At 45.8% G+C, this 143210-nt stretch overlaps 3 protein-coding genes and 1 long non-coding RNA gene across 4 annotated transcripts in view; 3 read left to right on the forward strand and 1 right to left on the reverse strand.

The window, feature by feature from the left end:
- Positions 1-12134: 12134 nt before the first annotated feature.
- On the forward strand, positions 12135-64603 carry LOC133270715 (uncharacterized). The gene is made up of 3 exons (XR_009743878.1): positions 12135-12282; positions 16868-16981; positions 63910-64603. It is a non-coding gene; the product is annotated as an uncharacterized LOC133270715 (long non-coding RNA).
- A 38018-nt stretch (positions 64604-102621) lies between these two features.
- On the forward strand, positions 102622-110403 carry PROK2 (prokineticin 2). The gene is made up of 3 exons (XM_061456207.1): positions 102622-102869; positions 106545-106670; positions 109463-110403. The coding sequence occupies exons 1-3, from the start codon at positions 102780-102782 to the stop codon at positions 109586-109588; spliced, it is 342 nt and encodes a 113-aa protein (XP_061312191.1). The 5' UTR covers positions 102622-102779; the 3' UTR covers positions 109589-110403.
- A 10815-nt stretch (positions 110404-121218) lies between these two features.
- GPR27 (G protein-coupled receptor 27) lies at positions 121219-123848 on the reverse strand. The gene has a single exon (XM_061455726.1). The coding sequence runs from the start codon at positions 123236-123238 to the stop codon at positions 122096-122098; it is 1143 nt and encodes a 380-aa protein (XP_061311710.1). The 5' UTR covers positions 123239-123848; the 3' UTR covers positions 121219-122095.
- Positions 123504-143210, forward strand: part of EIF4E3 (eukaryotic translation initiation factor 4E family member 3) — a 28620-nt gene continuing 8913 nt past the window's right edge. The window contains exons 1-2 of the mRNA XM_061456217.1: positions 123504-123667; positions 137624-137879. Of these exons, the coding sequence (XP_061312201.1) occupies positions 123504-123667; positions 137624-137879 (420 nt within the window). The remainder of the gene's footprint in view (positions 123668-137623; positions 137880-143210) is intronic.

A 143210-nucleotide genomic window follows, 5' to 3' on the forward strand; every position in this document is an offset into this window, starting at 1 on the left:
ATTGGAACTGATGGGTGCCTGCTTTCAAGGGCCACCCTTGGCTTGGCCACAGACCTCATGTTTGCAGACCATGTGGGGCTGTGTGAGACCCTCCCATGCATCTCCTGCTCACCAGGGTGCCCCAGCAGTCTCCATGCCATGGGCAGGGAAGAGTCTTTCTGTAATTGTGTTAATTTGTGTGGAAAAAATGGGCTGCTGGAGTGAAAACTGTGAGCATGTCTTTGTTGCAGTGCAGAGCAGTGCCACGAGGTCCAGGGCAAAAGTCCTAAGAGCTTCACTTGCCTCTTTCCAGAGTAACAACTGCCATTATAAGTAATTTGCTCCTTTCATTAAAGCCTCAGTAAAAAGAAAATTGGCTTCAAAATTTCAGATGTAAAGTGCTAAATTGGAGGAGAGGTTAGCTGGAGAAAGAGCTTTTACAGAAAGACCCTTTTTGGGCAGCCCTTTAGATGGCATTAATTGTCATCATTGGGGAAAAGCTCACCTAGGGCCTGTCTTACCGAAGTCCCATATTGAGTCATTTAGGACAAAACAGGACAAACCTCCAGAACCTGGAGGGGAAAATTACAACAGGCAATGCAGTTTCTACCTCTCCCTCTTTCCAGGCCATTAGCAGGCTGTTGGCACTGTTATTATTTCATCCAGGGTGAGGTTCCCATTGAAGACACAGTAATGATGCTGCTCTCACTTGCAGGCATGGCATTGGTAGAGGCTTTGGCTGCTGTTATATTGATAGTGGCCTTTTTTTCTTGGGGTAATTCAGCCTATTTCCCTTTTTACCCTTTTAATGCCATTTTCTGTATCGGTCTAAGAGTCACTCGTGCTGCCACAGAGCGCAGAGAACCTGCGCAGCAGGAGACAAGGCCTTCCTGGGGAATCTCTGCTGGCTTCAGATAGACCTTAATTTATTTGATAAAGGCAAAACTGTAACAACCTAATCTCCCACTCAGGCTTCAGAAGTCCTTCTAATTACTAGCACCAGAAGGAAGCCTTTAGTTAGTTTCCTTCTTCACCGAGCTGGAGGGATTCTAGCCACTTCCAGGTCTCTTTCTAGTTAATTTTTTAACAGTAGCATGTTTGGGTCTACTTTGGTAATCAGCAATAAATTCGAGGTCTTTGCTGGGTGCTCCTAATTTGCTGGGTCCATGAGCACCACAGATTTAGTCTTTTCCTGATGGTTTGTGGAATTATGTCCCGGACCAGGGTTTTTTGATTTACCACTTTCATTGCATCTTGTGGAAAATAAAGAATGCGAAGGTGTGCAGAGAAATTCTGTGATTTTTTTTTGTGCTCTCTTATTCCTCTTGTTCATTCCTCACAGATAAGGGGTTCTCTTTCTTCCCAACCTCTTTTTATCTCAGAAGCTGTAATATTCACAACTGAAAAGAATAAAGAATAAAGTCAATGTAAGAGGTAAATCTCCAAAGTCTGGAGACTACAGAGTGCATGAATAAGACAGAGCCGTGTGAAGGTAATTGCAGGGGGATAAAGGATGTCTGTGTCCTCATTGTAGAACTTGGGTATCGGATACATACTTCATGTATTTTATGAGACTTCATGATACTCACAGTGTGTTTTGGCAGCCGTCTGGAGCTGCAGGGTGTTTATAGACCAGCTGCTTTTATTTAGGGAATATTCAGTTGTCTGGTCCCTCAGGACTGCAGTTTTTCCCCAATACAAGGGGTGAAAGGTGTGTTTCCCCTTGTACCTGCAGCCAGGCTCTGTTGTTTGCTCTTGTATCTGCAAAGCTGCCAGGTACTGTTAGCATCAGCATTGGATTTACATTCCAAATAGCAGATGTGGGGGGTTGTAAATGTGACTATGGCAAATTAGAGGGTTTTGAGCAACCATATCACTCGGATATGGGCAATTTTACCCTGTTCCTGTTCCTTCCTCATTCAGTATTTGCACAGACTCCACCCTATTCTCTCCTTCTCAGCTGCCTAAGCAAGTTCCTGCTCTTTTATTTCCTTTTTTTCACCTGTGCCATCACTCCTTGCCTTGGGTTCACTTTGGATTTCTTCCTAAATAGCTTTTTTTTTTTGGAGGAGGAAGAGGTATTTTCACAGTGGGTTTCACATCATTGCATTGCTTCGGTTTCCAGCTGCTTTCCTCCCTCGTGCTCTGCTACGCACCAGTCCCATTCAGCACAACTGAACAAAAATGTTTCTATGTCCCAGCCAGCCCTGCTGCAGGCAGTGGCCAAAGCCAGCTCCTCCAGTGCTGATGCCAGCCTGGGCTCTGCCTGCTCCAGCTGGCAGCAGCCTGTGCCTCTGGCTGCAGTGCTGGGTGGTTTCCAGGCAGCTGGACAAGAAAACACCGCCAGATTTTGGAGGTCTGAGGTGCGAGTGCCCAGGGGATGAAAGGAGCAGCCTGTGCCTTGGCAGGGACAATGGGCTCCTTGAACATCACTGCAGGGAAGGAGCCACCAGCTCTGTCCTTGTCCCCGTGCTGCCTGGTGACTTTTAGCCCATCCCTTTTCTGATGGGGAAGCGGGGCAGGAGAAAAGCATTTAGGCTTTAATGAAACTTTTTCATTTTTAAATGCCTGTTTTAATCTCAAAGCCTCTCTCTAGATCTCCTTTATTCAAAACACAAGCAGCTCTCCTCTCCCTACTCCTTTGCAGTGCAGAATGCAGCCTCCACAGAGGGATGCTGACAGAAGTCCATGCATTTTCTGGAAAGAACTAGGGAATCTGTGCCCCTTCCATAGCTTTCCTTTGGTGTACGTGATGGACATACAAGACATGTACCACCCACACATCCACCACAGAGGGGCATGAAGAGGTACAGTTTTTGATCCTGTTGCCTCTTTGCAGTTGCTGGTGGCTGGAGATGCTGTTAGCTGAGCTTTAAAACCATGCTCAAACCCCCCTCTTACCTGGAAATGGATTCAGTGCAAAGGCAGTGAGCCAGTGTGTGAGCATACAGAGAAATTTTAAAGGATGAGATGAAATTAGGAGCCCTGAGGTTTCCCTTGCCTCTCCCTTAAGGAAGTCCCATACTTGCTTGCATGGGTTGCTGCAACCAGCAAGCAAAGCCCACCTGAGGCTATGCCATTGGCAGCAGCACTGAATGTGGCTGCACTCCCTTGCATCCTCAGAGAGCATAGGTGAAGGCTGAGGATGCTCAATGCCTGCCACCATCTCCCACAGTGGCATGAGTTGTCCTCAGATAAAAGGTGATCTGAAGCATCTATAGAAGGACTTGAAGGTGATGAGTGGGTAGTGGTTTGTACTGCATTTGCTTTCTGGGATCTGCATCCTTTGCTGCTTACCTGAAGAAAGGATAGCTGTAATTTTTCCTTCCTTATCTTTTAGTTTAGAAAGATTTTTTTCTGCTTTTCCCTAAAGCACTGAGGATTGACAATAGCTAAAGACCAGTGCTGAGCAGCATGTTTACTCCTGATTTAGTAAGAGTATATCCTGTGCCTTGGTGTCCTGCTTGGGCTTATAGGCAGGTTTGGAAGCTGGTGGCACTTTTCTTCCAAAACTGGCCTGTCTGGGCATTTGCCTTCCTCACTGGGGTTTGCTGTGGTCTGAGAGGGTCAGGGCACTGCCAGCAGTCTCCAGCTCTTCTCTTTTGGTTTTTTTTCAGTATTTAAGTACTTTCTTTATGATATTTCCAGTATCAACTGTGTACTGGAGATTGTCAGAGCTACTGGAGACAGTGGATGCTTTGTGGGTAAAACCCCAAATATCTATTAACTGGCTGCTTGCCCCTCGCTGGAAATGGGGTCTAGTAACAGGGTGATCCCTGCAGTCCTGGGTACCCAGTATTTAAAACAGGGCTGTCTCCCTGGCAGATGTAGCTGCCTCTTAGGAGTCAGAAGGGTGACTGCAAGAAACCATAAATCCTTCTCCTTGTAAGCTCAGAACCTGGAGGTTTAATATCCTGCATTAAAGTAATATCTTTGGGGTTTTTTCTTTCCTATCCTGCCAACCCTAGGTTATAAAGGCAGAGGATGACGAGACAGCAAAAGCTGAAGTGTTTTCGGAAGGTGGATGGATAGCAGCAATAATGATACCAAGCCTGGTTTAGGTTCAGCAAAAAGCTTAACCAAAAGACCCCATAAACCCCCAAAGAAAGATACCCATGAACTTCTATGGGGTTTTGGCTTTGGCCCAACATGCAAAGGCTCTGACTGACTCCAGTGGGATCTGGATGCGGCCCAGCAGAGCCCTCCTGTTCCAAGTGCCCTCCTCTCCATCTACCTGGCAGAGCTGTGCCTCTCCCAGCTCTCCTGTCCCAAGACAGGCACTTGACTTTGTGTCTGGAAGAGCTGCTCACACTGGGGAAGATACAACTTGCCCAGCCTGTGGGAGAGGAGGAAAGGGCATCTGTGCATGTGGAGTGTTTCATATGTGCTCAAAGGTGCTCAGACACCCTGGTTCCAGCACCCTCATGGTCTGCTCGAGGCCAGCTTGAGGCTGACTCCTGCCTCTGTAAGAATGGCTCAGACTGAAGAATATGGACATTTCACAGGTGGGGTTAAGCACAGATACCTTACTCCTGTGCCCATCCTTGCTGGTCCCTTCAGGAGACATGTTTGTCCAGAGCTGCTGGAAATGGAGCATTTCCCAACGTGTAACTCATTTCAGTGCTGTTCCAAAGGCTGCGGGAATGCAAGAGACTTCCAGAGCATTATAATAAATATAAAAATGTAAAACAAGTGCAGACGTGCTGGTTCCTGCCAGCTCTCCTTCCTCTCCCATTCAGGGTGTGTGTTGTGTTACTTTTTGCTTCAAGTACCAGCTGAAGAAAGAGCGAGGCAGGCTATAACAATGCAGGGAGAAAAAACATTGCTGCCCTGCTCCTAATTTCTCCCAACCTCTCTGAATAGCTTGTCCCATGCTGCTCCATCTCGCTCTGAGCAACCAGCCAAGTTTTCCCACAGGAAGTGCCTTCAGGATTAGAAAGCTGAGATTTTTATATGGAGTGTGTTTGTTTCTCTGATCACCCAGGAATATAATGGCCGAGTCAATCACTTGTCAGAGAGGGCTCATTACAGCCAGCGGAGACAAGGAGCCGGGCGGCGGAGGGCAAGCTGTGCACAGCGGGATGCATGGCACAGGCAGCTCCGTCTTTCTTTGCCCAGCGCTGCTCCATTCTCTCTCCTAATGCCGATGGAGGAAGGGTCGTGGCGGCTGGCGGGGTGCAGAGGAAGCCTCAGGCAGCAGTGGCTGCAGGGATGAAGGATGCTCGGTCGTGCACCCATGGCTTCTGTTGTCAGACCCACCCAGCATCTGCTCTCACCCAGCCACCCAGGGTGATCATGGGCATGGCTGTGGAGCCCATCCCACACCTCTGCTGCTGAACATCTGCTGCTCCTCACTCCCTCCTCATTTCCCATCCCACCATGAGGCTCCACGCTCTGCCTAGCCCCTGAAATCGCTGCAAAATGAGGGCAACGCTAATTAGTGCAATTAGTCCTTCGCTCTTTCCCCGATGAAAAACGAAGGCAGCAGTCATCCCGCTGAAGCCAGGCATAGCTCTGCCCGGGGCTGCCAGGGTGTGCACAGCAGGGACACGCTGGCACCTCCCCGTGCCTGTCACACTGACCTGAGGTTAATTGAGAGCAGGTCTCAACCCATTTTGCAAAGATGAATTTGTTGCCCATGTTCCTCCCGGCTGTGGGATTATGGGTTTCTCGCCCATAATGGTGTCCCGCCAGCTCCGGGATGATCTGTGGGCTTTCTCGCCTGGAAATGGGACAAGGCAGCAGGAACATCCCTGAGCCAGAAGCTAATCCAGCTCCACGCGACCAGAAACCTATGCTCCGCAGCCACAGAAATTAGCTTTCCCCCCTCATTTCAGAGTTAATCCTGCCCAGAGCCAGTTCAGCACAGTCTCGCCTCCCTGTTATCTATAGGCATGGAAACTCAGCCATTTTGACATTTCTGGCTGCGAATCCTGCCCTTAGCAAACACACTTGATGCTGATACAAGGTCTCTTGGCTGCCTGTGCTCGTACCCATCTGTCATGGTGGCACTGTGCCCATAAGCAAGATGCTCTGCTATATTTGCTGCAGCATAGGTGCCAAGCAGACCAGATGTTTTCAGCAGGAAAGTGAAATGGGGAGGCAGCATCCTTTATCAAAACTCCTGGCTATCGTGGCTGCACTGTGGGGCAGAAGCACCCAGAGGGGCCTTGCCTGCCCCTGGCCAGTGCACCCCAACTCCCTGAGTGTGTTTGCTAAACCAGCCCCACATCTGCTGCCTGCAGAGGGGCAGTCACCCGCTGGTCACAGCAAACTGCCTTTGTCTGCCTGCAGTGTCTGAAAGCAGGAGGTCCCCATCCTCTGCCAGCCTGCCCTCAGGGATAGCTAGGAGGAACAGGGGGTGCTGTTGCTGGCATGGGTACCAATGCCAGTACAGGGGCTGGTGCGGGGCTCCAGCAAAGCCGAGGTGAGGAGCATGTGATGATGCTTGCAGCTGGGTTTTGCATCTCGGCACCTCTCCTCCGCAGCCTGTGAGCCAGCACTTGCTCAGACCTCAGACAAGTCCCAGGAGAGACAGTAAATAAGATGTTATTTTCCTCTCTGGCTGAGCAGTAATTTTCTGCCAGCCCACACGAGCAGGGAATTGCAGTGCATAATCACAACCCTATATCCCCTTGGCGATGCTGCTCAGCCCCAGGAGACCAAGGCAGCATAGGCAGCAGGGCAGGAGCAGGCAGGGCAAAGCCCTGGTTAAGGCCAGATTGCATAGGCCAGAGAGACTGGAACAAACCGCCAAGCAGGGAAAGGAGGATGCTCGGCATCTGAAGCTCCCCTAGCAGATGGGCTGCACCAAGCAGTGATTTTGGGGGCAAAACAGCTCTTGTTGCTGGCTAGATGGATTCAGATGATGTGGCACAATGAGCCCCAGCTCCCACAGGATCAGGGGGCATGGGGCAGGCTTGTGCCCCATCACCTCCAGCACAGTCAGCAGCCTCCCTAAAGCTGGGGGAGAAACGACAGGGAGAGCCTGGCAGCTGGTTATTCCAAGGAACTTAAAGGTTTTCAAGCAAGGGAAAGAAAAAAATCATCAGTAGGAGTTGTGAGTGTTTCAGGAAACAACTCGTTGGTATCTGTTCTCACCAGTGAGAGAAAAATCAGCCCTATAGGATTACAGCCTGCTTAAATCCAGGAATAAAGGGTGTTTGAAGTTCCTCTCTATTAACAAAACCCCTGGAGTGTTTTCTTGATATCGCTGTCAGGGAAATGTTGAGGTTGGAGATATCCACCCTGTACACATGCTGGCTCCCCTGTCAGGTGGGGGAGCTGAAAGAAATGTGGATGCTGGAATTTCCTAGTGCTGAGACTGTTGAATAAGGCAAATCCCAGGTAAGCTGAAGAGAGGCTGCTCTGCCTAAGAAGGAATGTGATTCATCAGGGTTACTTATTGATAAAATAGAAAAATTTTATTTGAAACACAAAGCAAGCAAAAAGTTTGAGTAATTCTTTCAGAAATCTGGTGGTTCCATATTTATTGTTCTGATTGACTTAGAAACTGAACTGCATCTGTGTTATTCTAATTAAGCATCTCAGTGCTTCTGTAGTGTTGTAGTGAGCATCTTGTCATGAAGTCAAACTCTGGAAAACAGTTTGAAGGCTCCTGAGACCAAAACCTGTGTTTTTATTGCTGTTGGCTGATGATGTTTGTGGAAGTTGGAGCAATGACCTGATAATTTGCCAATCACCATGAAACATGCACTGTTAAACTTCTCTTCTGGGTGTCCCGTGTGAAATCTCGGCTGCTTTAGACACTTGTGAAATAAAACTGAGCTTTTGAGATTTATGGGGGATAGTGACAGACCTGGGAAGCTGATGCTGCTGGCTTTCAAACAGATGAAGCTGTCATTTTGCAGTGCAGAAAACTGAACTTCTTGATTTCTGTACTAGCTAGTGCCTATGAGGACTAAGCCAATTCACTGAGCCAGCTTCAGAGATTGCAGCATTTGTTTGTCTTTAAGCAGAGCTGGCCAGAAAACAAAGATCCTGTAACACTACTGTAGTAAGGCCTTGGGTTTCCTTAGTTTTAATTGTGAAACCTTGGGAAACTTTTTTTTCTTGGAATTAAAAGCTGTTGAGAGACAGAAATTCATCTACTCTGGGCAACAAACACCTAGGGAAGACCCACTGCCTGCTACTGCCGCTGGAGAGCCTCGTCAGAAAGCCTGTTCATTGGGTCTGATGCGGTTCCCTGAAAATCAGGTAAATCAGGTGAAAATCAGCTCATAGCATCTTTTATTTTCCCTTTTCAAATCCAGGGATCAGAAAGGTTTCTGACCTGCCTGAAGCAGAGACAAGCCCCCTTGAAGCCTGTTCCTGGCGCAGGGAGGCTGGAGCAAGGCTAAAGGGAAGAAAAAGACTCCTCTTAGCAAAATTAAGCCTTGAGGTGTATTTAATGAGATTAAAGTTCCCTGGCTGCTCGCTCTTGCCCTCTTCCTGTCCTCATTAATTTCCACTTGAACTCTCCTCCCAAGCTGCTGACCTCGCTGGAAGCACTGGGGATGCTTGCAGGGGCCCTGACAGGCTGGAGAGGCAGCTGCACCCCTGCAGCATGCACAGGCGACAGTGTGGGAACACGGGGTGTTTTCACACAGGTCACCCGGTGTGGTGGGACCCCTTTCTCCCACAGGGACACAGAGCACACAGCCCGGGAGGGGAGCTGGACTTCAGGCACAGCTCCAGCCCCCATGAGGCATGGAGGCACTTCAACACCACCTCTCTTGCTTGTGGCTAGTTCATCAGAAGTCAGTATTTTGGGTCAGAGGGAATAGTTTGGTTTTATTTCTTTTCCCCACCGTTTGGTCTTCAGTTCCTTCCCTCCTCACTCCTCCATGAAGATGCTGTGCTTAAGCTGCTGACCCGCTCCTGGGACCTTTCCCATGTGTTCCAGCACAGGCAGGGGAAGATCTCTGTCAGCAGAGATGCTGCGTGTGTTTTCACCCCGCCTGCTGCGGATGCCCAGGGAGGTGGACATGGGCACTGGGGAATCATCCCAATGGTGTGGGGTGAGTCAGGGCCAGGGCAGGGCTGAAAGAGCAGTCATCAGCCTGCCTGACGCCAGCACAGGCAGCGTCAGCATCCCTGAGCAGAAAGCAGCAGTGTCCTCTTGCTGGAGGGGATTTGCTTCTTGTGGCAAATGAAGGAGAGGGGGCAATGAAAGAGAAAGCAGTTAAACGCTCACCCCTCCTGCAAAGGAGCAGACAGGGTGCTCCTGGGTGCTTCCCACCTCCCTTCTGACAATGGGTGCTCTCAGATGAGACTTTCCAACCCTTTCTTCCCTCCAGGCTGCCCCAAGCAATGAAGAACTTGCTGCAGCTCCATGCCAAGCTGCCTGCCCTCTCCACAGCAGACCCATCACTGCATTTGCGGGCAGCACTGGGCTGGGGATCCCTCTGGCTGCTGGACTCTCAGGGTCTCCCCAGCTGGTCGGTCCCTAAACCAGCTTCAGGGAGAGCTGGTCTCTGTGCAGCACGTAGCGCCGTGAGGCCATGGCTCAGGATTGAGCCCCCGGCACGTTAAATCATTGGGAGTGGTTGGAAAAACCCTAATGCAACTGCTGCAGCTGCCTGCCAGCTACCTGCCCGACGTGCTGGCTGCCTGCCCGTCAGCACCAGCTCAGCAGCACTGGGACCATGGGGTCTCTGCAGCCAGACACACTGATTGCACAACAGGGCCTGCCACTGCGTGCTCCAGACCTCAAGGCACCTGAGGTCTGCAGACCTCCTCCATGAGCAATTGCTCTCCTCGGGTATCCCCATGCCCAGAGATGCTCTCCCCGTGGCCGGGCTGCCCCTGGCGTTGCTGAAGGAGAAGCCATCACTGAAAGGTATTTTTAACATCACCTTGGTAAAACGTAAAGGCTAAAAATCTCTTGGCAGACAGAGAGCTATTCTTTTCTTTCTGATGAACAAACTATTTCCTTGCACATCTGGTTCGTATTTTTCTTTAGGTTTCTGCCAGAAACAATTCTGAAAACAAAACGCAGAGCCGAGCAGAGCGAATGTATACATTCCTGAAGGATTCCTTCACCACTCCTCTCCAACCCAAACCTCCCAGTCCTCCTTGCAAACCTTCTTTCCTTCTTTCTTTTTCCATTTTTCATTTCTTTTTAATTAGTTTTCTTTTCAAAAAGTGAAAACATGTGGCCTGATTAGCTCTGGAACACTGCTGCCTGCATGCTATAAAATGAGCTGCATCTAGAAAATCATTACAATGAATAGTGAAGAAAAATGCTCCATCACAGGACTTTTTAATATTTTTTAATTGTTTAAGCCTATTATCACTGCAGTCAGATTTGTCTGCAAAGCCTTATTAATGGCTGTGTGACATGAGACTCACGCTGGGGCCTTGTGGCTCAGAGATGTTGTGTTTTTCTTCAAAATCCATATTGCGGACTAGGAAAGGGGAGGGAGCGGCATTTGAGGTTGCATTTGGCTGCTCACATCCTGCTTATCCCAGTCCTGGTCTACCCAAGCCCCAGTAACTGGGAGGGATGGGGTGAGAGTTGATGGGTGGGTGCACCCGAAGGCTGCCTGTACCACCTGTGAGAGAGGTGGCACCCACAGTGTTGTCATAGCACCAAACTCCTGCTCCTGTTTCTGCTGCTGAGGAAGCATGGCAGCTGAAAGCCATTGGCTTTACCTAATTGGGAACAGAGATGATACATTAAGAAAGAAACATGTAGCCCCAAATTATTTATGCTCCTAGTGGCAGTAGTGCAGTCGCTGTTTGACAGTCAGTCTCTACTCTCTCACCAGGGTATCCAAGTGATGCCTGAGCTGAAAGACCATGTGTTTTGCATGGAAATGTTTGCAAACCTCTTATCGAGAGAGGTTTGTGTTGTTGGTTTTGATTTATCCTTTATGCAGAGGGAAAAAATACAGGTTTGGGAGTAGGACCCTCCTTTACCTCCTCCACAAATACCTCTAGGCTTTTCACTCCTTGCTTACTGAGGCTGAGGTTTCAGGTTAGGATAGAAAAGGATAAGTGGCGGCTGAGAGATGACTTGCAAACCTCTCAGTATGTCTTGACTTGCTTTTCAACACAATATAAATGTTTATTCAAATGCCTGTGCAAGTGCAGGGAGTCCTGTCTGCCTTAGAAATGGGGTATCTCTGACTCTGAAGAGGGGACACCTCTGCTTGGTTCCTGCATAAGCTGCCATGTGGGGCAACAAGAAGAGGGATGCAGTTTCTGGCAGGGTTATGAACCAGAGCCTGCTGCCTTCCCTGCAGAGAGTTTCTTGCTTTCACTCCAATAATTGCTGCTTGCTTGGAAATGTTCCTGCTAAAAGACCGAAATGACTGATTACAAAAATTGGAAAGGATTAAAATCTCTAAAACAATGCAAAGGGAAGAAAATAGATGAGCTAGCGAGGGAATGGGCTTATCACTTCTTGAGCAAACAAACAAGTGAAAGCTAATTTTCTGAGCCAGCAAATGAATGATTAATGAACCAAACCACAATTAACCCTTCATCACAAGCTCACCTACTTCGGGTAACTGCTTTGCATGGCTATTGCTCTGTTTCACATTGGAATAAAGATGCAGTTTGATAGTCATAAATCTGCAGCCCAGGTTGTATTTCAAAGGGCTTTCATGTAACAGGTATATCTGGGGAAGGAAGAAAAGATGGTTTAAAGACGTTCCAGATATACGGTATTTGGGATGTGGTGTTGTTTCAAGAGCCACCCGTTCGTGTATCTCCCACCATGACAATAAACTAACCTCCTTGACACAGGCAAAACATATCTTAAAATATGAACTTGTCTTTTACCACATTTTGTTAAATGATTAATTTGCCTTATATTAACTTAAAATGAGCTCATTAAAAGATTTCTTTTTTCTTTGAAAGCAGTGCTCATTATATTATCATTTTAAGTAATTAAATCAGAATAAATGGCTCTGTGAAGCTATTTTAATGTAACATCTAATTATATCTGACCTAGACACTGAACTATAATCATTAACTACATGAACTGTGTAATGTTCTGCAGACTCTTTAATAATTTATACAAGCTGAATTCAGCTGTGTGGAGTTGTAAGCTGAGGCTGCTAGATGCCATGCACCTGTACTGGGTTTGGGATGGCTGATGGGAGTTTGCTTGTTGGGCTGTTTCTAGCCTCGTCTTGGTTCTGAGGGGTTTTCCATGTGGAACTGTGCCAGCTGCAGGCTCAGTTTGATCTAGAATGGGTTGCTTTTCCTTTATTGTGTGCATGGGGATTGAGCATGTGTATCTTGGGCATGTGTGTGGTTTGGTGTTTTCTCCTGTAGGATGCACTAATCAAGGTAATACATTTATATGATGTGCTGAAATTGTGTTAGACTGTAACAGCGATGTTTTCACATGAGTGACCAGACTTGGTTACAAGAAGCTTTGGGTTTTGCTGTGTTAAACTGTGTGCTTGCTGTTTGCCTTCTTGTGTGCTTCCATTTTAAATAAATTGTTTGATCTATTTGCATATAGCTTCCAGACCCATGTTCCCTGAAAGGCTTACTCAGGTTAGGTTCATTCCTGAAAATAAGTTTGAGGAAGGAAAAACTGGTTTACAGGAGTTTTAACCTTTCCCTAACTCAAACAGAAAAGAGAGGGGCTGAATGCTGCTATTGCAATAGATGGTCCATCCATCTTCTGGGCTGGATGCCTTGTGGCAAGGGAACAGATGTACCATGTTGTAGCGTATCCAAAAATTGCTGGTGCCACCTATTGGTGGAAAACTGCAGATTAGGACGTGATTAATGCATGTTATTATGCCCTCTGTTTATCGTTCCCCAGCTGACAGGTGGGTCAAACCAGTTCTACTGTTAGTTTTAGTATCAGTTACTGTTGGCAAACACTGTTCGCATTCCTTGTGTATCTTGGGTGTGATTTGCAAACAAGAGGGTTTGCTGCGGGCAGGCAGCTGCTGGTGGACACGCGTAGCCCTGGGGATGCATGTATGAAGAAGGAAGGTTGGCAAACCTGCTCCCTGAGAGCAGGGGAGGGCAGAGCTAAAAGCCAGGCTTGTCTAAATGGTGCTATCGGATGTGTGAACAAACTCACTTGGCTTAGGGTAGTTGTTGGGTATTCCTATAGCCACTGCTCATGGCTGCAAGTTAGGATGTGGAGGGAGAGGTGGTGTGGGGTATCACTTATGGGTGGTAATGCAGTACTGCTTTGGGGGCCTCCTTGCTCCAGATGGAGCCCCACATGCTGGGCACAGAGGTGGATAATTTAACCAAGCAAAGGAGACATAGGTGCAGACAAGTCTTCGCTGTGTACCTTTTGCTATGTGGATTTTTCCAGTCTCAGGGGATTTTCCACCCTTGCAAGGAAGGTGAGGGAGAGCTGAATCCCAACCTAGCACCCTCCTTCCTCCTGTCTTGTTGCAGGAGACCTTTAGCCAAGCCCTGATAGGCAACAAAAAGCCCTGCTGGCCTCCTGCCTGGTATGCTTAAGCAGTTTTATAGCTGTCATATAGAACAGCCCTATATTAGCATCAGGTTTAATACTCTCAAGAAACCTCTAGCCACAGTACTGACATCATGGACTAAAGGCTCCAAAGGTTCACTTGCTTAAGTGGCTATTTGTAATACAGTCTTTTAATAAAATCTCATTAAAGGAGAGCTCCTGCCTAAGCCCAGTTCCTGAGATTGTTGGAACAGAGCACCAAAGGCTGGCCTCATGAGCTGCTTCAAGAGGCAGGAGGGAATAAATGGGCCCCTGCAAGGACCTGGTTAGGGCTGTAGAGAAGCGCCTGGCACTTGTCCCTGCTGCTCTGGTCCAGGCCCAGAGGAACAAAAGGGCTTTGTAGAAAGCAGAGCAGAGGATGAGCAATGTAGAGGAAAATAGAGAGAGATGCTCACAGCTGTTCTCTCGCACCCCAACCAGGAAGGACCAGTGGGAGAGAAAAAGGGCTCAGGCTCATCTTCGATTTCCTCTTCCCACCACAAGCTCCTGAAGGCTGATGAGTTCAGCCCCTAAGCCAGAAGCAGAGGATGCAGGTTACTCCTCAGTTAAGATTCTGGGTGGATGGTGCTACCAGGGCTTCCTTTACACGTTCTGTTGCAGTTTGACTGAACCTTTTTTACTGTATGCTTGAAGAATAATCTGAATTCCAGGCAAGAGTTTTCTAAACGCTTGTCTCCTCTGTAATTTTTCTGTCATGCCATAGAGAGGAGCTGCTTGAAAGACTTCAGCAAAGAAATTATTCTCGACTTCAATCTGAGGATTTTTTCTTTCTTTTTTCCTTTTAAATACCTAAAAAATTACTCTTTGATGTGAAAATTATATGCACTTAGAGATATGCTAATATGAAAATGATTGGAGAAACGTTGAACATGGAGATCAGCTCATTTGCAGGCACTCTCCTCACCACCTGCATCTCCGGCAACCTCAGTCCCATCCTTCTGTACACAGCTCTGTCTAAAGCCATGTTATTTATGTTGTGAAAGCTACTCTTCTGTTAAATGGGTTCAAAAGCAGATCCTCTGTGTTTGTACTGAGGTTTTTCCCCCCTTCTTTTTCAAGTGAAGGGTTTTTATGCCTGTTGTATGGTTTTGTCAGAAAGATGGTTGTGAGGTCCCTGCTCAGGAGATGCTTCAGGACCAGCAGTGCTTTCCTGATTTGACTTGTGGGCTGTGCACCCATCCCAAAGCCATCACCAGAAGCTAAAGCTTCTCAGCAGATCCTCCTGGTCCTTAGTGCAAGAAGTGGTCTCCAGCCCCCTGGGTTCAGGTTTTGCACAGATTAAAACTTGGCGCTGCCTAAACAAAAACTGGCCACTGATTTTGAGGTGATGCAGCATGTTCTTGTGGTTTCAGAGATGTCTTGCCTGTGGTTCTTTACATATGTGAAATGAGATAAGCTGGGGGAAAAAGAGTGGTTGTAGAGTATCATTCAGGATAGTATCTTCATGTTTCCCTTCCTTGCTGTCTTCAAAAGCAGAATTTGGATTTCACAAAGGCAGAGCTGATATCATCACAGCTAAAGATTACTTTGTTTAAAGTGGATGCCCTGTACGTGCTGGTGGAGATAGAAAGAGCTCTTGGAGAAAGCCTGAAAAGCAGGAGATGTGTTTGTCTGTGAAATGGGATGATGGCTAAGGTTTAATATACCTCTGCTGAATACTCTGCTCCTTTAGTGTCCTAATTGCTCATGGTTAGCTCTGTGTCACTGTGGTGCCGGTGGCATTACCGGCAGTTCCTCATGCAGTGGGGTGATGCTTTGTGCTGTTAGTACAGAAATTAAAGCAACTGCGGTTCCTATTCAGACACCACCACTGCGGCAAACTTAAAATGTCCAGTGAGAAGATTGTGCCTGTGCTCAATCTGAAATGGGCCAATGCTTCACCAAATGGCCATCTGTTGAACCACAAGCAGTTGTGCTTGGGGTTAAAAACCCACCTCAAAACCAGCCTGATGCATTGAGTTTCCAACTGTTTTACAGGGCCACACCAAATCCATTACTTGCATTAACCGATTAAACCAACTTTGATTTCAAAGGTCCCCAGAGTTTATATCCAAGTTCCACCAAAACTTGCAAATCCCATGTTGTATATGATGCCTTTGCTCATGTATTATCTGGTTCCAGATATTTTCTAATTGAGAGGCATTAAAAATATCCATACAATTTGAAATATGCAGTACATGCAGCACCTAAGAAAGCCTGGGCATAAGACACAGGCATGTACATGCACCCGTCACCCCTGTTAAAAGGAAAGCTGCTACTGAGCACTGTAAGATTGGTGACTGATGCTCTGAGTAACATTACACATTCGTCTGAGTCCAGCCAAAGCTGAAATCCGGTATTTTGGGGTGGAGACACTCTTCATGCTTGGTTTCCATTGGAAACTTGCTTCATGCTCATTTTGTTTCTGGCAGAAGCACAGTGGGCTCTCTGTTTCTCAGGCCCTGGTACTGCAGCACGGTTCAGATCCCTAGCCTGCAGCTTGGGGTTTGGTTTCATCAATGTTAAACAGATCATTTAACCTGAAACTTGCATACAAATTTGATGGCTTGGGTACAGGCAAACATTTTCTGCTTTTGGTCCTAAATTCAAATCACTTGGGGGTACATATTTAATCTTGCCAATGGGCAGAGGCAGACATGTAGGTGAAATTTCCCTGCTAGCAAGGCCAGCTTTGAATGGGCTAATTTGGAGGGTAAATAACATCCCGGTATTAAGGCACTGGAGAAATGATCCCTATCTATGAATCCTTATCAACTAAATCAGTTGTAACAAGCTCTGATTTTCTCATAAATGTCCAAAACTACGAAGCACACTTGCATAGGGTTGCATGAGTCCTTTGAAAATTTAGTATAAGCTGTCATAAGCAGGTTTGATCCTAGGATGCATGGGTTTCACCTGGGGTGGAGATACTCTGGCTCTAGGGAGGCTGTTAGAGGAAAGATGTTTTAAATGTCAAAGATGTATGTGTTGTGAGTGTATTTAAAACGATGAGTAGTTGGAGCCTCATACCTGTGCAGCAATGAATCAGAATAAATAAATGCAAATGTCCAGAAGAACAAAAGGAACATTAAATAGATAATAACCTCTTTGCTGGGAAACAGCAAAGATTCAGAGTCCATAAATAAAACCTCCTAATCTAATAAATGTTCTGGAGATAACTGGAAAAAATACTGAAATGGTCACTTGGTTGTGAGGGAGCATATTTCACTTTTGCCTAGCAAAAGGACTTGAAACCTCAGCAGTTGAGTTGATTCATAGCCCGTTGTAATGTCCCGGTTATCCCCTATAGCAGCATGTTTCATGCAGCAAGTACTACGGTATGTCAATGTCTACTTAATATTTTAAGGAGAACAGGGAACAAGCAGATCATAGTTTGCTGATCTGTTTGGGTGGGTTTTTTTTCTGTTCTTTCCCATTTTTCAGGAAACAGGCTACTGATAAGACTAGAATCCTGGATGGAGATGACTGCTTGATGTGCTAATCCCCTGGGAAGATGCAACATCTTTTGAACTCACCAGGAAGAGAAGAACTGGGGAGGTGAGTCAGGGCCCGGCAGCGTGGGCAGTGAATGAATGGTCTGAACACATGCCAGGATGGAGCAAACAATACAAGCTCCCGTAGGGCTCCAACTAAATTGCTGAACCAAACTGATGTAAGTTTACTGTGGTTTTGCTGCTTAGTAATGTTTCTGTGCATAAAAATCAGACAAGTTTGGTGTGAGCACTCCTTTTATCTTGGAAATTTCTTCTATTTGTAAGCAGCACAACCCAAAATTCCTTGCAGTGTGCCAGGTTAGATGATATGATATGAGATGGAAACATCCATGCAGATTGGGCCAAGAGGGCCAGGTGAACTCTGCTCCCTTCACAGTTCTCCCCTTGCTGAGCAACCTTGCTGCTTGTAGGCAGCCATGTCCGATGCAGCTTGCACAAAGTGTGCAGCTCTATCAATGAGAAACAAGGGGGCTGCTCATGTGCTTTTTAATCCAAACTCTGCCAGAAGCCCCGTGGGCTGGATGCTGGTGGGGAGGAAGGATGTGTAGGGTGTTTTGCTTTGTCTGGGTTCTTGTTAACGCTGAGCTGAAGAAAAGAAGGCTAAATTCAGTGTATGGTTGTGTGCTGTCATCCATGAGGATATCCTCTCAGTAATCTATATCTGTTCTGGCCCAGTGTTTATCCAGGGAAGAATGGTTCCTGATGGAAGGAAGATGTTTTGGTTGTATAAAGTGCAGCGTGCAGTGCATACCTAGTGATTTCTCCCGTTACTGAATTTGCCATTGGTGTGCTATAAAGGCTGTACCTTCTGCTGCTGCTTCTGTGCTCCTTTCCAGTCACAACTTGCCTGAGAATGTGCTTGGCTGAGTGATTAGAGGGGAGAAAAATCAGCAGAAAGGGGTGTAATGTGTGTAACAGAACAAGGACGTGTTGTGAACTTGCAGGTATTTTCCTGCCCCTTGCAGGGCAAAGGAGTCCTTTGGGGACAGAGAGAGGCTGCTGACAAGGGACCTGCTTGGCAAATCTCTCCAGCTTGATGGGGTCCTATGTTGGTCTGAGCTCTGCTGCTTCACTGTGCATACCACTGTGTTTCAAAGCTGTCTGTGTTTAATGTTCATGCTGTGATCTCAAGTTAGCCGTGTCTGAATGGAAGATACTCCTTAGAAGTCTATATTAAGCAACACTAAAGGCCAAAATGGGCTGCTCAGATGTGTACTTTGATAGACTTTCTGACAGTGCGTAGCATAACATAGCAGGAAAAAGGCCCCAGAACTGGCTGATTTTATTCCTCCTTCACTCCAAGTGTGCTCAGTGCCATGAATAACAGGGACAGCATGGCTGAGATGAGCTTGTGCAGACATCGACCTGCAACTGCTCTATGTGAACACAAAAATGTCCATTAAGCTGTCCTGATTGCCTTGTATCAACACGGGATGGCTCATGCCATCTCTTATACCTGGCAGATCTAAACGGGGAACTTGGAGAAAGGGTATGTTTAGGTAATAAATTTTATTCTTTGTAGCGAGATAATGTTGGTTATCTTATTTGTGGTTATTTTGAACTTATTTCAGTAGAAGTGACAAAGGCTTTTCCTACAGGTTCTCTCTTTCTCCAAGTAATGGTCAAGATCATGACAGCATGTACCTGTGTAAATGCAATTTAACAGTATTTTAGAATGTTAGGTGGGGTTTTGGGGGGAGATGAGAGAGTTGTGGTTTGGTTGTTGGTTTTTTACTATAGAACAAAGGAGAGTCTTTTGTTCTCAAATAACTCAAAACCACAAACAAAATAAAGCTTTTTCAGGGCTGTTTGTTGTTACAGTCCAACCTTGCTCAAGCATTGGTGGGGGGAGTCTGGGAGCTGGGCACCTGGAAAAGGCATTGGTGTGGAGACCAGCTGAGATAAGTGAGAAATTGTGAGGTGTTGGTTTTGGCAGGGTTATCCTGTGCTCTGCAGGGCTTTACAGAGCTTGTATTTCCACCTTATTTTGGGGCTTGTTGCTGAGTATCTTAAACCTGGAGATGCCATTTCACATGCAGCCTGTTGTCAGGGCTACAAAGAGTTGCAGATGTGCTTGTGTGAGAAATTCCCAGTAAACAACCAGAGATTTTAGGTGGAGGATTTTAGGAACATCACATCCTATTATTGCATACTTGTCACCTTCTGATGGTGCAGTTGTGCGGGTATCACCCCATCAGCTATTGCTCACTGGAGCAAGGGTGGGTATAGTAAGTGGGTACCCAGCCAGCTTCATACATGCTTGCATGGGAATGTGGGACTGCTTTCTGCACAGTGCCTGTCTCTTCAGCACTGGGATTGGTGTCAAATGCAGATTTCATGCTGGCTGCAGCCCCTCATGTGCCACAACAGTGCCACACATCACAGCTCCCTGCCCATGCTGTGCCAGTCACCCCTCCACACACGCAGCCACTGGCACAGCAATGTGGGGTACCTGATCTGATTTGATCTCCTGCCTCCTGCCAAAAGGCCCCTTCCCCCTTCACACACCATGCTGAATCCCGTGTTTAGCTCTTTGCTTTCTCAGCCTTTCAGTGTAGAAGTGGTAACATCTGGTGAAGCACCAAAAGGGGAATAGCACTTGTAGGAGATCATCAGGAAAAAGATGAAACTCCCGGGTGTATGGAGTAGGAGCCTGTAGTTAATGCCCTTATTTCAAATGGTGTTTTCTGAGTAGGTGATAATCAGTGGGCCTTTACCGTTTAATTAAAGGGCTTTGTAAAGCAAATGATGTGGAGAATGTACAGCCCGGGAGAGCAGTGAGTAGGAGATGCTTGGTGGTGTCCCTGCGGTTTTATTCTGGTCTGACAGCCTGCCTTGGAGGGAGTAAATGGGGGAGGAACATCCACCCCTGGGAAACAGCCTGGACCCTTTCTCCAGCTGTTTTGGGAGGGGGGAAGGGGAGTCTTGGCAGGTAAAGAGTGGGTAAAACATCACCAGTTAACTGGGAAAGATTCAGTCTGTGCTGGACAAGCTAACTGACTGCAGTCACACTGCTCTTACTAGTACAGTGGGAAGTGAGGTTGTGTTGTCTTTAAATATTAAAGTATGACCTCCAGATGATGCTTCAGAAATGTACACTGATGCTCTTTGTGTTTCTTTAGAATCAATGGGAGGTTTGCACTACCTTCTATGAGAAAAAAGATGCTATTCAAGATCACTGATTTAAGAACTTTTCAGCAGTAGCACTGAAAAATAATTATTTTTTTTTTTTAATTTTTAAGCTGTAATCAAGCTTGGGTTTGAAGAGGTTTCTTTGATACTTATCTTTCTCCATGTGAGAATTTACCACAGATTCATTCTGAGCTTGCTTTCCATAGTGCTTGTTACCATCTTCAGTTTCACACAGAGGGTTTTGGCTCCTTGGATTAAGGGTATGCCTGGGTGTAATTTTAGTTCTTAAAACTTCCAGCATCCCTGCTAACCTTTTACAGTTGGACTCGATGATCTTACAGTTGGACTTGATGATTTTAAAGGTCTTTTCCAATCTGTGTGAGTCTATGATTCTACCTGGTAAATGGTCTAGGTCCAGAGGTGAAATTAGGTAAAGGAGCACCTATGTACCATAATACAAACCTTTGTAAGAGGCAAAATTTATCTCCCAGGGTGGAACCACATGAACTAGCTTCCATCTTCAGTCCATGTTTGGGACATAGGTGAATATAGCAGCACTAGTAATTAGTTTGTACTAGACAAGAAGGATCATCTGATACTAAGCTTTTACATTTAGATCGCAGGAAGCATGCCTGGACTCTCAGCATGAATGTGATCAGATCCATATGAGGACAGGGCTATCAAATTCCCCAGCTCCCCACAAAAATGTTGTGATTAATCATGCTGAGAGTTGCAATTAGACCAAATAAAAGCAGCATGTTAAAGAAGCCAAGAAGGGGGTGATGTGAATGTTATTAACGAGAAGGAGGTTTTGGCTTTGTGGTGTTTTTTCAGCAGAGCTTGCTTGAAGTGTGTCAAACAACTAGAACTGAGATAAATGTGAAATCAAATGAGTGCACATTGCCCATGAGGATCTGAAATGAGTGCTGGGGAGAGGAAGAGAGATCATAATTACCCAGAGGAAAAGGACTAAACCTATGGAGTGAAATAGTTGTTAATTGTGGCCATCATTGCACAGATGCAGAAGGCAATGCCATGTGTGGTTTTGTATGCATACTGCAGGCAAGGATGGTTAATGGGTTGGGCATTTAGGTTTTCCTTAAAGAAGATAGGTCCAAAAGACCCCTTCCAAATCTGTGTCCCTGGTAGAGGGGTGGTGTACAAGGCTGTGGGAGGTGAGATGGGGTGGGGAGGGAGGAACCCTCAGCCATTAGTACAGCACCATATTCACAAAGAAACGTCCCAAACTTAGTCTGTGTTGTATTCATCTCTTCTGGAGCTCTTCTATCAGCAGAATCATAACTGCTGATTAGGATCTACTGTAGCTTAATTAAGTTATCGTACAATACCTTTTCTGAGACTTACTTAAACTTTGACAGCACCACTTTATCTGACTTTCTCTGCCTCTTCTTCTGTTGGTTATAATCCCTATATTGGGTGGGGTTTATGTTGGTTCTTTCCAGCATGTTTTATGGCTATACAGCTTTCCTTATCTGTTTTTATGCTGTGTGCTTGCAAAGATTTATGAGCTGAAGTATTAGATGCAGAGCAAGAGAGGGAAAAACAGAGCTAAAGCTATTAAGATCCTGGAACCCAAGCACTGAAGGAATTAAGTGTCTTTAAGAAATGAAAAGGAAACCTGAACTTGAACATGTATGTGAAATGCGTGTGCTCTGGACTCTGTAAAAGAGCAGACTGTCATCTGTGCCCTGTGGTTCAGGCTGAAGAAATTAAACTGACAGTAGGGGACTACTCAAGAGCTGTTGTTTATTGGCTGCTGGAAGTTACTGGCTCTATATGTGCTTGTAGAGTTGGGTTTTGAAGGGTGTGATTTCCAGAGTCATCCTCCCTTAAGTGCACAGTGGTGAGCAATATGACCAGACATGTCCAGACACTGGGACAGTCAGGCACTGCAGATGGTTAACCTGGATTTTGGAGGGCATGTTACTGCTGTGAGTGAGTTAGTGCCGAAGCAACTGTTTCTGTGTGCCTAAACCCATCCCTTTGTGTTGGTTTTCATAAGGCTGAACCTCTGTCTTTGACCAAAGGTTTAGGCTTAACCTCTTTCACCCACTGGGATGGAGTACTGCTGGCTGACAAGGGCAATCACTTCTGAATCGGTGCTTGTAGAGGTGCAAACCTGCTTTGGTTGTTGAGGACAAGCTGTAGCACTGCCCTGCCTCGACTGCCTCAGTTGTTGTTCGTTGCTGGTCCTCAGAAACTCTTTGCCTGCTTCTACTTTCCTTTTGCCTCAGCCTCATGAGTGGCTTCCTTTGGCTTTCTCAGCCTCAAGGTCAAGGTCAGCTCTCGGTCGTAATGGGTTTTTTGTCATATTTATTAGGTGTTTGTGTATATCTTACCACTCAGCCTTTGAACCTGCTCTCTCATGTAGAGTCTAGTTCATTCATCTGCATGGTTATTGGTTGTATTTGAGTACTATGTGAGTCTGAATGGCGTGGTTATTAATTTGGACTTTTTTATATAGGGCTTTAAAAATCAACTTGGATATTGTGGAACATTGAGGTTAAACGAGGGCTGAGTACACCAGTTCATGGCCCCTTCCCAGCCAGGTGGAGTTGGCAAAAATCTTGTAACTGTAGAGAACAAGTCATCTGTACTGTTCTGCCATAAAAACAGAGGACTCCTGCCCTTATAAAACCCTGGCTTTCACAGTTTCTAGCTGAAGCAGACCAACAATTTTCATCCTCTTTATTTAACTTTATTAAACTGCAAGTCCTCACTACTCAGCATTTTGTTTCAGTGACTGTATCCTGTACTGCTCATCTGAGCCATTGCTGCTCTTCATTGTCGCCTGACACAGTTGAGGATGTGCTCTGGTACTTATCTCAGTGATGGGACTGACTACCCAACTTGCCAACTGTCCTCATGTCTGCTTACCAACGTCTCTCCTCATGCTTGGGTGCAGCTACTTATCTAGTCTAACTCCAAAATGCTTATTTTAAGTAAAACAATATTAATTTGGAGCAGATGCCTAAATGCATCTCAGGGAAAATTGCTCGTGACTGTAGTCCTGTCATCGCTTCACTCGCAGGCATGTTTTTCCTTGTTCATGTGGTGACCACCTGTAGCTGGTGGTAACATGCCGAGGACTTCCACCTCTGAAGTCCAACCTCTGTCTTTGTCCTCAACCTCATGAGATTTCTCTCTGTGATCTGGACTCTCACATGTGCGTGGAGGCCATACAGACCCATCTCCCCATATTTCTTTGTCTGAATGCCAGTGTAAACTCCCATGACTCCTTTCTTTCTACAAAACATGTTATGATGGTTTTGTCAGCCATGTCTGCAGTAATGTTTGCTGGCTGCCTTACTGACTGTCATGTAAAAAGAGTTGATCTACAGTGCACTAGCTGGCCTGTCTCTCAAACATCCAACACCCTCCCTCCAGCCTCCCCAATTTCTTGTGTGGTCCTTAGCCTTGTACGTCTTCCTTGAAGTTCAGCTTATGGAATGGTCCTTCCTTGCCAGTGCAGCTCTAAGGATTGCTGGCATTTATGAGATTTCACCCGGTGTCAAGGAACAGCCTTCAAAGAAGGTGGGAAGTAATGTCGTGCCCAATATAAAAGCATGGGAATGGTTTTTCAAAAGATGCAAGTAGGAGTCCAGGGCCTCCAGGGCCAGAAGCAAATGAGAGACGTTGAGAGCTGCTTTTTACAAAATGAGTTGGCTTTCATTTGTTCTTGTAGTTGCTATAAGTCAAGGGAAAGGCCTGGAGTTTTTAATCAATATATTGGTTTTCTGCTCTGCCCTGTGCAGGCCCGTAAGGAGAGTGGTACTCTCCCTCCCTGCTATGCTTCTCAGCTCTCTGTACCAATGGCTCTGCTGTCTCAGCAATGACTAGATTAGATTCTTTCATGAAAAAAATAGAGGAAATAGGCTTTTCCCACTATCTTGTTGATATGCATCAAATTCAGGGGGGAAATCGGATGCCAAAAAGATGTCTCAGGGTTTTAAGAAGCTATTCTGATGGAGCTTCCATGTCAGCGTTAGGGTTTTGTTTGCACAAACATCTGTGATGCACTTGAGTGTGATGTGTCTCTCCTGGAAATCACTGGCAGATAAAATTCTTGGCTACCCATGGCTTTTGTCCTGAAGGGGCTCTGTCCAGAGGTAAATCTAAAGCCAGGAAGAGCAGGTTTGCAGTTGATGCCTTGTCTGGAGGCTGTGAAGACTCTGCCAGGGGAGAAAGTAGGCAGCCTGGATGCATTGAATCAAAAATGCAAGATGGAAAGACCACCACCTGAACCTTCACATGCTCAAATCTGGCTATCTGCCCTATGGCTGAGCATGGGGTTTTGCTGGGTGCACCTGGTTCAATTCAGCTCTGTCAAACCAGCCTTTACTTTCGCCAGCTCAGTGCTTTATGTGGATGATGCCATTTGCTATTCAGGGTATTTCTTTTCTATGCTAAGAGTGAATACCAGTGTCACAACGTCTCAGGCAAGCGATGATGTCAAGAGATGTGGGTAGATGATCTTTTCTTAGATGTTTGTTTCTTTTTTGTTAGCTGGCCTGGGAGTTACAGTGGGAATTCTAAGAAAAGCTGAGCTTTTGCTGTGGAAGCAGAAGTGTGAGGCTGTTCTAGACCCATGTCCAGCAGGACATAGGGGAACTTTAAAGAGGCCCATGAAGGGCAGCTAAGTGAAGCAAGCCTGTTGTCAGGAATCCAGAATCCAATGGCCAGTGCTGGGAATATTAGAAGTGCCTTCAAAACTAAAAGAAAGCCAAACCCTACCTGTAAGCTACATAATTTCATTCTTCTAAATTCACAAGTGATAAATATGGCTTCTGAGGCCCAGCCAGTGTGGATCTAGGATATGTTCAGAGTTGTCTTTACTCCAAAAATTCACCTGTTTTGGGCTTTTTTCCTTGACTAATTATAGAGAGCAAGTCATCTGCACTGTTCTCCTGCCATGAAAACACCAGTTATAGGACTCTTGTTCTCCTGCCATAAAAACACCTCCCAGTTATAGGACTCTTGCCTCCTCACTTGTTTTGGCACTCTTGTTTTGGGCAGTATCTCATGTCGTACCCTCCTCTGTGGTCTTCAGATGTAGTACCTTGTCTATGCCTGCAATCCCCTAGTCATGGGTATCATCTCCACAATGAATGCAGCTCCTCTATTTGGAAGTGTTGAAGGAGATTTCAGTGCAGTCAAGAAAGAAATGCAACTGGAAATTAAGTCAGAATAACTTTCTACCCAGGAATCAGGCTCTGTTGGGGCTCTGTTGGAGCTCTGTGGCTGGGTTACCTCTCCAGCTCTGAGCTGCTGCACTTTATTAACACCGCTCTCCAGCCCTCTCCTTTGCACAAATTTGCTGGCTGCATCATTGCACATATGATCTCGTGCTGTCAGAGATCCCACAGCAGCCTTGATTTTCATCTGACCCATCATACGGGAGAAATTAAAGATAGTTCAGGATAATTCATTCTGTGTTTTGGCCATCAGAGACTGCCGGTGCTGTGGTGTGAATTACAGTAAAGTAAACAAATGTACTAATTGCTCCTTCTTTACATTGGAAATGATTCTTACTTATGAAAGCATCTCAATAGGTGTAGAAAGGAGATACATAAGGGCCAGACCAGGCAAATCAACTGTCTGTCTTAATAAACCATTAACACAGGACTGTTAAAAACCTACACTGAACACAGATGAAGTTCTCGTTTTGGCTTTGGTGCATTTTGGGTAAAGCTTGTGACCAAGCTTGTGACAGCCACAGGATTGTTGGTGAAATAGTATGTATAGAAATGGAGGAGAAACAAAGGGAGGCAGAGGTAAATTACATTTATGCTGTGAAGGAATTCACACCCGCTAGAATTGTATGCATGGCTGTAACCACGTTCTGCTGCAGCGCACGAGCCAAAAAATTGACACAAAAAGAAATGATGGGGGGGAAATGCTAATCACCATCTTTCCTTTCATATAAATGTGTTAATGGTTTAGTAAGTGTTTCCAAAAATGTCTGTGTGGGATTAAAATAGAAACTGCGGCCAAGTTTAAAATGAGCTCTTGGATGGGGAACAGACAGTAGTGTATATCCTGGTGATACCTCTCTCTCCCAGGCACTGGGAAACGTGCAGATGCATGGCCAGGACAGCAGGATGGGGATGGTGAAGTGTTTGTGTTGGGAGCTTTCTGTTGGCTGTTTGGGGAGCTTGGTCATCCCAGTATGTGGGAACAGTGCTCCACATAAGCAAAAAGTACCACGTACTGAAGCATGCAAGGGTTGCCATGGAAATTGGGAGTTGTTACTGAGAGCAGGAAAAACATGAATGATCTGAAAAAATATGGATTGCTGTAGCTTCCTACCCTCTGCTATGCAAAACCTATCGCAGAGTGTTTAATTCCTTGCTGGCAAGATGTTCATGTGTGCTACTGCTTCAACTGCATAGAAAAGCAGGTATGCAGCTGTATGCACGTATGTGGTGCATGTAATCCATGCTCTTTATGGCAGCTTTTGGCTTTGGCCAGCTGGTCAGTCCAGAGGAGCTATGAGCTATAACCAGGACATGGAAATCAGCTGGAAAGCCCTGATATGAGTCAGAGCAGGGTGTGACAAACTGTAGGCAGCAGTTCCCGCATTATTCATGTGTAGCCCACCTGGAAGGCTTTTTCAGACCTGTTCCTAGGGAACAGAGAGAACCAAGAGGCAGGGCAGAAACCTGGGAATAGTCTCCACAAGCCACGGGTGGCTGGTGGAGGATGTTCTCAGTGTAAAGCCTGGGAGCTGCTCCTGCACCACCCGCAGTGGTCAGTGATGCACACACACAGCAAGAGGGAAAGACTGAGGAATTGGCTGAAGAATGGATCAGATGGAAGCTGTGCTTAAATGGTGTAATGATGGATGGAAGGAAAATGTTATTTTGGAACGATAAGTTTAAATATATATAACAGTAACGAAGGCAGGAGGTCTGCATTGGAAATGCCAGCATGCTTACTGCTTCCAAGATTTTATTTTAAAGTCGGGATACTGGAAATGCTGTTCAGCATGTTTCCAATGAGCTGAAATGCCTCCTGGAAGTGCTAAGGACATGTTTACTAAGAAACTGTATGGTGGGTCCTTTTGGAGGCTGTTTGGAGCTACTGGCAGCTACAGGAGTCTTACCTTTGGTGGCCCAACTTTGTGCAAAGCTACCCAAAGGACAAAGCCCGTAGCTCCCACCAAGCCTGTGGTTAAGCAGAGGCATACTGTGCTATAGGGAAGCAAATTTACACCTAATGCTGCATCTCAATTGTATTGTGCCGTACAAAATATTTTGCTCTTTTTTAAAAAGGAGCCAACCAACTAATGCCTGCCAAGGCATTATTCATTCTGGTAGAAGAAAAATCAGAGGATTTAAAATAACTTCACAAGTGTGGGCAGCAGGGAAAGCCAGGGCAGAGATTCCCAAGGAGCCTGGCAGCAGGCTGTGCCCAACCAATGGGGTCCTGGGCAGGGGCAGAGGGTGGCAGTGCTGCATGCTGCATCCTTGCAGGTAGCTTTGCATCCCCAAGGAGAGAGCAGGCTGCTTGCTCCCGGGACATAGCCTTGAGCAAAAGTTCCAGTACTGACCAGACCTGCAGTTTTCCCATTGCTGCATAGGGCCAGCTCCATCTCTGGTGGTGCCCCTAGATCAGGAGGTTGTCCCCGTTTCTGTCTGGTCTGGGGGATGTGTTCCCATTCCTGGCTCTGCAGGGGAGCATGCTCAGCCAGCCGCCACTAGTGCTGCAGCAGGAGTGTGGTGACAGCAGGTGACCTCATGTATTGTGATTCGGAGAAAACTCCAGGAACAAACTTGCCAACAGAGTTTCAAGTTGACGAGCAGGTATTCTTTATTGCGGCGCCGGGAGACACGGGGGATAGCTCCTCCTAACGTGTGTCCCCGAATTGCTATACAGGTCATCCTTACATGGTTACTGAGCATATTACATCATTTTCCGAAAGGTTTCCGGCATGCATACAAAATGTGGTGGTCTTTAAGGGTCGTTTACTTTTCCCAACAAGCTTAATTAACATTACAGACATGGCAGTCATCCTGGCCTTCTACTTATCAGTTAAACTGCTCTCATCCTGGACATCTGCTAGTCCGGGATACTCCCCATCCCAGGTCTTGTCCTTCTATTCTGCTTTTCTCACACCCTTTGTATTGAGGCCCTGAGGGCCTGAAACTATGTCAACTACCTCCAAGCACCGCAGTTATTTTCCATTACAAAGCCATCAAACTTAACATTACTTAGAACTGATTACATTTTGTACTTTTGTGCCTCCTTGTCTCAGTTGGCACAGAGGTTTTGCTGCGTAGGACACAGCTACGGGGATGGATCCAGCGCTCCCACTATGCTGTTGGGATATTTTTGGTATCGGTGTGATTAACTTTCTACTATTGGGTTCCACCTGTGAGCTTATAAACTAGAGCTGTCCATTTGCTACAGGTCTCAGAGCATTGTCTTACAAGGAGAGAAAGAATTTTCATTTATAATCCATGAGACCTATTCAGCAACGGGCTGTCCTCCCCCTCCTGCTGCCAATAGACCCCTAAGTGAACAAACAAACATCTGGAAATGCAGGCAATTTAGCTCAGAAGAGGTATCATCAGTGTGGTTCAGAGGTTAATGGGCATAGAGGATTTATAACAAACCAGGCCTATAAAATAAGATGGGGACAAAAGGAAAGGAAAGGAAAAAAAGAAAAATAAAAGGAGGGGGTAGTAATCTAGTTGACATCTATTGTTCTTTGTATAACAGATCATCTGTATTCTAGCTGGTCGAGGGTATTACAAAGAGATTTTAAAAACACGTGTGTGAGCACACACACGCATCTATATATATATGTACATATATATGCACACATAAACTGAAATACAATAAGGGAAAAAGCCCCTGTAAGTTTGAACCAACAACAGCAACCCATTTATCTTTATTTGCTGCCAACATCCAAGCGCTGAACTCTCAAGGATCCTGGATCTCTGCCATCATCTGTCCGTGTCTGATCTCTTTGGTAAATACGATGGCTGCCAAGAATGAGGCAAACGCAAAGCGCTCGCAGATTAGAAAGAAACACATGGCAGCCACTGACCTGCTGAAATCATAAAATACATCATGAAGTAAGAAAAGAGGGGAAACAAATCATCCTCTCAGGGACTGCCCATCTGCTCGCATAAAGCCGCAATCATTATTGCTAATAAATACATTCAGGCTGGAGAAGTCTGGGAATAATTTGGGGGGGGGGGGGGGTGGGTACCTTTTTTTTCCTGTCTTTGGAACCCTCTGGAAATTTTCCTGCATGCACAAAGTGAGATCATTGACCAGAAATAGATATCTATCAATGGTGTCCTTTTTAATTATGGAAGGAGCAAGTCTTTATTTTATCGGTATAATTAAGGAAAGAAATGACTTCCAAGGCAGGATGGGGCTGTAGTGCTGGAAATGAACTCCCGTGAAAATTGCAGGTCCATGTTTTTCCAATGAAGGATGGATGTAGCAGTATTTACTTCATCTGAGATACTCTGCAATGTGAATAGTCACTGTGTTTCTGCTACGAAATGAAGGGATAAAGGGGGAATGGCTTATATTAGATGACTTTATACGCATTTTGCTTTGCTTTTTTTTCCCGTGGTGCTCCATAGGGATTTATCCAGGTATTAGATTCAATGCAAAGACTCAGCTCTGTTGGGTTTTGGATTTATTTTTTTATTCATTATTTACCAGATTAAACTTGACTGTTTGGAGCCTGCTAAGGTGTAGTACATGTATCTTCCTAAAGCCCAGGATTCAGAGGTGTACAAGGACTGGTTCAAATGTGCAGGAGAAGGCAGCTAGAAACAGGAGCTACTTTAAGCAGTTGATCAGCTGCTTTTCTTCATCATTTCCTTTCCCCTTGCTCTTTTCCACCAAACTGTGCTGAAAACCTTTGCTTAAAGGGTTATCCTTGAATAAAGATGGATATATGCCATCAGTATTTGATGGTACTCCATTTCTTGCTAAGGTGAAGGTGTAGTTGTAAGGCATTTTGTAACTTGGGGTTATTTTCCTTAGTCCACAGAAGGGGATGTTTTGTGCAGTGCTCCCAGGATGGAGCTGTGGATTGGATGGAGCCTGCTGATGGGTCTGCGAGCTGTCCTCATCACAGGGGTCTAACCGCATGTTCTGAGATGGGAAAAACATTTGAGGATGGGTTTTCCTTTGGAATTCCATCAGGGGAATGTGTTCTGTGAGTCCCCATCTCCCATGGAAGTTATTACCACTGCCCCCACAGTGCTCAGGGAAATCAGAAATGGGTTTCATGTCTGTTTAGCCTTGTTTACAGAACATGTTTCAGGCAAAGCAAAGTTTAAAACCACCAGAATGCAGAGAAAAAGGTGATTATATGGGTTTATTCCTTCGCATTTGGGTAAGCAGCTGAACTTGCCCTCTGCGGTGCTGGTATATACAAAACTCGCTGGGCCAGCTGCCTGAGTACACACACACACAAATCCGAGGTGTTCCATGGCAGAGCTATGGTTGCCATGTCCTGCGTGGTTCGATTACCTGGTCAGTGCTCACATGCAGGTTGTGCATCATGGCTGTGTTGCTGTTGGAGGAGATCTATGAGTCTGGGGCAGCTGCAGCCCTGTGTTCTGTGTGGTGTGCAGCTACATTTGAGCTGTACATCAATATGCTCTTGTCATACCTGGCAGTGTGATGGTTTTGGTAGGGGATCATTTGCTCAGAGCTGTTTGAACTAGGAAAAAACCCAAACCAACCTGAACAGGCATTTTCTTGATGTACTACAAACCCTCATGTTCACGAATAAGGAGGGGTTTAACCTTTTTAACCTTTTAAACTTTTTAACCAGTGCTTTTAACCTCTGCTCAGTGTGGCATTTTGCCAGTGTAACTAAACCTCCTGAGTCTGTTTTACCATTCAGTGATGCTAAAAGATCAGGTTTTAAGAGGTTACATTTTCTGAGCTGTTCAGATGGTCTCTCAAAAGCCCATGTGAAACCTGTGCTACCTGGCTCCAGAGCAGGATGAGGCAGGGGACCAGCCAGCTGCCCTGAACATCCTTCCAGCTCTATCCCAACCTACCCACATCCTCCTGGAGTATGGATGTGAAGGGGGAGGAACAGGTTTTAAGCCTTATGGACCAAAACACCCCCAAATTCATAACCTTTCCAGTCACATTGTGGGGTTTCGAGAGTTAAAAGAACAGCAGTTATGCCAGGAGAGGCTTTGCTACAAGATGACTTAGCAGAGTCAGGAAGAAAATGAGGAAAAAATCCCCAGTTCTGAGTAGAGACTGGCTCTGTGACCCCTGTTTTCTGGGAAAGCCAATGGGGTAGTTACATCTTGTCACAACGTGCTAATGTATATATTCCTCCCCAAGAGGGAAGACTTCACGCCTGGTGCCAAGCAACTCTAAAAGAGAGGTTTCCATCCCTGTTGGCTGCTGTTTCTGATATGCTGTAGTGCCTTTAAAACTGCATGAAGGATCCCGGCTTTCTGCCTTCCCTGAATTTATTTTTAATATTACTTGTCTTTCCACTCTTCTGCTTTATCCGCAGATTCCTCTGGGAGCCCTTTCTGTGTGTAAATCACAATGCAGGCCATGGTGTCCCATGCTGCAGGAGGGGTACCCGGCTCCTCTTGCTGCTTGATTATAAAACCAGAAGGTGTTTTAGCATAATCTCCTGAGCATTTATTAGCACGTATTATTTCCCTCGGATTTATGATTATCTTTACACACTTCGCAGTTGTTTTGTGATCTTGTAATTCTCCTGGCTTCTCCTGATGTTTAAGCTAACATGATGAATTACACCTTTGCTTAACCCTTTGCTTGCTGTTGGCAAGGAAAGCTGATGCTCTCCTCCTTTCCTGTCCTGCAGGACTGGAATTTCTGGCTTGTGTTTTTAGTACATGGCTCTTCACCAGTATGTATTAGTTTGTGGTATGGCAGAAATTTAGTTTTTTGCCTTTACTTACTTCGTGCCAAAATTTTTATCCTTCATGACAATAAGAATGCAGCTATATAACATGAGCTGCAATATGTCATCTGCAGAAAATAATGATCCAGCCTAGTTATTGTATTTTTAGTTTCCTCTTTATGGATCCCAGGGGGTGCTCTGTTTTGTTTTCTTCTGCTTTTTTGTCTTCGTTCCAAGAACAGCGATGAAATGACATAACTTATCTTTCTTACTCCCTCAAGATCCCGCGTTTGCATTCTTGCTGTGCTACAAAAGTTAAAGCTCCTTGCTCCCCTGGGGAATGCTGTTTCCCAGTTGCTCAAGCCTTCATGGGACTGCATGCCAAACTGTGCTGCATAACATGCTCCAGCTCTTGTAAAGTCAAGGATGAGGTTTAGAAGGTCAGGTCTTTACTCAAGCCCCCCCTTAGCCTTGCTCCTGAGTATGATTCTCCCTGGAGCTTACACCTTCAGGTGCTGCCCTTCCTCACTGGTACAAGTTCCAAACAAGCCGGGGACCACATCTGGGTTATAAATAATCCTGCACCATGGCAAGGAGCAAGGGTTTAATTCTGGGAAGTCCTGCAGCTGGTTTTCCTTTCCCACCTCCCAAAACACGGTCCCAGTGCAAAAGCAGAAGTGGTGAAAGATTGCGTGTGTGAGTAGGGGCTGTTGTGCTGGTGGCTCCCCCAGACACAGCAAGGGGCACTGCTCCAGGTAGAGCTGCAGAAGGGTTTGCACTGGGGACACAACCTGCTCCCTGTTCTCTCACCCATATTTCACACCTTACCACAGCATCCATTAATGTCACAGACACAGTTTGCAGGTTGCTCTGTTAATCACATCACTGAAATGAGCTGAATTTCTTTAATTTTTTTTAAAAAAAGAAAGAGTAGATAAAGTATTTCCTTTATTTGGTGCGTAAGAGCATCCTAAGTGACCTAAGAGAAGACACTGGTGTGACAGCACTAGAGAGGCTTCACCAAGGGGAGCTGGCAATGCAGCTGCTTGCATATGTTGGGGGGTCTGTGTGCTGGGGTGCTGCCATTCTCTTCCTTCTTAAGTGATCAAATAACTGCTAACTTGCATTTTCAGGAGATGGTAGGTAGTTATTTAACCACCGTGGTTGTAAATGGAGATAAGCTCCTAGGGACAAGCTTCTAGCTGAAAACAAAACAAATCCTATTAATGTGGGGGTACCAGACTTGCTAGGGAGGTGCACTCTAGCTCACAAGTGGTGTGCTAAGGTGAGCGAGATTGCCCAGTTCTGGCCTGAGGCAGGAACAGGATGCTGCAGCCCAGTTTTGTTCTGAGCAAGGTGTAAGTCTGTGTGGGTTGAGATGCACTGAGGCTGCTGCAAAGATTGCATATGAAAACCCAACCAGATACTGTGTCTGTTCTCTCCCCCACCTCCCACAGCCCATTCGGATGGTTTAAGGGAAAGCTGATCTCATGCCAGATCACATGCTGATGAACCATGTTGGGCTGTTATGAAAATCATTGCATTATAAAGCATAACATTGGCAAAGGTTTTCTTCTTTAATATTGCATCCTGGGGAAATGGTATGTCTCACTTTTGCTGAAAGCAAGTGCTTGCTTCGAGCCCCCAGCTATTTAAACATATTCCCTTTCCCATATGATTGTGATGGGAGATGGAGACAGGCCAGAAACGTGGATCTACATTGTCCTCCTGTCCTGATGCTGGGCATGAGTCAGATCCTTGCTTCCTTCTGTGTTAAAGGAAGTGACCTTTCTTCACTCAAGAGTTTAAGGCTGCTGGGTTGATACCCAAACCAACTGTGCTTTCTGTGGAAACAGATTTCTGCTTTAAAAATATTAAATATCTGTATCAGCTGATAGACCCCAAGATATACATCTGGGTTAGACCCTCAAGGTAAATATATGGATTCATGAAACACTTTACCTTCTAGCCATGAAGGAAAAAGTATAGTGTGCTCTTTGGAAACACCTGAAGGTGTAATACCAAAAGCACTCTGTCAAAGTCAGTGCAAGTAACTTCCTGCTGATGTTGAAGCAAAGCAATGGCCATCTATGTGAACAAGCAGGGACAAACTCAAGGCACTGCAGTGCTGGGGCCATGAGCGGCAAAGCCGAAGATGAGGAGGACCTGGATTAAGAGAGACAAAAGCCCTGATCTTGCCAAAGCCAGGAGAGAATGTTCTTCTGTACACCCTAATATGTCTTAATGACCTCATTAAGTGTAGAGGCCCTCAGTAGACAATGCACCCTTCATTCTTTAGGAGAATGTCAAGATTTGAGGGTAAATCAAGGATTATCAGGACTTTCAAAGGTTTAGGGGAGTGTTTTGTGCCACTGGGATCAAATTACCCTTTTTATCAGGCTATAGAAGTGAGGTTCTGCCTCCTGGAGTGACAACCCTGGCTGGCACAGGACTGAGTCCTGATGAGACCATAGGTTCTTCCTTAGACACCAAGCTCAGGAGATCCTACACCCATGCTAGTGGTGGTGAGCTGCAGAAACACTTTGGAAGAAAGTGTTTAACTGTCCTTTGAGTCCAGCCCAAGCACAGCCTTTAGCTGCTGTGTCCCATTCACAGTGCAGTTTTCTTAGAGACCATCAATCTGTGCCAGATAGTTAATTATAGGAACCAAGCAGTCTGTGACCTCCAGCCCCTTTCTTATTTCCTCTGAACTTGCTGTGCTGAACTTGGCAGAGGATGTCCAGTTTGCTTTGGAGAGGGCAACACAGAGAGACCAGCTTACTGTAGGAACAATCTTGGGAGAATTTAATCACTCTGAAAAGTAGGTTCAAGCTAGCCAGTACAGCATCTGTAGAGCGGGCTGCTGGCACTGTGCAGTTCTGATGGGGCAACACTAACAAAAGCAATAATAACGATACAAGAAGATAGATCAGCTCCCTTGGCTGTGTATGAAATATCCTGTTTGTGGACAGGGCATAGCTGTAATCATGCCAACTATTTATTTTTAAGCTGTGTGGTTTAACATTGTCTTTATAATTCAGCTTTGCTGTAATTAAAAGCAGGTTAGAAGTGCACCCAGGGATGGGTTGGTAGAGCTGTGCCTGCCCTGAGGGATGGTGATAGATTAGCTGACCCAACAGTGTCTGTGTGTGTGTGTGCATATGTAAATACATTTATATGTATGTATTTTTTTAAAAAGCAGATGAAGAAGTACACCCCCCCCATATAAAAGTGCTCCCTGGTTGCTGCTACCTGTCCACTTTCCATGTTCTTTGACCAAGTGCCGTGTTATTTTGAGCAAGTTGGAGCATGAGACCAATCGAACAAACTGCAATTTGCTTTAGCAAATATTTACAGAAGCAGGAGCCAAGCTGAGCTTCTCGATGCAAGAGACTATACCCCCATGTCACAAGGGGAGGAGAAAGGGACCTGCCTCCCAGCTGTAGTAAGCCACTGATGAGGAGGTGACCACAGGGCAGAGACTGGCTTTGGCCCTTTAGGCTGCGTGAGCTTTGTAGTGATATAAAAGACCATTCTGAAACCTCACAGCTCATTCACATTAAGTAGGACGGGTGTTAAAATCTTTAACACAGACCGCCTTGTGCATCTGTGTGGCCGCTCTGGGTTTGCCTGCATGGACCACCTGTCTCTTTAGATCTAACTTTATTCTTTGCTTACATTTTCTTAGATGCCTTGGGCAAACAAATGCAGTTCTCTTAATGAAAAATGCATATATTTTTTTTAAATGGATCTTGCTGTCACTGTGTTGCTGCTTTTCCCTCAGTCAGGGCTTGCTAACAGGCTGGGCTCCACACATGTGCTGAATCTATCATCTGTCACAAGTGTGCACCGAGGCATGTAAGGATCCGAGCACTACCTCTATTTCCTAGCAACCAGAGGAAACCATCACACGCCACTATTTTTCCTCTGTCAGCAGGATTGCTCCAATTTATGTAACCTACAAAATGTATGTTATCACCACAATAAACCATATATTCTGAGGTGTTATTTACAGCCAGATAATCACAGAGATGCAGCCCTGGTACCTGATATGTCCTTGCTTGGGACCTCAGTTGGTTGGAAACCTTATAGAAATGTCATTAACTGATTCTTTGACAATTCCACTAACTGCTTAATTTTTGAGGAAGATAGAAAGTGGTGTGTCGTATGTCAGAGCATTGAAAAATAACTAAAATCAAATGCTGCTGAAGAAGGGACTTCGTTTACAATGAAGAAGTTGTAACTGCAAATAGACATGTGGGGCGTGTTGAAAGAGGCTGCTGGTAATGATTAGCTCTCAAAAATGCGAAAGGTGGAAGTATGGAGAGGTAAATCTCTTACAGGGAATGTCTGATGGAAGCAAGGTTTGATGGTGGCAAGCCTTGCCACCATGCTGTGGTGAGGCTGAAGCTCTGGGGCAGGGCTCTGCCTTGCTGGAGCAGAGCGATTCACATGTCTGCATGGGCAACTTAAGGCCTCTGCAAGAAATCAGGGTGTCTGGTTCCTGCAGAAAATGGTTGCTTGGGGAATCTGGACCTTGCAGAGGCTTTGGTCCCAGGCCCCGTCCCTGCTGGCTGGCCTCTCCACGTTGCTGGAGTCAGCGGATGTCTGGGCAGGAGCAGGGTACCTCCTGCCAGTGCAGGATGCTGATCCAATTAACTTTTCTGGAAGAAAAAGAGCTTCTGGCTCTTTGGCGCATTTGCAAATCACAAGAAGCAAATGATTCAATCAACAGATGAATATCAAGCAACCTTAGTGAGGGGCTTCTGCATCATGAGCCCGTTTAACAGCAGATTGAGCTGCAGATTAGTGAGACATTAGAGCACAGTGTGATGCATCACAGTGTAAATGGGAAGGCTGAAATCAGCGCAAGTTTCCTGGAGAGCTGCTTTATTTTCCTGTAATGCCAAGCCCATTATAGTCCAAAGGTTCTTAAATAACTCTTCCTGCAATAGATAATAATACAGACTATGGAAGAAAACTGAGGAATACAAAAGGAGGTGAAGCTGTGATGAAGGAAACATGATTTGCAGAGGGTTTAGTAGAGTGGGAAAGCTGTACAGCAGGAGAGTACTTAGAAATTCATATGGACTCATTATGTGAACACTGCAATGGTGTAATCTGGAGCAAGGGTGTCCCATAGGACCCCTGCTCAGATTAAACACCCTCGTGACACGCTCCCCTTCCTGCCCAGTGTGAGGAGGTGTACCTCACACAGCTGAATCCATCTCCAACCTCCACAGCAACTGTGATAATGATGATGTAGTGGCAGTGAGTATCACATCAATTTTAGGTTTGAGACCAGCAGACAAGCCAGCAGTGCCAGCCTGACCCTCAGCCATGTGCGTGCTGGCTGCAGCCAGAGCGAGTGCGTGTGGATGTTGACAGTGATGCAGAAGCTGCTCGAGCTGTGACTGTGATGGATGTATCACCTTTGGGATGCAGAAAGGCATCCGTTGCGTCAGTTAAACAAAAGCGTGGTGGGCTGTGGAGTTTCTTTTGCTCATTTGTTAGCTATTCAACTCGAAGTAGCAGAGCCTATTTACACATGTAGCTTATTATTTGAAAGTAGGCAGCATGATGCATAATGCGGCCTCCCAGTTAGAGCAGAGCATCATGATAATGATGAACAAGCCTGGGAATGTAAGGTAATGCTTATTTTTCTTGGCTGAAGCTGCTCTCTATTGAGATAGCAGCTTTGCCAGCTGAAAAAGAAGCAAAGTGCTGAAACAAACAGAGTATGTGTTGACACACATCCCTGGCACAGTGCTAGGGTTTGAGAGGACCGGTTACCTGGCTGTCCCTGATGCTGTGGGTTTGCACTATGCTGCCTGCACCACCCTGTAAGCAAGGTGTGCACCAAAGCCTGCACCAAATTCAGATAACTAGTGCTGCAAGCTGAAGCTCTGGCAGGTCTCTGAATGCTGAACTTCACTTGTTCATGATTGTGAACAAGGTTGTGATGAGCCCTCCCCAGTGGCTGCTCTAAAGGTGGTCCCTTCCCCAGTGCTGGTGTGAGTGCTTGGGGGGGCTGTGTGGTGACCTGGGTGGGGGAAGTGAGCAGCTTAAAATAACATCTCAAGAACGCCCCCCCCCCCCCCCCCGGGTTTATTTTTAGCTCGAAGCAGTTCTCAGTGTGATTCACCATGGCTGAATCAGCTTGGGTGAGGATGTGACGCAGGGAGAAGGGAAAGAGATGGATGATGGGGATGGTGCGGGGGCTGCTGAAGAATCTCTGGCCCCTTCAAGAAGTCCTACTCCAATGAAACCTTTTAGCTAGAGCTGTGATACACCAGGATCTCGATAGCAAGGCTGGTGTAAAGGATCCCAGTTCTTTTCTGTTCTTCATGCCTGCTCGCCCTGGGAATTTTCACTGATGCCAGGGCTAGGAGTGATGAGGGATGAGCAGCCACAGCAGCCCTGGGCTGGGCCCCGTGCCATGGCACAGGATCCCAGTGTTTCTGCTGGAGATCTGGCATACTGAGCCAGTGTGGATTAATCAGCTTCAATAGCAGGTCTATGGTAACATCTCAGAGGTGGAGAACGAGCAGGAGCCGGTGCAGCTTGGGCAGGGAAAGGTGCAGAAGTCCCATGTAAGCCAGAACAAGTGTGTGGTGTTTAACATTAAACCTGTGCCTACATGAGTAGGGGTATTGCTGGCTGTCCTGCCAAACTGCAGTCGTGTCTTGCCATAGTTACGGCCAAAACATGGCTGGGTCATAGCTGAGGGTTGATGGCTTAGTGCTGTGTTGTTAGGAGTTTGCTTGGCTGCTGATAATGGGGAATTAAATAGCCATGGTCAATGCCTGGAAGCTGGGAGCTCTCTCTCCTTCTCACCAGTCTGTGCAAGCTGGATATTAAGCTAACATAAAGGTAGTGAGTTTCTGCGGTAAACTGCTCCTTTGTATTTCTGTTGCCTCCTCAAAGGTGACTGCTCTTCCTATGCTGTCAGTTCTTACCCTTTGCCAGATGGGAGCCCCGTGCTTGTCTTCCTCCAGTTTGATTCTCCCTGCAGTTCCTGGGCAGCCTGACCCGCTGCCTGCCAGCTTCCCAGAGCATGGAACTGCTTGCAGATCAAGCTTCCCCCAGCAGCGCGAGCCCAGTCCTGTTTTCCTGCCCAAGGATTTGCATTACTTTCCCTCCAGTGAGTTTTGGTCCCTGCAGGAATCACCTGCGTTTGCCATTGGAGTTAGAACTGGTTCAAACTCCAGTCAGGGACATATCTTCCTTACAGCTTCAGCAAAGCCCCTCTCCATCACACTGTCAATGTTAGCATCTCCAATATATTCATGATCAGAATCCGGCCTTGCAGCTGCAGATAGTGTTAAATTTCTTGACATCAATTCCTCTTGATTTTGAGGATCCTTAAAATAAAGGAATCACCCTTTCCAGAACTAACCCCGCAGCACCTGATCGCTGTATTGTCCTCACACTTTTCCACCCCTGCACAAACATCTTTTCCTAGTCAGAGTGAACAGCAAGTGTGATTTAAATTGGTCCAGATGACTGCAGCCATGTCCAGAACAGACAGCAGAGAAGCGTGTTAAGAATTAACCCTGTGTCCAAGCAGGGCCTGACACTGGAGGGAGAAGAGTTATTATCCATGAAGATACAAACTGGGGAGCTTCACATGTCAGGCAGGAACCAGATGGAAAACATCAGCAGGAGAAACCTGCTCTGGCTTGGGTGGTTTGGCTGGGTAAAGCAGCCCCGTGGCTGTAGGAGGTGAAGGGAAGAGAGAAGCTCTAGGGGTCCTGTCAGCCAAAACCTATTTTCTCAGTGGTGTGGATACCTCTGTTTGTAGTGATGAGGTGATGGTGATGAGGAGTGGGTGTAAAGAAACTTCATGCAGGGTGCTCAGGCCCCAGTGTCAGAGGACTTGGCTGTGGCAAAAAGTGCCTCTTTGTCCTCTTGAATACCTCATTCTTTGGACTACAAATAAATTCAGCATCAGTCCTTCACTAACCCCTTTAAGCACATTCCAGGATGCTACATGGAGTTTTTGCATCTCCTCTTACCCCTTCAGCCCCCACTACTAAACTAAGAGCCTGCTTTGACACAACATATTTTGTGAGTGCTCTGGGGTGGTTTGGTGTTTCTGGAGGCTGCTTTTGCTTCTCACAAAGCCCAGGTGCCGAGGCCGGGTGCCTGATGAGCACTGAGGGGCTCATCCGTGCCCACGGCGTTTCTGCTCCGCAGGCTTTCACGCTAAGCGATTTCAGTGTGTAACAGCATTACCAGGCTTTGGGTTTGTTGAAACAGTTGCAGCAAATTAAACTTTCTCCGGGGCCATAAGAGCATGTGTGCTCTTGGAGCGAGCGTGGGATCTGCCACCCTCCTGGGCTGCTTTCCAGCCCCTTGGAGCTAGTGGTTGTTGGACTGATTCCCTCAAGGATTCATTTACCTCTACTTACAGCTCAGCTGCTCGCTTCCCCCCAGGCTTTTGTAGATGAGGCTGAGTTGCTTTTAGCACGCAGGCTGCGATGGGCAGGGGGTGACTGTGAGTTCCTCCTCCTGCCTGCTTTTGTTTGCACCTCTTTAAGTTCATCTGGACACTCCTTTCAGCTGGCTGCCATACGAGGGGGCAGACCCAGACAGTGATTTACACACAGTGATTCTAGGGACAATTGTATTTTAAATGTAGCTTGGCAGGCTGGCATTTGCAGATAGCCAAGAAATAACACTGAGCAGCTCCAGAGCATGCTGCAACCCCACCTGTGACCAGCAGCACTTGTGCTTCTGGGGCAAGGTTGTGCAAAAACCAAAAAGCCCGTTCCTCAGTGAAGATATGACTTTATGCTTTAATTGCATCCCATTTCCCTCCCACAAACACAATATAGTCTGGATTCCCTCAAGGACTTTTGCAAGCTCTTCCAAGGAGGGAAGGATCAGCAAGGCAAAGTTTGCTGCAAGCACCACATATATTTTGAAGTGTTTCCATCTTGCACCGATACCCATCTGTGTATTTCTGTGTAAGCATCTTCAGTTCTAAGCTCTGATGTGCTAAAATATGTCCTAGGCAGTTTTGATGAGACACGACACTCCTAGATATGCATGTTAATGACAGGCTGACTGCCCAAATTGCTGCAGCATGTGTAACCTGGGTGTAGAAAAAGTCACCCCAAGCACTGTTGGTACAGGGCAGCTAAGCTGCTCTTCCCATCTGGACAGGACACACTAATGCAAAAAATACTCTCTTTATTGCATTTTCCCCCAATATGATCTTTTCAAAGAAAGCCTGCATTTGGTATCTTTTATTCAGGACTCTATTTTACTAATTCCAGGTGACCAATGTACTCCAGAGTGGCTTTCTTAACATAAATCCCTGCAGTCCTAATGCGTTGCATGCAGACGGCTGAGATCTGCCCATCCCCACTGCCAGGGCTGCTCCAGGCCCTTCCCTCTCAGCCTTACATAAGAGCAGCAGGCAGGGAATAGGAAGTGAGGAAGATCAGCACCTTTGATGTTTACTTCCCCAGGAAAGGATTTGCCCAATATCCTTAATGATACAGCAATGTGAGTAAAAGGGCTCAGGTTCAATTCATTTCCAACCAGCTTCCAATCGGCTGTCATGCCCAGATCTCTGAGGACAGGCAGGGGCCTCAGTGCTACACAGGTGCCTCACAGGCTTTCTGGGTCTAAGCATCTCTCATTAGCTGTTTGTTCCATGTTTCTGATGCTTTCTGCCCTCTGAAAAGCCTAAAGGGTTTCAATGGTGTTTTAGCATGATGCTTGTTCCAAACCACAAGAGGTGGAGCACAGTGCAGGATGAGGTGAGGTGCTCAGTTTGTGAAGGGTTGGAGCTGATGCCGTGCTAAGAGGTTGGTGGAGCCTTGGTGTGTTCAGGATGCTCTTAGAGGTCCCCCTCAGGAAAAAACAACCTCCACCATCTTTCTAGTTCTGTTTTCCTTTGTTTTGCTGGCCCTCCTACTAATTTCAGAAGGGGGTTTGTTATAAGAAAGCAACTTTTGTATCCCTGTCTAGCTCAGGGGATGTGGTTTAAGCATCTGATAAGGTCCTCACTTGGCTATAAACTGGCCAGGACTCAGCTGTGAACATTCCTTCACATGCTGCCCCAGACAGAACGGTGTTGGTTGCCAGCAGCTAGGAGAGAGCTGGACATGTATTTAGGATCAAAAGCAGGGCACCAGCCCAGGCAATATGCAGCAATTCAGTTTACCTTGATGTGCTCTGGATCCTCAAAGAACAGGGGCAAACTGCAGCCTGCTCAGGGATGTAACCTGGGATGTCACTGAACAAATCCGTTCAAGGCTTTGGATGGTGAAGCATGCTTTTGTACCTGCATGTCTGCATGCAGGATGTGAGCTGAAATCCTCAGGCAATTCATGGGCTTGTCCTGCTCATCGGGGACTTCTCCAGCAGAGACACAGTGATCCCTGGTAGTTCTTTCCAAACCCAATTTGTTAGTTGTGCCCCAGCATCTCTCCAGCTTTGCTGCTGTTATTGCTGTTGTTAATAAGTGGCTTGTGAAACACTGGGAGGCAAATCAATATTTTGGTGGAGTTGGGACGAGAAGCCCTTCTTTATTTCCATGGTAACTACTCCCACTGTTTCAGGAAGCTCATTTCCCAGACAGCGCATCCGTCGACCTCACTGTGCCAGGAGGGATAACAGGGCAGGTGTAGATAATACTGGGGCAGGAATGGCGTTGGTGCCCTGTGGGTGTCTTCTCTGTATTTAAATATACAGCCTGCTGACATGTGGTCCTGCATGGCACTGCAGCCACACTCAGCAGGGAGAGGGAGTCGTGCCAGGAGGTGGTGCTGGCTGGTACTGGTCACCCTGCGAGCGCCTCTGGCTGCTCTCCATCCGACCTGGCAGCTGGGAAATCTCCGCTGCTGCAGGCTCTTGCTAACAGTTTAAGCAGCAATGATGCAGCACAGGCAGTTGTGCCCTGCAGTGACTGGGTGCTGGCTGCCGGCACACGCAGCTCTCCAGCCCCTTCCTATGGCTCTTCTTAAGGACTGAGGGAGAGGATGTTGCTGGTCAATCCCTTCCTTTCCTGTTCTCTTAGCCGGGAGCCTCTAGCAGATGGTGGATACGCTGAGGAAGGATATACATAATCATGTTTTATGCCCTTCCCTCCAAATGCTCACCAAAGCATATTAGTTTACATGGGCTTCATACACAATTGGCTGCAAATGAAGTGCGGCCACCTCTTGGGGTGGATCTGAGCATTTCCAAGCTGGGAGTGAAAAATAATAAAGCTGGCGGGTGAGAGTGCAAGTAAAGCTGGATGTGAAAGGGAATCGAGACATCGGGTGAGAGCATCTTTTTGCTGAGAGCAACATTGCTCCTCCGGCTGCTGCACTGTGCTTCTGCCCTCCACATGGGAAAGATGAACAAATATGGGGGGTTCAAGTTCAGAGGTCCTTGATAAATATAGGGAAAAGAAGGATTTGTGGCTCTGCCTGAAGTAATGATACTAAGAACAAAAGGGTTTGGTTCTGGATCTGAGAGTGATTCTGTGACCAGGGAGTGAGCGAGCTCAAGGTTCTCATCCCTGTTCCTTGGGGACCATTCCTTGCCTGCAATGCGCCTAAGCCCAGGTGTAGGGCACATACCAACAGCTGCATGATGCCTTAAATGCGTGTTGCTTTTCATAATATATAGATGGAAATTTTCTGCTGTTAATAACAAGAAGGGTGGGAGTCACATCGCTGTGACAGACACTGGAGATTTACAAAACTACACACAACCTTTGGAAGCAAGTGACCCCTAAAAGTATCCCAGGCAAAAGTCATCTTGATTTTGTTCAAGGTTTGAACATAAACAAATTTACTAAAGACACTTTTGGGCTGCAGTCTTCATGAAAGCTGGGTTTATCTGTTGCTACTCCAGTCCTTTTGTAGGATGAGAGCCCTAAACTTTAATGTTCATGTGGTCTGTTTCATAAAGAAGGTAGTATCAATTAAAGGTGCAAGGAATAAGCTCATCACGTGTTTCTCTGTTCAATGTTACCTTTGCAGCAACTGAGAATTTCTTGCTATCTATCTGCTAAGGTTGTGGTATCCCTTCCTGGGATGCTACCCTCAGGATCTCCAGCTCTTTCAATGGAGGCTTTAAATAGATGACTTGCAGTGAGATTTAAATCAGTATGGTTGAGATAGGAGTGTTATCTTCTCCCCTGCAAAATGTAGTCTTTTCTTACATCCAAAGTCATCAGACTGTTGGGAACACTATGCCTATCTATGGTGTTTCACCAATGAACCATGGGCAAGGGACACTCACCAAAAAACACAGGACACTGCATGTGGTCTGCATGTAGGGCTTTCTGCTTTCACAGGGAAAATCTGTCTTTTTTAATTTCCTGACAGGGGGTAAACTGTGCTTGTCAAATCTCTTTAGGAAAAAGACTGTTCCTGGGAGCTGGATTTGCTGTAGCTTTGCATCAGTCACTCGAGAGGAAACCCGCAGCCCTCGCTGAGCAGTGTCGTTTGTACTTCAGTTTCCAGGTCATACCCAATAAATTGCTCCTCATTCATGAAAGGTGAAGAAGATGATACTACAGGCAGTAAGCCTGTATGCATAATGATGGTATTTTACTGTACTTGTATTAGTCTCGGTCAAGGTCAGCTCTGCAGCTGGTTTGTAGCTCAGCAGAACCTACAGAAGTTGAAGGCTTTTCAGAAGTGACAGCAGGGACTCTGGCACCCATTCACTGTGTGAGTGCCTGGGCAGTGATGAGCTAGTTAACCTGGCAGTGGCATGAGTCCTCAAGGCCAGCAGGCTCAGTGGAAAGTTGCAATTAGAAAACATGTGATTCCTTTAAAAAGTTACTATGAGCATTTTCCAGGAGTTCTTGTGTGCGGATTCTCAGCAGCACAGCCTGCAACAAGGAGCAGCTAAGTGCTGCTAACGTGAGCTCTGTTGCACCACTCACTTGTGTTGGTCTCATTTGTAGGCACTGACCCATCTCCCTGCAGCAATCTCAGCCTTTTAGTCACTGTACATGTGTGGTTCTGCAGTCTCAGATCATACAGTCCATGTGCAGCTGAGACTCGGACAAAAATAATGCAGTGGTAGAGGGAAAGCTGTAATTAGAGCATATGAGATACTTCTCCCTGTGTCAGGAAAGGAGGAGAAAGAGTTTCCAATAATTTGTGCTTTTAGCTGTTTCTTCTTCCACCTCTTCCTAAAACTGCCTGCTGCGAATCGAGAGCAGAGCTGCACTGCTTACTGTCAGCTACAAAGCATTAAGGGATCATTGAGAAAATAAGCTATTTATTCATAAACTTCCCTGGTAAATAAGTTACTTGTCGCTAACAGAGCTGGTGAGATCCTGGAAAACAAATATCTGAACATTTTGTGAAAGCTAACAATACAGGAGTCAGTGTTTTCAAATGTAACTCACCCAGATCCTTTCCATCCCATTTCCTTCCTACTGGCAGGAAGCCTTCACACCTCCTTCTGCAGAAGAGTTTCCCTATGGCTACTTCCATGTGGCAGCCAGTATGTTTAGCTGTCTAGAAAAGGTGGTTTCAAAGTAAACCAGAGCCCTCTCCTCCTGTTCCTCTTAGGTTCAAGTCAGGATTCCTACAACAGCCATAGTGACAACCTTCTCTGATATCTTCTCCGCGACCACTTCCATCTGGGTAGGCCAAGTTAACATGCTTTTGTCAGGCTGGTATCATCTTTCTAGGTTTGCTCCATCAATTGTTATAATTAATGCTTATTTTATTCAAAGTGTCAAATTGCTTCACTATGATGCAAAGGAGAAGTACTTCACTCTAGAAAACACTATGGTATATTTAGTTGGTATTGAGCTGCAGCTGCTAATAATGGATTTTAGAAACACAGTAATCAGAAGGAAATCAGCATAATATGACATGGAAATAAAGTGTCCTGACAGTATTAGGTGACCTGCTCTACTGCATGACCGCAACTGTTTGTGTCATTCAGTAACACAAAATTAATAATTCTCAAGCAACCGAAAGCAATAATAATACATTTTGGAAGGGAATTCAGTGGTTTTGAGTTGTCAAAAGCCATTTTAGTTCTTGTCTCAATCCCAGTAGCTCAGGTCAGACCAGCAAAAGTTGTTCTTTGGCTGTTCCTCCTCTAGTACTTCACATTACAACCTCTCCCGGTCACGCTTGGCATTGCATTGATGCAACCCATTGCTTCATCTATGTTATCCATCGCTAAGCCTGGCAAGGGTGAGCTGCTGCATTGCTGAGGCATGGGAAGGGGTGGCTGCTCCCAGGGGTACCGACCTCCAGCACTGGGTGCAACCTGATGCAAAGCTTGAGGGAAGTCAGGAAGTCCATTTTTCAGACCTGTTTGCTGCCATCAGCTAGCTGGCAAATGCGAGGCTGGGTTTGTTCTAGTGATAGAAGCAGAAATGAATAAGAAATTCCTCTTGCTGTTTGTGTGTCATCATGTCCTGGAGTTCTCTTTTCCAAGCCTGGAACTGGTAGACTGAATTTAATGTTGTTATTTTGCTAACCTGAAGGAAAAATATTTTCATGCTGGTTTTAATCCTTTGTTTCAGCTTATCCCACCAGCACAAACTCCGCATGCATGGGATGCAAAAGCTAAAATGTCCTTTGGTATGACTGGCTTTATCAGAGTCCCAGCTGAGCTGGGGAGTTATCCCCATCACAGGAAGGAGCTGCAGTGTGTCCTTGGCCATATGGATCTTGGCATCCGTCTACTTCCTTTGCCATAGAAGTGGTGGCTGTGTTGTTTAAGGTCCTTTTTCTCCTGTGCTGGAGTTAAAGTGTAAGGGTTTCCATTGCTTTTGCTTGCCCAGCTCATCAGAAGGCAGCAGCTCCTGGAAAAGCCCTGGAAATTAGATGTTACAGAGCAAAAAACCTGTTTACCTTCAGTGCAAGACTGTGCAGGCAGCTGGCCAAGCCAAGTGCTTTCAGGCAGGAGCAGGCAAGGCATTAGATGGTGCTGATCCCCAGAAGTGGCCAAGTTGGGTGCAGATGAATACCCATCTCATGGTGCAAAGCCAGGGTGCCCTGAAAACCCCATCATGTGGAAACCAGCTCTGCCATTTAGCCAGCCAGCTAATTTCTTGTTGCTTAAACTCCTTAAGGCTTTTATTGCAATCCTCTTCGGTGGGTTAACTGTCACCCAACAGGGTTTTGTGAACCCTGGCAGTTTTCCTCCAAAGCCAGAAACTTATTGTATTTCTTGATGCAGGAGAAATCTGGTAAATGAATCACCTTGTCACACACAAGCCACGTCCTTTCAACAAGCACTGTCATCTTTCTGCGATATCGTTTGCCTTTGCTGTAGTTCAGCTCATGCTTGACTACTTTGCTGAATATGATGGACTTAAACATGTGCTAAGTGCTTTGCTGAACTGGGTCTTTCTCCTGATTTATGCCAAGGTAGATTAAAATAGAATCAGTCCCTTAAGTGGTCTGTGCCACGTGTTGTCAGCGCGCGGAGACACTGCGTCTATGCTTGTGTTTTAATTAAAGGTTCCACCTATTTACATGGAGTCAATCAATCTCAGCACAAAAACGTCTTTGCAGTTGATTAGCACCGTACTGCAGACAAATGGCATTAAGCACAAATGGCTTTTTTGGAGAAGTAATTCATCTACATAGAAATGAAAAATACAATTATTTTAACCGATGCCATTGTGTAATCAATCATGCCCAGCTTAGTGCCGGGCACTCTGCATGCTCCCCATGCAGGCAGGGATGCGTGGGCTTTTTTGGCTCTCAGTTGTGATGTTGGTGTTCACAGTGATGTGGCAGGTACCCAAAGAGCCCCAGCCATCTCCCCAGAGCCACCACCCAGTTCTACCCAGGCTGGGCAGGCTTTCTGAACCAAGGTTGGTGTTTGGAGCGGGGCTTGAGCCCCCTCAGTGGCGTCAATTAGATCAAACATAGAGCAGAGATGAGCAGAACATGGCTTCACTAATAGATTTTTAGTGGGCTGAAGGCTGATGGGTGTTTTAATGGGAAAACTCGGCATTCCAGCATGTTGGAACAGCAATAAGGCAGTCTATGGGCCATCATTAATATGCTCCTGGTGATTAAAATCACTCTTCCCTAAGACCTTCATCTCTCAACATACTCCAGGCATTTATTAGTGGTCCATTATATGCCCACTTCTATCTTACTGCTAAATTTGAACACTAATTAACATCATCGTGCTTTCTAAAACACAAATGGAAGTTGGTAGTATTTCACTATGTCTAGGCTCTGTCTGCAAGCAGCGAGAGCTGAGCTTCACCCGAAAAACCACCTCCATGGGCTCACGGGGCCAGTGATGGGAGGGTTTCACCTCCATGTGCCATCTCCCGGGTCTCACGGTTATGGGGGATATTGGTGGAAGCAAAACAATGACTTCATTTCCCGAAACGCTGGGGCAGTAGCCAGCAGGACTGCTTAGACGTCTAAACACTCGCTTAATTATCTGGCTGAACTGGGGCCCAGGGCTTGGGTTTGCTGCTATGAACTCAGCTTGCTTTCTCTGTTAGCCCAAAGCAGGGGGAAGCCAGAGCTAACATAGAATGGGAAGGCTTACTGGTTCCAGCTCTCCCCCGTGCATTACCCTGCCTTCTCAGGAAGGAGAGAGTTCAATCAGCCTTTGAAAGTCAGTGAGAGATATTTTTCCCCCCTAAATGTCTTTAAATGTGTCTCTACTGCTGCAGTTCAAGCCCTACCTCCTTCTCAGCAGTAGAGAAAATGAACACCATCCCTTTCTGAAGCAGCCTTTTATGGATCTTGAGACTTTTACCATCTCTTCCCTGAGGCTTTTCCTCTCCTAAACTGAATTCTGCTCATTCCCTATGCACATCCCCATGGAGCAAGCACTGTGCTCCATATCCTTGCTCCCTTCCATCTCTGCTCCTCCTGCTCATTCCCACCCTGGGCACTTACTAGTCCCTATTAGTGTTACCCCTGGAAATATCTCCTGTTGGGATACTGGCTTTTTTTATTTCTTCTTTTCCAAAACCAGGGCATTCCTGCCTCATGTTGTTATTTCCAAGTCCTCTTCTGCAGGGCTGCTGCCTAAGCACTCATTTTGTGTCTTGTATTTTTACAGCTAATTATTCTTAGTTAAGTGCTATAGCTTCTCATGCTGCTGGATTGCTGCCTGCTTTATTTCATACTGCTTCTCCACTTCTACTAACTCTTCTCAGTGATCATTTGAGACTCTCTATAGTCTAATAACTTCTATTATTAGTCTTTAGAAACAGCAATATAGAAGACAGCCATTTTGATAGAGTCCCCAATAGTTTGAATATTGGATATGAGCAAAAGCATTAGAGGGAAAACCTCTCTAATGGGAAGGGAATACTCTGCTCCCTCATGCTTCTAGCCTTTGCTTGAGCTGGCTTTCCTTCTCAGACATGCATTTGTCGCCACCTCCTTGGCATTGCTCTAACTGAGAAGCAGGAGGGGGCTGTGTGAGCGGGGGTCCCACTGTGCCCCAGCACAGTGGAAGCAGAGGTTTTGCAGAAAGCTGAAATGACAGCACAACAGGGACAACGCCAGTCCTCACAGCATTAATACTCAAAAAGAATCTGAGTCAAAATCAGCTTAGCGCGGAAGCGGGCAGGCAAAGGTTCGGGATGTTGTTTTCCCCTTTGGGATTGCTTCTCTTTGGCTTTTTGGCTCAGCCTGAGTGTAGTATTAGTTTAATATCTGATACATCCTCTGTCAGGAGACTTGTTGGTGCTTTTGCGAGGGATTTGACACTGTGTATATTTCTTCTGCTGCCAGCTTGTTATGATCCTGCCCTGTCATGATCTGGGTTTTAGCCTTTGCAGCTGAGGTATAGATTGGCATCATGAAGCAGCAGAAAATTAAGTCCAACTTCTCAGCAAAGATAAGCAACAATGTGAGAGCGGAAGCGGGCTCAGGCTCAGCAGTGAGCACAGCGCTTCCCCTGGAATGGCAAAGACAGAGAAGGTGCTGGTATCAATAAAAACTGGGTGCCAGGGAGAGGCTGTCAGTGACATTACTACCTGCCACACGTGTGTAAAGTCATCAAACAGCGGGTGGGCGGCCGTGACAGCCCTGGGAAAGACATCTCTATTAGCGCGCTCAGCGCCGTGTTGGTACGAGGCTGCAGCACGTTAAGGGGCAGGCAGGCTGTTCCACTTGAGGTGGAAAATGATATATTCAGCGACTGGAGTAATTTGATTTGGCTGAGGTTCACGGTGTTTTGGAATCTGATGTGAGTCTTCCTACTATTGGATACTGCCCCAGATTCCCAATGCTGCAGCATATTGCATCTCCCTTTTGGGCTGCATGGAGTAAATGAGCTTCTGAGCCTGATGGTATGGATTTTGTACCCAGATGGGCAACTTCTCTCATTTTCTGTTATAATCTGGATTTCAAGACTGCAAGAAAATACAGCAAGCACAGTATTCCTGCACCATCTGATTTATAAAAGCAGTCAGTGATTGCATCTAGTAGCCCTTTTTCTGTCCCAAAAGTATTCTGCCCGTCTGATGAAACCTGCTTTCTAGAAGTAGCCTTGGCCAGCACTGGTTTTGTACTGGAGAGGTTTCCAGGAGCAGGATTTTTTTTGTCAAGAGGTTTATTGAGGTGCTGCTCCTAGAGCGGAGAGGTCTGCATGTGACAGAGTACACTGGCTCACTAGGATTGAGCCTGAGACCTGAAAAGTATCAGTCTAGATAGGCAAAGAGCCCATCCCAGGCAGGTATGCAGAGCCCGGGGGGGAGCCACCACAGGCACTTGGAGGAAGAAGCCGTGCGCGCTGGAGGGGAGAGGAAGGAGCGCTGTGAATACTGGCTTAAAATGAATTCCCATGTGCTGTGTGCGCCGGCAGCTGGATGCTGTCTAGCTGCAGCCACCCTGTTAAACTGCTTTCCTTCCCCTGCTGAAACAGGGATTGACAGTTTGCACAAGCTTAATGGTTCGTGTAAGCGAGGTGCTTTGTGCTGGGCTGCGGTGGGTGAAAGCTCGGAGGCGGCGGTGAGACTGGTTACAGAGAGGCTGTCCTCTCCTGGAGCTGCTTGGGAACGGCTCAGCCTCTGTGTGGGACCCAGGGCGCAGTGGGGCGACAACGACTCTGCAGCAAAGCCTGCCCCAGGCAGAGCGTGGTGAGGGCATGCACCTGGCTGCCTGCACTGCCAGGGTCACTCAGGTTTTGCGCCAGCTTTTAATTGCATTAGTTTAATTACAGGGATTTTTGGGTGTAGTGAGGCCTGTGAACATCTCCCTGCACACTAGCTTCATCAGGGGACCGGCAGTCCTGCTTTTCTCCAAGCAGCTGCTATCGTGATGATTAGGGGCCTGCAGCAGAGCCAGGTCCATCAGAGGACCAATAGTTCATCAATGGACTCTATTCACTGATGGTGGTACCTGCCACTGGTGTTCTGTCCAATCGGCTGTAGCCATTTTCCCCATGAACTCTGCCTTTCTCAGGTTTACAAGGGGTTTTAAAATCAGGCCAACCCTCCTGGACCAAGGATGGTTGGAAGAAGGGATGAGAAGCTGGTGTGTGGCCCTGCTCTCTCCCAGGCCACAGGCACATACATCCTGGTTGAAGCAGTGCTGGTAAATGGTGTGCAAAGCTGTGCCTGGCTGACATGGGGTATCACTTGTTCCTTCTGTGTCACCAGAGATGAACACATCAGTGGGGTTTAGGCAATTTTAGCGCTGCCTTAGCTACTTTAAAGTTCCTCAGAGTGTTACTACTATTGGCCCCCATGGCTTGAAGTTGAGCTTAGGATCTGGGGTTTCAAATTGTTTAATTCCTCCTTGTTCCCTGCAGTGTTTTGCTCTGCTACCACTTGACCTCCATTTCCCATGCAGTAATAAGGTCAGCACATGGAGCAGCTCTGCCTTCCTCCCACCAACCCTCCCATCTTGCTGGTCCCTAGAGCTTTCATTGCTTATTCCTTCCATTTTCCCACTTTGCACTGTTTAAAAACAAGGAAGCAAGAGCTCCCTGGAGCCAAACGCTCATTTGCTGGCAAGGACTGTCTGTTAATCAATTAAAGCCCTGCAAATGTGTTTTCAGCAGAGTGGATGATTAAGATGCTTTCTGTCTCTAATGCATACCTGTAGTAGGCTCGCCTGCATGTGAAGGACAGGTGTGAGGGCATGGAGATCCTGCAATTCTGCTTAGTCGGGGGTTAAGGTTGGTGAGGGAAGGGGAAGAGGTTTAGCAGATGCCAGTCTTTGCCTAATGGAGGTTATTTCCTGAGGATACTCTCCAGGGCAGGGTCTTGCCGATCTGCTCTGAAGCATCTCCCCAGGGACTGTCATAGGCAGAAGAGCTCCTCACCAGGACAGGGAAGCAAATGGGCTGATGTGGAAGATATTCAGAAAAATCAACAGAAAAGATACTGATGACAGCACTGAAGCAGCATCAAAAGTGTGTTCATACCCAGGCAACAATTAATCATTGTCAGTAAACTGGGGTTCATGCTTGTGTTTTTGCACTCTGCTGTCAGAGCAAACCTCAGCTGTGGGAACCTGCTGGCCCTTCTAAACATCACTTTAACTTCCATCGCTGACCTCCTTTTCCAGGCATGAATTTGGGTCATTTTGGAGCCTTAAGCACGGGAATCAAAGTGACACAAACCACTTGGCCCGCAAAAAGGTTCTGGGCCTGGTGAGGCGTGTGCTGTGCCCTTGTTGGGTCTAAGTGTCCTCTGCCAGGAGCACACGACATCCCTGTCCCCAGCAGGGCCCCAGGTAAAGCGCATGGCTTCTTTAGAAAGTGTAAAACCAAACCCTTCAGTTGCCCATGCACTTGAGGATAATGAAAGCACCTCCAGAGATAATATTTTTTAAAGCAAAATAAATCAAGCCAATTAATGATTATTTTATTTATATATAGATATTTAGTATTTTAACAACAAGGTTTCACCCTGTCACTTAGTCCATGAAAAGAACTGAAAGCGCTGTGGGCAGAGCAGAGCCCTGCCTTACAGCTGCCACCAGAGAGCATCCTTGTATACTTTTTCCGTGGGAACTGCGCTGAGCTGGGAAGTAACCCATCTTTCAGCAGCCTGTCTCTTTCTAAGCGCTTCCCAGTTAGTTAAAGATACAATAATTGAAACTTGTCTATCAATCATGTTACCAGACAAAACAACGTTGTTTCTCTTCTCTTTTTTTCTCCAAAGTACTGTAGCTTGATCTGCTTAACAGTGCGAACAAAGATGCCAAGTCAAAAATCCCACTTAAATGTTTTCAGGTATAAAAGCACATCATCTTTCGGGAGGGAAGGTGCAAAATTCATTGTTTAGAAGCGCTCTAGGGGAATACTTAAAAGACAGAAACAATGCCAAGAATACAGTATGTGTGCAAAAACCATCTTTTGGGATGATTAACCCCCCCCCCCCCCCCCGCCAAGAATGTGTATGTCTGCACATCTGTATCCCCCTCATCCAAAGCAGCTGATGTACACGTCCGGTGGAAATCCCCCGTGAGGGGATTTAGCTTTGACTCCTCTTTGTGCTTGCTTGGAGTATAAAAGCATGCTAAAACTAGGTTTGCCCTTTGTGGATGCAGGGGCAGGAGGGCAGGGATGGGCGGTGCCTCTGAAGCACATTATTATAATGAATATTTTCTAATGAATTAATGAAGTAAATGAGTTATTGTCTGTTTTCCTGAGCATATTTTCCCTTTCGGTATCCAGGTGTTCCCCAGTACCAGCTGCCTGGAGGTGGAGCAGCCACCTCAGAGCTCCTCCACAGCATTCTAGTGCACTTTGCATTTATACATTTGTCATCAATACACTTATCCCCAGAAATCCTTGACTGGGCCATGGCATGTGTCCCCGTAGGTGGGTGACACTGAGGGCTGCGGCAGGAATAGCTTGTGTACTGTTCAATGGGCCAGGAACATCTGTGCTTTGCGGTGAATAGCTTCCCAGGTTTCTTTCTCTTAAAAGCTTTAAAGCTGTTGAGAGCTTTTAAGTTGTTTCAGTCAAGACAAAAAAAAAAGCAGATTTGTATCTTACAGGGCTAAAATGTGGCAGCTCCTTCGGGCTAAGGGGGACCTGTTGTCCTAGTGGCATCACACAGCGAAGGGTTCTCCAGAGCTTTCTGCTTTTCAAGCCAGGCTCTGCATTGTTTCTTATTTTGCTCAATGATTTTGAATGATTTTGCTTGGGTTTTTTTTTTGCAGCAGTGTTGCATTTGGTCTGTATTTTTATGTATACAATTATACAAACTGATTTGGCAGAGGATCAGGTCTAAGGTTGCAGAGTGGAAGAGCAGAAGACATATCTCTCAATGCAAATCATTTCCCTTTCTCAGTCAGACAAGGAAAAGGGAAAGAAGCAGTGAGAGGCACCAGCACTTTTAGAACTGCTTGAGCAACAGGGGGACCAGCACGCTGTGAGTCACACATGGGGATGCCACTGGGGATGTTTCTGGAAGCTGCCCCTTCCCGCATTGCCATTAGCGCTCCCATTTGCAAACATTAACCAGTGGTTTTAGGAAGGTTTGAAATTAGTGGTCTGTTAGTTAGTGTGTGTTTCCCTCTATGCAGTCTGCTGAGAATACCACAGCCATTATGGCTCATAGACACTGTCCCCAAGATGACTTATGCTTCTGGATGAGTACAATTCAGTTAACCGAAACACAGTCATTAACCAAAATGTGGTCATTACATCCTCATACCTGTGACGTTTGCCACCTCCTCTGGGTGTTGTTCAAGTTCACTTGGGATTTTACCAAATACCTAGCAGGTGGGAGGAGGTCCTGGAGCTGCCCTTTCCCTGCTGTGGTCCAAGCTATGAAAATGCTTCAGTTAGGCTGAAAGTGGGGTTTTCCTTCAGCTGAAGTCTTTGAACTGTGAATACAGAGGTCTATGACAGAACAAGCATGTTTCCAGAACTTCTTATCATGCATGGTTCTGGTTAGATGTTCAAAAAGATTCAATCTGTGGTTGCTACAGTTTACTTTTCTTCTTTCTCCTTGCAGAAATTTCCTCAGTTTTTGAGTTAATTCCAAATTTGTTGCAAGAAACTCATAAAGTTGCTATTGCTCAGTCATTCCTGGTCTCCTTATCAATATAATATGAGGATAAGCAAAGTTCATGGAAACTGCCTACACGGGAAGAATGAACAAGGCAGCATTTCTGAACACTGGTTCTTTCAAAGCTTCTTTGTTCAGAGAAAGGGAAAACAACCTGTAAAACTTCATCCTGACAAAGTGAGCTGCAGATTTAAGGCTATTGAAAAGAGTCATCTCTCCAGATGTAGGTTGGCATGTGGGTTCACAATTGCAAATATGACTTATGATTCATCCCAGAGTACTGGTGATGGGGGGAGAGAGTCTATATTAGGAGAAATGCTGAATGATGAGGGACAGCTCACAAAGTGAAGAACATGGAGAAAGAGGTCATAGGAGATGAAATGCTTCATATTGCCAGGAACATGTTCATTTACTGAAAGAGAAGAAATTTCAAGTGATTTTCATAAGGGGCAATATTCATTTCTCAGCAGACAGGCATCTCTGGGTTTGCTTTAGGCTTCAGGCAGCATCCTACCAGCCTATTGGGTGCCTCTCCAGGGCACATTGCTGCTTCCGCAGCCTTGGGTGCCTTCAGAGGTACAACACAACTATGTCTGGAAAAAACCTGATCCTGCCCAAGAGGCATTTTATACCAAGTGCGTCGTAATATTCAAAAAACAAGTGAACAGTTACAAGGCTCCTTACAAACAGATTGTGATGTAAATGTAAACCCTTGTGATTCAAGCTATGCAACATCCTCTAATCATCTGAGGCATAGGAAGATTTTTCTCTGATTTTCACTTTTTACTCTAACGTTAATCTAGGAGGCTGCTGCCTTGTGAAGAAGTGCTGCTTTAGAACTAAGATGCAGGGTGTGGAGAGCCATCAGCTTGATCATTTTGGCATTTCCAGGGGTGCAGCATTGTGCACTCACCCTCAGCAAAGATGGCTCTGCACTACCCCTTGCCTTTTGTTTGAACTTACTTTGAAGACATTTCCCCCCTGTCTTGAGTCTCATGAAAGATAAAAGTCCAAAAGACAGCCACCCTTCTTTGATGTTCTGCCTTCAGAAGACCACCTTGGCATGCCAGTAGCTTAGGCAAGTGGTGTCAGCCAGCTAGGACTTGTGTCACCTGTGGGAATGGCCAGCTGGAGCAAGAAGAGAAAATACTGCTAAAGAGAAGAATTGGAGGCAATTCACCTGGGAAAAGCAATGTAGGCACTTTTATTGGTGGTGGTGTAAAGCTTTTGCCTCAGTTTTGCCCCTCTTGCAGCTGCCTTGAGCTTTGGGCAGCTCCCAGCTGTAGCCAGCTCCCCACCATCCCAGCACTCTGTTGTCTGGACCTCTTCTCCACTGAGCCAGAGGGATTACCAGCCGCTTTGAATACCCTCACACAAAGCAGGGAGTTAAACTCTGAACTTCCATCTGTTCATAATGAAACATTTTCACCGGCTGAATTTGACTAATCTAGTGATTACTGTTGGGAGAGAGCGATCTCTTTGAGTCCTCCAGCTGGTCCTGCATGGAAAGCCTCTTGCCTTGCTGTAAGGGGCTGCAGTCATTTCCTCTGTGCTTTTCATCTAATTTTGTCATAATAATTCAGCAAGTCCACTCTGGCCAGCTGTTCCTCAGGCCTCCTGGCCCGCATTGCTTCCACGAGGCTGCTGGTGAGGATGTTGAATCAATCCTTCCAACAATTTTGCATCTGTCCTCGGCTCTTGGAGTTGTTCCAGCTGTTCTGAATATACAGCTGATAATTTACTAACACCCCCCGCAGTGATTCACTAGCCTGTGAAACCTCCTCACTGTGCTCCAGTTTCTCACTTCCCAGGCTGGCGACAGTCATTGAAAATATTGTACAAGTGACAGTTCAAATGAATTAGCAGTAATTTAAACTCTTGGTAGCAATTTACAGATAAGCTGGGTTTTGCCTGGTGTTTCCTTGCGCAGCAGGATGTGGATTTCTCTGGGATATGATGTTATCTGAAGTCTTCTTCAGTGAAAGCTGTCGGGCATCTGGTGGTAAGGCAAACTCTGCAGTGTGGACAAGAGATCCTGAAATGGTGCTTGAGAGATCCTTGGAATTGTTTAGCCTAGAGAAGATAAAGCTCTGGGGAGACCTTGCTGTGGTTTTTCAGTACTTAAGGTGTGCTTGTAAGAAAGGTGGGACAAATATTTTAGCAGGGCCTGTTGCAACAGGACAAGGGTTAATGGTTTGAAACTAAAAAAGGGGAAATTCAAGTGAGATATAAGGAAGAAATTTTTTTTAGGATGAGGGTGTTGGAACACTGGAACAGGTTGCCCAGAGAGGTGGTAAATGCCCTACCTCTGGTAATGCTCAAGGTCAGGTTGAATGGGGATCTGAGCAACCTGGTCTAAGTTGAAGAAGTCACTACTCACTGCAAGGGGCTTGGACTAGATGATCCTTCCAATCCCAACCATTCTATGATTCTGTATCCCCAGGGAGACAAGATAGATCATGAGGAAGCCCTTTCAATAGGTTCCTTTTGCTCACCAGTGGCTCTTCTCTTGGGGCGACTTTGTGGAAGCAGAGAGAGTTAAAGTGCTCTGTTCACAACCACCCTGACTGCAAATATTGTCTTCTCTCTTTGTTATTTATTGAACCACAAATGTGGTCCCTGATTTTTCTGGACTAGTTTTCTTCAAATACTTCTCCCATGCTGTGCCACGCTCTCTGCTTGCTGCATGCTGTTGTGCATATCCCCCTTTTACTCCTTCTCTGGTTTTGGCCTCTACTTTGCAGAAGCATTTGGCAGATAGCACAGTGAGGAATCTCCAACTTTGCCCTCTTTTATATCTCCAGATAGAAATATGGACGAGAATGCAGCAGCTTCTTCTCCTCTGTGCCTTGATATTCTCTTCCCTTCCAATTGACAGGAAAAGTCTGGCTATAGCTTTCCAGATGCTGTACTCTCTTAAATCCTCCCAGAGATGCCGAGGCATTGGTCCACGCTGTAATCACTGAAGGATTACAACCAGTGTCATTCCATATTAGTAGGATTATTAAGTAAAATTGGCTTATAGGATCCAGCATGCTGGCAGCTTACCCCAGCTGAACAATAGCTGCACGTCCCTTCTGCACACCAGCCCCTGTGCTGCCTTTCTGCCAGGCTTTCCATTGATTTTAAATTTCACTATTTGCTTTTAAAGCACTCAGGGGCTTGGGGGTTTCCTACATCATTAATTTATTGCTTTCCTCAGAGCTAGGACAAGCTTCAAGATGTTCATCCGTCAGCTTGTTGTCAGTGTCAGGGTTTTGCACAGAAATTTCAGCAATGAAATGCTCTAGGGCCAGCACTGGTGCTGTTCAGTCAAAATCTGAAGGTTGTTTGCTCATGACAACTTGGTTCTGCTCATCATAAGCTGTCCTCAATTCAGAGCAGACAGAGGTGGCTGCTGCATCATATTCAACTCCCTGCTGTTGCCGGCACTGTGGTCATGCACAGTGCAGGACAGGTGATAGAAAGATGCTGTCCAGCATCCTCCAAATTTTGTGGAAACCAGTTTTGTCCCTTATGTTGTCCCCAGGTGCCCAGCGTGAGCAGAGTGCTGGGTAGCTTGGAAAGACCCTTTTTCTGAGCTTATTACTTCCATTTTTCAGACTTTCTGGAGGGAGAGGAAAAGCACCAGGTTTTCGCAGCCTTCCAGTCACCACATGAAAGAAGTCTTTGAAAGCTTCAATCAGAGGGGTGATGTTCCCATGGGAAGGCTGATAGAGGATGTGCGAGGTTTGGTACTGCAAGAGAATATTGTGCTGTGGTGGGCACCCAGAAAAGTAGGTAAAAATGCTGCTGCTCCATCTCAGGCTTATCTTTAATGAACTTTCTGTTCTCCCTTTTACATTACTGGGATGTGTAACTTGGTTTTCCTTATTAATGACGAAGTAATTGGTTACAGCACAGGGTCTGTGTCCATTAACACATCTGCTCAAAGACTGCTTGTACTTTCTGATACATGTTTTGCGCACAAGCAACGTATTTGTTCCTTGTCTGAGTGTGTGCATTATCTAATACACCTCATCTCCTCATTTGAATTTTAAACAGAAAACTAATAAAGAAGATTATTGCACCATGGCAATAACAATGCTAATTGATCACTGGCACAGCAATATCTTGGGGATGCTTGTGGAAGTTACGTTGGTGAATTCTTCATTAAGTGCGTAAGGGCTTTTAATTGTAACAGAGTTCCTGCCTTGGATAAAGAGCCCCTTGACTTGGTCAAGCTTTATACATTTATCCACAGTATAGCACATAAATTGGTAGAATTAAGTGTGGCCTATTTTTATTCTGACTTGCTACTATCACAGCAATAACCTTTGCTCCTGGCTTCACTTCAAGGCTAAATACTGTGCCCAACCCATATCCAACCTGCGGTCCATGATCATTCCCATTTTGCCCACAAATGACCCAGGAAGGTTCATTGTCAGGTTAGAGAGCCAGAGGAAGGGTACAGAGAAAGTTTAGTCGATGCTAAACACAAACAAAGATGCCAGAGCAAAGCCAGTGACCTGCTGGAAACTGAGGATGGAATGTATGAGAGCTGTAAATCTTAGTTATAAAAATCATTGATCAGAATTAAAATTAAGACAAGACAAAAGAGCACTGAGATGATTCAGGTCTTGTCCAAAGAATTCAATTTAAAACTGTAACTTTGAGAAGCTCTGGGTTGGTTCATTCCGTGTTTGTGTAAGCAGCCGGTGTGAGGATTACTGCAAGAACAAAACTCTGTCTGGCATTCTTCCAGAGGGGCTGCGTGAGGTTAGAGCTGCATAAGTCTCCTCTGTTGTGCTGAGGAGCTTTGCTAAGCTGCCTGACACCGCTTGATCCTTCTGGATATAGAGAAGCTTTCCATCATCTGCAAAGAATTAGAGGTTATATGAACAGCATCAGGAAGAGTATCAATGTAAGCGAATTACTGCACTGATGTGTGTGTTGTGAAGCATGTGCCTGGAGCAGTGTGCAGCTCTCCCTGTGGGTCAGGTACCACGGAGTAACTCATGCTGTACACCTGTATCCGAGTAGTGACCAGACACCCAGCAAGTGCCACTGGAGCTCTGAGATACCCAGAAGTCTCTGGCAGTGTTTTATACCCTCCCCTGCTGTGAGAGGTATGGCCAGCTGTTATGAATTGAGTATTGAACCCAAACAGAGCCCCAGCCCTCATTAAAACCTATACTCGTGACAACTTCTAGACATGCTCTCAGACTCACCAGCTTCCCGCAGTGCAAACACATCACTCAGGGCCAAGTAACCACATTGGTCCTCTGTGCAAGTGTACGTACTGCTCAGGCACAGTGGGGATAGTGGAGCATCGAGCAGCTCGGGGGCTTGACCAGAGGCTGTGGTTCCAGAGAGGGACAGAGGTTGGAGAAGGGGCATAAGTGCACATCACACTCACAGCTTCTTGGGCAGGGCTTTGATGGGAGGCTTTCTGAAAAAGAACATTGTCCATAGGATCTGTTTCTGCCCTGAGAAAAAGGCTTGGTGTCCTTTTGGTGTAAATAGGGTGAAATGATGCATGTATTAAGCTAATCTCCTCTTCCAGTGTTAGACTGCAGTCCAAGGGGCAGGAGCATTGCAAGACTTGACTTGTCTTAACTTCTTAAAGACTTCATGTTTTAACAATTCCCATCAGTCCATTGAAAAAAGTCCCAGGGAATTCCTGAATTTCATCACAGAGCTAATTGTGGTGCTTTCCACTTTCCCTTGTCTGAATCTCTCTTACCCTTCCCACCTCTGCCCAGCCCTGGGGTGCTGCTTTTAGAGGGACTCCTTCCTTACTTTGCCTTATGTCAACTTTTGCTGTGTCTTGTGGACCTACGGAGTGGTGCTAGTGCTTTCCTGGGTGCTCTTGGAGGCCAGGGGGCCATCACTTGCCCAGCTAAACACATAGTAGGGCTCCCAAAAACCTATAGTACATGTAGCTACAGCATGATTGCATCTTGCTTGCTCTCTGTGTCACAAACTGTATGCAAAGGATGAAACAAATAAATGAATAAATCATTGGCGTTGTAACACTGCAGACAACTGGAAACATGATATAAATACTAAAGGCTGGATCTATGCTTCCCAGCAGTGTTTGATGTGGGCTACAGCTACCCCAAGGGACTTCTGGTCCCTGAGGACCTGATTTACGCCAGTGCTGGAGATCAAAAGCCAGGATGTGGTGTTGCACAGCTATAATAATGGCTGTCCAAATTTCATTCAGCTCCAGGTCTGGTGAGACAATGCTAGAATGCAGCCATTGGCAGACCAGGAATTAAATGATTTGTGTTGGCTGGCTTAGGGAAGGGATTCACTGTTTTCATCACATGCCAGTACTGTTTCAGCCATGTATGGAGGAAAAGAAGAGGCTTTATAAGGGTTTATGAATTGGCTGGACACCAGAACTTAAGCCCTGCTAAGTTGTAGTATTTATCCTTACAAAACTCATCTTCCAGTTGCGGAAATAAATAGGGCTGGATTCCTGTCATGCAGACGGGGAATGCTGTAACCACTGGTGAGAGCTCCAGATACTCCAACATGCAAAAAATCATTACATAAAGCCCCAAAGTGCCAGATGTGTTGTTAATAAGTTCATTTATTTACTTTATAGAATTTGATTGTGACAGCCATTAAGCACGGTCTGGGCACTGGCTCTTACCAGGGTGGAGTGTTTCTACCTGGACAGGGGCATCTCTTATTTGCTGGTTAAGCAGATTAGGGGCAACCCTAGCCTAAGGAGACCAAATGGTGGATGTCTCCTCTAGCACAAAGCAAACCTCCAAATCCATATGATGTTTCCACACTCAAGATCTCCAGCACAGTGTGCTATCTGAGGGCCTCTTTGCTGGGTGTCACAACCTGGGATAATGGTATGAGGTTTCTTCCACTTGAAAATTTGTATCCCTAGGTATTCTGGATTGTACCCTCAAGAAAACAGCATCTAAACTGTAGATCACTGAGAATTAGCCTATGGCTTCCACAAATATGAATTTAAATAGCCTATTATCTCAAAGCACTGTTAATGTTATTATTCCCACTTACTAGATGCATGCTCCATACTGAATATGCTTCAAATTCATTAGCTTCCATTTTATGTTGCATAAATTTGTAGTCTGCCCTTTTTAAAGAGAAGATGAAACCTGAGTGTAAAATTTCCTGAACAGTTCCAATGTAGCTTAATTAGTAACTTGTAAGGATTTTGCAAGCCTCTGAGATGGCTTGAAATGCTTGAGTCATTTTATTACAAGATTTGGAGTTAGTATTCCAGATTAATAATACATATGAGCATTTATTAAACTCTAGGCAGCACTTACAAACAACAGCAACAAAAAAAGGCTTATCATGCCTGTAACAGCCTTAAGGAGGAAAAACTTGTGAGTGACTCATCTTCTGCTCTCTTTTCCTTCATGTTCAGTTGAAGCTGAAGTTCTGGGAAGGGGCTGAGCCCCCTGGGTGGAGGACAGGCTTCATTTTATAGACTGCTCTGTTGCTCCCACGTTTTCTCCAGAGGACAAGTAGATGGCAACATTGAATTTGGAGTGCTTTGCTTGGGATGTGGAGAAGGGGTCTTCTATTGGTAAGGGACTTACTTCATAAATGTAATTTCCTATAACAGTGTTAAAGATGGGCACTGAACTTTTAGGTACCATTTTCTTTTGCTAAAGAAGGAGGGATGAGGATCAGAGGAGGCTGGTTCTTGATGGCTCTGCTATGCCACAGCAGCCCGTATGGCTGATTTGGTACAGATCACTGACCCCTCCAGTACTTGCTGAGGCACATGCAGTGGCTGATGTACAAATGAATGTGGGTTTTTATGTTAGTGCATAAAGAATCAAGGGTCTCTGGTTTATCGACCACTTCTAGGAATACCTTCTTGACAGGCAGTAGTTCTCTATAAAAAGCAGAACAAATCTCCCTATAGGGGGATTTAAAACTTTCTCGACTGAGTTTTCTTCAGGAGATCAAACTTTCTCCAGATCCAAGTGAGAGGAATAGCACCAAAAATATATCAAGGTGCCCATTTATGTTAGCAGAGATTCTTAACCAGGCACAGCTGGAGAGAGACAGAAAGAAGCAAGTAATAAAGTTAAATAAAGAAGGAGACTTCTAGCTTGAAAGTGGAGCCTTAGGAAGGAAATTTAAAACTGGCACGACCATATGACAGTGCAGGACCACTGGAGATGTCCAGCAGCAGCAGCAGCAAACATGTGCAAACGTGATGAATCCATAGGCTGTTCTCCAATGCCTCAGACACCTTCATTGAAAGTGCAATGTGAAGCTGGCTGGGGAAGGGCAGGCTTTTCCTTAAAGATATCACAAGGCTTGCAGTAGCGGTGAATGCAAATGTAGTCAGAGAGCCAAATCCATCTCCGTGTGTAAAGGCTGTGTATAACTCAACGAACTAGAGGTTGCGAGATGCATCAACCTAGTGCTGGCTCTCTCCATGGGACTAAATTTCCTTTAAACTGCTTTCACGTGGTGTGCAAACTGGAAAGGGGCACGTTAGTGCTGCTCACAGCGGGGCCTGCAGTAGAGCAGCAGCAGTAAGAATGATTCAGAATAATAAACCTTGTCTTCCCGGGTGAGCGCAAGTGAACAGTGAGCCAGCAAAAGGGAATGCTGAGGGAACATCTCTTGGAGAGCGATGAGGGAGCAGCCGGGGCTGGTTGAGGGGGGCTGTGTGCCAGGGAAGGGGGTGGTCTGCTGTATATTCCCAGTGCTGTGCTACCAGAGGCTGTTTTATCCCTGCAAGTGAGAAAGGAAGGAGCTGTTTGGAGGAAAGACTTCTGTTCATTGCTAATTCATCCTCTGAGGCTTGTACAGCACATCCTAAAGTCCCTGTCTGAGGGCTCTCCTGGGTCCCAGGGTGAGAAGTGCTGGTGGGAGAGCAGGGCACAGCGCCACTGCACAAGCTTCCACTTATTTTGTTTGTGCTATTTACGTTCCTTCCAACTCTGTCTCTCCCCTGCTTCTTGCTCTGTCTCTGATACAGCCCATCAGAAATGTCTCAGAGGGTTTTCACCAAATCATGGAGTGGGCTGGAACCTGCTGGGTTGGTCAAAGCCTTCTCCTGAGGTTTAGGAGAAGGCAGTGGAGAAATTCAGCTGTATCTAGCATGCAGTGAATGTGGACTGGTGCACAATCATTTTGAACTTTGTCTATTCAATTAGTATTGGTATTATGAAGGAAATGTAGATCCTGATAAAGATGGTGACCAGTTTCTTTTTTAAGGACATTTGGGTCAAGATCTCCCTTTTGTCAAATTCATTACTCACTTTCTGGGCATTCTTGCTATCCTCTTGTTATGTTCAGCTACAAGATTGGTGGACCTGACTGTGTTGGTTGACTTTCAATTCTGTTGTCAAAATAAATGAGAAGTCAGGAAATTGCAGACCCAGTCCAAATGCAATCTGCTCAGGGGGTTGGTACTTGGAAAGTTCCCTCCATCTGTTGTGGTTGGTTTAGAGGCTCGCTCAGACCTTTGGCATGACCTGTTGATTTCAGTGTCTGCCCAAATATTTACAACCAAGTACAATAATTGTGGTATCCAAGCCATAAAACTGCGGATCACTTATAGGCTCCTCTCTGGCATATCTCTTGTCCAGCCATGACAAGCCCAGCAAGCAAATCTGGTTTAGCTCAAAGGCAAGCCTATGTTGCATGAAGGACTTACCTCTGCTCCCAAGACGAAACTCCTCCTGCAGCCATCCAGATCAATCTAATTGTAAGCAATATAAAATGGTGCTTTAAATAAACCTCATCTGCATACTGAGAAAAACTTCTCAGCTTACTGAATATGGAAATTATTTATCGCCTCAGTATCAAAATATCAGAGGTTGGCTGGTGCCTTCGGGAGAATCAATTGTGATACAGCATTATTTCTCACTTCCCCATGTATAATGTGATCTGCCAAATCCAATCCAGTTTTGCATTTGATGGTCCCCAGTAGGATGAAAGGTGAAGCTAATGTCATATAAACAATGCCAAGCATCATCCCCCATGAAATTTTATGTGACAGTTGAAAGGTGCCAAATTATCCTAAAATAGCCTGGGGACTTCACAGTTCCTGCGACCTAGCAGTTTACAACAATGCAGATATTTTGCTGCTCACTTTGCTTCTGTTCTCTCTTTTTAATTGTGAACTCAGTACCAGTATTCCAGCCTTGTAGGTGAGAAAATGAGTGGTTTCATGCCGTGCTATCCAATATCCTCAGTAACAAGACACTGTAGAGGGAGAACGTGGAGGCAGAAGCAAGCGTTTGCTAAGTCCAAATCCTTCTCTCTTCACTCGCTCTTGATCAGACCAAAGTCTCATTTGTTGCCATTATAGGGTAGTTTTCCCTAAATGTGGCCAAAAAGAGAGTTTTGTGCAAGGACATATCATAAGCCAAATTGTCTTTTATTTTTTCACCATGCAAGAAATAGCCTGCTTTTTGCTCTTCCTCTCCCTTCCTAGATCCTGAAACAATCTCTATTACGTGGGCACATCATCACTAGGGGAACTCCTTGTTTTTCTTGTCATTATCTGTAAAATAAGTCTGATATATATATATGTGTGTATATATATATATATATATGTAGGATGTTAAGGATGTGTATATTTATTGAAAATTGCCTGGGTAAGATGAACTACCATTGAGAATATTAGAGCAGAGCCTACAAATTACTGCCAGTTCCCAGCCCAAGGAAAGGTCTAAATGTGTTTCTCTGTTTCTTTCCATTTCTCTTGGGCAATATTGCTAATTGCTGCTCATCTTTCACATCTGAGATCTGGCTGTTTTATTGGGAAAACATCCCTTTGTGCTTATATCTGTGCTGAGGTTGCCCATTTAATTTCAGTGAAGGATGGTCGTGTCAAAAGTGTGCAATGGAGAGATGCTCATTGCAGAGCAGTTGTGACTGCTGGACTTTCTTTATTCCTCAACCATATCTATATCAGAGATCAGTGTTGTTTATCAGTCCGCATTTGTCAGGTGCTGCATCTCTACGGCACTGAGTGCATATTTTAGTACATTAAAGAGTTTCCAATCTGCCTATAAGGAGACTAAATAGCATATTAACACTATGTGGTCTTCCTTATATGTCATGGGACCTGAGGATGGAAAGACTAGGACTCTGAACAACATGAACAAAGATCTCATTATATTTAGAGTAAATTGGAGTAGGCACTGCATTAACATGGGACAAAAATAAATCTTTCTTAGCTAATACACTTTATGTGTTTCTATAACAAAGGATGGCAGATTTTCTTAACATCTCAGTTACCTTCTTACGGGCTTGAGAGGAAGGCAGTTTTTCATTAAGTTGCTTTGCAACCATGGTGGGAGTAAGGGATGCATTGCTTTGGGTGCAAAACAAGTGTAAAGATAAATCTTTTTTACAGACATGAGTAATGTCTGTAATGAGTAATGAGGTTAACGCTACAAGCCCTGAAAAGGGGGGTGAATCTGGTGAGCTTCTAAACCTGTGATGTGCTGGATGCCAGTTCTTCACTGCCAGATTACTGGCATTTAACTTGGGAATTGCCAACAAGCTGATGGAGGAGTTTCCTGTGGGTTCGTTGTCTGGAAAATATTGTGAGTTTATCTTGAAAGCAGTTCTGTACTTTCAGTTTCTTTGCAAAATGCTCATTGACAATATTCTTACATTTGTGCTTTCTTTGCTTAGTTTCATAATTAAGAAGTATTTTTATAGTCTTACACAGTTTGCAAAGGGATGGAAGGAGGACCAAGTGCTTGGTCACCTTACCTGTCATACCCAAGCTCCCTGTGGTGCTCCTCACGGGCATACCCATGGCACCATGGCCAGGCTCTGTGAGGACAGGCAGTAGGAGCAAGGTATTATAAAAGCAGGAGTCCTCTGTGCTTCAGCTACAGCACAAGACTCATTTTCTAGCAGGGACTAGTGAAGATTGCTTGGAATTGAGATGGCTGGCAGAAATAGGCTCCTGTCTCCACCCCAGGAGCAGACTGTCCCTTGCATCCCCAGGTCTGAATGTGCAGGGCTGTGAACTAGGGATGTGAAATGCCTCAATTTCCACAAACTCAGATATACACTATTTAAAATCATTCTCCATCACTCTAGTGGTTGATGTCTGCACATGACTCCCATCTTGGACTTAAAGACCTGGTGAAAGGGAAAGATTGCTATTCATATACTCAGTAACCACTCTTCTCTTACATGGCAGCAGGTGTCCTGTGCTTTGATAGCAACAAAAGGCCCCTCTGGCAGTGCTTTTGGAAGAAGTTTCGTTTGGCTTTTCTTTGGTTTGGCAGTGGCCTGTGTGTTGCCTGCAGAGGAGGGAGGCAGTGCCTGGCCCCTGTGCCCCATAGCTGGTACCGTGGTGCCTGCACATGAAGGGACATGGCTGAAATTGCAAAGCCTGTCAGGCCCAGAGGGTTCATCTTGTCAGGATGTACGCAGCTGTGAAGGTGGGCAGAGTCTGTCCTCTGGCTATATAGCCATTAAACAATTTTCCATTCATCATTGTTGGCTGGCCCCAGAGCCCTGTTAAATAACTTTTACCATTAGCTTCAATGGGCACAACATTTAGCTTGGTGCTGGAAGTGGGGCTACAGGGAGGAAGATGGGGTCCCTGCCATAGCCATCACCTCTTGCTGCTGCTGCCCTGCATCTTCCCAGCCATGCGGGGTGGTTGTCAGTGACCACCTCTTCTCTGCACCAGGCTGTGCTGCTGTTGCCAGTCCACTGCAAACAGCCCCCTTGCAGGGGACAGAAATCAGCTGCCCAGTGGCACTTGGAGGCCTGATCCTTGCCCTCAGGTCCTTGGGGGAACCACCAGGCTTCAGTCTGCTTCCAGCAGGGCTCAGATATGCTTTGCCCAAGAGCTGCTGAGGATTAGCCAGGTCTGACCCAGCCCAGGGGTTTCACTGCAGGAGGGGTTCAGAGCAGCCAATGAAATCTTGGAGTGGGCTGGGGACATGCCGAGGGGGTCTGCAGAGGACTGCAGAGCAGTTGTAACCACCAAAGACTAAGTATTTTCTTCTGTTTTACTTATGAAAATCAGACAGAAAATCCTAAAGGCAAGGTTAGCATTAGCCATTTATAAGACATCTTCAACTAACAAAGCTCAGTTTCTATTCAAATACCAGTATCTTGTATTTTCAATGTGAAATGGGAATAGCTGTGTTATATAAAATATAAGAAGAGAAAGGCATATTATTGTTTTAACGCAACCTTTCTAAGCGAATTTGTATTCACACTGTATCTTAACAGAGAGATGCGGGAAGCAGACAGAAATTTATCTTCTCCAGAGAGTGATACATCAGTGCCTGGTTCACAGGAACATTATTCAGACATCTCAAGAGCACCATGCACAAAAATACACATACCATGAATTTCCTGAGCAGACAAGGGCTAGCTGGAATGACGGCAATGGTAGGCAGAGCACAGACCAACAGCAGAAGCGTGGCAGGAGAAATCAGGATTATTCCACTGGAAATACAGTGAAAACAGCTAGGAAAAATTTGTCTGCTCATTAGGCAAATTATCTGTATTTCCTTCACTGTCTGTCCTCAACGTGCCTTTCGTGTAGAGTTCAGCTTCCAGGATGCTCAGAGCTCCTAAGGAACCCACTCCCAGGGAACCATCTCTCCCCCCCCAGCTTTGAAGAGCCCAGCTTCTGCCTCCGAGGGAAATCTGAGCCAGTGGAAACTTCTGGAGGAAAGTATCACTGTCAGAAAGGGGCCAGTTGAGGTCTTTGAAAGAGTGTTTTGCAAGAAAACACAACTTCTTTGTGTGACTCGCATCCCTCCAGCCTAATTTCCCCTGACAAGACAGTGGCAGCAGCAGGCTTGTTGGACCAGGGGAGCAGTGACTGTTTTCTTTCCCTTCCCACAGACTTTAACAACTGCTGTCTCCCTTTTGAACAAATCCACACAACAAGAGACAAGTTGTCAAGAAAGATTATATCAGTCCTTCCGTAAAACATCTCATGTCCAGGCTCAGCTTTTGCACCTGGGAGGGCAAAGTCTTCCCCAAGATACCTTGTGCCATCACCCGGGACAGCAGGGACAGAGTTTGGGGACGGGGGGACACGGCATCCCCCCTGGGTTGCAGGCCACAGGTGGCCTCAGCACACCTCAGTTGTGATCCTGTGATGTGTTTGGGTTGCTGTCTCTCATATTTTAGTGGAGGTATCTTCTCCCAGGGATATTGTCCACACTGGGACTCAGTAGTCCAAAGGCCATCGCTGATTTGCCCTAATGGTGTCTCCAACAAGCTGTATCGAAGCAAAACCAGCCAATATTGCAACTGTAGAAACTACTGAGACCTCCTGGGCGGCCAGTTGATGTAGGGAGTGAAGCTGTGTCAAGTCTGGAAAGATCAACGCAGAGGGAGGGGAAGTGTTCTACAAATGTGATGACTTTTCACTTGGCCCTTGCTGTCCAGGAGACAGATCACGTTGAAGGGGCAGAAGTCATTAAAAGCTGGGTTAAAAGAGTTATTTGAGTTAAATGGTTAACTCCCTGTTGCATGGAGCAGTGATGTAATAGCAGTGGTGGATAGATAAGTGTTAAAAATAAACCATCTAAGAGAAGTTGACTGGCTGGCTTTGTTGTAACAAGCCAGGAGGAACCAAGCTTGGTGGAAGGAGGTGCAGAGCAGCAAGTGGGAGATTTTCTGTGAGCGGTTTGGATGTGAAGTGTGTGATGATAGAACAATCAGTGGCTAAGCACAAACTGGGGGCAAGGTGGGGTGGAAGAAGAGGAGGTGCAGTTTAACAGGCCCTGTCCCCCAAGGGCAAAATAGTCTGAAAAAGCAGATAACTCTCCTGGGTTGTTTCTCAGGAGGGTGTTTAAAGGATGGAGAAAATCTCCAGACCCACATAAGTGGTACAGAGGAACCTCTTTATGGTGAAGAGCCACCTGAGGGTGTCTACATGTGGGGTTAGCCTGTGGTGGAGGAAAGCCAGTGAAGCTGTTCCCAAAGCCACGTTTTGCATGTTCACTGCTGCCAAAGAGGCCTGGGGTGTATGGCAAACATGCCAGCACGCTGGCTAGCTGGAAGCTGGCTTTCTCCCCAGAGATGCTGCAAGCTGCCTCCTTAGCAAGGGGGCTGGCTCAGTGCCTGACTGCTGCTATCCCTCTTCCAAGGCCTCTGTGCTGCTGTGACAAGGTCCTTCTGAAGAAGCACGCTTATGTACATGACTCCGCACATCCCGTGCTATCTGTCCCAAATCAGTGCCTGATTGCCACTGCGTGCTGTCTGCTCATCAGGGCAGCCGTGTCTCTAGGCTGTAGGAAAAAATGATCTTGTAGCGTAGTGAGGAGCCTGTGGAAAACGTGGCCTGAACCAGATGGTCAAAACTCAGTGGAGGGAGAAGAGTTTTCAGTCTCTTTTGGACCTCTGTGGGTAGCCAGGAGCTTTTATCACCTGATGTGAGCCCTGGGAGGCAGGGGCTTGCCCTGGTGTGGGCGATGCTTCTTTCTGATATGCCTCCTCTGTGATTTGGGTGGCACTGGCTACCACAGCATGAGGGAAGGCACAGTTTGAGTTGGTTGGAGCACACTGAAGCTCCTACGGGCTTAGCAGCAGTAGCTCAACAGGAATCTTGTGATAACAAGGATGCTGTGATTTGCCACTTCTGCTGCTGGATGTCAGCATATTTTTAATGCCTCAAGGGCAGTGTTTGGCTAGGGAAAGAATTCCAGAAATGGCAGATTGTAATCAACTGGTGATGTAATTAGTAATGTAATTATAAATTTCCTAACACCAGAAGTATATTGTGGCTAGCAACAGGCTGTGCCATGAGAATGCATTTGGATCATGGTTCTGGCCCTGGATTGTGTGCTGCCTGCTTGCATGGCTCCACCAGCAGGTAGAAAAGACCAAATCCTGGTGGACCCTTCAATGGCAGGAAACCTCTGGGTGAGTGGCTGGTGAAGCGATTCTTGCAGCACTCCAGCAGTATGGGCTGGGTTAGCATTACAATGCTCTCGTTTCTTCCTTTTCTCCTTGAAATCCCAGCTGCATGGACCATAGACATCATCCTCGTTTCCCCCTTCCCCTCCTTGTGATCAGAGGCTTTCTGCAACCAGGGAATGTTACTGACTGTGGGTGTGTATTGTATGGGGATTTTAAGCATTACAACCTGTGAACATTCTCATTTCTCTGTGGTACATTGCAGAGATGGCACAAGCTGGCTGGTCTCCACCATTAGTGTCATGAGTGGTGGTAAAGGTGTGATGACCTTCCTGGAGGTGCTTAGGGCAGAAGAGTAGGGAGCAAGGAGCACAATAAATGGAGGGTGCACCTAATAGCGTGACTGGGCATTTTTCAGCGCAGTGATTTATGCTTGTATGGGCACCCATTGAAATGGCTGGGTCTGGCCATATGTCTCCTGTTACAGGATTAAGGTCTTGGTTGAAAACACTGGCATGAAGACTTCTCTTATTTAATGTAACTTTAAAAAAGAAAATATTGTTTTACCGTATGAGGAGAGATTATGAGAGCAAAGATGGCACTTTCTTGCATAATTGTTAAATAATCATCTCGTAAGTATGAGCTCCTGAATAGCTTAGTTGGTGTCTTTAAAGCAAACATTTGTTATAGCTTACTCCAGAGTTTCCAGCACATGGCTTTAGATTTCTGTAACTTCATATTCTTCCGCCAGTCAGCTGAATAATTAAATAGCTAGGCTGGAAATTTTATTATCCAGAAAATCTGCAGTTGAGCATTTGTTGCACAGAAAATGGACACATTTCTTTTCCAGATACATTAGGACACAGTAGGGATCTGAATCTCCAGACATTTCATTTATAGAAGTTTTCCAAGTGTTAAGTGTTATTAAATTAAGTTAAATGAAACATTTTAGGTCTAAATACTTCACAACTCTCTATAAAGGGTTTAATCTATTATTGAAGTATATGAGTTGCAGGCTTGCCTCTGCATTTCCAGCATGTTGAGTGAGTATTTAGCCCTAGGACACCTATTAAAGGTGATGAGTGTCAGTGTGCCCGTGAACTACTTTTTCATCTGTGCAAGGTGAAATGCAGGCAAACAGCCTTTTCATTTCTTCACGTTCACAAAATGCCTTGCAGGTTGTTTTCTTCTGGCCTATCTGCAGCTCTGTGCTGTTGCCAGTAGAGAATAATTCTTCTCTCTGAAATTATTTGTATTATGGGGTCTGGCACCATATCTTCAATAAACCAGTGAATAACACACTGCAACAGGACCTGATCTCACAGAATGGGCCTGACACAACCCCATGGCCTTTGGCATCAGAGGTGGACATGAAATGATTGAGGGCAGGGAATAAGTGCTGCCCAGGACAGGGATGGGATGAAGGGCTTTCGCTTAAGCTTTGGGTTTTATTTTAGAATCTGCCTCAAGTGAAGCTTATTGAAAGCTGTAATAAGGAGACAAGTGACTAAACTTCAGGAGCAGTGGGCACACAGCGCTTCCCCCTGAGCTAATGCCTGTGTCCTGGAGGAGGTTTGCAAAAATCAGTACTTGCTGGTTTGCATGTTAGAGAAGCCTTTATTATTTGACCCCCAAAGCCTGCACCCTGCCATTAGAAGGTGTTTATAGAGGCTGCAGTGAAGTGGATCTTGGTACTTCACAAAGGTGATTGAGTTTGTCCTGATTTTGAATTGCACTGTGGGTGATACTCTCTACAGGCTTGATCCACAGCCTATTAAAGTCACTAAAAGATTTCTGTGGGTGTCAGCAGGCTTTGGGTCAAGCATTCATGTTATAACAGTGCCTTTTTAGCCCACTGTCATCATTCAGAACCAGTTTGTTGCAAGAATCCAACAGATTTCTAGGATATACAACTGGCTCTTGCAATTCTATTAGCGACTGGGGAGTTACCCACACTGTGTTAGGGTATAAGAGATGGGGAACAGTGTACTGAGAGCCATATATCCACAATGCAAGCACTGCTTCAACACATGACTCTGAACTTAAAAATATCTGTATTAGTTTGGTTAAACTACTGTAATCTAATTGATCACTGAGTGGTCTTTTGAGAAGGGTATGGATTTTGAGACCAAGCTGAGCTTTGCTCCATGGTGGTTTATGAAGCATGCTTGCTTTGCAAGCCTTGCTGGGATGTCTTTCAGACAAACACCAACCAAATGGTGCCAACCAGAGCTCTGTGGGCTTCTACAGTGGTTGGAATCTTTGAGGTCACTCATGATGCAAGCTGGTGCTGGTTGCTCTTGCCTGGGAGAGAAAGGCCTGTTGACACTCTGCTCTCCCTGGTTTGAGGTAGGTTTCCTTGGTGATGGAAGAAGGCATTGCTCAGGACCTGCTGAGGCATCCACTGACACCTTCCCTACCTCCAGGGAGGTTGCAGCAGTGTCCATCCTCCACCACATCTGCAATCTGGGCCAGTGCTCTGGGATCTTGCTCCTTTGCAGAAATGGCCTCAATGACTTGCCCCAATTTTACATCCTCTTTCCACTCACTGTCACTTAACTGTGACATACTCTTCTCAAAACCTTTAGGTCACCCCCATGAATAGGATAATGGGGTACAAGCATTCTTAGAGATTCCATAAACCAATTGCTCTGGTCTGTAGTGAGGCACTGTCGGAGATGAAAGCCATGCTTGTGCAAACTCCTGTGAAGTGTTTTCTCCACCACTCTGGAGCACGTTTTGCACTGAAGTCCATGTCCTAGGAGGATCTTCAGTCCCTGGTGTATTTTGTCCTCTGAATAATGAATCTTTCTTCCCCTGGTGTGCACAGGCCTCTTCAGTTTGTCCATCCATTAAGCATGGTCTATCTGCTATAAAAGCATACCTTTTTCTCATATGTCTGAGTCCCTCAAAATGTCTTGTGTCTACACCTTTTAAGGTTTGGTGGTTGCCAAACCTTCTCCTTCACCTTGATTTCTGTGTTCAGTAGTTTGGGCACTCCTCAGCTTAGCTGTCCTGCTTCAAAAGGCACACAGGAGAAAATTTGTTGCTTCTCAGACAGAAACCATTGGCCCATGGTTTTCTGCTTTGCATGGCAGTAGCCAAGACTTAATAATGATTTGTTATCACTGTTTTGAGAGATACACTGCACAGCCCCATGAGCAGACACTGAGAGCAGACACATTGCCAGTGAAGGAGCTGAAGAAGTCCTCAAGTGATTAACTATTTGTATTGAAATATTATTTGCCTGTCTCGGGAGAAATCAGGGTCTTTCTCTGCAAGCAGGGTGGGAACAGGGTAGCAATGTGTTTGTGAGAGCCTGATGGACTTCTGGGTCAGCAGTGGACCCCAAACTCTGGGCTGTTCTCAGTGCCCTGATTCCCACCACACTGCCTGCTTACAGCCCATCAGACTGTCAGGTAGCACTGGAAACAGCATTTATTTCATTCCAGTACATTCAAGTGACCAAGAAGTCCCCAAAGGCAGTTAAGGTATTTAACGCGTCTCACAGGACCTATTGGCAGGTTTTTGCAGTCTCTCCTTGGGAAGCTGGGGCTGCTGAGGGACTGTGGGAAGCAGGCAGGCACCAGACTGGGAGTTTTGGCAACCCAGGCTCCTGAATGGGGAGCACCACCTCTGCTCCCCATGGAGCCACGACCAGCCACTGCTCGGGAGCAAGAGGCCAGTCTGGCTTCATCCCCATGGGTTTGCCCTCGCACCTGCTGATGCCCTGCGCTTTGCTTGAAGAAATTTGCATAAAGAATGCTGGCTGCATGGATATTTTTATGGTGATAAAATTACAGAGATGAACTGGGACAGTGAATTGAATCAGGGGAGTGGCTTTCAGCTCCTGTTCCCTTGCAAACAGCTCCTGCTTTATTTATAGCTGCAGGTATGTGCGTGCATCGCTACATGTTCACCTCTTTCCGAAAATCAGATCAGATCTTCCTGGCACAGACGATTCCCAGTCTATGTTTCCTTATTCATCAAAGACCACTGCGTCATGTTTCATGTCTAAGTCATAGCTAGAAATGCATGAAGCGAAGCTTTTTTCAGCTGAATTAAGATCAAATGAGTAGGAGGTGCAGATATGAGTCTTTGATGCAGACAAACCAGGAAAGCTTTCTGCATGGTGAGGAGCTAGCCACTCACTCTTTCCTAGCACAATTCAACTCCGTATTCTTACAGATTTATTAAATAATAACTTGAAAATATGTTTCCATGAGTGCTTGTTGGCTTTCTGATCACTACAGAGCTGTCCATTCGACTTGTAATGAGATCTCTGTACTATGTCTCCACGATGCTGCTAAAGGAACTGTAACAATAATTAATAGCATTACAAGCAGTCGTGTTTTATGACCACTTCTAAGGCTGGCCAGGGAGAAAATTGTATTTGGATTTTGGCCTGCTGGTTATAATCAGGCTTTTGAAGCACTTTTAACTTGTTTAAATACCTGTGAGCCTTCATCTAAAGTAATTGTTCCTATTAGTCATGAGGATGTATTGCAGTCGGTGATTATCTTTAGAGCAAGTTTTGTGTCTGGGTTGAGCTGTAAATTCCCATGACACGGTGGCCAATGATAAGCCCTGAAGATCTGCGCAGGGCAGAGATTTTGCGGGTTACAGAACTGCCTGTGACTTTTCTGCGTGTTTTATACAGAATGGGGAAAAGAAAAGGGAAGAGGAGCCCATGGTGGCAGGGATGGAGGGGGGCAGCTGAGGGCTCACTTTGCTCTGCAGGATTTCAGGTCATGGCTGGTCTGCAAGGGAGGTGGGAGGCAATGCTGTAAGTTTTGTCAATACAAATCTCTTTGCCATTCCTAAGTAATGTAGTCATATTAAAAATCATCCCAAATGCTGCCCAGACTCATGTTGGCTGAGGAGCTGCTTATACTTGGGTACCAGGTTGAAAACCTTCAGCTGGCTATGTGCAGATGCAGCAGATAAACAGAGTCCTTCTCTTTGGACTCTTTCAGAAGCCAAACAAACAAAGCAGTGTGCTCTGACCTGCAAGAAATAGGGGGCTTTAGGGAGTTCAGTTTGGGGTTTTTGTTTTTTTTTTTTCTGTTTATCTCCTCACTGGAAGAGGTGTCCTTGCCTGTTTGCAGCGCTCTCTGCTATGGCTGTTGTGTCTTCTTCACTGGCTTCCCTGCCCCTCTTTGCCTCTCCTCCTTTCTGCTCCTCTTATAAAGCAGCTGGGTAAATGCTAGCAGAAAGGCAAGGTAGCCATATTCATAGGATGTGTCTCTCTCTTAGTTGCCCAGAGCACTGTGCAATTATAGAACTTGGAAAAATAAAATAAAATCTGGGTAAAGAAATAAAAAGAAAGTGTAACCTACAGTTCACAATCATGTGCCACCAAACCAGGAAAGTTTAGCAGTTAATGGCTTGTCTAAAGAAATACATCTCTTCAATGGCTTTAAGAATTCAAAACGGCCAGACTAGGATAACGCCCTAAGGTGACCTCTTCTACTAGCAGTGCTGCTGTCTGATGTATCTTAAATACATTCTTTTATTTATTGATTAGTTTAATCAGGAAATTAAGAGATCTCTTCAGTATGTTCTTTTGGTCCAACACAACCTTTGCCAAAGGACTGGCATATCTCTTGCAGGCTGGCTATCACATCTAGGTTTGGAGAGATAAAACTCAGGGTAGATGGTGAAGAAAGAAGCAGATCTTTTGCAGTGTTCAAGTCCATTCCCCAGAGACTGCTCTCCACCTGCCTGGAACCTCCCTGGGGCAAGGAAACAACAGGGATAACAGCAAGAAAACAAAGGGTAGAGACAGAAAACAAGTTTTCTGGTCCCACCAGTCTGTGTTTGCTCTCTGCCATATGCCAAAGGGTTGCAAAGACCCTCTGTTTGGTTTAATGGTTGTAAGGAAATAGGAGAGAGAGATGGAGGTTGGCAGTGGGGACAAAGAGCTTGGTCTCTCCCAGCAGCAATTTGTGCTGGAAATCTGTGTGCTAGCCTCGGTAAGTGCTGCCTGAATGGAATGGTCTGATCTCTGTTTAATTCCCACTGGGCTGCAAGGTGTGGAGACCATGGTGGGTTGGGCACCTCAAACACCCTACGGGGCTGATGTTGCCCCAGGTGTCTGCAGTTTTCTGCCCAAGTCTCTCACCTGTGGGGTGTCTGTGCAGGGTGGAGCAGGGAGGCTTTGGCTGGGGGGCACAGACCTGGTTAGCTGTGAAAGCACCCCTAGAGGGAAAATGTTAAAGGGTGAGAACTGAGTCTGAAGGGAGGCTGGAAATGGCTCTTTCTGCTCCAGCTGATGGGCAGGCCTGAAGCCAGGAGGAGCCAGGTAGGAATTTTGGGCTGAAAATCAGCTGAAAAGGGCTGGAAGAGTAGTAATGACTTCAAAGAGTGCAGGTTAGCATTTTTTGTCCAGGAAACTAAAATGAATGCCATAACTTAGCAGGCAACCACAGTATGGAAGAGGTGTCAGCTCCATAGATGTCAAGATCTGGTGGGAAATTTACAGACCGGAAATTCAATTTCAGAAGTTTCAGATGCTTCAACTGGTGGCAAGTCAGTGTGGTTTGTGTCTTAAATTTTTAGGATGGAACCTAAAAGCCCCTGTAGCTATCTTACCCTGTCATATCTTTTTCCTACGATCAGCATTTTGCAGTAGTTTTAATGACATGGATAGAAGTTATAAAAGAATATTCACTAGATTTAAAAAATGGGCCCCATTTAATTTCTCTAAAAGTGACAACTAGTGGTTGTCGCACAATGCTGGGGGCAGCACTAGAGCAAGTTGATAAATATCATCATGTTTTTACTTTGAATAAACAGCTTTGTTAGTCCTTAATGGGAAGGATGTGTTGCCAATCAAGTACTAAATTTGACATAAACCCATGATTTTTGTCTTTGGGGAAAGGATAAACCCAAATAACAGAGTTGAAATCTCAGGTTTACCCAACATGGTGTTTCCGATTGTTCTAGTGTTGCAACATTGGTTTAAGCCAGTGTTAAATGTGGATCCAGTTCTTTCCTTAAGGTTTGGGTTCACCTTTATTCCTAAGCTCTAGCTGCTTTAATCTTACCATAGAGGGTGATGATCCAGTGAAAGCTGCCTGTTGAAGTGCTCTCTGTATTTTTTTATCAGCAGAAGTTCCCTTGATCACCATGTGCCTGCTATTTGTCTGCTGTGATATTAACAGCACAAGTTGCTTGTAAAGACGAGACAGGAGAACACCACAGTACCTCTCTTCTCTTCCGAGCAGCCCTTCCAAGCTCCTGTACTTTGCTGTAGGACAGTCGGGGTGCAGTGCCACCTGAAATGACAAATTGAAAAATAAGTCAATTTTCCCAACTTTGGATGCTGCAACAAATCAGCACAAACAAATGCAATGAAAATAATTAAAGTTCAAATAGAAACTTAGTATCATTAAAGATTTGCCATCATATCCAGGCAGACCCATAGCAATTACGATGCATGCACAGTAATAGAAGCCTAATGGTTGCAAAATGTTCTTTGGATTAATTGGCTTTGGCAGCTTACACACTCACATGATTTTCTACATTTTTGCCCATCCTGACAATCATTCTGTGCTCTAGGCAGTCTCTGCCTGAGCTGTCTGTCTTTATAACCATCACATTATTCTGGCTTTTTGAACATCATAGTGCAGTAGTTTGCCTCTCAGCACCCAGTACAGTTTAATCATGTCCTTATTTGCACACTATTGTGAGGAGGATAGCTACTTCTTTCCTTTATAGAGAAGGCAGTTTGCATGGGGAGGGCAATGGTGTTCCTGGAGCCATGAAAAGTGAGTGGATGGGCCTGTGGGTCTGTGGACAGTGACTGATCTCACTGGGGGGGAACAACACTGAGAGATCACCACCAAAATAACAGAAGAGCTTAGCATGGGTTAGGAATAAATGCCAAACCATGGCTATTTCTGTGTGAATAGTACTCAATACTAAAGAACGCAGAGCAAGGACTAGGAGCGTAGCCTCCAAACCCACTTCGGTTTGATAGCCTCATTCCAGAGTTTGCAGAAATGTGGTTGTGGTTAGGAAACATCTTTCCTCCTAATTCCGCGGGAAGTCATTGTGCTCAGCTGGGAGGCTCCGTGTCAGCAAGACCATGACCCTATGACAGCACATACTTCATGGAAGAGGCATCACACCACATAAAGGCTTGCCAAAAGGCAGGAGAAGATTTTACGGCATTATAGCTCTGTCTTGGTAAGAGATAAAGCTCTTGCATTGAATTGGATGACACTTAAGCATGTATTTAAGTGCCTTGCTGCATCAGGGTCTAAATTGCTTGAAATAAGGAAAGATGACTTGACACAGACAGGTCACAGTACAGCATATTAAGCCTGCCTTTAAAAGTTAGAGTTATCTAATGAAATTTACACTAGTGCCAGCACTAAAGGAAGCCTGTAGTAAGATGAAGGGTTTCAAAAGACTGGTGGAAGCACTGCTTTTTGGAGCTCCTAGCTGTGAGTTACGCAAATGCTGCAATATGGTCCTATCAGTAAGATGCTCTCACTTCAGAAAAGAGCAATGGTGTTGCTGGTATCTTACAAAACATCTTGAGAGAACTGAAGAAAATGTCCTCAAACCCATGTACACGCATGTACGTCAGCTTGGCTCCTGCAGGTGATGTGGGTTTATTTCTGTTGCTATGAAGCTCTGGAAACTGCAGGGAAACCCTTCGCCCTGCGTGCAGAGCAGTGCAGGCATTGGAACTTTGAAATCTGGGCTTGTTTGAAGCTGAAACTTGAAAGCAAACCTCCAGGGAGGAAGCAATTTGAACATTGCTTTGCCACTCCTGCATCCCAATACGGGGCTACAGCTGAAGCTGCACCATCCCTTTGTGGCTCCAGGCTCAAAATAACGCAAGGGCTGGGTAAAAGAATCCTCACTGGGTGCTGTTCCTAGGATGGGGAGGGGACCATGCCTGTGGCAGGCAAAAGCTCTCGCTGGTGGGACTGGAGATGCAGTGGGTCCAGGTCTCCAGCACAGTGACCTCCGAACAGCCTTACCCCAGACCCGTTCAAGCACTGCTAATATTTGTAGTAACTTCTTAAAGTTTTCTGGTCTGGAATTTGGGCTGAAATACTCCAGAATATCCCATCCTGCCCTGTTACAGCTTCTTCCAGCTTCCTTGTACTCACTAGCACAGCACAGACAGCTTTGAGAAGGTGATGCTGTCAGCATGCACATGTGGTGTGAGTATGCTGTAGCTCTACCACATCTTCCTGTGCACCAGCTACCAAGGAGGAGAAACATGACTGCTACTGCTGAACCCAGGACACAGCTGATGGCTGGAATGGGCCCCAGAGGGCACTGACACTCTGTCTGTTGAGTGTCAAAGATCAGCCATGGGCTGACGCTCTCTGAAGAAAGCTTTGCATGATCAGGGGAGCATGGAGAGCCTGCACTTGCTGTGCTCATTCATGCAAAGCCCATCAGCCCAGTTCTGTGTATGGACTAGAGCATGTGCAGTGGTGGGGACCTTAATGGCAGAGATCACCATGAACCCCAGCCCCATCAACAGCCTGTGCTGAGGAGCAGCAGTGGGCACAAGAGACAGGACAGGATGCCAGTTTGGAAGCAGGTGCTCTTTTGGGTTGTAACACAAGCCAAAGGGGCCCCACTACCTGGAAACCTCTGTGCTGTGATCCAAATTACTAATTAACTTGCCTGGCATAATTCATACGCCTTCTAAGAAATTCCTTCATTTTCAGAACCCAGTGCTGAAGCCAAGGCCTCATTTGTGACGCACCCAGACGGTGTGGTGCATTGTCTTTTTGTGACAGTCCTTTAAAGAATGATTAAACAGATGCAAGAGGCAGGCACGGGTAGCAAGGTCCCATCTGTCTGAGGAAGAGTCAGAAGTTAATTTCAGTGACTTCCACAACATGTCGCCAAATTCCAGTGGCAGCAAAGCTAATTAAGATGGAGCTGGTCCAAGGGCGCAGTGGTGTGTCGGTGGTACGGAGAACACACTGCCACAAAGGCACAATCAAACTGCAGTTACGCTAAAGAGCCAGTCGGCGCTGGGTATTCAGACAGAGCCTGGGAGGAAGTGCTAAGCAACATAATTAACTAGATATCTTGCTGCCATTGATAACTTCATGAATATTTCATACTCTTTCCCCACCAATCTGTACTGACAACTTGTGACACAGAACTAGCTGGCGTAAAATGCACTTAATATGCAATTGCTGTAGCTGGGAATTTATCATCAGACGTTACTTTCTTAAGAATGCTCCTCCCGGAACCTGACCAGCTACTCAGCATCTCAACTGAGCTCCACAGGCCAAAGAGCAAACCCAGACCTTCTCTAATGAGTGTTTTAATGGTCCTGATAACATAAAGCAAGTCAGCAGCATGGTTCTGTAGCTCTCGTCAGGGAACGCTAAATTAGCAGGTCCCTGAGGATGGCAGCTCCAGCTCCTTGGGGTCGTGCCGAGAGAGCAGATGCACCAGTGGTGGCTTCTTCGCTGATGGAAACGAGTAACTGTGTGCAAAATTTGCTTGCTTTTTGCAGGGGGGTGATGCAAGGGAGGTTGTGTGTATGTGTGCAGGCTTTGGGGTTGATTTCTTGTATTTTCTTAGTACCTAGCTCACTAAAGCTCCCTTTTTAAAACCACCCCATGTGGGGGTACAAGGTGTGGCAGCAGGGGCTCAGCTGCAATGATCTCTTGGAAATAAAAGCTACCCAAGAGGTTGCTGCAGCCTCTTCCAGGAAAGCCTGGTGTGGAAGACTGAAGTATTTGAGGTATTCGGTCCAGGAGCATCTGTGGGGATGTATTTTTTGCACCAACCTGAGTTGAGTGAACAAGTGAAGTCTATCTGGCAGTTTTACTGCAACTCCCAGCAAAAAACGAGTCAAAGGCTATTTTACTTGGATAAAATGTGCAAGAAGATGCTGAAACACTGAGGAGTGTGGAGATGGGGTGTTTGTGCTGCTGGAGGTGCAGCAGGATCCTGTGCACTCGCTGAGGCAGAGGTAAAGTAGGGTCAGTTCAGCGGAAGAAAGCTGAAAACCTGCTGGGAAAGCTTCCTGTGGCTCCACAGAGGAGAGCCAAAGGCTCGCTCTGTGTTGAGACTTCTCCGCAGTGCTGGAGTGGGTTGGAGCCAGCGGTTACTGTACCTGCAGTGCTGCAGACAGCCTGGCCAGCCACAGAACAGTGGCTGTGGGTGGCAGGAGCCCCGTGACACCTGCGGGTGTGAGTCAGCCCGTGGCCCCTGCTGCGCCTGGCTTGGGATGCTTGGGATGCACTGCCTGAGGTCGTGCGAACCAGCACACCCGCGGCGACACAGCCCTGCTGCCCCGGGAGTGAGTAATAGGATGGGTTTTTCCCTTCATCTTGTTTGTTTTCACAAGTCAAACGTGAGACTGAACTTTGCTTTGGAGAGGCTGCGCCGTATCCCTGAACCCACCACTGGCCACAGCTCCCAAATGGCATCAGGCATCTCCCCTGGGTGTGCAGGACTGTTCTTACCCAGAGAAGCACCAAAGCCATAGGAACTGAGACCCACAGGATCACAGGCACTGACAGGATGGGGGGGTTTCAGCACCAGCCTCTCAGCAATGGTTTTTACTTGGCTCTCTGCAAGCCCAGCTCCAAGAACTCTCCATGCCTGCACCAGGCAGGTTGTCACATGGAAAAAAAACAGACCTTTTTAGTAGAGAAGAAGGAATTGTAGCTTCAAACTAAAAGCAAGCTATATGTTTACATAAACCTCTTGTTTTTAATCCAAGCCTGTGATGCAAGGGGAGGGTCTGGGTTAGAGAGAGTGAAAACAGATGCTTTTCTCTCTTGTCTGAGCTCCTGTGTTCATCCATCCTGTAAACACACCACAGGAGGTTGGCATGTCTTATGCTCACACCTCTTCCAGTCTGCAATGGAATACACAGTGGTGATCTCAGCCCCATCAGGGATGTCTCAGGAAGGGCACTGATGCCTCTTTTTTTCCCTCATTGGATTTATACCTGAAAGGGGGCTGGGAGCAGAAAGGATGTGCATGAAGTGAGGAGTCCTGGGGAGACCTCTCTGGCCATGAACCTGCGTGGCTTCATCTAATGCCCTTCATTTATAGACTTTGTACTGATCTCTTTAAAGATTTACGGGGTTCAGACATTAGTTATGTTGCTGTTTCCAGCACACAAAATGAGTTACTAAGGAACACAGAGAAAAAAATAATCACAACAGAAGTGTTCTGCATCACTGTTCCCCTGTGTGCCTATATCAAAATTGTTGCTGCAGAGGAGCTGGTGCTCCTCAGGCTTGGCTGCGGAGCTGGCAGGAATGGGTGGCAGGGATGTCAGAGTCCTTTGGCTGGTGGAGCCAGGCAGTGTTGAATGGGTGACCTGGAAAGGCGGCAGGAGTATTCTCCAGGAGGAGCAAGTTGGAAAATCAGCTGTCAGGGAGGGTCTGCCAGGGCCTGATCCTGCCTCGGGGCAAGGCACCAGCTGCCTCGTCTACCCAGGTCCCTTCCAGCCCTGCAGCTGTGTTTCTGCACTGTGAACGCTGCTGACATTCCCATATGGCAGCAGGCAGCAGCCATTACCCTGCGTTAAATCAGTGACATCCTGCTCTGTGTGTGCGACTGGCTTCCCTCGGACAGGCTGTCTCCATCAGCAGACTTAGGAAAACCGCAAATTCCCACAAATGGTATATTCCCAGGGATCTATGATGTGCTCGGAGGATGAGTGTGATGTTTTGTGAAGGGGTGTAGGGGGTTGGTTTTGTGTGAGGGGGAGGGATGCTGCCTGTGTGCCCTACGTTTGCAGCATAGCCAGGGATAAGTGGCCTCACATGAGCCTCTTGCTTCCACTGCCAGGTTTGGAGACTTGGGTGAACCACAAATTTACATTTTACAGCAAAACTGGCCAGGGTTGTGTGGAGGCTGAGCCAGCTTCTCTATGGGCACAGGACCAAGGGGATGGTGTCCATCCAAGTGTGACCCCCAGAGACGTTAAGGTGGGGATGCTGGGAATGTGGCTGGCAAAGATGCTTGCGTTTTTAGGAGGAATTTGAACCATTTCTGCTGGCATGTGTTTTGCCTCTCTGTACAATGAAATCAATTTAAAATTTGATGTGCATTTAAGCAGCACTTAATCAGAAGGGTCAAATGTTAATGCCATATAATTTATTTCATCTTAGTTAACTTTCAAGCAGCACAGCGAGAAAGATTAATTTTGCATCTCTGCATTGCCTGTGCAACAGGAGCAGCAGCATTGGCACAGAGAATGCAAGTATCTCCTTACATTTTATTCAGTTGAGTTCATTTTTATCTACTTAATCATAAAAATATAAAAACAAGATGATATCGCCACTGGTAATTGTGTAACAAGCCACTGGGCAAGAAAGAGCCCACTTTAAGTTGTGGTATAAGCAAAGGATATTCTGGGGGTATTAACGACCTTGAGTATTGAAGCTGAGAGAGTGAAACAAATGTATGAGGTTACAATGCATTTAAAATACAGGAGGGAAATAATAAATCAGCTGAATAGTTGTAAGGAAATTGAAAATTGTGGAGAGAGAGTAACAAAACTGTGTGGAGATTGAAGGACTTATGCCTGTTGCTAAGAATGGTAATGAGAATATGCAATTTGAATAGGTCTAAACTGCCCTTGAAATATCATTATAACTTATTTGAAAAGACATCTACCATTTGTATGATTTCCCCAAATGTAATACATTTCCTTGCATCTTTGCGCATTCAAAGCATCTGAAATATGTCTGAAATAAACCCTTATTGGAGTAGAAAATAACATAATGTTCCAGGAAATCAAATCAAGAGCATTTTTTAATCGGTAAATCTTCCACAGGAAAGTATCACAGAGTAGAGACACAGTAGCCCCATCCAGGTTAATTTCCTTTTCTTTATTTCCTCCTATAAATAAATGACCAAGGGGAATGAAAAGCCTCAGTCCCTTTACAGAGGGAACCGTTGCAGCAGTGCTCTACTGAACATCAAAATGACGAGTATTAACTTTGTTAATGCTGCTTATTTCTCTCTTTATCACAGTTAGCTGTGACCAAACGCCTGGACACACGCACTGCTGCATTTGCTGCCGTTGTTCATGATGGGTGTCAGCACAGTAACTGGGAATGCTGGGGAGGCAGCGGGGAAGCCAAAGAGGTGAAGCAATTTAGGGCTTAATCTGAGGGTTATCAAAGTCAATGGGAACCATTACATGGGCTCCCACCGCCTTCGCAAAGACACAGTCCCTTCATTGTAACCACATCTGAGTAAGTGCAACTTACTTAGGCGTTACTTAATAAACTTGAGCAGAGGAACAGAAGAAGAAATTTTCTTGAAAGTATGTGCCAATTTCCCAAATACTATTTCCAGCAAAAAAGGCCACTTAACAGCTACTACCCTTGCAAAGAGAAGAGGGAAACGAAGTCTTCCTCACTCCTCAGTGCCACAGTGCAATGAGCGCTGGTAAATGGCTCTGAAACAGGGGTTCTGCCTTGCTCCATGCCTTCCTCCTTTTATAAATAAGAGTCATGCTCTGATAAACTTTGAACCAATGTTGTAAGCACCCTCCAGACAGAGGTAGCTGTGTCTTAGAGATTGTTGCAGATCACCCACTAGAAAGGAGTAGATTTTATCTTAAAAGGTGGCTGCAAGTAATATTTTAGTAATGAAAATTTATTTAGAAGTCTTTAGTGTGTTTTTTTAATGCAACCCTCCGCAATCAAGTCCACTGGGAGTGCATGGGAAGGTGTTTTCCCATGTAGGCACAGGTTGCTTCTTTTTAACAACTATTCCTCTTTGCATGTGTAAAGTCCAGACTTTTAACTAGCTGTGAAGAGGCAGAGGACCAGAAAAGAAAGTGGAAGTAAAGGCAAACAGAGACATGGTTCCTTCCATCCAAATGAGTGCTGGAGGTTTTTTTCTCTCCCTTTCTTAAAGATTCAATGCACAAAAGTCTGGAAATCAAACTTATGGTTCCCCCAACAGCCATAACTCTGTTCCTGGCAGTGAAAGAGCAAGACATAAATATAACCTCATACCCAGCAGTACATGCGACATATGTGCAAGGAGGTAAGTTATGGGTGCTACGGGAACCATGATTTTGAATGTCCTGACTTGTGAGTTTAAATTCTCTAGTCCAATATTCTGGGTAGTTTCTTTCTTTCGTTTTTGCATCCTGTAGTTCTAAAGTGTACTAGATCTCTTTCTCTCCTCTATGCTGGCACAGCAATTTGGATCCTGCAAGTGGCTGAAGACTCTTTTCATGTAAAGGTGATCACAATTATTATTCATAGATCTTCAAGACTGGGTTCAGCTTTCTTTGTATCACAAACCTTTACACTGATCACTGCCATTCACCTCTAAAATGAAAGGTGAATCAGGACAGCACATGTCATTAGTAATCTGCATGGGAGCCTTTGATGGCCCTCAACATGGGCATGTGTGTGCTGCTCCTGAACCGATTCACACATGGGCACATGTGTGGACGTAACTGTCCTCCAGCAGGATGCCTGGGTGTCTGTGAAGCAAAAAAGATAGCAGGAGATCACAGTGCCTGTCTGCTTTGAGGTTTAGCACTTGTACCTTTAGTGGGGTGGAGTTGGGTTTAGTTATGTCACGCCAGTTTGCTCTATCATCTTCATGCCAATAAATTTGCACATCTCTTTTAAACTCCTACTTTATTTCCCAGATGAGGCTTTCAGACATTTGGAAGATATTCGCTAAGTGTCATTAAAAGAAATAGTCTACTGTGCTTTGAATTTCAATTGGACTTGGTATCCTAAGGAGTACGTACTGAAGACTTTCAATAAATCCCTGACATAGTTACCCTGTTCTCTTACTAGTGATACTGATCTAGCATTAAAATAAATTTCACAGCAATTATCATAAAAAAACCCTAGTATAAAATAATGACTGCCTGGCTTTCCTTTAAAATAAATTTGTTAAACTGTTAGGATAACTTGTCAGCTCTGGGTACAAAATCTGCTGCCTCCCTTCCAGCCATAAGCATCTCACACTGAGAAGGGCAATGAGAGGAGGGTGAAATCCAGGGAAGATGCTGTTCAGCAGCTGGAATGCAAGCAAGGTTTTGAAGACCTGTTTTGCCATGGTACATAAGCAGTAATCATGACCACAAGGTACATGTGTGAAGGGGTGTGTGTGTATATATATATATATATATGAAGGTATATATATGTGTACCAGGTGTATATATGTGAAGGCAGAATATGTCTCAATCATTTCCTTCTGCTGCTCTTCAGATCCTGTAGATCACTACGTATATTCTGGTTGTGGATGTAAAAGCCAAGCTCATACTGCATCTAAGGAAACATCTGTGTTGTTCTGTCAGGTAAGGGCTTGCCTTTTTGAGTCTGTTTGTTTCCAGGACTGCTTCAACCCCCTTCCTGCTGCATGTCCACTTTAAGCCAGAGCCAAGTAGAGGTTACAGAACTTTAAGGTTAATGAGTGTTTTGAAAAAAGAATTAAGTTTCAGTTGAAGCTGGAAGCTCTTTAATTACATTAAAACTTACCCCTGAGAAGAACAGTGTCTCAGATCCACATGTGTCAGTGCTTTGATAGCCAGAGATAGGTTCAGAGGTGCTCTTTAAGGCTCTGTTGATTTGCAAGCAGAGTTTGTAAAGCTGAGTTTGTGCTATATCACTATGTTAAAAATACATCCGAATGTCAGGTCATCTTCTATATATCCTGCCTGACTGCAAATCTTCAGTGCTGAACTCCAAATGTATTTAACCATTCCAGACTCACTAAAGGCCTACGTAAGAAGGAATAATGCAGTGTAAATAAGCTCTGCCTGACTTTCTTTGCAACACTTTGTGTAAATTTAACATGCAAGTCAGGTGTCACTGTAGCTATTGGAAATATGTAATGCTGACAGTATTTGGTAATAAAATAATAATCGCTGCAAGTACCTCCGATGGAAAGAGATTCACGTCCTTTTGAATCCCTAATTGTGTGCCACACTACATTAGTGACAGATAGTCCATTGTCTTCACCTTTCAGAGATGTGAAATTCAGAGCAATATGCAAGGCGTTCCAGAAATAAGCCGGTTTAATGAAGCAGCAAATTAGACCCTTCTCTCTCTTTATTTAACATGCAGTCCCTTGAATTCATCAGAGTTCATTACAGAGGTGCAAAATAGAAAAGAAGCTGCAAAATTTCATTTGTGATTAGAGCTAATGATTTTGAAAATGGCTTTTCATATTTTCCTAGATAACGGCTATTATTTATTATTAAATTTATGTCACGTTTCCTTTAATGAAATTACATTCTCTCCCTTCCCTTGTTTCTATTGTTTATGGCTTGGGGTTTATAAAAGGAATAATCATAAAGATGCTATATGTTTCTTGCCAGCTATAGTGCCTTTGACGTGGCTTCTGATAGCTTACTCTTGTGACTCATGTCAGAAGAATGGTTTTAAAATTTCCCTCGCGATTCAATCCCTCTATAACACTTGACAGATAATGAATCCAACTGATGCCTTTTCCCCCCATAATTTCAATTTTAGACACAGGCTGAGTAATGGACTCAGGGCTGTAAGATTAAGGCAGGAAGAAAAAGTTTGAACAGCAAAGTAAAACCATGAAGAGCTCCTGCCTCTTTCTGAGGTCTGTTCTTCATCCTGCTCCTGGCAGGAAAATAGGTGCAAACCGAGGGAAGTCTACACTCACCCCTGGTGCACATTCCAGCATGTCCCCGACAGTGCTAACCTGCTCAGGGCTGAAATGAAGGAAGTAGGGGGTGGTGACATTAATTTTTCTATTACTTGCCAAATCTTATCCTTTGGGGGTGTACAAGAGCCAGTGCTGAGCACTCAGGTGCAGCTGGAGGTAGAATGGGGACCTCCTCTTGGGAGTCCCCTTCCAGTGCCCAGAGACCTGTAACAGTTTTCCTGATTTTGTTGGTTTTGTCTTTGGTACTATCACAGCTTCCTGACAGAAAGTTTGTGTCTTGGCATGAGTTTGATCGAGTGCTTTTAGAATGCTTAATAATAATCAGGGTTTAAGATAATGTATTGTCAGCCTGTTAGCTCATATTGTTAATAGCTAATGGTCTTTATTCTAGTATACCAGACATGGAATCACCATTTCAGATGTAAGATATTAAGTGAACTGCCTGTGTTATTTCTGAAAAGGACCACCTGAAATGTTACTTATAATGACTGTTACTTTGCTCTGATCTTTCTTCCCAGCCTCTCCCTTGTTGCAGTGTTTTTTCTCTTTCTTCTTAGTGTGATGAAACCTGAGTATGAATGGGAAAAGTTCATTTGTAATGCAGCCAGTCCTGTGGTGTCAAAACGAGAAAGTTTGTGGTTATTATTTCCTCTTATGGGGAGTTTGTGGATGACCATTTCAGCTTTGAGAGAAACAGTTTCCTTGGCAGACCACATGCAGTCTCTGGGCAACCCAGCCCAAAACTTCCCCAAGCTAATCCTGTTAACCAGCAATGCCCTGGGTCAGACAGTCGCTCCTTCCCCAGGAGATGAGGGATTACAGCATTTATTCCAGAGGCTGTTTCTGGCTGGGTTTCTGATGAACTCAGAGATTGGTGCTTGAGCTTTTTTTGCTTCTAATTCTCTTTTTGCACAAAGAACACATGGGGCTCCTGTACATGATATGTGACCAAGTGACCTTGCTTGTAAGTCTGTTAAATACATGACTAGGAATGCTGTAGCAATCTCCCCACAGAGCTCAAGCAACACGAGGAAAAACTCATTATTCAATACCTTATTTCATGCTTTGGAAACAAAAGCAACAACCTTAGCACTTCCTCCTCTTACAGCTGTGCGGTTTCCGCCAGTCTTTTCAACTCATAATGAGATTCAGTGTTGGAGAGAGATGCTTGTGTCAGAAAGACCAAGGTGTGGGATGTTTCTGATCAAAAAAAGGTATTGAAGTTTGTTGAGAAGCTCCATTTCTGTATGGGAGAACAAAGCTAACGCCACCTTTGTAAAGGTCTCTGGCGTTGTCCCCTGACTTCTGCTACGTCAGGCGTGTGTTTGTGGAAAGTCTGTGAGATCTTACTGAGCAAACTTGCCAGAGATTCGCTTTACGCCAAAAGAAACGTCGTCCCATGGATGCTTGCAGCAGCCTCGGTTAACTGACGGATTAGGTCAGGCTGGAGACACTGGGAACACGCAGCTATTCTCCTTCCTGCGTCACTGGGTAGAATTGCTGTTGCCAGCAGGCCAGCACAGAGGAAAGGCTTTTTTTCAGAGTGATCAGTATCATATCGCAAAGCAAAAAGAATAAAGAACCCTCTGTGGCTGTGCACCTCCTGCACTAGATTAAATCTGAAAGCAGGAGTGCAGTAGAAGTATGGTTTCTGCTAATAAACTGAACAGAAGTGACAGGGAAGTCAGTGCAACATGGAGCATGCACCTTACTTCTTGCCATTTTCCTGATGATCTTGTCTCACCCAAGGCATTTTGCAGATGATTGCAGTTATCTCTTATTCCTGGTAAGGATGCAACATGAAATATAAATATGTGAAAGGTTAGGATGCTGTAAAGCTGCAATTACTCATGAACTTTGTGCAGGAGTATAATAGTAATAAATCTTTGAGTTTGCTATACAGCAATCCTTAAAGTACTCTCAAATGGGTTTTTTATATTCAGAGAACTTAAAAGTGTGAACTAGTTTCTCCCAGTAATGACTAAATATCATGTTAGGAAGGGCTGATAGGTGGCTCGAGGTGCAGAGATGGATGTGCATCCAGTGTACAGCATCCTGCAGCCCAGACCCAGACCTGCTCCTGCCTGTATGTGACCCAGTGCCAAAGGAGCAGCTATTCCTTCTGCAGTCCAACTTGTGAAAGGACCAGCACTCTCAACACCTGATCTCTGCAGGTCTTCACAGGCTGGAACATCCTACCCATTGCCTCACTGATCCCATCCTCACCATTACCAGTGGAGAAGCATCAGCCCATGAGGATTAGGACCAAAAATACCAGCGTGCAAGATTACAGCAGCAGTAGCAATGGTTCAGTGCTCTCCTTTTAGCTGCTTTGGCCACTATTAAACCACCACAAGGGCTGACGCAGGCACACACAAAAACCTTGGGTCTTGCTCACTGCTGATGTTGCGCTGCTGAGTGATACCTGCCTGGTGCATGGCAGGGCCCAGGATACTGCCCTCCCTTCTCCTGCCCCAGCAAGCCAAGCTTGTGGCTGGGATTGCCAGCGCCCTCAGCTACCACATCATTAGTGGAACAAGCCCCTGCTGCAGGCTGGAGCTGGCCAGGCCATGCTAAGCACCAGCATCTTCATGTTACCCCAGGGCTAGCCTCAGCAGCCTCATGGGAACCACCATCAGAGCTTAGCTGTGCGCCTTAAAATGATTCATTTCCATACTAACACAGCCCTCATTAATATACCCGGGGCTCTAATCTTAATGAATCACGTAAAATGTTATGCCCTTTGGAAAGGCAAATACAACCTAAGTAATTAGGAACCACTTTTTTTTTGTCTTGACGTCCAGCTCTGCCGTTTCAATTTGCTGCCTCTACATGCAAATTTTCTTAACACACCTTTGCCTTTGGAGCTGCAGTGGACTCCCAAGCCAGCTCCTATGCTAAGGTCACCCCCCACGCCTGGAGCACCAGTGCGTGTCTGGAAGTGTAGAAGCAGATGCTGGAGGAGATGGCAATTACTCATTTCCCAGATGAGCATATGAGAGGCGGCACTGACCCAAACCCAGTGCTGCTGTGAGAGTAACCTCAAAGGAGAGAAATACCATCAGGCAGGGCTAGGCAATGAGAACTTCTCTGGGGGTGCAGGTGGGCAGCAGCCTAACCAGGGAAGCTGAACAAGCTTGGAGGTCCCATGGTGCTGAGCAAAGAGCCATGGTGTGGCTCAGCATGCAAAGGGCTCAAGCAGCAGCAGAGGTGCTGGGACAGCCCTGCTCTCCCCTTTGGGACCTCCATGGCATAGCCCAGCCTTTGAAGCTGCAGCGGTAGGGGCTGATGCTGGGGGAAAGAACTGAAGATTTGGTTTGTTCTTTTTCAAAGGCTTTATTCCTTTGACAGCTGAGCTGGAGTCAAATCTGACTGTCCGCTGAATCCAGCCCTTTTATTTTTCCCTCTTTGAGATCCGACTTTGCACTCTACATACAGCAAGGGCAGGCTTAAGCTTGACTGTCAGAATAAAAGCCTTTTCTTTTTATATCGCTTCCTCTCTGCAGTTCAAAACACCTCCAGCCCAAGTGATGTCAGCTTCAAAGGCCTCCCAGCACTGTGGCCAGGGCTTTCGCCTGCTGCAGCCTATTTCAGTGTCTCTTGATGGCTTGCAGATCTAAGGGCAATCTGTGGGGTTTTTCAGTTGTTTAAACGAGAGCTGTTAGGGTGCTGCAAATAGTAGGGCTGTAGAAGACTGCAAGCATCCAGCCCAGCGTGCTGGGGACTGCAGTGGGGAAGCTGAGGCAAAGGGAGCTGGTGTTTCTCATGCAGGGGGATTGCTCTGTCCTCCTATGGGGAGAGTCGTGATGAATTTGTCCTTGTACATAGAAACCTCAAGAGTTTCTCCAGCTTATGTTGGATTAGAGGAAGAAGCATAAACAACCATAGCCTTCCCAAGGCCAAAGGAAAGCCCCAGCTCTCTGGAGATTATGTCAAACTGAAACTAGGGTTTGGCTGTCGCAAAGATTGCTCTTCCTGTCCTGATTCTGGGCAGCTTTTCTGGTTGGGGGAGTTGTTTAAGATACTGATGAAGCTGATAATGTATGAAGTGATTTCTTTAAGTTCCTGATTTATTGAAACACACATTTGACTTTGTTTTCCCCTAAGTTTGTGTTTAGTATTAGGCAAACAGAAAATCATGTGCATGACCGTGTTGCTCCATTTAGCCTTCTTTACAACAAAATATCCTGTTTATGCAGGTGAGGAAAAGTAAAATCCACGCCCATGAAAATTGCTCCTGCTTTTTTAAAAAAATCCATGCAAATTGCTGGCCATGCCACACCAAGATGAAATCAGGAAGGGCAGAACAAGGAGCAGATGTGGGGAAGGTTCCACTAATAACATTCATTCACAAAGGAGAAGGAAACAGCAGGAAAAGGTGAGCGTAGGCTAACAGTTCTGCATTTTCTTCAATGGAAGATACACTTCTCTATCTTTTCTCCGAGGCAATTATCGTAATTATGTGAACAAGGCATTTAGCTGATTTTTGACTGAACAAGCTAACAGCATTGGCTACCAGAGGTAAGTCACTTGACATTACAGCAGTTAAACTCAAAGCACTTGCCACTTAAAATGTCATCTCAGACAAGGCAATGAAATGAGCTGGAACATTCCCAGCTCTGACTATTAACCTTGGCAGGACGAAGCGTGTAAGGACACCATGATGGCAGATGTGAAAGAGAACTGAAACAGGTAAAACAGAAAAGGCTTCGCTAGGGGATTTAAATACCCAGGTAGTCTGTTGAGAACTGATTCGTTCCTGCTCTTTACTGTGTTTGGCAATGCAAAACTAAGGGATTGCTGGTTACATCACTCACTGGAATTTAGGGTAAACTGAAGGAAATATTTCATCATCTGTAGTGTAATTGCTCTGCCTTGCCGCAGGAAGTTGAGTAACTGCGTTTAGAAAGAGTCGAATTTAGAAAGAGCTAGAGCGGTACCTGCCTGTTCCGCTCTCAATGCATCCGACAGGTCTGAAAACCATTGTTCATGCAACCATGCATGGAGGGACCTCAAACAGATGTCTCAGTGCTTCTCAGAAACAGGACTCTTGAACCTCCATCACTACAGGACAATTCTGGTGGGCGATGACAGTCATAAGAAAGCCCATTTCTGATTTATTCATGGAGTCGCTACACAGAGCGATCAAGGGAAGAGTCGCTTTAGGAAATGGCACTGTTCTGTGGAGAGCAAGTAATGGACTGAGCTTAGGAAACCGCTTTTAATTGGTTTCTCACTGCTACATGCTGCTGTCATGGCACCAAAATATATTGGTCACTGAGGAATTCCAAAATTAGATATGATGTGATTGGAATTAATAGCAATTTAAAAGAAACAGCGCTCTGCAAAATATGAATTATAGCTCTGTGTAAGCAACAACCTCCTGGTTATCCAGCCCTGAAGCCCATGGAAGTTGGCTGCCCATGGAAGTTGGCTGCAGCTCATCTTCGGAATCAGCAGTTTTTGCATGAGGCTCTAGTTAAAGAGCATGAGTGTTTTGAACATTTGGCATTATTTTTGTATTTTCAAGCCCTGTTTTCAAGAAATAGCAGTGTACTGGGCAAGGATTTGCTATGTAGTACTTGAAAATCTAGCCTTTAGAGTGCAAGACTGGAGACTTCCTGGGCAAGCAGCCACTCCAGGGGCAAAAGTCCACTTAATCCTAATGATCATACCACATGTGTGAAAACTTGGGTTTGCCAGTCTGCCACTTGCCTTGTTTCCAGCAGGGTTACATCAGCTGGTATTACCCCAGTACAGGGTTAAAATAGCTCTTTTGTGCTTGAGTGTATTGTCAAGGCAACAAGAAACAACGTTATGGTCTTATTCAGCCATTCTCCACAAATGTGTTAACTTGAGGCAGATCTATTTCTGTGGAGCCCTGGTCGCAGGAGGGAGGCTTCTTCAGTGACAGGAGAGGTTGGCTTTTGGGGGAATGGGAAATGTCCTTGCCACACATCCCTGGGCTGCTTTTGGTGTTTTGGCATAGTGAGTAGAAGGGGAAAAAATGCACTCTGTGGTCCTGGCCAGCGAAACAGGTTGTGCAGATCCATGTCCTTAGCATGGGGATATTGGTTAAGGAGGTAGGTCTGCAGTGGGGAGAAATGAGCACACCTGGGTGTGCATGACCTGAGCCCTGTGCTATGTCCCATGGTGACCCAGGAGACAGAATTAAGACAATATGCAGTACCCAGTAAAGTGGTTTTAAGAATGCAGAGCTGCAGTCAGGGGTGCTGCCACTCTGCATGTCCAAGGTAACCTCTGCCTCATCTCCTGCGTCTCACTCCAATCATACTTCTTTTTGCTGCTTCCTTTCCCTCAGCCTCGTGCCATCCTTGTCTTCCTCTCCATTCTTCCCCCATCTGTGGTCTAGTGACTTCTATCCAGATAATGAGCCGTTGGGAGGATGAAATGCATCTTCCCAGCACTTGGCCAGCCGCTGGGGCAGTCAGCCAACACCAGCTCACATTGCTGGGGGTTTGCTTTTGTTTGATCTTTACCATGAAAGCAACCAATTTGAATTCCTGGAATAATTAGCTGCCCTTTGCACCAGTGGCTCTTGAAAAGTGAGCTGGCGGGAGAACAGAGCAGGGAGTAGGAGGGTGAGGTGGGTAATTTGTCCTTTGTAGCAGCTCGTCTTCAGGAGGTGACGCAGTAGGTCACACTCTTCCCTCGAAAGCCAGGGCTTGGCGGGCTCATTGAGCTGCAGATGCAGCCAGGGCTTCCCTGCCTGCCTCCTGCCCGCAGCCACCTCCTTCTGTCCTGACCCCGGGTTTGTGTGAACCTCTCTGTCAGACCAACCCAGTGATTAAAGCGTTTGCAGGGCTGCAGCTCCAGGCAGTGCCCTCACTTGTGTGCGCAGGACTCACCCTAGTGACTGCTGTTTGCCAGGGTCCCTGTATTCTGCTAAAAGGTAAAACCAAGGTGCTGACATCCAGGTGATGCTGAAGACTCCATGGTGTTTCCTGAGAATAGCCCAAATGGACTGAAGCTCTGCACTAGCACCTCATTTTCTGCATCCTAAGAAAAAAGGGAAAACAAACCCCAACACCAGTAAATGATGGGATAGATTCTTTTTGAGTCCAGAGCTGTTCTTTAATATGGGCATGTGAAGTTAAACACTTACCAATTGTCACCCTGGATCTGGTTGTGTCCAGCCACAGATAAAGTAATTCAGGAGGATGTGACTTACTAAGTGCTTTGGGATTCTCAGAAATATAAGTCACTAGAGAGACATTATCATTTTCTAAGTTCATAGCTAAGAGAGTAGCAACTGAAGTTTCTGTGTTGGAGGTGGCTCTGGTGAGGGGAACCATTTTGCAGCCATCCCCACAGGGTTTTTAATGCGTGCTTTTTGCTAACATGACATTTCGATGGGATTTTCACCTTTCTGAGCAATCTTGCATATGGATGAAAAGGAGCAAAAAGAATTCAGTGGCACTGCAGGGCCTGGAGGCACCTCAGTTGTACTCTGCCGGGAAGATCTGCCTTCGCATGGCAGTGGCAGTGGAAGATGAAGTAGCACAAAGTACAGGGGTGAGAGAAAAAGGCAGAAATGAGAGAAATGGGAGAGAAAGTAAGAGGGATAAAAAACTTAAGGGAGGGGGGGGCTGAAGTCCAGGACAGATCAGAAAGCAGATGAGATCTTTCTGTGATATGTATTCTTTCTATTTCTGCCTTGGATAACCAATGTTCAGTGCATCAGAGAAGGCTGGAGAGCCACGGAGCTTCTAATCTCCCATTAGCAGCAGTGAACACCCCATCAGTGGGATGTACAGAAACGTGGTCCCAGCTGCACTACCCACTCTACTTCCCACCCTAAAGATCACTCCCTTACTCCCTGCCACACACCAAAACCTAACATAAACACCCCAAGACAGCAGGACAGAACGAAGGTGCAGGACAAGGGATTTTAGGGGTGAAATTCCCCGTTGATTCTGGGAACTTGCAAAACACAGGATGTAAAAACTAACCAACTGACCGCTGTTCCTGTGTATTGCCTTCAAGGCAATACCTGACCCAATATGCTAATAGTGACAGGAGCACAACCTGCCTTATATTCTCTCGCTGGCCACTGCCATGTTCCAGCTGAAGGTGCAGACAGAACTGGCAGGGACCAGGGGGACCCATGAGGGCCCTGTCAGGGAGGAAAGGTGAGCTGTTTTATTAAATATGGGCTTACAAAGCCTGCTTGGCATTGGTCTAGCCAGTTCCCATTGAAGCATATGATAAATTGGTTGTCTGTGGTGGGAGCAGAGCCACAGTGATGCCCTCCTGAATAACCCGCCTGCAGTTCTTGTGTTTGGTAGGCTTCTACGGCAGCGGAAGCCTTTCCCTCTCCTTCCCCCATGGCCCAGCAAGTCTCATCTCAATGAAAAATTACCTCACTCTGTAGGTTCATGTGAACAGGGAGAGAGAATGGCTCCACCAGCCAAACCCCTACCCATAGCTTGCAGCTACTAACCTGTTTGGGTGTGCAAAGGAAAGTTGTTTCCTGCCAAAAGTAATCAATAGGAAGACAAAAGGTTGAAAGAATGTTTCCCCGAAGTCCAGCTAAATCCCCAAATACTGCATCTCCTTGGCAAAAATTCTACGTATTTTACAGACATATCTGAAAATTACAGAAAGGCATTGAGGCCCTGCCCATCATAAACCCGCAATTCCCACTGAATCATTCCAAATTGAGCTGCCCTGGACTTTGCAAACGCAGTCACACGGGTATGTGGAACTCTAAATAAAACGTGTACAAGTCAAAGGAGTAAATTTTCATGAGCAGCTAGAAATTATTGGTTTTGGTTGTATGTTTGAAGCTTTTTCTTGTCCTACCACTGCCACTGTTTCATGAGTAGACTCTGTAATATTCCATTTTATCCCTCTGAGCTGACGGGAGAACATGTACTTCGCAATCAAAATGATTCATGTGGTTACATGATCCAGCACAGAGTAAGGGAGTAAGAATCCCTAATCTAGAACATGAGCACTTATCTGTTATGCTTTTTTTGTAATCATACTGCGGAACCATCATCTTATTCCTTATGTAAGGTTCTTCATGGACTACTATGACAACAGCAGCACTGAAAAACGGCGTAATGAGACATGAGGAGCATTAGGAACATACCGCTATAACAGCAGCTCATTACAACTATTCTTATCTAACCTCAGGGATAAAACCACTTTGAGATGCTTGTCTGTTGCTGAGGATCTTTGAAAATCAGTTTCATTTTTAATAGTGTATTCACAAGGCTGGCTTTGTTTATATGCTGATGGTTGACTCAGTCTGCAAAATATTTGAGAATAGAGCTGTGTGGCTGATTGTATGGGTGAGAATAGATCAAAGTTTGTTGATCTACTGGAAAGGCCTTGGAGATGAGCTGCCAAAATAATCTGAGGGTGTCAAAAATGCTGCTTCATAGCAAGAGAGTAAGAGGGCTCAACGTTAATAAACAGGTGTCATGGAATTTTTCCCAGCTTATAATTACATGCCAAAGATGAAAATTCCTGATGTCAGAGGGTATAATATCATCCATTGATCCAAAACAGTGAAATTCAAACAGGAAATGAGGTTTTAAGAGTTGGAGCAGTTTGTTGAGGGGAGTGGTGAATTCCTCATTGTTTTAAGTCAATGCTCTTGAGATACATGCTAGTTTAAAACACAATTATCTTCCTGTATTTAGGATTCACTAATGAAACATATGGCTTGATTCAGTAGGAATTCAGACTATAGTGCCTCTTCTAATCCTAAAATCTGCACACCTCTTAAGACTTTTTAAAGAACAATTAGTGTATTTGATGTCAGAAGAGGCCATATGTGAGCCTGGGGTGTGATGATGAAGAAAGACCATTGTGGCTCACTGAAGCATAGGTGCTAGGTATCCCCTTCACAGTAAGTGGTTCCTTGTGTGACTGGCTGCTGCATGGCTGTGGGTAGACTGGCTGCTGCTGCTCTCCATGCTGCTTCCTCGCTTGCATCCTATCCCAGGGCAGATATATGCTGACCTCTCAGATGTGCCTACAAGTTCACGCAAGCAGCAGCCTCATGGACACCTCCAAAAGCAACTACAAGTGTGAGAATTGCGTATTACCACCTAAATTGCCTTTCATTTTCTGTGTTACTCAGTGACGCAAACTGCTGTCTATACAATCTAGGATCATACAGGTGGGTGCCCAGACTTGCTAAGCCATTTGCGCTTCAGATCCCAGCTGGGTTTTACAGTCTTAGTGAGAGTTGCAGGTATGAAGCCTCCATTTCTCAGCCAGCCCACTGCTGGTAACTTGGGAAGGCACTGGCCAACTTCAGCCACATCAGAGAGAGAGGCAGAAAACTTAGAAGTGATTTACAAAAATCTTTGCAACGTAAATGTAAATCATAGTTGCGTAAATTCTGGGGACCCAAATTAATGCCAAGACAAGCAGAAAGGGCCTCTTCTGCCTTCTGTACCCTCTCCAAGACAGAGGACAAGAGATTGAGAAGGGTTTTGTGCGGGTTGCCCGAGGGAATGATTTGGGCCAGCTTCTGCTTCACTGAACATTAATTATTGACCTAAAGCAGAAACGTTGAGTGAGACCCAAGGTGTAACCCTCAGGTGACAGCTCAGAAATTTGGATATTCTTGCATGAACTGTATGTCCAGGTTATTCCAGGCACTAATGACAACTGATTTGAGGTCTTCCATACCTTGGGTGACTTCCACACCTATAAACTATAAATCTGTATAGGCATCTGATATAGATAAGTGTATTTTTCTTATACGAGAGTCAGCAAACTTGCACCACTTTGCTGAATTTAGATCATTGTTGGATACATAGTGTGAAAGATTAAACAAATTAGATACTGTCGTTATTAAGAGAGTTTTTAGGACAAAAAGATAATTCTCCTGTCTCACATTACATGCTTTTTCTCATTTCTTTCATGAGAAAATTATCTTTTTAGATAGCTGATGTATTCACATTCTTAGTCTTCAAAAATCTGTAAACTCTGTAGTGCATTATCACTTGAATAGGCCAAATAATTATTTGAATGCCTACTCATAGACAGCTAGCTTTCAGTAAAATTGAGGCTTTGAGAAGAACCAGAAAGAGCTACCAACCGCACTGAAAGCTAAAAATAGGTATTTCGTTCTGGGTTCTTAAAGCAACTGAGGACTTTTTGATGATTGTTAACATACTGTGTCAAATCTAATGTTAGAATGATTAATTTGGAGTGATATTTCCTAATTCTGATATGAGAGTTTTTATAGTAGAAGGTGTTTAGTGTGAAGGTGATCTCAAAACGGCACTTCTTGGGCTCCCTCTTGAGAAGAAGCCTAAGCCTACCCAGCATAGCCAAAGCTGTAGCTTCACTGAAGCCTTGCCTACAGGTGATGACACTGGATCCTTCTGCTGTGTGTTTTCCCATGGGAGGAAAAAATTTCTTCTGGGGTAGATTCATTGACACTGGGATAGTATGGCAGATGTCAGTTGGACAAGTATCTGCTGGAGGAATGGGGAAGGTATCTGTGTTAATTGTGGTCATGTAAGAGAGAAGCTGGAAAACTGCTCCTGCACTAGGCTGGGTGATATGCTGTGCTGTCCCTCCTGTCCTCACGTGCACTTCAGGGTGGTTTAGGTATTGTACCAACGAAGACAGAAAGAAATACTAAAGGAAATGTTGCATGTTTCAGAATGAATTGGTTCAGTAAAATCCCAGCTATGCAAAAAAACCCTTTTAAACCAACAAATATGGGCTTTCATTTAAAGTGAATCAAAAGAAAGAAGAACTTCTGAAATTCTGGTGCACTTGTGAGATGAGCAATATGAAGATTCACATATATGACACTGTAGATTTTTACTACTGCTGTAGTTGAACAATTATCTAGGAGGTAACAACGCTGAAATTCAGAGATTCACCTCCTTTAACTTCACTTCTTTTAAGAACAGAAATAACTTAATTGGACCTAATTAATGTCTCATTACAATTTTGTAATCACATAAAGGCCATATGGATGTTTAAGATCTCTTCTAATAGCAAACCAGTTTTTAGTACAAGTTAAAAGTAAGAATACTGACATAAGGGTGGATGCTAGTAAGTCTATAGCATACCCAACTAAATGCGTAATACTGCCATTCCAGGCTGATGACTGGCAACCTTTCATAAACGGTATCTTTTATGTAAAAAGGCTTTTACAAGAAATGATTGAGTTTACATAAGACTGCACAAAATTCTTCCCTTCCCCCTTCTTATTTCCCCTCAATTTTGTAATGTTTTTGAAGGAGCAGGAGGTTTAGAGCTGAAAATGATCATTTTTCTTTGAAGTGGGCATCTGGGAATGTAAAAATACTCATTCCCGGTTTCCATTCAGTTTTAGTTTCTAAGATACAAATAACACTTAAAACACGCTAATCCCTTTACCTTGTTCAGGCCAGCCATGTGAGTTTACAACAGCTGAGGATCCATCCCAGCTATTTTTAATACTTTCACATAAAGATTGGTTTATCCCAATTTGCTTTTAAAGCATCCTTGGAGTGAGGCTCTATTTACTCAGCCCATATTTGAGTGTACTTTTACAAAATAGCCATAAGCACCCAAAAAGGTCAGGTTTGTAATGAAAACACCGCCAGACAGACTAACCCCCCCGAGGGGATGCTGCTAACAAACGGATTCGACAGCTCCTCACCAGGACTGAACCAAGCGGGAGCATACCGAGACACTCGGGGAGTTATATGCTCCCTTTCAGCTGCACTTAAACTTACCTCAGCCAAAGAATGAGACTGTTTGAGGTCTCAGGGGAACGTGGGCTCTGCAGAAGCTCAGCCTTGCTGTTTGGAAAAAGAGAATTTGAAAAGTCTGGCAAAACAGGGACTTACGTGTGAGACAAAGACACACCGGAGGAGGGTGCATGAAGGGACCTGAGAGATGGAAGTGGGGACACAGAGGCAAGAAAAGGGGCAAAAATGGAGTTCGAAGGGAGGGGAAAGGGAAAGAGAATTGAATATATAGAGCTGGAAAAGTAAAGAAAAAAAAGAAAAACAGAGAGAGAAGCAAGGAAGGAAACTCTGCGTGTGCTTTACTGACAGTCACTGGGCTCTGATGGCCTCCCTCCACAGGGGAGAGAGGTGCCCAAAGGTAGAGCCATTAGTTGGTAAACTTTGGCTTGTGTTGAATTTAAGTGGTGTGCGTCTGGGAAACAGAGGTCACCGATACAATTGAGCATGGCCTGGCATTAGCACTGGAAGGAGCTAGTGGTGCACTGCCTCTGACATGGAGGTCCCGTCTCCCTGCCCTGTCTGAGCATGTCTGACCATGAAAGGTCTACAGAGGAGTGGGGTGAAAAAAGTACACATGCGCATTACTTTTTTACTTGGCATTGACACTTCTTGGGTCAAGTGCACTAAACAGGAGTTGGGGTTGATTCAATTGTTACAGGAATAAATTTGCTTTGATGATGCCCTGCCCCAGAAAAGGCGAGATGCACCCTGTGTGTCATTCTTCCCCCCTACCCAGCTATGGACCAGCTATGTCTACAGCACTGCTGGAGCTCACAGGATGCTCCATGGAGGGGAGAAGGAGGAACATCAGGGCTGGGGCTTGCAGGAGAGCTGCTGGCTCTGGTGCAGGGCAGGGAGTTTGAGAAACACAGAGAGGTCATGGGCACTGGAGTAGAGACAGGCCTCCAGACTGGGTCCAGTGGCTGCAGGCTACTAGTGCCCTGCTGTGGGGTGGGCTCTAACCTGCCACGGGATCCCCTTACCTGCTGCAGAATCCCCTCTGGACCTTCTGTGTGCTGCCCTTACCTGCTGCCTGATGACTCCCAAGACTTGCTCCAGCATGTCCCCAATGTACTGACGGATATCACATTCAGACGTGCTGTGGAATGTCCCCAGCATGCTGCAGGACAAGCCCACCACGCTGTGGGATGTCCCCTAGCCAGCCCTGGGATGGTCCCCCAGACCTGCTGCAGGATGTCACCCCTAGACCTGTTGTGGAACGCCCCCAGCATGCCCTGGGACGTTCCGTGGGATGTCCCCTAGACCTGTTATGGCACGTCCCCAACATGCTGTGGCATGTCTCCAACACGTTGTGGCACGTCCTCCCCAGCCCTGCTGCCGGACACTCCCCGAGCAGCCTTTGGACGTTCCCCGGGGTGCAGCAGGATGCTCCCTCACCGCCCCGCTCCTGCAGCAGCGCACCTGGGCTCGGTGTGTGCGCGCGGCGGTCCACGGCGCTGCCAGGGCGGGGGTGACTCACGCTGCTGCCGCCGGCGGCCCCCGGCTTTATAACGGCTGGGGCGGCCGCTGCCACCGGCTCGGTTGCGCCGCGCCGCGGGGAGCGCAGGGGCCGCGGGACGGCACCATGCGGAGCTTGCGCGGCGCTCCGCCGGCTCCTGTGCTGCTGCTGCTGGCGGTGCTGCTCGCCGCGGGACACGGCGCCGTCATCACCGGGGTGAGCGCCGCCGTACGGCACCGCGCGGTCGGCAGGGACCGACGGCACAGACGGGACCCGGCACCGGCAGCCACAGGCGGGCTGCAGCCGGGCGGGGTTCTGCTCGGGGCTGCGGGGGCTCCGCCGGCAGAGCGAGGACGGGACCTGGGGGTCTGTGTGCGGTGAGGAACAGCGGGAGGTGGGGGCCGCTCGGGAGAAGCGGTGCCGGGTGTACGGGAGACGCTCTTCCGTGAGGGGTGATGAGAGAGGAGGGTCTCTTTGGGATAAGTGATAGCCGGGCTGGGAAGAGGAGCTGTGCCAGGGAAAGAGAGGCGACAGGCTCGGGGATCGGTCTGGGAGAGGTGGTACAGGGCGCGGGGGCTCTCTCTTCACTAAGCGATGCTGGAGCTGGGGGTTATCTCTGGACCAAGTGATACCTGAACGTGAGGGTCCTTCTAGAAGGAGGGATGCCAGGATATGAGGCATCTCTGCAGTAGGTGATACCAGGACCTGCGGGTCTCTGGGGTGAGGGATGCCATGGTGAGGGCTCTGTCCTTTTGGCGTGAGGGATACCTGCACTCGGAGGAGGATTGTCTCCAGGCTGGTCCGTGAGTGTGCAGGGACTCAGCTGCCTCTCTAGCGCTGGAGGCTGCCTCCCGCTTCCCTTCCAGCATCCCCGCTGCCCGCAGACATGTCCCGAGAGGGCCCGGATCGGGCACGGCGCTGCCGGGTTGTGCACCCCGGATGCCCTCTCTTCTATCCCCTCTGCTCGGAGGGCAGGCACTGGTATTGCAACCACCGCAAAACGCTCCTTCTGTTTTTTTTTTTCCTGAGTATGACTGTGCTGCTTTCTTCCCTCAACACTCACCCCTGCACATGAGTCCTCTGTTGTTGTTGTTGTTTTTAGACTTGAAATTTACTTTGGTTGTGAAAATATTTTTTTTTTTCCAGAGACATTATTTAACTCAGAGCATTGCATCACGCTGAAGGAAAATGGGTTTTTTTTTGGTGTTTTTTTTTTTTTTTTTAGTGTTTGCTTTGGATTAATAAGCCAGTGCTTGCATTCCTTCGAGAGGTTACATGTCTTCTGTAACCATCAGAAGTTGTGCTCCCAGTAGCCAGTTCCTCCGTGGCTGTCCAGGCTCCCCATCCAGACCTCACTGAAGTCTGTGGAAGGCCTCATAAGCATTTCTCTGGAAGTTAGATCAGTTCCAGGACTGATTAATTTTCAGAGCAGAGTGTGAAGGGATTTTTTTAAACTTGAGAATTTCAAGTTCTTTTTAAGTAGAATCATTCCCAGCACTGGAGGACCAGTTTGTACGTCTGTTGTCAGAGTTGTGGCTACACCTTGAAAGCATAATGAATCCATTCAATAAAGTAATTTTAAGCACTGAAAAACTGATCAAGGACAAAGAAAATTCAAAACGTAAAAATGGATTAGAACTAGAAAGTGATACTTTATTAACCATTGCAGTGCATTTCCAGTTAAACCACTTGGATGCATTTTTGGGTTTTGATGAATGCACAAATCTCAGATGAGAACTGACATAGGTTTTCCTGCCCGCATCCCCTGAGCCTGAAAAGTTTTCCTTTTTCTTTTCCTTTTTTTTTCTTTTTCCTTTTCCTTTATTTTCCTTTCCTTTTCCCTTTTCTTTTCTTTTTCCTTTTCCTTTTCCATTTAGGGACTTGATTGGAACCATTCTTACTTCAGTGGTGGTTTATGTGCTGACTTAAGTTGCCTTTGGAGCTGGCATTTCACCTGGGACTTTCTCCTTAAGCTGTATTTTACACAAAAGTGGGTTTAAGTGGGGTGCTGAGGAGGAATGTCCTTTATGTCATGTCCTGTGAAGATTTAGAGTAGTGGCATGAATTACACATTGCAGATAAGGTATATGCAGGAGCATTTGGGTTGAATATTTTTCAGAACTTGTCATACATTTTTGGAAAGGGACCCTTAAAAGTTCTGCCAGATGTATATATGTGTGTGTGAGTTGTAAAAGAAAGCACAGATACCCTTGCTTGGCTAGTGGTACTCCCCTCCAGGGCCAGTCCCATGGAAATGAATGGGGTTTGAAATACACAGCTGAGGAAAAAAGGGAGTTCAGGAGCTGTCTGGTGAGGAATAGCATTGCCTGTGACTCCAGCTGAGCAGTGGACACCAGCTGGACAACCAGCGTGTTGGGAGCAGCAAAAATCACCAGACCTGAAGGTTTTTTTGTGACTAGGACAAAATTAGACCATTAGAGTACTTTTATTTTGAGAGAGGTTAGAAAGCAAACATTATCTACCTGGCAGGCAGTAGTTTTATGGCCATATTAGTCTAATAAGTAAATACTCTGCATGTTGGGCTCACCTGTAGCATAGAGCTCTCTGCTTCATTAAATGTGTGTTTAGGAGGAGTGTGAGCTGTTTGGGTAGCACACACTATTTAATGGCTTGACCCTAATGCAACAGCTTCTTCTTAAATTACTGTCTGATCTGTAAACACATAGTTTGATTGGGCTTCTGCTGGTTGAACTTGTGTAATATTTACCCAGTGGAGTACAGTCTAATGGCATTTATCATTTGAATCCCAAGGTAAGATCTGTAAGCGAATGTTTGTTCATACACAGTTTTCCCCAGAGCCGTTATCACATTCTCTGAACATTTTCACAGGTTGCCTGTTTATGAGTGCCTTTGGTCCATCAATCCTCCTGTCAGACATTAAGAAAGTGGGGAGTTAATTCAGCTTTCCTTTGGGGTGTAATCAGAACCTTTAACTAATGGCATTTCTCATCAGAGAAAGGGGACTGTTTTTTGCATTAAGCTTATCAGACTTTTTATTATATGAAATTTTGGTTAAAAAATAGGCAGAAGATGTGCAGTGAGTAACCTGTTTCCAAACTCTAACATGTCAATTGCTCTTCATCATTTCTGTATTTTAAAACATACCCAATAGTTTGCATTTTGGTTTGTGCTTATCTAAGCTGTATTGGGTAAGTGCCTGAAATATTTCCCTCCTGCCTTGCGGGGGGAAAGCTACCACAGCAGCTTTTTCTTGGATTTGGACACTTAAGTAAGGTTTTTCTTATTACATATTTAAGACCACTTTTAGTTACATGTAATTCTAGGTAACAACCACAGAACCCATATTTAAACTTCTATTTTAGCTACTTCTACTTGGACTTTAACAAAATTATCATGGAGTACTGCAATGCAAAGGCACTCAACCATGAGGTAGTATTATAAGAAAATAGAAGGAATAGTTACCTAAAAGACTTTAAATTAATGGATAATATCCCATCTTAGCTTCTCCATAAGACAGGATTCCTGACTGCTTGGTGCACTTGGTCCTTGCACCTGCCTGAGTGCACTCAGGCTCCAATCTGAGAAAGCAGAGTGGCACACGCCATGGTCCATCAGTGCTCAGAAGCTGGGACTGCAAGTCTCTGACAGTCCTGGATTTGGCCCTGAGCTCTCTATGGGATCATGGCTTTAAACATTCTGAGCTCAACTGTGAAACATGCCAGGAGCCTGTACGTTCAGATCCATGGGAGCCATAAGTATTGCATATCAGCCTTAAATCTGATTATTCAGCCTTAATGAGCCATGATAACTTGTGGGGTGTCAGAGGCAGCTCCTGAGCACCTGACCTGTCCTATTTCTGGAATATATTTATTCCTAATTTCATTTGCCTAATGCTGTATTGAATTCCAGGCCTGTGACCGGGACCATCAGTGCGGAGGAGGGATGTGCTGTGCGGTTAGCCTCTGGATCCGCAGCCTGCGAATGTGCACGCCGATGGGAAATTTGGGAGATGAGTGCCACCCTTTGAGTCACCGAGTGAGTATGTCACCAGGGGGCTATGGCAGGGCAAAAAGGAACAGGAATATAGTGCACTGTACCTCACATTGTAGTAAAATAGGGAAATATCCCATGGGTTACAATACCCAACCATTTGCATCTGTATGGAAGTAGCGCTGAAGGTACCCACGTAAGGAAGTACATTACTGTCAGAATTATGCTGAAAAGAATCTGAGGATGAAAGTACTACACAGCTCCAGACTGTTTACTGATTAGTTTGTTGTTGCTGTTTTGCATCATTATATGATCCAAACCAGCTTTAGCAGTTCCCAAGCCCAATGCTATGGGTGTGAGCAAGAATATAAGCAAATGCCACCAACCCCTACCAAGATCCCGTCACAGACAAAAACACCACCAGTCAGTGTTCGGACGCCCAGTGCATCATTGCACCATGGTCCCTGCCGTCAAACAGCAATGTCCCCTTGTGCTCCAGAGGCTGAGAAGTTCAAAGCTCTGCTCAATTACAGTTAAATTCTTAAATCTTCTGCTGTGATATTGGGGACCAAATTATCATTTTTTACTATGTAAAGTACCAGGTTCTTTCTTGTGAGGGCTCTTTACATTAGCAGAAGTCTCAGGATAAAAGAAATTGCTACTGGGCAAATTATACTGTCTGATCTATCTTAAGCTAATTGCCTGCATAATTACAATCAGAGAAGACCTGTCCACCCCAGACTTACAGTCACTGATGTTTATAAGCTTTATGAGGTTAATTTTAGATTACTCACCCCATTGCCCTTCATGAAAAACATGAAGCAAATTGGTTTACAGTAGTATGTGAAATTAGTTATTTTTAAGGATGGAGAGTTTACTCAGCAGTTTCTCTCCCCTAAACAACTGCGTAGCGGGCAGCTGGGAGGCTAGCTGCCCTGAGCACCAACACCTTTCACTTGCCTGCAGTTCAGGTACAAAGCAGGCACCACCATGGCCATGCCACCACCTTGGGGACCTCCGGAGGAGCATGGAGATACCCTGGAGGAGATGGCTGGCAGTTGGGTTTCTACCTTCTAGTTTCCTTCTCAGCAACTAGATGGCGTTGGCTTGATGCCGTTAACAATCTCAGCTGGCATTGCAGAGGCATGGTTTGCAGGCAGGGGAGGTTTGGCAGGTCAACACACAGAGCTGGCAGCACGAAAGCAGCTTTGCTGCCGCTATGCACCTTGCACATAACCACCACATCTCTCCCAGGAGGTCCCATGTTTCCTTTTCACCCACAAACTCCCAATGCCCCGTAGTCATTAAAACCAGTACTGGGCACACAGCGTGGTCACACACACTGGCTCACCCAGCATCACCAGCAACATCTCCGGGCACATGGGCTCTGCCTGAGCAGGCAGAAGCTGCACGCCTTGGCAAAGCTTTGTCCTGCAGAGCTGTCACCTGCTGCCTGTCCCCAGCCGGGTGTGTTGTTAAAGTCACATCTTTGGCGTGGGAGTCCCGCTGAAAGCAACGTTTCCTTGCAGCAACTGTAATGTTGGGAATAAATCAGTCGAGCTGTCAGAGGGCTGAGCAGTACCTCTGAGTCAGACTTACCAGCCCCAGGAGCTCAGGTTTTTCTGCAGTGCTGTGCGTGGGCACCCGAGAGGTGTGATTCCCGACAGGGAGTCCCCATCACCCACGGCTGGTGGTCTCTCTGCTGACTCTGGGGCAGAGGGGATCACAGTGGATGGCATGGGGAAGCCCACAGCAGCCTAGAGCTGCTTTTCAGATGACGCTAGGCAGGGGGCTGTGGCTGGCCTAGGGCACTGCAGGCAATGTGAGAACCCCACTCACCCCCTGCACCCAGTGGGGTGTCACTGGAGTCCAGCAGGTCCTTGGCATGATGAACAGGGGAACGTGTGGGACTTCTTTCCTTCAACTTTCTTACAGAGAAAACTGGCACACTGATACAAAACAAACTTGGAATATTACAATTACAGGCCCAAAACACCCAGAAATCTGGAAATGAGGGAATTAGGGCTGCCTGCCCAGCAGTGGCTTTGTACCTCTACGCTTCCCTTGCTGCATCCAGCCGGATGCTCAGTGCACGCTGCTGGCCGGCAGCACTGTGGCTCCTGGCTGTGCTGTCCCACCAGGCTGTCCTGCTTGGCTCAGCTCATGTCCTGGCAAAAGCACAGCTCCTGTAAAAGACAGAGCTTGTGATCAAGTTGTTAAAGAGTGTCAGTGCATGTGCATTTTGTGGCGCAACTGAATTTGTTTAATGCAGTCCATATGTGTGCTCCCTGCAATACAGTGTAGCTGGAGGAGGGTGGGATGAAATGAGAAACCTCCGCCCTGGGGCGAAAAGGATCCTGCTCAATGAGAGTCAAGATGACTTCCAGAGGTCCCTTCCAGCCTGAATTACCACGGGATCCTGAGGTTCCCAGGTCCTGCTATGCAACTGACAGGCTGCTCTGTGCCATATGACAACGCAGGAATCAGGGCAAGTAGGCACTGTACACGCTGCAAAAACGTGATGCTAAGGGCCAGTGTAGTTACACAACAGAATCCTTTATGAAATGGGAGTAAATGCAGAACATGTGTCACAGATACAGATTTACACGGCAACACAGACTGCTACATTTTGCTCTTAACTGTGGTTTGACTAGGGAATGCAGTGGGGTTGCCTTTGCTATCTGCCCTCTACCTCCCGTGCTGCAGCTTGTGGGGATCTCCTGCTGTGGGGAGAGGAATGACATTCCCAGTATCCCCACTATTCATCTAAATCCATCTCCCTGAGCATCACCGCCCCTGTGCTCCCTGTCCCTGATGTCTCTTCTCTTCATCCCCAGGTTCCCTTCTCCGGGCGGCGGATGCACCATACCTGCCCATGCCTGCCCAGCCTGGCCTGCGTACGGACTTCTCCCACCAAATTCAAATGTTTACCAGACTTCAGAAAAGAAGATGTGTTTTTTTAGCAGGAGCTTTTCTGCACTAGAAAGAGCCTCTCAATGTATTTGTTTTCTCGTTGTTGTGACGAACAAGGTACTTGCCAGGGGAAACCCTTTACCATACTTTCCTGCCTCACCAACATTAAAACTGAAGATAAGATGCTGTGCTGGCCAAGGTTTTCAGGAGGGACTCACAGTGGTGGCTGCTTTCATTTTGGGGTGAGCAAAATGGCATCTGCTAAAGCAATGCTGCTTTCTGAGGGCAGGAACTTTATGATATCTGAACCATCTTGTGCTCTTCACAGTTCCAGCTTATCCCCAGAATGAAAACATCCAAGATTATTGTCAGTTTTGGAAAACTCTGGCCATGTTTTTACACTTTGGAATGTCTGAATCGAACTGAGAGTTGAATAATTGCATAGTGTGAAGCATATGACAACTGCCAAAACCCTGTATTTATGTTACATTTTGTATTTTATTAAAATAACTGTATTTTAAGTTAGGTACATCTCTAGGGTAAAAGATCAATAGATGTAGTTTTTACACTTGCAAAAAGTGGACAGTGGAACCAAAGCATTTCAATATTCAAAGCATTAAAAGATTTTGTTATTTTAGTATTCTAATATGAGAAGTTGTCGTTACTTGAGTTGGTGTAAAACTACCTGATCATCTCAAACTATGTATTAAGATGTAGTTTATATTAAAAAAGGAACCCTGAAGTTTATTGTAATGGGCTGCCTGACTTCTTGTATATGTATCAAATTTGCTGTGTAAAAATTCTGTATCAGAATAATGGCAGTATATGATTTGATTTATTTTAATATTACAGCATTATTTTGTCATTGTGGTTTTCCATTTTTATTCAGTGTAATCTCACCCAAGCTAGCAGAGCTCCTTATGGATAGTTTAGCAATGGATTATACGCCACTGGCTGCTTTTAGGGCAACTCAGCAGTTGACCAGGAATGACATTCTCAATCAAGTTGCAGTCTCAGACGATGGAGGAATCTTGGTGTAGCTAATATGAGAGGTTTTTCTTGGCACATGCCTCAAAGAATCAACTTTAGCCCAGCAAACATAAAATTTGTGGGGTTTCTATGACATACTGTGCAACATCATATTTACTTGTCAGTCCCTGGAGCTGGAATTCCAATAGTTTGTGTGAGTTTCACACGTTTCTTACTCTCAGACATGCAAACATATGCTGGAACCAGACAAGTGAAGTCATTCATCTTTCAACAATCAGTGCTTTGCTGCTGATGATGATAGAGGGGGTTGAGAGAAGTTAGCATGCTTGCATTAAGGCATACACCTGCGTTACTTGAAGATGAGAAGTGAGTTTAGCAGGTATGTTCCACTTGGCTCCACAGACTCCCTGAGGAGACAGAAAGAAGCAACTGGGCTTGTTATTTTGCCAGATCTGTGTGGATTCTGCACATGGTAGAAAAATCAAAGTCTTGAGAGACAGCCCTGCATCTTTCTAGCTCAAGACAGCCCAACCCCAGGGCTCCTACTCCAAAGCCTATATATTTTGTGTCACCCTCTGCAGTGGCAGTACAGCAGCTGTGCAAGTGGCAGCAGACTCAGGTCCTGTAGGGAAAAAAACCCAACCAACCAAACAAAAAAGAGAGTGTGAGGTGCCACCAAATGGTAACTTTATATGTGCTTTTCATTAAGGTGATCAGGTACAAAGTGCCTGCATTAGGTCTGAAGTGTTAGGGAGGCTCATCGCAAACCCAATGGGCTGGATTGTGCTGGTGAAAGACCAGCTTGTTAATGCAGTGACATGTAAGCACTGGAGAAATTCCCATAACCTGGATTGAAAAGCAAACTCAAAACCTTATCCTACCACTGTCACTCAGTAGTGGGGCTCCCCAAACACCCTGTGCACCCATGCAGTCTGAATCTGCAGAGCAGGAATGCAGTAGGAGCTTGGAGCTGCTTTTCTGTCCATGTCTAGCAGTATAAAATTAGCTTAATACCATAGACTTTGATTTAAACTCAAAGGGAAATTCAGGAAGGAAAATAGAAACAGCCCAAATCTGTATGTGTCCCAACTCTTACTCCATTCATTATCAAGGCACATTGTCATGATGCTCAAAACAATGAACTATAGCAGGAAACACCAGTCCTGCTTCACATCTCCTACCAGCATCAATCACCAGCGACTCCACTGAAGGTAATAACCCTGGTTTGTATCAGTGTAAATGAGTGGACAATTATATCTGATGACTGCCTTAGACCTGCCAAACTGAACTCCTAGGAGAGTTTATCAGACAAGAACAGAGCAACTCTGCAGTTGTAATTTGTGCCAATTGACTTGTGGGATTAGGCATTTATCTGGGTAATGAGAACAGCCTCAATTACATGAGTCCAAGGTTCACACCATCTGTAGGAGATTGAAATACTCCTGTCCTGCAGACACTCCTGGACAGGGCATTAGGAAGGTGCTTCTCTGAGGGAGATGTTATCCTGTACTTGTCCTCGAGGGGCTTTTCCACACCTTCCCTGCTGCTGCTGGAGTGTGGCTGATGATGTAAAAGAGCTAAAGGCAAAACCTCCCTGTCCTACATTCACACTATATTCACTTGGCAATAATTATTATGATTCCCCTTTTAGTAATTTAATTCTCATTATCTGACACAATGAAGGTTAGCTGATTTGAGAGATCATTCTGGAAGGAAGATGAAGCTTCTGCACCCCAATTCTTCCCTAAACTCTGTCCTAATCAGTTACCTTTTCTCCCATCCTGAGGGAGATTTCCTAACCCAAGCACACCTGCAAAGTCGCTTCGACTTCTTTCTGCAGTGGAAGGGGTAGGGTTGAAACCCTTTACCTTTGCTTTACCGCGATAACAGGTAAACCAGTGACCGCCAGAAGTATTTCGAAATGTAGATGGCCCCTCTGCTTTTCCCTTGAGGCAGCTTTTGATTTGGGGGGCACAGGAAACTCAATGCATTGTGACTGATGGAAAAGGTGTCCAGCTTCAAACCTGCTCTGCCACGCAAGGCTTTTTGCAGCACCTTGTGCTGCTCAGTTTTCCTCAGTACCACCCTGGCAATAACCCCAGGCCAGGAACAGCTTCCTCACCTGCCTGGGAGGAAGGGAAGGGGACAGGCCCTTGGAGGAGAAATCAGAAAAGAAAAGAGAGGAAAACCTGTGCAGCCCTAGAAACATCTTTGTGAAAGGGAAAAGCCTCATTCTCCAGTACATATAGCTTGTTAAGAGAGTGTCTGGTTTAAATGCTTTCCTCTGTTCACTCCACTTAGGAGATCTGTGCCAACATTTGCTTTAATTTTATTAATATTGGAGTAATTAATTATTAATAGAAACATGTGCATTAATTTTTAATATTATATGAATATTGATATTACAGATATGCTATAGAATAATGACGATATCCCACCACGCTGTAGGAGTTCCCATGTTTGTTACCAGATTTTGGGTTAGCAGACAGCCATTTCAGGAAAGGACACCACCACATATAATGAGCTGCTGCCTTAATTTGATTACATGCTCATTAGGAAAGGTGAAGCAAGGTGTTTCAGGTTTGTGGGAGCACAGCTGCTTGAGCAAGAATGCACTTGTAAGCCTGGGAGGAAAGCTCTGTTGCTGAGCAGGATAAAAATCCAGATGAAACTCAGCTTCATCTGCATTCCCCTGCCCACAGTTCTCCCTCAAGGAAGTGTTGTCACTAGGAAGAAAAATATGTTATAAAGCCTTTGAATCAGGGGGTGGCACAAAATAAATTCTCCTGACTGTGTGCAAGTGAAGCTCTCATCTGTATGGGTGCTTACCCAGGAGACTGGTCACCCCAAGCACAACCCTGGTTTTATAGTAGTTGAAGTGAAGCTAGGTAATACAAGGCTGAAATTATCTGTCTGGGTGGTTGAGAAGACAGTATGGACAACGCTTATTGGTATGGAGCACTCTTAAGGTAAGAAACAAGTTAGCATTGGTTTATTTTCTTGTGGATGGGCTGAAAATGTTAGTCTTGTTACCCTGAAGCTCTGGTGTGTTGGATGCTCTTACAGTGCAGCTGGTCAAAGGAACTTTGCTAAGTTGCTTCCTCAGTATAATGCACCATAATGACGTATGAGAACAGCAAGTATGACCACAGACTGAGGTCCTTGCTAATGTTTCCCTGCCCTAGTAGCTCTCTGATTTGTTATTACTGCACAGATGGATGTTCAAAAGAAACAGAAGGTGCTAAGAATCCCTTGATTTAAACAAGATGTCTCAGGAATTTGATCTTGACAATGTGTAACATGTTTTCCAGAAGGAATTAGAAAATTGCAGGAAAGAAAAAGACTCTGCAAATACAAGAGGATTTTGATAACAGCAAAATCAATGTGCCTTTTTCTACTCCATAGATATGAAATGCCAAAGCAGCAGGGGTACAGCTGTTAGACTAATCAATAATTTTGAGCACAGGAATGGAAACAAGTTTAATACACACCAAACAGAGTAAATCACTTATCATTCTTCAAGGAGTCTTGAGTGCGGGCACATCTAGCCCAGTGCAGCAGAATGCATCTCAGTAATTTAGCAGGGCATATTCCCCTGTATGGTCCAGCTGCCTTAGAGGATGGTTGTAACCTTTGGGTCACTGCCTGGCCATCAGGGCTGGGAAAGGCTGACTATGGAGGGCTGAAGCTGAGTAAGCCTGGTGCACTGCAGGGAGAGTGGATGGCAGCATGTTTCATGGCAGGGATTACAGTGCAAGGTAACAGCAAAGTGTGCAGGAAAGGGGGAATGAGCAATATAAACATACCCCTGGCAGGGGTTTCCCAAAGGTCTGAGTGTAAACAGCTTAGTATGGGGGGGAGCTTTAATGCATGGACAATGTAAAACTGACAGTCTTCTCTGCAAACCCCAGTTTGCCTGGTGAAGTGGGTTCATGAGCCAGGAGCACTCAGTGTATCCCTTCACTTGCTGGGAATCCCATCCAGGCCTCCCAAACCCCGGCACCATGCCTCCAACACAGCAGCGCAACACGTGGAAGGGATTAAATCTGGGTTTAAATGTAATGCAGCTTTGTAAATCCCAAGGCTGTAACACGGTTCAGAAGCAGACTGAAAATATGGCCTGGTTCCAGCCAAGTGAGCAGTGCTGAGCCTTCTTTATTTGCTTTTGCTCTTGTACATGTGAGTGCACTCATATCATTCCATGCAGATATTTGCGGGCTCTTCCAGCACAAATAGGCAGCTGCACCTCTTGCTGTGAAGAGTTGACAAACCAGCAAAGCTGCTGTTACTTTCAGGGGGTGCAAAGCTGGGCCCACTCTTTACTTAGTTCTCTAGGCTACACTGGAGCACAGGCACCAGAGCACATTTCTAATGCTTTTATGGGACCTGCTGGCAAGGACAGACAGGGAGAGGCACTGGTGAGACTGCTGCAAACACGCTCACCCTTCCTAAAGATTTCACTACATCCTGTCAAATCAGTAGGTTTTCTTTCCCCTCCCCAGTTTCTTCTCTCACATGGGTGAAACTTTGACAAGAAGGTTCCCCACCCCTTCAATTTCAATGGCAAAATTTCCTGACCATGATGGGGTCATAATTTAAACTTCCTCCCCACCCTGGTTTCATTAAACTCCCCCAAGTCACTAACAAACCTCCTGCACATTGCAACAGAGCCTTCAACTGTTTGGATTTGGTTTACATCAGCACTTATGCTCAGATATTGCACAAATGGAGAGTAAGAATAAGTCAGTCTGGCTGAGACTTTAGGATCTTTCGGGTTAGGAAAACTAGCACTGGGAGCTCCATCCCCAGCAGCAGCACTGTGGGCAGGTCCTGCAGAGCCTGGCTTCTGCAGCATCCTTCATCACCTTGCTGGAAAGCAATTTGGCGATGCTCAGCCTAAACGTGTCCTTCTTTGCCTTCACACCATGGCTCCAAGCTTTACCTCTGCCTGTGATTCTGCTGGCTCCTTGGCTCAGCTGCCCATGTTCTCCCCCTTTTAGTCACACTGCAGCTTGGCTGAACATATTGCACGTTCATCCGCCTTCCTCCACACCCAGATGTCTCCTGAGGCTCCCCTAAAGCTCACTCCCCAGGGCAGCTCAGCCCCGCAGGCAAACAGATCTGATTCCTCTGCCTGGGGTCACTGCAGCCCCATGGCACCCACGGGAGCATCTCCTTTCCCTCTCCTCCCCTTGCCCTTGGCACAGCACACTGGGGAGCCTGCTGCGTGGTGTGAGCATGCAAGGCCTAATGAGGGAGGAAAAGGAATAAGCCCACTTGATTTACTCAACTATCAAGCTACTCAACTGTTTCCTTTCCATCACCCTCCTGCAGATTGAGTGGTTCGATGGAGTGAGGTAATATTCCACTAAATCATTCCTCTTTCTCTCACTGTCAGAAAGCACCCAGACTTCATGCCTTCCTTCTGAATCTTCCTGTGTTTCCCTCTGTGGATGTTTTTAATGACAAAGCCATTTTAGCTCTACCTCTGGTGCAATTCCTGGCAGAAGCAAGCACTGGTATTTACAAGGTATGATAAAACGTGTGTTGTAAAACAGTTAGCAAAAGGAAGGAGTGAATCACCGTGCGACAGAGAGGGCTCCGGTGCTGCTCACTGGTGTTTCTGGTTTATTCTTCTCTGGTGTGCTCAGGCTGAGCCTCAGACCCGGTGCAGGGATGGCACTGGGCAGGCAGCTGGCTCCGGGGAGGTGCGCCGTGGGCAGGCGCGCAGGCTCACACTGCATGTCTCACAGATGGGGGGATCCATTTTTTTTCCCTGGGTGATTTGTTCCAATGGTTAATCATCCTCACACAAACACAGGATTATTTTGGTTTTAATGACACACCAGTAAATAACACTCAGAACCTTTAGGATGGGCTTTCTCTTCACCAGGTGATCTCTTGACTTCTGCCTCCTCTATCAGCACTGTGATGACTGCCTAAAATTGGGACTTCACAGCTTCCCTGTGCCCTTGCAAGACTAGCTTTGAACTTGAAAGCCTCCTACACAAAGTGCTTTGCGCTATCAACCTGGTCACGGTCGATGTGAAAAATGTGGCACTGAAGAAAGTGGCTTTCCAATAAATACATCCACAGTACAACCATGCATGACTCGAGATCAAAGACAGAGTGCAAGTACCGAGGTCATTAAACATGAATAGAAATACAGAAATGCAACAGCTTGCATTAAAGGCTTAGCTTGACTTTAAAGTTTAGTGATGAAAGCTTACGTAGTCAGCGATTGTTCACCCGAGATAATGCTCTGCTCTTGCCATCAGTAGTTCTGTGCTTTACAAAGGTGAGTAAGAATAATTAATCATTTTTCAGATAAAGCACTGAGGTGTGGGGCAGTTAATGAGTTGTACTAAGAGAAAATAGGCTTAAAGATGCTCAGCATCATCAGCTCTAGGGAAAATCAGAGCACCACAGACGTCAGGTCTGTTGGAAAATCAGCTCTTGGTCACTGCTCCTACAGCCAATGGATGAGTGAGGATTTACCCCCCACAAGGTGAATGACACAGCATCAGAGGTCACCAGCATAAAACCAGGTTTGGGGTAAGGTTCCCATTGGCACAGCCCCAGCACAGCAGAACTCTGCACCAGTTTTTAAGAGACAATTTCACTGACAAATTTTCTCTCCATCTCTTGGAGATGCCACAATATTCTGAAGCTTAAGAACATGATAGCATGGGAGATGATTCCTGGTCCGTATCACCACAGAGTTAATTGTAGCCTGTGCGGTGTTTTGAGCAGCCATAAAGGAAGCTGTGCTAAATAGAGGATTTTAAGGGACTTCTATTGGAAAACAGCCCCCCTGCTATGTTTCTAATAATCTTTTGATTTGCAGCATAACTATCTAATCAGCTTTCTGGGGTATTCTGATACTGCACAGAATCATCTAATGTGAAGCCTAAGTTGATGAAGTGCCTTGAGATACTTAGCACCGCATTCTACCAATGTGTCTTACTCTCTCCAGAGCCTCTTCTTCTCTTGGGGTGATTCGTGGCAACCCTGAGCAAGTGCAGATGCTAGAAAGGAGCAAAGTGACTGCTTAACCCTGTGGGGTGAGTGGCAGAGGTCCAGCCAAACTCCACACATCCTTTGTTGGGAAGGGAGGGAAAACGCCAGCTTTGCTCTCCTCTGAGCTCAGCACAACATGCCCCAAGGCAGAACTGCAGCATATGGCAGAGCAGCCTTCTGGAGGTGTAGCTGTATCACAACCAGGTAGAGCCCAAGGAAAGAACTGCTGCTATCAGACTAAACCGAACTCCTGCCCTTTTCCTCAAGGCTACAGGGCAACACCATTCTGGGAGGCAGCTTTGTCTCCGTGGTGCGTATCTGGTAATGGAAAAGCAAATGTTAACAGGCTGTGGGCTATGCATCCCCCTGCTCATCTTCTACCTCTAGCACGACCACTGAATGAGACTTTTACCAGGTAAGATAATTTGGCTGGGGCCAATTTTTTCAGCCCTTTCCTAACAAACTCTTTCCGAATCTAACAGTATAGCTTGAAGCACCCCACAGTATTTGAAGCATTGAGTGTTGTGTATCGGATTGCCACAGGCACTACCCAGTGTGATTTTTCAAGTTGACCTGACATTTAAGTTCAGGCTAAAAAGCTCCACCGACTTAAAGATTTTGACTGGGAATGTTTGCAAGGAATGTGTTAAATACCTGGTGAGTGAGGGAAGATGCCAGCAGCAACCAAGATTCTTCCAGAGCAGCTCTCAGTGCAACTGCAATTCTTCACCACAGATATGCAAAAGCAAGCACACTGTGACCTCTGAGCCAGACCACAGAGAATCTCTGGGGGAGATATCTTGGTATTTCCTGTGATACTCGGCACTTGTGTTGCCCAGAATATGGAAAACAATCACACATCTGCCTGGAGGGGTACAGAGAACACTCAATCTATATTCTGGTCAAGCACAGGTAGATGGAAGAGCTGGGAGAGCCCTGTCGCCATGCAGCTCACCAAACCCTGCAAGTACTTTGAGTTTTGGTCAGTGGGGATGAGGAGAGGGATTCAGACCATGGGAGCTTTTTTGCAAGTGAGATCAGCCCTTGCATAAGCTGCAATAGCTTCCCACATGGATGTGGGAAGTTAAGACCCAGCTCCCACTGAGTCTCAGCCATTAGCACTTCTGAGACCAACAGCACTCTGGTTTTGATGGGTAGCTGGGGGTATAGAGACTTAGAGCCATACCTTGCAGGTCCCAACAGCATCAGCAACAGCTCCTTGTGCTCAGCCCATGCTCACTAATATTATTTCTCTCTCTGTTATCCAGAGCAGGTTTTCATCCTCTCCAGTACTCTTCCCTGATCTTGGCCAAAACATTTAATCTCTGTGACCCACTTTCCCCACATGCAGACTAAAGTACGCTTTTAGAACATGTTAATGCTGTGCTTTGGAAATGCTATTTTTTTTTTCTTATCTTTGTTCAGATTTCAGAGGAATATTTATCCTCTGGTGCCTCTCCAGCCCCTTCTGGTTTTCCTTACTTTCTTGGTGTACTCTCAGCCAGCAGGACAGACTTGCAAACTGGTGTTTGTTGGTGTGCTGGCACCAAGAACTGTTTCATTTTCTGCCATGCGTCTGTCCCTTAATATTCAGTTTCACATTTTCTGGAATGAAGCCCTATTGTTCAACACCCATCTAAACCCTGAATTAAAGCTACTGGAGTTTCTTCTCTTTTTATACTAGCATGGCCAGGATCATAATCTGCCTGATATTACAAGTACCTAAAATATAAAATTAGCTTCAAACAGAGCTGATTTTGCTCTCAGTGTATCAGACGTCCTGGCACAGCCCTGGAAGCTACATGCAAGCAAAAGGCATTGCATAAAGGTACTCTTCTGGAACTTTTCTGTGTCCTTTTGTTATAGTAAGGCTGAGTCTGGTTGCCACTGATGGGTTATAGCAAAGCATCTGTTATCTTCAGGGGCTAAGAACTGGACTTGCCCACTCACAAGGGCATCACTGAGATGGGGGATGCCTATGCACAGAGATTAGCATTTAATACGCAGCACAGCTTGATAAACTGAATCTAAATAAAACCATCAGGTCACTCAAAGGTGATTTTTTTTTTTTTTTTTTTTTTTATTCCCCCACATACAGATTGACTATACAACTTGTGCTTAATTCTTCTAGAAGTGAAAAATCTGGTCCTTGCAGCTTTTAAGGAGGTTTTAAAAATAACTATTCTTCCATCTCTGTGGTTTAAATAGAATCACAACCGTACTACTTATAGCCTGGAAGAGAGAGAAGATGCTAAAATATCAGGCATTTTTAACAGAGTATGAGAAAGAAAACACTGGGTTGGGTACCAGCAGGATTAGGAGAAGGCAAGATCTGTGTTAGAGATCACAGCCTTAGGCCCCTACCTAAGAAGCTTCTTAAGCTTTAATAAGATACTGCAAAAATTGGAACCCTGCCATAAAGACCTAACAGTAAAAGAGGCATGTAAGGTATAACTGGAACACAATTCCCAGCAATAGCACTGTGGTTTTGCCCCCAAGTCTTTGTAACACCATTCTACCCCAGTACTCTTTAAAATTCACCAAGCTATCATCTGATATTCCAGGATGAAAATATAATTAGTACTAATAACCAACTTCTGCTGTGATCTGAAGCTCTTGACAGCTTTCCTTCTGTACCCAGATGCATTTTCCAACAGCTTTGGAACTGATCATTAAGTCTCACTTTGTTTTCAAGATACTCCATCCATTTCTTAGCCCAGATCTGGCAGTATCAGTACAGCCCCATCTTCCTCCTGCCTACCTTCTATGCAGCTATACTGAAAGTTCAAATTGCAAACTTCTTAAGCACTTTAAGAAATATTGCCTCTCTGGTGTTTAAATCTGAGTTAGGGATGGAAAGCAAGACATAAAACCAAACTAGAAGCCCCACTTCACTCAATTCCTTGCCTAAATCTAAAGCCACCATAGCCCTTTTCTGATCTGTTACACACACCTCTTCTGTGCTCGTTTCACAGTCAGGACAACTATTTCTCAGGTCGTGCCTAAGAACTTTGGACTAGTCCCTACAGATACAGTTTTAGCACAGAATGCTGCGTGGAAATTGAGCTTCTCTCTGTCATTTGTGTGCAATCTGCTCCAGCACTGCGATGATCAGTGTTTGTTAAATGTCATATCAGAATGAAAGGACAGCTTTCTCTGAGATGGCTATAAAGTTGTGTCAGGATCCCGCCATCAGGCCAACAGCTGAAATACTGTCAAAGAAGTTGCAGAACAATACAGCAGGTTAAAATGCCATGCTTACTAAATGTACATTACCCATTAAGAATATAGTTTACGAATGAGTACAGTATTAACCAAGCCACCATGTCAAAAAACTGCTTTGCCAACTAAAATTAGCAACCCATAATTACACACTCTATCATTAACAGAGGAGTGATTAGCTAAACCAGAAATTTGGTTTCAGGAGACAAAGAATTGTGCTATTTAAACCTGTTGCCCATCATGAACTTAAGTCTTCTTAAAAATAGCTTTAGTCACTTTTATTGGTATAAACACCTAAATTGAGATCTAACAGCAAATAAGGATTGTGCTTGTCCATAATAACCTCAGCTGCAAAATCTACTCAGACACAAGACATACAACCTTCCACATAACACAAGTTATTTGCCAGCAAAGCAGAATGCTGCCATTCTGAAACAATTACATACAGTAAAGGTTTTCAATATTTTATTAAAGAAAACAGTCAAAATGTGCAAGTATTACCCAGGTTTGTAGATAACTTCCTATAAAGGCAGTAAAATATGAATTTCAATCTAGGTTTTAAAAACTGCTATAGTTGCTTATTTTTAAAGTTGGTATTTTAAAATCACATTTCACAAACAGTTCTGAAATCTTACCAAATGAATAGTGCAACAAGAAAATTGAAATTAGTTCTACACTGTTTGCATGTCAAGCAAAAGTTATAAGTAACTGCTTCAAATACTCAAACCATTGGAGAATGAATGAACCCAACAGCTCCCACCAAAAACTAACTTCTGACCACATTAGGAATGTCCTTTTCTTGTTCTTCACTTAAGATCAAATAATAAGAGAACAACACCTCTTGAGGTCATCAAAAATAACTTTAGTAGAAAATTGTCTTGGCCCTTATCAAATATTACATGAGTAAAATTGTTAAGCCTTTATCAAAACAGACAGGAATAGGGAAACAAAAAAACATGTCATGGCCTTAATCCGTATCTGTTGGAATTATGTCTAGAAAGGTTAGAAGCAAGACCAGAAACTTGGAGCCCTGTTTTTGTTTTTAAAAACCACACAATCACAAAGAAAACCAGCTTCTTACTGCCTAAGGTTTGGGGGTGTTCTGCTCAAGTACCTGTCCCACAGACAGCAACCTTTTATGTTCTGAAGAGAGCATAAGCAAAATATAGAAAAATAAATAAAACAGCTTCTTACAGCCTAAGGTTTGGGTGCTGGGTGGTGGTTTAGTCTGTCCCCCACAGGTCACACTCTCTTGAAATCATATGCAGAAACATGGAAAATTATATCCATCTTTCTTTTTTTTTTTAGAAAGAGAAAATCCCCCCCTACATCCCAAAGCTCTTGAGATCACAAAGGATGGTGCCCTGGGTGCTCTGGATGCTTTGGCAGCATGGGAAGTGGGCTCGGAGACAGACCCTGAGCTCCTTGTTGAAGATGAAGCAGAGGATGGGGTTGACCCCTGCCTGAGCAAACGTCATCCAGACAGAGGTGGTCAGGTAGACCTGGGGGATGGAGCTGGCCTTAATGAAAACCCGCAGGTAGCAGGCCACAATGTAGGGGGACCAGAGGAGCAGGAAGAGCAAAGTGATCATGTAGAACATCTTGCAGAGCCTTTTCTCCATCTTAAACTCCTCCAGCACCAGCAGCCTCTTGATCTGGCTGTGGGTGGCCTGCCTTATACCCACGAGGGTGGGCGGCGTGGGCCCCCTGCCAAAGCCAGCCGTCCAGTTCGCAGCTGCTTGGCCGGTAGCTCCCGGCCCATGGAAGGTCCAGTTCTGGCTGATGGCTGGTACCAGCTGCGCTGGCTTCATCTTGCGGTGGCCATGGATGAAGAAGAGCAGCTTGATGTAGACCAGGTGGGTGGCAGCAATGACAGCTGCCAGCATGAGCATGAAGCCCAGCGTGTCGTTGGCCTTGACGTAGCGGTGCTCGAAGATGCACTGCTCCTCCTCCCGGATGAACTTGTAGGTCCCCACGTCAAAGACAGGGGGGAAGGCCATGGCCATGGAGAGGGTCCACACCATGCACACCACAGCCAGGCAGGTCCAGCCCGTCATGCGCTTAGCGTAGAAGCGGTGGTGGGCAATGGCCATGTAGCGTGTGACCCCCACGCAGAAGAGCAGGAAGGCGGCGTGGAAGCAGAAAAGCACAGCCAGGAAGGCCAGCACCTTGCAGCTGAGGGGCCCGTGGGGCCAGGCGGCCCCGCTGCGCACCGACAGCATGACGAAAGGGAAGCAGGCCAGGGAGCGGAGCCCGTCAGCCAGGCAGAGGTCCAGCAGCAGGTAGTAGGGAGCGCGGTGCAGGTGCCGGTCCTTGAGGATGAGCCAGGCGAAGAGCACGTTGCCCGCCAGGCTCACACAGAGGATCAAGCCCAGGGTGGCCAGCTTCAGCCCGGAGGCGCTCAGCAGGCCGCCGGCGCTGGGCAGGTGCGGGCTGCTGCTGCTCCCCAGCTCGCTGCTGTTCGCCATCGGGTCCTTCCTCCTCCTCCTCTTCCTCCTCCTCGGCGGCGCCGCGCAGGCAGGGCCGGGGTCTCAGCGCCGCGGCAGCGCGCCGGGGCCGAGGGCCGCGCCGCCCGGAGCCCCCATGCCCGCCACCACCGGCCTCCCCCCGCCGCCAACGCCGCCGCCGCCGCCCCGGCGACGCGGGGCGCTCCCGCCGCGCTCCTCGCGGGCCATGCGGATCCCCTGCGCTAGGGCCGCGCCCGCCGCCACCGCCGCCCCATGGGGATGGGGGATGCGCGGGGTGGGGTGTGGGGGGGTCACACACAAGGCGCGGAGCGGCGCGGAGCCACCCACCCCCTTACCGCCGGCGAGCTGCTCCTCCGCGCCGGGCGAGGGGCCTGCCGAGCCTGCGCACAGCGGCGGCGGCTCTGCCCAGCTCCCGCCGAGGACAATGGGGTAAATCCCCCTCTCTCCCTCCCTCCTTCTTCTCTATCCTTCCTTCTCCTCCTTCCCTCCGCCCTGCCTCCGCCCCCCGCGCAGCCCGGCCCCTGCGGAGCGCGGGGCTGAGTCAGGCGCGCAGCGGCGCGGAGCGGCGCGGAGGTCCCGGTGCCGCAGCGGGGCTGGGAGCGGAGCCGCCCGCAGCCGTGGTCCCCGCCCTTGTCCCCCGGGGTGGGGCTGGGCGCGGAGATGGGGCTGGGAGGCAGCGGGGGCAGCGCGGGGTGTCCGGCTGCCGTGTGCGCTCGGGGAGGCAAAGCCGGTGGGGAGCTTATGGAGATGATGTGAGCGTGACACAGGGGTGTATATGCCCAAATATGCGCGGGTTGGTACCTACTGCGTGTGTGTATGGACCCCGTACACCCATTCGTTAGTGATACGCCTGTATCACATTCACCAGTGTGATTTTGCTAGGTTTGCCTGGACTAAACAACCATTTAACTTTCTTTCTCTGCATGCAGGGGACACAAGTCCAGTAGCGCCTGTTGCAGCCGAGCATCTGGGCACGCTGTCCCTTGGTGAGCCGGGAGGTTTGCAGGGGAAGGAGGTTTACAGCCAGTGTGTGTGGCAAATGTTTCGATGCTACAGCAAGGAAAAGCCGCTCCTGCAAGTCAGGAGCCTGAAGATTTGTGCCTGTTTAGGTTCCTGAGAAGGCAGAATGGGAGGGGAAGTGGCTAAATGTCTCTAACCCACATGGATGCTTCCTGTGTTTTTGTGTGTTGCAGAGGTTTACCCTCCCAGGCTTAGTTACATGGAGCCTGGCAAGTTTTTGGGAAATGGAGTTCTTAAGACCATTGGCCTGACAGCATAGAGCTTCACCTGTACTGTTGGTTCAGGTTTATAATGGGCAGTTTAATTAATGTAGGCCAGTGAGATGCAGATCCTTGTCCTCTCTCTCTCTTTGCCATCCTTGGTATGTAGGGCAAGGCCTCTCTGTGTGCCTTGTAAAGCAGGCACCACCGCACAGCCCTGCGCTCGCTGGAATGTTAATGCAATTATCTAACTGTTACTGATTTTCCTTCATGGCTTCTTGTGAAGGACACGTCTGAAATCCTTTTCGAGCATTCTATTAAAAGCCATCAGTAAATTCAGTATTATTCCAGAAATGATGGCAATTAAAGTGTCTGCATCAGTCCCAGAAGCGGATGCTCATGGAGCAGCTTTTTAGCAGATCTTGCTGGCTGGTTTCAGAAATCTTGTGGCAGGGGCCAGGCACCGACCTCAGTTGTGCCACCAGACATCCAGAGCAGCTCTGCTGAGCTCCTGGCATGTCAACAGTCATGGAACCAAACCCAGACTTTGCCCCAGATATGTGTTGAGGGCAATCTGTATTACATGCAGGATTTCATTTGTCCGTGGATCTTTTGTATCTCTTGTTTATTGCTAATGTTAGGAGAGTAAAGAAATCCTAAGGGGAGGAGGGGGAAAGTGGCAGATAATTGAGTCTGCTTTTTGCATCCTACCAGTACATCTGAGCTGTTTTCAGTTGTTAGGTTTCTCATTTGCACTGAAGTTTTCCTGTGACAGAGAATTGCCCACGGGTTGTTCAGTGCTTTGTGCAATTTTCAAGGCATTTCTTACATTCATGCCATGACTTAAGAGCTGAGTGCACTGTGTCCCCTGGGCAGCCACGGCACCAGCATCAGGAGCAGTGGCTTTCTGGAGGAGCCAGAGACACCACATACCTTGCTTGCTGCCAGTGCAACACAGTACTGTGTTAACGGGCTCTCCCATGCCTGGGTGCCCGCAGCCGAAGTACTTTGCCAAGCATGAGTACAAGGATTGGTTGTCCTTAGGGGAATGTGGCTTTTCAGAGGAGCAGAGGAGACCTCATGGCCTGTGTAAGCTCTGTGATCTCTGCCATCAAGTGAGCAAAAGAGAATAACACACCTGCTTCCCTCCTCCATGCCTGCGGGTAGGGTTTCTCTTCTCCCTGAACGCTCGCCAGCGCAGCTGAGCTGGCTCAGAAGCTACTGTAATTCACTGCTATCTTGCCAGGCCAGCAGCAAATTGCTAGCTCATCTTTCTCCCACCTGTAGCGAGGGGAGAGGATGGTGTTTCATCCATCTTCCCAGGCCTGCTCCCCTGATGGGGCTGCTATATAGCACTATAGCAGGTGTGAGGAATTTGAGGGCAGCTTCCTAGTGGAGCTGGCTGAGAGATGTGACACTAAAGGAACGGCCAAAAGGAATGGGGAAAATAAGGGGGTTAACAGCCTTCACAGGAGCAGGCTCTTCGCTTGCTAGATGCCCCCATGCAGGCATGTCTGCATCTTGGCGTGCTTCACTGGCATCTTTGCATCGGACCCATTGGGTTTAAACAAGTTTATCACCCAGGCTTAGTCCCAGTTTGGACATTAGCACAGTGCCACATTTACAGTATTTGACTACAAAATGAGATACAGAGTATTTTGTAACCGCTCTGCTGTTGCAGAGCTGCTTGAGGAGCTCTTCCAGCCCACAGGGACTGCAGTGCCTGGGGCAGTGTCCACTGTTAAGAGTCAAGAGGAGCAGCAGGGACTGCCCTGGCTGCCCTGACATCCCCTTCATCTCTGGTGCTGCTCCGTGCTGCTCCATGGCGCACAGCCGGACAAAAGGCAGGTCCATTGCAGCAATCATGGGGAACAGGTAATTTCCAGAGATTGTAATGAGCATGTTAAGTTATTTTCCTTTCTCACCTCAATCACTTTCATAAAATGTGTTTAACGAAGAGCTGTTCTTTGCTTACAAAATGGTGCTGCACAAACTACATGGATTCCCCTGACCTTTCAGTGTGCTTTACTTGAATTGGCTGCCTCTTCATGTTCTCTGCTCGCTGCCTTAAATGGGAGAGACAGTTGAAATACAGAGTCTTTCAGCAAATACTGTGGCATATTGCCTTCTTTCCACCAGTCACAGGTATTCTTCCTAAAGGCTTAGCTATTTATTATTGATGATGTTATTGGTGTTCTTCTGTCTGGGAGCTCTGTATAATGTTTCTGGAAAGAAAAGTGTCCTGTACCCATGGTACTACTGTAGTAGAAATCAGCGTTATCTGCGGTGTGACACAGGGAAGAAGTAGGAAATGTCTGGACATGCCTGAAGGACAAAGAGCCCCTCTGTGGCCTGAGACACCACGGGGAAGCAGGACAGGTGGGGAGCAGCCAGGCAAAACAATTTTGCTGTCACAGATAATTCAGGCAAGGAAAAGTCTTCAGGCTTAGTAATCAAGGAGTTGGAAAGGTCAGTCTGGAGCAGAAAGGGATAAGAGAGGCTTGAGTCGGATGCTGGCACAAGAAAAATTTGGATCCTCCTTCCCAGCTTCCTGTAATTCCCAGACAGCTCTCCGGATTACTTCATTATTTGTGTTATCTTTGCTCCTAACGGAGTGAGTCAGGGACCAGGGTGCTACATAAGCAAAACAAAAAGCTGTACCTTTGCCAAGGGAGCTTAATACCCAACTGTGAGATGGGGGAGAGATATGAACTCTAGAGAAAGGGGGAAATGAGTGAACAGTGAAGCTGCATCATAGGGAATGGCATTGGCGTAACCGTGGCTATCACTCATCCCTGCGAAGGGAGGAGAGAGTGCAAGGAGATAATGAGGTAGGTTTGTGGGTGTTTACAAGGATCATAATACTCTGTGACAATGACGGAACAGAAAATGACACATTAAGGCAGTGTTTGGGCACCAGCTAACGTGAAAACAGTGTGAGAAGTTTTAAATCTGCAAAATTTACAGTACTACCCAAAATAACTGCTTTGCACAGGAGTCACACTTACCTCTGTAACCAGGGCACAGCCATGGTACATGCCTGTGAACTGAAAACAGATTTAAAGCAATGCTGGAAGCCCCCACCCTACATCTTGCTTGCAGAGGGTCCAGATGTGAGGTAGAGATGGGTATGGGCTGGCAGAGGCCAGATCTATGTTCAGCAAAGCAGTGGTGCATTTTGGATGTGGCTTTGCTCAAGGAAATATTAGCACAGTTGTGCAAAATGTACAGATGACACCAATGAGAGTATTAATGTCACTGTTGAATCCCCATTTCCTGGGTGGCAGCAGAGGATCTGCAGACAAACAGGCAAATAGCTGCATCTATCCAGCAGAGAGGTATCTGACAGCCAGCTATCACATTTTTCAAGGGCTTATTCCTAGCTGTTTAATACTTCATACGCTCTCTTGGGGAGGGAGGAGTGAAGAGCGGAGGAGTATATTTGGCACAGTAGGGAAGTGGACTCGGGTCTTTTCCGTCCTTTAGTGCTGTACTGTTGCAGAGGGAGAGAAAGCCTCCTTCCACAGTGGTACTAATCCTCCTCCACAGCGAGCTGAACGTTTTGAACTTGAACTACTCCTCTCATTTTTCCCCCATGTGATTGTGAGTCAGGCTGAGCTTCTCTATTCTTCTCCATAATAGAGTAGGAGATTATTTTGACTGGAAATAACCAGACACAGGTATCATGGCTGTGAATGCCTCCATGCATGCCACTTGCTAAAAGTTCTCTAGCCTTCTGCAAAGGGAGCTGGTCTTTAAAGACTGCTTAATGGAGAAGGAAGAAAAGCAGAGGAGAAGAATAACTCCTTCCTGCTCACTTCTGTCACTGGCTGTGCTAAACTTAACCTGCTGGATCGTTGGGAACATGCTGCTCTTCAAAAGCAGCTCTTTGTGGAAGAGCTCCCCTGTGACACGGGATAGCCGCAGTGAGACAGGAAGTATCCCTGACACAGTGCCTTTCTACAGGAGCTTGTAGCTGCAATCCGGTCCCACAGGCAAGTCAGGAAAGTTAGGAAAAGCCATTGCTCTCAGATCTCCAGGGGAACAGATTTTCCAGCTCCTTCTCTTCCTCTCTCAGTTCACCCTCATTGGATGAGACCAGCTGCTTGGGTTGCGTTCCCACCCCTCTGCCGTGGAGGCAGTGAGCGACCAGAGGAGCGCAGTGCAAGGGGGAAGCAGATGCAATGTAAGGCCATGTCAGGGTACATGGCTTCCTCTGCTGCCATGGCAGCTGATGCTGAGAGACACCATGCCCTGCCAGTTTTGGCTCTTGGTGGGTACCAGCAAGGCTGGTGCAGCCCCTGAGGGCTGCGTTTTAGCTGTACACTCTACTACTAGGAAGGCTCGATACTAAGGAGCATTTCACAAGATCAGGCTTTTTCATTTTATACATAAGTGGGATCATTTTATACGTAAGTTGCTTCAGGCTATTGAACCAGCCTGCTGCAGGCTAGCCAACCCCAGAAGTTTTATCTGTGCTGTAGCAACCTCAAGCCACTGCTGTTCTGCTTGTGCATCTAATGTCTCAGCTGCTTACTGAGAAACTAATGAGCTTTTAGAGATACATGGGTGCTATAAACTCCTTAGGCTAGGGATAAGCAGCTTATTGCCTTTAGGAGCACTGCCAGCCCTTGGCTCTGTTAGTGTGGTGCTTCACAGTCCCCAGGTTCTTCCTTAGCAGGAAGAGTTATAATGTGTTGCAATAAATAAGTGTATTCATAATTACCTGCACATGTGTGTGCTGCAGCCATCTCCATGGGCTGAGGTAAAACCTGGCAGCAGGACAAACAGGTAACAACAGGCCCTATGCACTGTCCCACACAACTGACTTCAACCCTTGCAAACTTCCTTCCTTGCACAGGGGCTGCACCATCTCATCAGTACAGGATGAATCCTCCACCCTCATTATGGTGAAATGGCCTTTGGCACCCAACAGCATATTCACCATGGACAGTGTGGGCAGCTTCAGAACAAAAGGTGGCTGTTTTGATTATGAAACAACTTATTTCCATTGCTGTGCCTTTGGATAGACTTACTGTGAATTCCTGTCTAGAAAATTCATTGGGTAAAAAAGGAAAAAAAAGGTAATGCACAACTAAAAGTTCATTTCCAGAGTCATTGTGAGAGCAGGTTTTTACTTTTTTAGCATGAATTCAGCCTTTGCTGTTCTCCACTTGCTGTCTACAACGTCTGCCATCAAAAGAAATCCTGCTGCAACTGGTCCACAGGCTGTAGTTGCTAAATGCTAAAGAGAGACTTCAAAGAAAATCTGCTTTGCTACTCAAAGCATCTTCATCTTTATTGGGTATTGTACTTTTTTCCCCTCTTTCATATATTACCCAGGTATAAATTAGCCCAACAGCCCTCTTTTCAGGGTATAACTGGGAACATAATTTGCTATGCAACTGTCATGTTTTTGTTAGTTGCTCTCCTTGGAACAGTTTTGGTATTAATGTAATCTTCAGGGAGAGTTATTTCAGATGCTCAAGCACCTTCTGATACCATCTTTTCACTCGAGTAAATAGAAATCTGAAAGCTTATTTCTTTGCTGCTCTGTCATCCTTACATATTACCTTTCTTGTTGGTTTATACTTATGCACAGCTTATAGTGAAGCCAGAACTATTCTCTTATTTTGGGACTCAGTACAAATGGAGACCCCCCCCTTGTCTATGGCCCTTTCCTTCTCCATAGCTGATTGAAACGAAAGGTTGAGCAATGTAAAAACCTTCAATGTGGCTAAAGCAGTGAGATTCAACAATATCAGAGAGCCCATGAGCACTGCTTGAATGCTACATTCTTGGTTAAGTGGATGCTGTCTGTTTAGATACAGCCCTTGTCAGGGCGCTGGAGTGGGATGATGATCCAGCAGCATATTCTCATGACCGGAGGTTGGTTCAGAGGCTGGCTCAAGGCTCTGCTGCTGAAGTGGTGCAGACAGCTCAGTGCCACGCCTGGAATCCAAATTAAGCTGTCACTGGATTCATGTCCACGGGCTGAAAGTCACTAACGAACCTTTCTGTATTTAAATTACTTTTTCAACAAAGCCATTTAATTTTCAACCATAGAAATGGCACATAAAAAGGTTTTGCAGTTCAGGAGTGCTCTTGGGTCTCAACCAACTTTGTAGGAGGTTAAGTAAAGTGTAAGAACCTTTTTTTACCATCGTACCTTATCAACTGAGCTTTTAAGGCAGGCTGATGAAAAGCAATCTATTATTTTAATAGCACTTTCTCTCTGGTAAAAGGTCTTGCTAGCTTACTGAAGCAGAGCTCAAAATAACAGATTAAAAACTGTCAGAAAAACTGTGATGTAGTTTGGAGCCGAGTGAGAATTGTGGCCAAGATCTGAGCCTGCCCAAACCATGAGTTAAGTGGCAAAAACGCCCCAAGATTCCCTTGTTCATCACGCAAGCTGTTAAGGATAACAAACAGCTTATTTGTTTGGGGTCAGGTTGGCTTTTTCTTAGTTGTGCCTTTTGTGTGAAGGGTGTTTCTTTGCGAGGATTGGGTGGTTTAATTTATTTTTATATATTTGGCCTTTTGCTCTTGTATGTTCTCTAATAATGTTCACTTCAGCAATGCAATGCTGATGAGAGAAAACCTCCTGGAGCTGTGTTAAACCTGAAGTCTTCCTACCTGGGAAGAGCAGGGTGTGGGGTTTTGGGAAAATCCAACAGGATTTCACATTTTTTGTGATCTTGAATTGTTGTGGTTAGACAAAAACAAAGCTTAGGAAACAAAGAAAAGACATTGGTTATATGCATAGTACAAAAGCCTTGTAGAAAGCCTCTGTGTATCATTTGGCTGCCAATTAGATTATCTTTACAATAAGGACATGATGACTTGGAGGATTGTGGAGAGCTCATCCCTGCAATGCATGAGCCCAGGCTGGGAAACAGACCTCACCTGCCAGTTCTGAAAGGCTGTTTCCAGCTTTTCTTCTTGAAGGAGGGACCTGGCTCTGCTACCAACAAAGTGGCAATTCTGAGATTGATTTCAAAGGGAGCTAAGCTGAGCTCCATGAAAAGGGAGCGCTAGCATGCAATGCTGCTTTTCTTTTTTTCTTATTAATGTGACTAATTAAATGTTTGTGTTTTTTAAGCACTAACTGTTTTTTGATGGTCGTTCAGAGACTTTGAGAAAGTCAATAATTTTGATGGAATAAGACTGTAGACTCCAGAACAAAGTCCACATGGAATCCGTGATGTTGCTAGGATACAGCTATTAGTATTTTCAGTGGCTGGGGTGTTTTTTTGGTGTGTTTTTTTTAACAGAGTCAGCTTAACCTCTCTTACAAACAGGAGGAGAATACGTGACTGATCCTGTTTACACAACGCTCCCTCAATTTACAGTAACGAAGACCAACTTGACCTATTAGTTTCAGCCACTTTTATTTCTGGGGAAGAAACACAAAGAGTAATTTTGACCTGAGCTGCAGGGAGCACGTTTGATCCGAACCTTGATGTTTGAAAGCAGCGTGCAGGATTTTGTCCCTGTGGGTGATGCATCGCTGCAATCCGTCTCCCTCTAGTGGTTTACTTCCACAGGGGCCCTTGGCTCTTCTGGCTTGGACAGGTACCAGGTTTCATAATGTGATGCAGAAAGGTGGATGACCCCTATGAGCTGAACCGTAGAGCAGCACCGAGCTCATCATTTTCAAGAGATGAGCATAAAACCTATAAAATATTTTTGGTGGGTTTAATATTTTATAGTTTATTTCTTATTTACAGTATCAGTAGTAGATGAGGCTTTCCATCCCAGGCTTGCTTTGCAGTACAGGCTAAAGTGGTTTGCTTGGTGTGTAGGATGTGACTGTTGCACATTGTTTCCTTCAGCTGTATAGCGGGATGCCTGTAGAAAAAAAGATCAGTATTTAAGCTCATGTTCCACATCAAAGCCAATGCCAGATGTGGTGCCAATACCATTCTTTTTTTTATGTAACACAGAATAGCCTTGTGGATGGTGCTATTTTGGGATCCCCGTGTTTGGGGAAGTGATATCTAAGTGAAACCCTCTGCAGATATTTTACTGGGAAATAAGGAGAAGCAAGCTGTTTGGAGTTTGTTTCCAATATACAACTTAGCTTTGAGGTTTCTTGCATTTAATACCCATGACCTCATCTTTGCTGGGAATCTCTTTCTTTAACACCAAAGATAGCTCCAGTGCCTTACAAGCATGGGGAATGGGAAGGTATAAGGACGAAAGAAAAAGCCTAGTATCCAAAACTATGTAAGGGATTCAAGACTCCTAATACCCAATGCATGGATTGAATGCTGAGGTAAGACAGTTCAGCTCCCCCAAGGTGGCTAGGTAAAGCATAAAGGTCTAATCTAAAGCATATTGAAGTCAATACATGCCTTTACTTAACTGTAAAGGGCTTTGGATGAGGCTCAGTCTTCCTTCACAAGTGATGGTAACAAGAAAGTGTGATTCTGCAGTGCATCAGGGATCCTGGAGAGACTGATGCCTTTCCAGCTAGAACACCAGTCTGAGGCAGGTAGAGGACTGGTACTGCCACCTTCATATTCACATCTGGCAGAAGTCCATCCTGCGATTTGCTTTTTCATATAGCAAGGAGCTATTTGGCCATGGTTTTTCCCTTAAAAACTGTAATAGAGAGAAAGCTTGGAGAAATCTAGGATTACCTGCCCCAAAAGTTAGCAAGCTCCCATTCCATTTTCACAGGCCCCCAGACCAAGAGGTTATGAGATGCCATCACCTTCCTGTGAAGCATTTTACTGTATGTTCATCAGTTACAGAGTAACTTTAAGGGCAAGGTTTTACTTTTGTTTGACTTTCACTTAATGCTCAGCTTCTCTTGGGCAATCAGGAATGTTACCCCTTGGGATATTGCTTAAAACACTTGGACACTGCTCTGTAAAAGCTGCACAGCAGTTCCCATGATAGTGATTTTGGAGCCGATTTTGTCTCTCATTTTTATTTTCTCTTTTCAGGATGAAGTTTCCACACAGTGTCCTGGCCAAAAATGATTTGATTTTGGATTATAACTTGAGCAAGAACTATTCTATTAATTTTTTAATATAAAAAATATGCATTTGCTACTAGCATGTGGAATTAAGTTCCTGCACTTTTTAGCAGTTCCACAGCTGAAAAAGCAGACATACAAATACAATATGCACATGGTCCTCTCTGAGGTTTGTTCTAGCATCACTCACAGACAGTTAATAGGAATCCTGTTTTTGCAAGGAGGTCATGGACACTTATGGGGTGCCCATGAATGCATGATCTGGCTTTACTTTTATGTAATTGTATACGGTTAGGGTTTTTTAGACTTTCACAATGCGTATGTAGGAACTTTTATAGTAACGAAAGAAAAGATCCATTTGAACTGGACTTCTTTTTGTAGTAGTGATTGGTTATGTCAATTGTACAAGCTAAGGCAAGGTTCCTCTGCTTGTTCGACTTTGGCAGGCTCATGTATTTGAAGGAAGACTTCTCTGAACGGGAGGTGGCAGGAACCAGCTGTGTGAGGAGCCTCTCCTATGGAGCAATGCTTGGTTCTGTGCTGGAAACCTTCTGTCCCAGGCAGGACCGGACGCAAGCCTGCGAGGAAAACGGGTAGCGAGCCAGTTTGTTTTCAACAAAACAAAGTTATGCAATATCATTTAGTTCTGACATGTTCCCAACATGCAGCAAATGAAGAACTCACTAAATACAGTATATCTCTGGCCGTATCATTTGAATATAACTGGTTTCCATGACAACCTCCACTTAACAGCTTGGCTGATATGAAATCATTCCTAGATGAGGGAGCTTTTGCCAAAAGCATTGGGATTCAACACTTTAATATCATGTTTTAGGTTTTTAAAAAAACATTTATTTAAGCCTCTGGAAGCAAATATCGACTAAAATACCTCCATCCTCACCTCTGCTCCAGCTCTCGGTTGATCACTTTATCTTCCTGGGAACATTTCAGAAGCAGCTCTTGTGTTACTTAATATGCTTCTGAAGTCCCAGGCAGTGTTTCAAGAGCAAGTGATCGTGACACCAGCGTTTACTAGAGAAATTCCATTTCATGGCTGTTGGCTCAGCCTGCAAGGCAGCAGAGCAGCAGCTGGGCACAGCAGCCAAGGCTTCTGCTCCAGCCATCCCTCAAGTCCAGAAAGGTTTATGCTCCATCTACCTCTGCCTCAGAGTGAGAAAGAGGAGCTTCAGCTGGGGAAAGGTGAAGCCCAACATTTCACACAGTTCATTTTGCATCGGGAGCACTGAACTAACAAACCCAGGTTATCTATTAGATCTGTTCTAGGGCGAGGTACCTGTTGCCTCAAAAATAGCTGTGAAATGCTTCCAGGGTGGAAATGCAATATGACTGCTCATATGGTGCTTGTTCCCCTCCTCCCTCCCAGGTGCCACATTGCATTAGAATACAGCTAAAATAAGCCTAATGCTTTCCTAGTATTTCTCATGTGCGCAGGCATTGCAGTTGCCACAGTGATGGTACACAGCTGTCAGTGGCAGAAAGGATGGTCCTGATGGTTTCAAGAGTCAATCTGCCCTTTCGAAACACCCTTCCTTATATCACAGGGATTTCCTTCTCTAGCTGGGTGCAGGGGCTGTGGGAAAACCTACTGGAAGAGGCAAATAACCTTTCAGGCATATGTAATGTACCCCTTGCTGTCAAGATTTTGGGATCAGCAGGGATTATAACAGCAGGGATTAAGATCTCAAGTAAAACCATGGAAAGAGTTATGAAGTATTTATTGTTTCTTCTGGTTACAGTGTGCCTTCTTCAGCTCTAATTAGCCCCAGCATGGAGTGACTGCTGTGCCAGATTGGTACCTGAAACTGGGTGCAGGCAAGCAGTGCTAGAACACCCAGAATGGGGCAGAATGGCATTCCCCACTTCAGTTTGTTGGGGCTTTTTTCTCCCCAGTTGTTACCTGGGAAAATTTCAGCTGTTACCCATCTGAAATCAGCTGAGCTAATGACTGCTGACTCCTGCTCTCACCCACACAGCCCTGCTTTATAAGGCCTTAGCAGCAAATTACTTGTTCACCTGGAGAGCTCTGCAAGTGAAAGGCTGAGAGAAGGCATGGAATGGAGCCAGAAGCTGCTTCTATGGTGGTGAGCTTTAAGCGACTGATCACACCTTTGCAGCATCCTGTAGCACGGGACTGTGCCATAACACTGTTTATGGTAAATCTGCTTGAGAGGGTACAGAAGCACAGGAGACAGCATCACCAGGGTTTCTGTTAAAAGCAACCTTCAAGATATATGCAAATATAAATATATATTTAATAATTAAAGTCCTATAAATATCTCTCTGAAAATGCTGATAATTTCCTGGGACTTTCAGTTGATTTAGTTCAGGGTGTGCTGGCAGCGTGAGCTGGCTGAGCAGAGTCGGGATGCTGTTCTCATGATCATTTTTTCTTATGAGATCCATCTCAGGAGGCTCATTCTTGCCTCTGTGTCACGACTCCCTAGAAATCTCTGTAGGCAAAGGATGCGCTAATTTGATGCATCCTATGATTGCCCTTCCTCCACAACCAGATTAATTTACTGTTAGCTGAGATTCCCACAATGTACCTTATGCCACTGTGAAGCCTGGTGTTTACTGATGTAAATAAGAAATAAATGGAAGCTTTACATGTCTCTTATGGAATAACGATATAGGCTCTGCTGCCTGGTACTGTGTCTCAGAGGTGAGGGGGTTGTACTTCTATTTTGCTCTTTGCAGCTCGGGCTGTTTATAACAGAATAATCTGTTTTCAACCTCAGCTATAATGATTTAAATGCTGAGCAGCTCTCTAATAATGGAATCTGGAGGTTTTCACTCAAGTGTGTGGTTCCCATCAGAGGCAGGTGCTGGATTCAAAGTTAGTTTTTGTACTACAGTCTGGTGTGTTTGGCCTTATATATTAGGTATGGAGGCTGTCCATCACAGAGGGAAGATGTGGCCCTTTAGGGTTATAAGAAATTAGCACTCTCCTCCTCTCTTCTCCAGCCCTTCTGAGAAAATCTGTGCCTACATACCGCAACCGATTGTGATTTCTTTTTTTTCCAGGATTAGTATTTTTGGTGGCCTCACCATCAAAATAGAGAGAAAAGTCTTGGAGTGGGCATACCAATGAGTTTTTAGATTCCAAGCTCTCCCAAATTATCTTGCCTTCTATTTAAAGAGGAGTAAATTAAATTGCAAGAGATGGCACAACTGGTTTTCCAGATCTTATTTAATTTGGTTTAGCAGTTAGCATTTTCCATCTGCACAACATAATGATTAACTTTTTTTGTTTCTTCATTGTCACTGTACAGGCTGCTTTTTATGGCTGATCTCTGGCCTTTCCTACTGTTACAGCTTTCTGTCTTTAAAGCAGTGTGTCTTTATTGATTTTTTTCTTTTAGGATGAAGTATGTACAAAACTATTAATCCTGCTAAATGTGCTTGCAAGGAAACCCATGTGATTCACGGCCTTTGATCCTGCTATCACTTATGTGGGTGTTTAACTTTACTACTGTTTATAGTGCCACTGGGGAGAATCTTGATTTAAAAAATACTATCATAAAAATAACGTGAGGTTTTTCGTGCATGTCCATGCTGGGTTATGAGGGGCATCTCCCTATAAAACCAAGCATGTAAATTAAATCGGCTGCAAAGAAGAAGATAGATAAATTATCTCCCCAAGTCTGGAAAGGTTCATGGTTACGTTATTGTTCCCATCCATGCTCAGTGTGTATGGTATTAATTCCTTCCCTTTGTGAATGTGCAAGGATTTTGTGTCCCAAAACTTGGATTTTTAGAGAGATATAGTTTGCTGGTCAGCATTGCCAAGCCAAACTGTGCACGAAGGACACTGTCTTCAGAAAGGCAGCCCCAGAGCTTGGTTTGGTCTCTGGTGTGATCTGTGTATGTGCAGTACAGGGGCTGCTAGCGGTGCATGGTGTGCAGGATGCTGGCACTGGGCACCCTGCCCACCCAGACACCTTATGGCCCTGGGTTCTCGCAAGAGTCTAACAAAGCGGATCAACACTTCCACTCCTCTGTGCCCCGATGTGGCTGGGGGTGAGCACATGGGTCTGGGTAAGTGCCCCTTTCTGGAGCCACTCATGCCCTCGGATGGGCCTTGGCCATGTCCACTGCTGTCACCATCAGCGTGGCTCCGTCCACACCACCCATCCTTCTGTCCTTGCGCCTCTCCAGTGGCCTCTGGTCCCTCCGGATGTGTCCCTGCCCTACCCCGAGTCCCCGAGCCCTGCTCACCCCCCTCCATCGTCCCGCCCCTCGCTCGGCTCCTCATCCCCAACCTCCCCCGCCGCGTCCTTTGTCCCCTCCCCGCGTCCCGGCCCGCCCCTCGCCCCCCGCCCGGCCGGGGAGCCGGCGCTCAGCCCCCCCCAGCGGGAGGCGGCGGGCGGCCGAGGCTGCCGCTCCACTCGCCATGGACCTTCTGGCTGGAGGAGTGAGTGGGGTCGGGGGGGGGGGGGTCTTACGGAGGGGAACCCCCAAAACCCGTCTGTGGGAAGCTTTGACGGGCTCTCCTGTGGGACACCGGCAGATGATGTTGCGCTGCGAGTGGGAAAAGCGGCCGTGAAACGGAGCCAGGCGGTGTTCCTTCCTTCCCATCGAGGGGGAGCCTCAGCGTTTTCCGGGGGGTAGTGAATGAAGCGTGTTTGGGAAACGCTTTCGGGTTTGTAGTTGAACGGGTGAGCGCTGATTAGGGAACTTCAGTGCCCGTTTAAACGCTGAATTTAGAGGTGATGCTTCGAGCCCTGCGGACAGGAGGCTGGACGCTCTGGTGCGTTCCCCAGACGGATCGAGGTCCCCCTGTAATGCTTTAACAGCAAGGTTTGGCTCCTGTAGACGATGAGATCTTTAAATCTGATGTGATCTGGTTTTAAGGATTAACTAGGATTTATTAATGAACGGCAGTGTTCACACTGCGTTTCACACGCTTGAAGTTCCACTCCAATCGTCACGGAAAGCTGGTGCAGAGGGAACTCATCCCCGAGGTGCCTGCAACTAGGTACAGGGCGAAAGCACCGAAGTCAGAACTGAAATAGAAGTTTTAAACCCTGAATCTGATATTGTTTTTCTGGGGTGTGTTTTCTGACTTCGTGGTTTTCACCTTCTACAGCTCCTTTTTCTCAATTTTCAGTTGTATTTCTCTTCTCCTCCCACTCCAGAAGGAGTTTTCTCCTTTTCAGCCTTTCTGTGGCTGAACATATTGTCTGGTACTACTGGTAAAATTCTCCTTTGTTTCGGAGTTTTGAGTTGGTTTGTTTGTTTGTTTTGTAACTTTTCAACGGCACACACACAGTGTGTGGAGACATGGAGGTTCATGACTCTACAGAGTCCCATAGAAGTGGCTGTGACATTTATCGGTGTGCCCACTGAGGTTCGATGGTGGGATCGTTGCTTAGACTTGGAGAGGCTGGACTTGCCACAGAACGCAAGTGTAGCCACTTTTTAAACTTACTTTAGCCACTTCTAGTGTGGAGCAGTGATGTTTCCTAATGAGCTAGTATTGATTTTTTGACTGCTACTACATTTTACCCTTTACTTGGACTGAAAAGCAGGGAGAAATGATGCTTAAGGATAAACAGACGCTGAGATGGATACATAATCTGCTTCTATTAAATTACTGTGAGAGATCCATGACATACATTTTAATATCTCCAAAATGTATCTTTTCATTAAGTCACACTGTTAAAATAAATACCCATCAGCTGAATGGTACTTTCTATAACAACTAGTGATATGCCACCAATTATTCCCTTGGGGTTCATGACCTTGCTTTTATCATGGAGTCACTCAATACATGTCCTGCTTTAGAAGTAAATGCCTTTGGTTTATCTGCAGCAGCACTTGTTTCTGTGAGTGCCTGGGCACTCAGAGGAGGCTGGGATCCTGGGACCAGGTTCAGGTTCATTGCCATTATTTCACGTGTCATGGGGCGTGTGCACTTCCCGTAAGTGCTGAGCCTTTCTCGGTATGTGTCTGAAATAGCAGCCATCTGATACCACTCTTTTGTATCTTGCCCCATATATGCTTTAGGAAAGTGAGCATGATGAAAGTGTTTGGGGGAATCTCATTCACCAGTTTGACAAATAAGATCCCATCTATGATCTTCGAATGCTTATGGGTCAGCAGCTTCATAGAAGAGAAGCCGTCAGGTGTTTTTCTCTTAGGAGAAACAAGATTTCCCTTTAAACTGTTAAAATGTTATAAGGTCATATGCTAAAAGCTGTGAAACCAGGAGTTTAGATCTGCTGTTTCGTTTGTCCACGTTTTCAAGTTCATACCTGCATGTCTCATCTGTAGTACTTCTGCATGCTGTGATGTTATGGGGCATGGGGAATTTCAGTAAGTCTTGCAGATGCCTCTGGTGCCACCTTGGGAAGCTGGTTCATGTTGGTGGCACTTCATGCTTGTGTTTATCTTGGTGAGGCTCTGGATTGGTGCTGGGTCCTGTTTACAGCAGCCTCTAGCTTTGAAAGTAAAGATTGGCTTTCCAGTTCTTGCTACACTTCATAGTCTTTTAATTTTATTACAACGTGCATCCCTGAATATAAACAAATTAGAAACAAGGAAGGGTTACAGAGCTGGTTGCTTATATCCACGTGGTGTAGCACATTCAACACAGGGATTGCACAGAAGTCAAGTGAAATGGCCATCAAAGGCTGGGATGTCCTGAATAACAAGCCATGTTAAGCACTTGAAATCATCCCGTAATGGGATTTAGGGTTATGGATCTGGGTGCAATCTTTGTGTAAATATAAAGCTGTGAAGCTGATTATGCTTTTTGATGTAATTTAGCATGGGTATTGTATGCCAGTTTATGTTTACTGTTACACCAAGTAAGCCTTTCCCTACCAAAATATCAGAGGGAGCATACTAGCACTAGTAGCTGCTTGATTTTTGAGCCTCATGACAAGAAGCTGGAGGTTTTGCCAGTAGTAACAGCTTTCAATTCAATGTGTGTGCACGCACATGCAGTGATGAAGATGTTGCATACCCTTGCAAAAAGCCATCCCTTGAAGATCTAACTGCATTTGAGCTGACAGTGTTGCTGACAGACTGTTTTCAGTCAACAGCAAGGAAAATACCAGCACCCTTGTATACAGATCAGTGCTGTCAGAAATTGAGCACACATCACACAACAGCCTAGTATGGAAGTCTCGTTTCTAGCTAAACTTCATCACACAGGGCAGATTGCCTTACAGGATTGTGGCCTGCCTTCTTGCCTGCTTTTGAACAGTGCTTTGTAGGTGTCATTTGTTTCTATTGCAAGAATAGTTTCACTCTTCTGTATTCTGTGAGGGTAAGAATATGCTTATAAAAATAGTCAAATATGGTAGTAATAATGTTATTAGTCTACTCCAGGAAAGTGAAATGATCCTTACATAAACGTTTTATCCTTATGTGCTTTTTTTTTCCTCTCTGTGTGTTGTACTGGAGTTCCATATAAATAAAGTTTAATAGATACATTCTGATGACTGAACCATTTTCATAATAATTGTGAATCTTCATAACAGAACACATCAGATATTTGAAACTAAGCTTAATTTCCCTTCTTCTGTATAGCAAAATCTTATTTATCTAGGATCATCTATTTCATCTATTAAAGCTTACGAGTAGGTGGCTTACAATGAAAAATGATGGTTAATATTATAAGAACGTTCAACCCATTAAGTGCATTTTGACAATTTCTGATGGCATGAAATCAGTCTTTGTACTCAGAATGGATTACCAGATTTATTTAGTTGCCACTGCATGGTTTTGAGTTTATTCTTTGTAAGTAAATATTTTGCTTATTTATACCAAAAGCAGTTGCTGCTAAGTACTTACAGGGGTGTTCTCAGAAGTTCTTGGCAGCTTTTAAAGCTCCCGCTAAAGCTATGATGAGATTCCCACTGGGAAACACAGGCCAGTGTGAGCACACATGAAAAAACTTCTGTTTCCCTGTGAAGAATTAAGGATAGGAGAGCTGCAACTCAGCATCAGACATTAACATAAGCATAACCACCTGGAGGTTTATTCATGGGTAAAACAATGGAATTTATCTTTGTAGCCTTTGTTCTTTATTGGTGCTGGAATAATGAAGGAGTAGTGAAGCAAGCTTGCATTAGGATTCAGTTTGCCTAGGTTATTCCTGCTTCCATGTTCCACTTTTAATGATACCCATGCAGTTTACCATGAGATGCTGTGTAGTGGGCCTGGCATGATTAGGCAACTTGATTATTCCTGACGTTGCAGTAAAATTTTTCCCATAAGGATTCTGAAGATGCAGGAAAGTGGCATCCCAGGGCACAGAACAGGCAGCCCAGGGGGACAGTTTCAAGTGTCAGTTTTTGCAGGGTTCTTGTTTTGGAGTAGAATGTGTTGTAAAGTACACAACCATCTACTTCTACCTTATAGTGTGTTTGCTAGAAGAGTTACAGAAGTAGGAATTTCTACAGATTCCTTCACTTGGAAGTCATCTGACATTTCCACTGACTTAATTTAAACTTACTCTGTGTACTCAGTAAAAACTAAAATCACAATTTCATGGGTTTCAAGGCATGAAATGGTTGTCATCTGTGCAGATCTGAGTTTATGGGTGGCTATTGCAAAAACACAGTGGTTTAGATTTGTCAGCTTTTCCCTTCTGTCTGTGATGAGAATACTGCCTTTGCTTTATAATCATCCATTAAACTGATTTTTTTCAGGTGTAAGTTCTGCAGCAAATGATCCTGAACTTTTCAGTTGCTGCATGTAATAGTTTTTTCATTCACAGTCCTTTCAATAGGGTTTTTAGTTTAGCTGGTTTAATTAAAAGGTTTTGGGGTTCATGCTCATACCCGTAAATTATTGATGCTTTCCAGAGCTGGATGAAAGGCTGAAATAATGCCGTGTAATCTTGTGGGCATGGAGCACTTCCCAGGCAAGTGACTAGAAATTAATGGTCACTCACCTTAACTTTTGAAAAGATAACTTGCTGTTTGGATGGTGTTTTCTGCCAGCTGATCACATTTCTCTGATCCGTTTCTCTGGAAAACGTTATTTGCAACTATCAAAATTAACCATTTTATGACCTCAGAGTGGAATATTCTCTGCTCTCGTGAGACCTCACCTGGAGTATTGTGTGCAGTTCTGGTGTCCTCAACAGAAAAAGGACATGGAACTGTTGGAACAAGTCCGGAGGAGGCCATGAGGATGATCTGGGGACTGGAGCACCTCCCGTATGAAGACAGGCTGAGAAAGTTGGGGCTGTTCAGCCTGGAGAAGAGAAGGCTGCGTGGAGACCTCATAGCAGCCTTCCAGTGTCTGAAGGGGGGCTATAGGGATGCTGGGGAGGGACTCTTCATTAGGGACTGTAGTGACAGGACAAGGGGTAACGAGTTAAAACTTAAACAGGGGAAGTTTAGATTGGATATAAGGAGGAAATTCTTTCCTGTAAGGGTGGGGAGGCACTGGAATGGGTTGCCCAGGGAAGTTGTGAATGCTCCATCCCTGGCAGTGTTCAAGGCTGGGTTGGACAAGGCCTTGGGTGAGATGGTTTATTGTGAGGTGTCCCTGCCCACGGCAGAGGGGTTGGAACTGGATGATCTTAAGGTCCTTTCCAACCTGAACTATTCTATGATTCTGACTGTCTTAGCTGCTCTTTCAAATGGCACTGAATTTTCTGGATGGCTATCATGATTGTCTAGATAACCTTTGTGAAGGCTCTCCTTAAAGAATAGATTTTAATCTTGTTTTGACTAGAATTTACTATTGAAGCATCTCAGTGGCAGTATCAGTGCGAGTATAG

Source organism: Pezoporus flaviventris, unplaced genomic scaffold (genome assembly GCF_033815535.1).
Source record: "Pezoporus flaviventris isolate CSIRO_AGI_PZ_B2104156 unplaced genomic scaffold, CSIRO_AGI_Pfla_v1 ptg000021l, whole genome shotgun sequence".
NCBI classification, from domain to species: Eukaryota; Metazoa; Chordata; class Aves; order Psittaciformes; family Psittacidae; genus Pezoporus; species Pezoporus flaviventris.

What these genes read in the sequence shown, in the direction of transcription:
- PROK2 (XM_061456207.1), top strand. Translation starts at nt 102,780, where the DNA reads ATGCGGAGCTTGCGCGGCGCTCCGCCGGCTCCTGTGCTGCTGCTGCTG. An exon ending in ACGGCGCCGTCATCACCGGG is followed by an intron (nt 102,870 to 106,544) that starts GTGAGCGCCGCC and finishes ATTGAATTCCAG; the next exon opens with GCCTGTGACCGGGACCATCA. An exon ending in GCCACCCTTTGAGTCACCGA is followed by an intron (nt 106,671 to 109,462) that starts GTGAGTATGTCA and finishes CTTCATCCCCAG; the next exon opens with GTTCCCTTCTCCGGGCGGCG.
- GPR27 (XM_061455726.1), bottom strand. Translation starts at nt 123,238, where the DNA reads ATGGCGAACAGCAGCGAGCTGGGGAGCAGCAGCAGCCCGCACCTGCCC.